This window comes from Lithobates pipiens, unplaced genomic scaffold (genome assembly GCF_037356315.1).
Source record: "Lithobates pipiens isolate NorthernLeopardFrog02 unplaced genomic scaffold, aLitPip1_a1.2 Scaffold_25, whole genome shotgun sequence".
Taxonomy (NCBI): Eukaryota; Metazoa; Chordata; class Amphibia; order Anura; family Ranidae; genus Lithobates; species Lithobates pipiens.
The window spans coordinates 238,382,729-238,524,144 of NW_027507787.1; the positions used below are offsets into that span (position 1 = coordinate 238,382,729).

General features: G+C 46.8%; 1 protein-coding gene across 1 annotated transcript; it reads right to left on the minus strand.

The window, feature by feature from the left end:
- Positions 1-928: 928 nt before the first annotated feature.
- Positions 929-97,583, minus strand: MMS19 (MMS19 cytosolic iron-sulfur assembly component; the record flags this gene model as incomplete). The annotated part of the gene is given in 28 exon segments (XM_077455703.1): positions 929-988; positions 1,612-1,775; positions 4,966-5,052; positions 5,175-5,361; positions 7,286-7,342; positions 11,022-11,122; positions 14,827-14,956; positions 17,093-17,167; positions 18,515-18,617; positions 21,605-21,704; positions 23,069-23,221; positions 23,340-23,495; positions 24,526-24,623; positions 31,362-31,443; positions 34,609-34,734; positions 38,241-38,316; positions 41,971-42,125; positions 42,222-42,360; positions 44,277-44,354; positions 44,608-44,682; positions 53,158-53,244; positions 57,430-57,491; positions 68,867-68,995; positions 72,834-72,903; positions 75,085-75,159; positions 91,115-91,200; positions 92,699-92,799; positions 97,535-97,583. Coding segments are annotated over 25 exon segments (2,622 nt in total), but the record flags the coding sequence as incomplete, so codon positions are not given.
- Positions 97,584-141,416: the final 43,833 nt, after the last annotated feature.

Genomic DNA, 141,416 nt, shown 5'->3' on the forward strand with positions numbered 1-141,416 from the left:
CCCTCGGGGCTTTCACACTGGAGACAACGGAGCAGCAGTTTGAGGGCGGATTACTGGCGCTATTTCTAACGCCATAGCGCCTGCAAAACGGCCTTGGTGTGAAAGGGGTCTAAGGCTTACCTATAGGTAGTGTAAATATCTCCTAAACATGCGCCGTTTAGGAGATATTTACATTATATGCAGCCGGTGACATCACTGCCACCCGGGCCATTCCTTTGGGGGCCCTGGCGGCTCCTGCATGCATGCGCGGGAGTGATGTCATCGCGGCTCTGGCTGGTCACAGAGCCGGAAACCCACAAACCCGGAAGCAAGACGGGCAAAGATGGGAGCCCCTGCAGCGCTGACTTCTTGTTGCTGAATTGGGGCTTAATTTTAAGGTAAGTAACATAATGTGCTAGTATGCGATGCATACATACTAGCACATTATGGCTTTACCTTGCAGGTTCCCAAAAAAAAGTAAAAAAAAAAAAAAAAAGAAAAGGCCAGCAGTTTACAACTGCTTTAACATCAGGGCGATCAAAGGGTTAATCGTGTGCCTAGCCAGTGTTTATGTGTACTGTGGGGAGGTGCTTTTACCAAGGTCAGACATGGATCCTTGTCCTTGCTTTGCAGGAACACGGGATACATGCCTTCTTCCCTAATAACACCGGCGACCCGCCTTGTTCACATAGGCAGACCCCCATTCTGCCCAATGATTGGTGGGTGCCGGCAGACATCAAGTCCATGGTACTTGCAGATCAGCGGGAGCAGGCCGCCGGCATGCATGGGCGCTCCCTACCTGGAGGTGCTGGATCATGTACTAGATACAAGATCCCACGCAGCAGAGCCACATTGCCCGCCCTATGTGTAAGTTATACGGTCCGCAAGTGGTTAAAAAAAAATAAAATACACTTGGCTGTGTTATATGGGGAGGGGGATGGTATCTTACCATAGGCAATGGGAGCTTTGTGAGGGCCAACATACACTTCAGAGCTGAAATCCGAACGGCCTGGAAATAAAATGAAAAAAATCAAGCCATGTACATACCATGGTGGGACTACAGGTCAGGTATGATGCCACACGCCATGTACATACCATGCTGGCACTACAGGTCAGGTACGATGCCACACGCCATGTACATACCATACTAGCACTAAAGGTCAGGTACGATGCCACACGCCATGTACATACCATGCTGGGACTACAGGTCAGGTACGATGCCACACGCCATGTACATACCATGCTGGGACTACAGGTCAGGTACGATGCCACACGCCACGTACAGACCATGCCGGTACTACAGGTCAGGTATGATGCCACACGCCATGTACAGACCATGCCGGTACTACAGGTCAGGTATGATGCCACACGCCATGTACAGACCATGCCGGTACTACAGGTCAGGTACGATGCCTATGATCCCACACGCCATGTACATACCATACTGGCACTACAGGTCAGGTACGATGCCACACGCCATGTACATACCATACTGGCACTACAGGTCAGGTACAATGCCACACGCCATGTACATACCATGCTGGCACTACAGGTCAGGTACGATGCCACACGCCATGTACATACTATGCTGGCACTACAGGTCAGGTACGATGCCACACGCCATGTACATACCATGCTGGGACTGCAGGTCAGGAGGAGGAGCTTTCTGATGAGGGTGTCGATGTGAATATTCAGGATCTCCGCAGCCTCCAGCAGAAGGGGCTCCAGGCAGGTCAGTGTGGACAGTTGGACGATGCGGTCAGAACAGGAGAGGGCCTCCAGCAGCAGAGACACAGCTACACGGGAACATGAACACATCCAGATATGAGAGGGATAAACAGTGACTACAGGAAGGAGGAATCTTATCACAGTGTACGTCCTTCACAGAACACCCCCCCCCCCCCCTTACTAGTTTAGCCCACCAATAATCTGCATTGCAATTTTCTAGATCAATGGTGGTGGTAAAACCCTGCGGTTGAGCCACAGTTTAATCCCCCACCACCCAAATCCCTACCCCCTTTAGCTGCTGAGGTAGCAGCCAAAAGGTGTACAGACGCCGCAGCAAGAATTAAGCCCCTCTGTTACTTCTGATGGGGCGCTACCGCCCGCCAATCGTGACCCATTCAATAAATCGGGCCAATCTGCAAGCACCCCGCAACTGCATGCTTCTGCGGGGTCCAAGGGGGTTGAAGCAGGTGGTGAGAAAGCAACAAAACGCCATCCGTTTTAACCCCTTATTCCCTGTACTGCACAAGGTTGCAGGGCACTTGCAGGGCGGCCTCATTCACTTGAATGGGTCAGACTTGGCACACCCACCAACCATGAGAGGGAGTCTATAACCTCTTGCTGCGTTGGTGTACACCCCCGGCCACTGCAGCTAAAAGGGGGAGCGGTTGGGGCGGGGGCCATAAAACAGGTCTTAATTATGAGACAACTCCTCTGATAATTGTTTTCACTACTCGGTCAGAAATCTTGCGAGAAGCACCTGGCCGTGGCCGGTTTATGGCGAAATGGATGTTCTGTCCACTTCAGGATTATGTTCCCAACAGTGCTCACTGGAACAATCAGAAGTTTAGAAATCATTCTGTAACCAATGCCAACAGTAAGTTTTGCAACAATAAGGTTGTGAACGTCTTGAGGGAACTCTTTGCTTTTACCCATCATGAGATGTTTCTTGTGTGACACCTTGGTAATGAGACACCTTTTTATAGGCCATCAGGTGAGACTGAACCAGCTGACATTAATTTGCACTGACAAGGGGCCGGATGGCTAATTACTGATAGATATCAGCTGGTGTCTTGGCTTTCCATGTCTTTTTGAGTCTCCCTTTCTTCATGTGTTCAATACTTTTTCCCCAGAGTCATTCCATTTTAAAGAACACCTTTGGGATGAATTAGAGAGGAAACTGCGAGCCAGGCCTTCTCGTCCAACATCAGCGCCTGACCTCACAAACGCTCTTCTGGGAAGAACGGTCAAACATTCCCATAGACACATCTCCTAAACCTTGTGGACGGCCTTCCCAGAAGAGTTGAAGCTGTTTTAGCTGCACAGGGCGGGGCCAACCCAATATTGAACCCTACGGACCAAGACTGGGATGCCATTAACCACTTGCAGACCGGACCATTTTGCTGGTCAAAGACCAGACCACTTTTTGCGATTCGGCACTGCGTCGCTTTAACTGACAATTGCGCGGTCGTGCGACGCGGCTCCCAAACAAATTGACGTCCTTTTTCTCCCACAAATAGAGCTTTCTTTTGGTGGTATTTGATCACCTCTGCGGTTTTTATTTTTTGCGCTATAAACAAAAATAGAGCGACAATTTTGAAAAAAAAAACGCATTATTTTTTACTTTTTGTTATAATAAATATCCCCCAAAAATATATATAAAAAAAATTTTTGCCCTCAGTTTAGGCCGATACGTATTCTTCTACATATTTTTGGTAAAAAAAAAAAATCGCAATAAGCGATTATTGATTGGTTTGCGCAAAAGTTATAGCGTTTACAAAATAGGGATAGTTTTATGGCATTTTTATTAATAATTTTTTATTATTTTTTTTTTACTAGTAATGGCGGCGACCAGCGATTTTTATTGTGACTGCGACATTATGGCGGACACATCGGACATTTTTGACACATTTTTGGGACCATTGTCATTTATACAGTAATCACTGCTATATAAATGCAGTGATTCCTGTGTAAATGACACTGGCAGTGAAAGGGTTAACCAGTGGGTGGCAGTGTAGGGGTTAAGTGTTCCTAGAGGCGTGTTACTAACTGTGGGGGGGTTGGGCTTTCATTTAGCGAACACTGATCTCTGCTCCAATCACATGGAGCAGAGATCAGCGTCACTAGTTGCTAGGCAGAATGGGGACATTTTGTTTACACGGCATTTCCTCCATTCGGCCGCTCCGTGAGATCGAGTCCGCGGGTCCCGCGACCGGACTCACGGGGGTCCCGACCAGCGCTCCCGATGGCAGGGCGGCATTGAATATTGGACGTACCTGTACGCTAATATGCCTGCCCGTGCCATTCTGTCGACGTACATCGTCGTGCGCTGGTCGGGAAGTGGTTAAAGAGTGTGTGTGCGTGTGTGTGTGGGCAGGCGTCCCAATACTTATGATAATATAGTGTCGATGAATATGGCCTCTGCCTCCGCTTCTCCAGCCACGCCCCCTTGACATGTTTCGTCCCTCTCACCAAGCCCCCCAGTGAGCGGGGGCGAAACATGCCAGGGGGGTGTGGCCTGATCGGCACTGACTACATTCATCCACATATTAAAATAGGAAGTAAACCCCCGATGGGTTTTACTTCCTCTTTATCCCCATGCAAATTAAAAGCATAATGGGCTAGTATGCATCACATACTAGCCTATTATGTGGCACTTACCTGCAAATGAAGCCCGCGCTGTCCCCGCTGCGGAAGCGTCCGTCTCCACCCCTCTTCCTTCTGGGGCCGTGGACTCCGGCTCTGTGACTGGCCCGAGCGACATCAATCCCGCAAAACGCGCAGGGATACGCCAGCCGCAGCACACACCGGGGAAGAAATGGTACGGAGGTCCGTTTCTGCACTGCGCATGCGCCGATGACATCAATCGGAGCGCTACAAGGTAAATATCTCCTATACAGCGCACGTTCAGGAGATATTTTCAGTACATAGGTAAGGTAGGTAGGTAAGCCTCATTATAGGATTACTTATATGTAGAAATAGGTCGGGGAGGTTTGCAGCCGCTGTAATGCACTGGGGTTGGTGAGCGGCGCCTTTCCTTCTATCTGATAATTTTCTGAACTCGCTGAAAAAGGTTTTTAGCCTGAAGAGCGAAAACAAATGCAGCCGCCACATCCAAGGACTGGTAAAGCTGCAATGTGTTTGATTTTTGCTCTCGAGTTTAGTTATTCCTTTGCTTCTGTGGACTTTGCTAAAACAATCCGATTCCATTTGTCGATTCCCCTCCCCCCCACAAACGACTGAAAACAATACGACCTCCACTTACCGATGGCAGCTCTGTCAGGAGAACCTGCTTTGGCAAACAGTTCAGCACATGAGATAATGCCTTCAGGTAATTTGGTTTATTATCTACAGAAGAAAAAGAGGAAAAAACAAAAAAAACATAAAACATGAGCACCGCAATACATCAGCAGACTTTATCCCGATACAATTCACACATCTAACCGACCACAGAGGACAAAACGCATTACTTTCATTCGCAGAGTGAAATCCTTCCACTAGTTTGGGGACGTTCTCTGTGAAGAACCTCTGGCGAAACATGATCCGGATATCCGCGTGGCACGCCTTGTTCAGGATATCCGGAGACTCCGAGACCAGGAGAGAGAACATGTCAGCGGCCAGCGGCCCCAGATCCCCATCACACAGCAAGCCGATCATCTGAGGAGCGACATTCAACAAACATCGATCAGATGACAGACAAAGTAACATTGTTATTATTATAAACATTGATCAGACAGGAGATGGAGAGATATAAAGTAACATTGTTTATAAACATTGATCAGAGGGGCGATGGAGAGATATAAAGTAACATTGTTTATAAACATTGATCAGACAGGAGATGGAGAGATATAAAGTAACATTGTTTATAAACATTGATCAGAGGGGCGATGGAGAGATGTAAAGCAACATTGATTATAAACATTGATCAGATGGGCGATGGAGAGAAATAAAGCAACATTGTTTATAAACATTGATCAGACAGGAGATGGAGAGATATAAAGTAACATTGTTTATAAACATTGATCAGACAGGGGATGGAGATAAATAAAGTAACTTTGTTTATAAACATTGATCAGACAGGAGATGGAGAGATATAAAGTAACATTGTTTGTAAACATTCATCAGATGGGCGATGGGGCTCTTTCACACATGAGCGGCCGTTTTCACAGACTCGGCCTGCTCAGCAGGGATTGCTCCGTTGATCCCCGCTGAGCCGGCGGATGACAGGCGCATCTTCACTCACTGTGGAGAGATGGACCTGTCAGATCTCCGCTCTCCTCTTCGGGGGATCGAGAGATACAAGCCAACATTGTTCAGACAAGAGATAGAGAGATACAAAGTAACATTGTTTATAAACATTGATCAGATAGGTGATGGAGAGATATAAAATAACATTGTTTGTAAACATTGATCAGATGGGCGATGGGGCACTTTCACACATGAGCGTCCGTTTTCACGGACTCGGCCTGCTCAGCAGGGATTGCTTCTTTGATCCCCGCTGAGCCGGCGGATGACAGGCGCATCTCCACTCACTGTGGAGAGATGGACCTGTCAGATCTCCGCTCTCCTCTATGGGGGATCGAGAAATACAAGCCAACATTGTTCTCAAAACATTGATCAGACGGGAGATGGAGAGAAATAAAGTAACATTGTTTATAGGCATTGATCAGATGGGAGACAGAGATACAAAGTAACATTGTTTATAAACATTGATCAGACGGGGATAGAGAGATACAAAGTAACATTGTTTATAAACATTGATCAGAAAGGGGATAGAGAGATACAAAGTAACATTGTTTATAAACATTAATCAGACGCGGATAGAGAGATACAAAGTAACATTGTTTATAAACATTGATCAGACAGGAGATAGAGAGATACAAAGTAACATTGTTTATAAACATTGATCAGACGGGGATAGAGAGATACAAAGTAACATTGTTTATAAACATTGATCAGACGGGGATAGAGAGATACAAAGTAACATTGTTTATAAACATTGATCAGACAGGAGATGGAGAGATACAAAGTAACATCGTTCTTTTTTTCAGCCAGTTAATGGGCACAAAATCGATAATTGTTGGAACATTTTTGAGCCCAAAAAAAAAAAAACGAAGGACAAGTTCGGAAATTTTCTGCCGAACGATAAATTGAAAGGTTGATGTGTTTCCCGTATGAACTGTCTGCACTAGGAATATGTAAAAATAAAAAAAATAATAAAAAAAATACATTCATGTACGTCAACTGAACGCTTTATCGGTCATTACACGATGGCACTCATCGTTCGCGCTCACGGCCGAATGTTTTTTTTTTTTTCCAAAAATGGGTTTGGCCGATTTTGTGTATGGCCAGCATAAGACTGGGATGGGGTTAAAGTTCATGTAAAGGCAGGTGTCCCAATACTTTTGGCAATATAGTGTATTACAGAATTACACAAAAAAAAAAAAAAAAAAAAACCAAATTTCTGTTTTGAATTTACAACAAATAAATGTACGAGTTGTCTTAGATCGGAATTTAATCGGCGAGACGGATCGGTTTCCAGAATCCTATAAAACGCTGTGAGAATTCAGGAATGATTCACCTTTTTAGTCAGCTGCCCGTTCAGAGGATGGTACCGCAGAATCAGCGCTTTGGTCACCTGCAAGAGTCACAACACCCATCATCAGACGTATGACCTCATCATTTATGACATCATCCGATATCAATCTTCAAGGGAAATACATTCCAAGATTATAGGGCCCCCCCGGGCAATAGGAGAAGATTATGGGGCCCCGCCGGGCAATAGGAGAAGATTATGGGGACCCCCCGGGCAATAGGAGAAGATTATGGGGCCCCGCGGGCAATAGGAGAAGATTATGGGGCCCCCCTGGGCAATAGGAGAAGATTATGGGCCCCCCCCCCGGCAATAGATTATGGGGCCCCCTGGCACGGGCAACAGATTATGGTGCCCCCTGGCACGGGCAATAGATTATGGTGCCCCCTGGCACGGGCAATAGATTATGGTGCCCCCCCCTAGCAATAGGAGAAGATTATGGTGCCCCCCCCGGGCAATAGGAGTAGATTATGGGGCCTCCGGGCAATAGGAGTAGATTATGGGGCCCCCGGGCAATAGATTATGGGCCCCCCGGGCAATAGATTATGGGGCCCCCCCGGGCAATAGATTATGGGGCCCCCCCGGGCAATAGATTATGGGGCCCCCCCGGGCAATAGATTATGGGGCCCCCCCGGGCAATAGATTATGGGGCCCCCCCGGGCAATAGATTATGGGGCCCCCCCGGGCAATAGATTATGGGGCCCCCCCGGGCAATAGATTATGGGGCCCCCCCAGGCAATAGATTATGGGGCCCCCCGGGCAATAGATTATGGGGCCCCCCCGGGCAATAGATTATGGGGCCCCCTCGGGCAATAGACTATGGGGCCCCCCCGGGCAATAGACTATGGGGCCCCCCGGGCAATAGATTATGGGGCCCCCCGGGCAATAGATTATGGGGCCCCCCCGGGCAATAGATTATGGGGCCCCCCCGGGCAATAGATTATGGGGCCCCCCCGGGGCAATAGATTATGCGGCCCCCCCCCCCGGGCAATAGATTATGCGGCCCCCCCCCCCGGGCAATAGATTATGCGGCCCCCCCCGGGCAATAGATTATGCGGCCCCCCCCGGGCAATAGATTATGCGGCCCCCCCCGGGCAATAGATTATGCGGCCCCCCCCGGGCAATAGATTATGCGGCCCCCCCGGGCAATAGATTATGGGGCCACACAGTATACACACACACATACAGTATACACACAGAATAGGTACTGGAGAGGCGGGGCAGCTATAATCAAAAAAAAAAACACAGATTTTTACATACTGTCCCTGGTTTTATTGAGGCTGGCAACTCTGATGGGGCCCCTTAGTGGCATGGGGCCCTCGGGCAGTGCCCGAATGGTCAGTCCGCCCCTTAATGAAGGTGAAAGTAAAAGAAAACCCCAAATTCTGGATTGCCCCCAAAAAAGTAATAGGAGGGGAAATCTTCCAATGGGGACACCAGTTCTGATGACCTGAGGGGGGGGGGGGGGGGGGGGGGGCGTCCCCCAGGAAATACCCTTTATTTGCAGGGATTTCCTCTCACTTCCTGTTTTGGCTATGGGACAGGAAGTGAACGGAACACAGATGGCGAAAAACAAATCTGGACGGGGGTTATAACCCTCCCTTACTCTATCCAAATCTACTTTTAAGAGCAGAGGAAAAAAAAAAAAATCAGCTCTCTATCCCAACCAGGCCGAGCGGAGTGTGTAAATCTCAGAACTGGATGGACACAGAAAAAACACAAAATACTTTGACAGGTAGAGGTGCACCGAATGGAAATTTTAGTACCGAAAATGGAGGATGCACTTGACCAAAACTGAAAAAGTTTTTTTTTTTATTTATATTTTTTATATATAAAATTGTATAAATATTCAACTTTTTTTTTTATCAATATCGTGAATTTAAATAAATTTATTGTCGGCCATTATCTGCACCTTTAGCGCAAGAAAAGCGCATCCCTTTAAAAAAATAAAATTTCAGCGGCCGAAACATATCGGGAGGGGGGGGGGTGGGGGTTTGGGGTATGTGCGGTGCGGTGATCAGTATTTTGCAGATAAAGAGAAAAAGGCTGCCGGTAATGGCACAGAAAACGCACGCGATTTTGCCACCAATTTTACAGCGACTTTGCCGCAATGTTAGCACACTTCTGGTTTGTTTTTCATCGGTCACGCAACTCAAAAACAGCATCAAAAAAAATGTAACACGGGTGCGTTGTTGATGTGTTCTTGCCGTGTTTTCAATGCATTTCAACAGGTAGGTGCGTTTTTGCCGCTTTTTTTTAATTTTTTTTTTTTTTTTTTTAAACGGACCAAAAATGCAGCAAGCCAGATTTTTACCACCACAACCGAAGCGCAACAGACCCCGTGCGATGACCTACACAGAATTTAAAAAGGGATGCATTTCTCTTGAGCTTCTCAAAAGGTGCCGGTAATGGCCGACAATTTATATTCATTTAAATTCATAAAATAAATAATAAAAAAAAAAAAGTTTAAACACAATTATGTATAAAAATATATATATATATAAAAAAAAAACGAATTTCTGGCACCAAACCGTTGCGCTTCCATTGTGGCGTCTTGCTTGCAGCATGTTTGGTCAGTTAAAAAAAAAAAAACATGCACCTCGCTGTTGAAATGAATTGAAAAACACAAGAACGCACAAATAACGCATCAGTGTAACGTTTTTTTTTTTTTTAAAAATTGGAATTGGGGGGAAATTGTTTTTTTTTCGCCTTCCTCTGGATCAACTGAGTATAGAATTGGGTATATGGGATTGTATATATTTTTTTGTGGGTGAACTGGATGGACTTGTGTCTTTTTTCAAACTGACTAACTATGTAACTGCATGCGTTTTTGGTGCCATTGTCGGCACCCTTTTTTTTTTTCTCTTATTGGCAAATTGCCGCTAAAACCAATTTCGCCCGATGGGTTTCGGCCGCCGACATTTCGGTGCCTCTCTACTGACAGGTAAAGCAGATCTCATCGATGCATTTCATCTCGGTGTTTAGGGGGTTTGCCCGGAGTGCAGCCTAAATAAGAAGCCGGGCCTTGAGAACGCCTGACCCTGGTCACTAATAATCTGACCGGGACACCTGTAGACACTGAGATATCAGAGGACAATATCACACCATCATTTCGGTGCATTTCTACTGACAGGTAAAGCAGATCTCATCGATGCATTTCATCTCTGTGTTTAGGGGGTTTGCCCGGAGTGCAGTCTAAATAAGAAGCCGGGCCTTGAGAACGCCTGACCCTGGTCACTAATAATCTGACCGGGACACCTGTAGACACTGAGATATCAGAGGACAATATCACACCATCATTTCGGTGCATTTCTACTGACAGGTAAAGCAGATCTCATCGATGCATTTCATCTCTGTGTTTAGGGGGTTTGCCCGGAGTGCAGCCTAAATAAGAAGCCGGGCCTTGAGAACGCCTGACCCTGGTCACTAATAATCTGACCGGGACACCTGTAGACACAGATATCAGAGGACAATATCACACCATCATTTCGGTGCATTTCTACTGACAGGTAAAGCAGATCTCATCGATGCATTTCATCTCTGTGTTTAGGGGGTTTGCCCGGAGTGCAGCCTAAATAAGAAGCCGGGCCTTGAGAATGCCTGACCCTGGTCACTAATAATCTGACCGGGACATCTCTAGACACTGAGATATCAGAGGACAATATCACACCATCAGGAGCGTTAGTCTTTTTTTTTCCTTTTTTTTTTTTAAACAAAGCTTTACCCAGACGAGCAGCGTCATAGCCAGAGTCCTCGTGTGTTCATCCGCCAGGCCCAGCTCTATTTTACAAGATGCGCTCTGCAGTACGTCATCCAGAAGATCCCCTGTGAGGAGGGAAACAAACAAAGTGGCAGAAATGTTATTGGATAAAGCTTGGACAGTATGGTCACCTGCTGACTTGGCACCATTCACAGGCAGCTTCACTCTTCAATAAGACACGGATGTTGCAGCCAACACAATTTTAATTCAGCCAATTGCAGTAGAGAGGATGATTTTTTTTTTTTTTTCCCTGTCGTCTTAAGTGTAACAAGAGAATCAAGTAAAACCCAACCAGTTTCATTCCCAGCACGCGCTCCCATTGGTTGTGCCCTCAACCAAACTGAGAAACCAGCCAATAGCTGATGTCATAATGGATCACATGTGCAGCATCATGACAGCTGTAGATTCAACAGAGACCAAGATGAGCGGCTTTCTTGGCTGAAAACGATAGGAGAGTTTACTTGTGTACTACCACTGACTGGGGGGGACGCAGAAGAAGTAGGGAGGGTCTAGCTGGCAGTGGCGGCACGTCCATTAGGGGTGTCGCCCCCTCTCTCCACTCCACCCCCCTATATGTATAATAGATAGGTTCATGCATTGCATGAATCTATCCACAGCCGCCCCCCTATTCATGCCTCCGACCCCTTTCAGGGCACCAGACGCCTGAATTACAGCAGTGTTTTTTTTTAACCACCTGATTAGAGGCTCTAATAGGCTTCAAAATAGGGTGGGCTCGGGTCGCAGAGAGTGCGAACGGAGCCCACCCCGATGAATTACAACAGCGAATAAAAATTCACTGTTGAAACACTGATCCTCAACCTGGCCAATCAGACTGGCCGAAAAGAGAAGACTCCCGATTGGCTGCCGAGGAGGAGAGAGGAAACGGAAGCCCCTGCCACCTTGATGACCCGTGGCGAGCAGGAGGCTGGCGGTGAGCAGGTGGAAAGTGCTACGGTGGTGGAGTAAGTGCTACCGACCAATCGATCGACCCCAGGGGGGGGGGGGGGGGTGTTGCCATGGACTGTTTCCACCGGCCGCCACTGCTAGCTAAAACTAAAGCACTAACAGGAGAGGAGGATGAAAATCCCGAAAATCACATTAGTAAACGAGGTGTAGTGGCCCAAAATGGCCACTAGATGTCGGCATACTACAGAAAAATAATAACCTCGTAGTTAAAATGGTTCTAAAGCCTGAATGTGTTATTTATTTTTTTTAACCTTAAAGTGGGAGTCCGCCGGGAGTTCCGCCGTTTTTTTTTTTTTTTTTTTTTTAAAAGCCAGCAGCTACAAATACTGCAGCTGCTGACTTTTAAAATAATGACACTTACCCGCCCAGCGCGCCCGCGATGTCGGCACCAGAAGCCGATCTCTAGATCTCTCTCGGGTGCTGCCGCCGCCTTTCGGCTTCATTTCCCGGTTCCCAACTGCGCATGCGCGAGTCGCGCTGCGCAATAAGGATGGACCCCGCTGCCTCTGGGATCTGTGTGTTTCCCAGCAGGCAGCGGGGGACTTTCGGAAAGGGGCGTAGATCTACGCCCCTTTCCGCAGAGAGCTATCCGAGAAGTGGATGCAGATACCTGTGCTGTACAGGTATCTGCACCCCCCTCCCCCCTGAAAGGTGCCAATTGTGGCGCCGGAGGGGGGGGGGGGGGGAGGATTCCAATGAGCGGAAGGTCCACTTTAGGGTGGACCTCCGCTTTAACCACTTGCTCACCAGAAGATTTACCCCCCCCCCCCCTTCACAACCAGGCCATTTTTGCGATACGGCACTGCGCTAACAACTGCCAATTGCATGGTCGTGCGCTGTACCCAAATAACATTGTCCTCCCATCCCCCCCCCCCCCCGCAAATAGTTTTTTTTGGTGGTATTTGATCACCTCTGCGATTTTTCTTTTTTTGCGATAAAAAAAAAGAAGTTTTATATAAAAAAATAATAATTTTATATATATATACGTCACCGATCCGTGCGCACATGCCGCGATCCGCGGAGCGCTCCGCGGTCTCGGCCTTAGGAGAGGCTGCAGCTTCGGCCTAGCTCCGAAGCGGCGGCCATCTTTCTACACCCTGGTGTTTACAATGTGATCGCTCCGATGGAGCGATCACTTGTAAACAAACCGGCGTCATGCCGGTTTCTCTCTCCCCTCTCTGTACTGATCTGTGCAGTGGAGGGGAGAGGTCGGATGGATGCAGCCATCCCTCCATACCCTGCCAATGCAATACTCTGCCCTGCCATGCCATGCCCTGCCCTGCCATACTCTACTCTGCCCTGCCATACTCTGCCCTGCCCTGCCATACTCTGCCCTGCCATACTCTGCCCTGCCATGCCATACTCTGCCCTGCCATGCCATACTCTGCCCTGCCATACTCTGCCCTGCCATGCCATACTCTGCCCTGCCCTGCAATACTATGCTATACTCTGCCCTGCAATGCATAGCTTATCAAAAAAAAAACACTAGATTCATTAAAAAATAAAAATAAAAATAATAATCGGATAGTCATTGACTAATCGAACAAATAATCGATAGATTAGTCGACAGACAAATTAATCGTGTGTATATATATATATATATATATATACATATATATATATACATATATATATATATATATATACATATATATATACACACACACACATATGTGTATATATATATACACACACATATACATACATATTACACACACAATTATATATATATATATATATATTTAATTTATTTTTTGCTTTCTGCAAAAAAAAAAAAAAAACCATATCCAATAAAAAAAAAATGTAAAAGATCAAGTTTCTTCATCAATTTAGGCCAATATATATTCGGCTACATAGTTTCGAAAAAAAAAAAAATCCCAATAAGCGTAATAAGCGTATATTGATTGATTTGCGCAAAAGTGAAATTGTTCACAAACTATGGGGTTTATGGATTTTAGATTTATTTTTTTACTAGTAATGGCGGCTATCAGCGACTTATAGCGTGACTGCGCTATTGCGGTGGACAAATCAGCGACACTTTTGATATGTTTTTGGGGACCAGTGACACCAATACAGTGATCAGTGCTAAAAAAAATAAAATTAAAAAAAATAAATAAAAAAAAATATATGCACTGTCACTGTACGAATGACACCGGCTGGGAAGAAGTTCGCATTGGGAGCAATCAAAGGGTTACATGTGTCCCTAGGGAGTGATTACCTACTGTGGGGGAGGGGGAAGTGCTTTAACTGTGAGAAGACAGAGATCAGCGCTCCTTAGCAGAAACACAAAATCTCTGCCTTCCTTACTAACAGAATGGCGATCTGCCCTGGTTACATCAGCAGACCGCCATTCTGTCTGTCAGGAAACGATCGGCGGGGTCCCGGCAGACAATGGGTCCGTCGGATCCGCTGACTGGTTCCCGCTGTGTCCAATCACAGCAGAAGCAGGTCGCCGGCGGCGCGCCCCAGTACGGAAGTGCTGGCTCACGCACACGGTACACGATTCAGCACACAGGAGCTGCGGCCCCCGCAGTAAATGTACATGGGGCGGCTGGCAAGAGGTAAATAAGGCCACAAGGCTTCCTGTGAATGAATGAGAAGCATTCAGCTGGACTCCATGTTGTTTTTCCGGCAGGAGACAGGAAGTCACGTGTACTGCTACCGAAACACACCAGCCTCATACTGAATGTAGCCAATGCCCCTGCGGTATAGGACGGCACACACAGTCGACGAGTAATGGAAGTAGATCAGATTTGGCCAGCTTGGCCCCCCAACAAACCTGGACCTCGGCGCTCACACTCACCGGGGGGACATTTGTTGATTAAACCGGCAAAGCACTTGGCAGAGGAGGAGGAAGCAAACAGACTGGTGGACCCCGACAGGCTCAGAGACAGCAAATGCTGCAACAGACGGCTCAGATGAGGGATTTCCACCTGTGTACAGAATACAGCATTAGACGAACGATTCCATAAACAATCAGCACGGAAAAAATTGTAATACTCTCCTGTAATCCTCATGCTGCTAGTAATAGTAAATAGATAGGAAGGGAAATTATATTTGTTTGTTATAAACTTTTTTTTGTTTTGTTTTTTACACTTCTTCAGTTACTTCCTGAAAATGATGTCATACATGGAGTCTTCATGGGAGGAAGGGGGAGAGGAGGGAGCCCGGCGGCGCGGTGGAAGGGGGAGAGGAGGGAGCCCGGCGGCGCGGTGGAAGGGGGAGAGGAGGGAGCCCGGCGGCGCGGTGGAAGGGGGAGAGGAGGGAGCCCGGCGGCGCGGTGGAAGGGGGAGAGGAGGGAGCCCGGCGGCGCGGTGGAAGGGGGAGAGGAGGGAGCCCGGCGGCGCGGTGGAAGGGGGAGAGGGGTGCAGGGTGGTGAGCCGCAATATTTTTAGCTTTTTCCTGCACCACTGATCACCTACTCAAAATAAATGTGATTCCTCCTGCTGGGGAGGACTACAGGAACCCCAAGCTATAAGATGGGCCCGCTACCTAGCATTTGAAGAGCGTGACGTCACCCCCTGCAATATAGAATCTCTATAGCACTTTTTTTCTATATATATATATATATATATATATATATATATATATATATATAAATAATAGCAGCAAATATTGTTTTTATACGTGTCTGGATTTAAAGTACAACTAAAGGCAAACTTTTTTTTTTGGACAGAGTGGAGAGGGATTAGAACACCTGCCAGTTTTTATTGCGGTCTCTGTCCCTGTTATGGAGATTCAGCCTCTCCACTTGTCCTGTTTATCATCATTTATAAATCATTGAAAGTGCAAGTAAAGGGGAATCCCAAATTTTAGGTCATCTCCAGCATTCTCCAGGAATCTTCTAATGGGAGCACTAGTTCTGGGAACCGGAGGTGGAGTTGGGTTCCCTAAGGGATTGTCAGCAATGGGACACATGGCAAAACGGGGGGGGGGAAAAACTGACAGGGGTTATAACCCTTTAGTGCCCGTTCACACTACCGCGACTTGTCAGGCGACTTAGCCGCCTGACAAGTCGCGCTCCGTTCTGTACTATGGAACCGTTCTAATAGGAGCGACTCAAGTCGCTCCGACTTAGAAAAAGGTTCCTGTACTATTTTCGGGGCGACTTCAGGCGACTTGCATTGACTTCTATACAGAAGTCATTTTGCAAGTCGCCGCTGAAGTCGTGTGCAGGTCGCGTCTGTGAGTCGCGCTGCAAGTTGCGTCGCCCCTGTGTGAACGGGCACTTAGTTCTACTTAAACCCCTTGGCGCCGACCGCCTCCCGGCCATTTAAGAGTTCCAAATGCCAGGGGGTGGAAGTGGGCATTCGGGGTCATGTGTTATTGGCTGTCACAGCGGGTCTCCAAAAAATGGATCTAAAGCTTTAAGGCCCACCAGACGAGATGCCGCGCATGCGTACTGTCGGTGCCAAAAGTTAATGTTATTTTTATAGGGGGGAAAAAAAAATGAGACTTTACAATCACGTTATACCTACAGTCTCTGTTGTAGTGGATTTGCAGAGCAGCACCGGATCCTCCTCTTCTCAGGTCCTTCATTGGAGCTCTTGGCCCCTCCGTCCTGTTAAGTGCCTGCACCCCCCCCCCCCCCCCCCACAGCAAGCAGCTTGCTACGGGGGCACGTGAGCCGAGTCACAGCTCTGTAAATCCATTTAGATACGGAGCCCCGACTTGGCCCCACCCCACCCCCTCTCTCTCCTGACTGGCTAACTGACTTTCATTGACAGCAGCGGGAGCCAATGGCACTGCTGCTGTGTCTCAGCCAATCAGGAGGAGAAACATCGGACAGCTGAGGCACTCGTGGACATCGCTGGACAGAGCGGGACCTCGGGTAAGTATTGGGGGGGGCTGGCTGCTGCACACAGAAGGATTTTTATCTTAATACATAGAATACATTAAGATAAAGCTTAAAGTGGTTGTAAAGTCAGAAGGTTTTTCTTTTAACACCTCGTCTGGTTGGGTTTCCTGTAAATTGTGTTAGAAGCTCTTTCCCGACGACCTCCACTATGGGCATGTCTGCCCTTTATAGCCCAGCTCAGTGAAATATTGACATGGCCCATAATACTCACATTTCTTGGTAAGGAACACACAAAGGCCATCAGAAGGGCAACCAGTCGGCTCTGGGGGGCTGTAGAGCCATCTGTCTGCAATCAGATAAAGAAAGTCAAATATAATGAACACCGGAAGACCCCCTTTCACATGGCTGGGGGGGTGCAAAAACAAAGCACAGTGGATAAGTGGTTAGCACTTCCACCTAGCAGCACTGGGGGGGTCACCCGCAGCTACTTCCGCTTGGCAGGAGAGGGGGATATCTAGGTAAATACAGCCGCCATGTCCTCATCTGGTTAAAGTTGGGGAATAATAGATGACACAGCATGCTGGTACCCCATAGACATTCAGATACCCTTTCTGGATTTCCTTGGTTCACCAGAATGCTGTGTAATCTATTATTCCCAACTTTAAAGTGACTGTTATTTTTTTTTATTTTTTTTATTACATTTACAAACAAACAAACATACTTACCTCCCCTGTGTAGCTCGTTTTGCACAGAGTGGCCCCGAACATTCTCTTCTGGGGTCCCCCGTGGCTCCTCCCCGCATCAGAAAACCCCCCAAGGAGAAGCGCTACCCCAAAGGTGGGTTACCTTGCGGGAGCGCTCCCAAGTCCAGCATTCGACGTTCATAGAGGCCGAATATATGACACGACCCTGCCCCCCAGGAGCTCACGTCATTGGATTTGATTGACAGCAACGTGAGCCAATGGCTGCGCTGCTATCACTCTATCCAATCAAGAGCCGAGAATTAAAGGCAGAGAGACAGCGAGTCCCAGCCGGGTCAGGTTCAAGGGTTCAGGTAAGTAAAGCGCGGGGGGGGGTGGGTCGGGCTGGGGGACCGGTCATTACCAGGTGTTTTTTCACCTTAATACACAGGATGCAAAACACAAAGGTTTAACCCCTTTAACCTGATGAGAACATGGCGGCCGCATTTGTCTACATATAAATCTACAACCCAAATTCCCAAAAAGTTGGGGCGCTTTAAAAAAAAAAAAAAAAAAAAAATCGACATAAAAATAGAATGCTGTGATCCTCAAAAGCTCAAACACGGATTTTATTCACTAAAGAAAAACATCAAATGTTGAAAATTGGCCATTTTAAAAAGAAAAAAAAAAATCATTAAAATTTTGAAATTGACGGCAGCAACAGGTCTCAAAAAAGTTGCGACAAGGCAAACAAAAAAAGCTGGAAAGCGAGCGGTAGCAACCAGGAAGAGCTGAAGAACATTAAAACAACTAATTAAGTTAAATTTGAAACAGGTCAGTAACATGATTTGGAATAAAAGAGCATCTTAGAGAGTCAGAGTGCCTCAGAAGTAAAGGTGGGCAGAGGGTCACCAATCTGTGAAAAGCTGCGTCTACACCGAGGAAACGTTATTCTGAAATTGTTCCTTCATTTTGTAATGTCATTCACTTAGAAAAAAAAGAGCTCGAAGTACCTGGAATGGATGGAATTTGGAGGTGAAATTGTTTTCGGTAAGCACAGAAACATCTCCGTCTAGGAAAAGGTTTACAATCTGGGAGACACTTGAAGATGCCAACCTAGAAGACGTCAAAAGAATATCAACCAGGACTTGTATATAACAGGTAATGAAATCTGCACTGGTGATGAACAATCGGATACAATACAACCCACAATGCAGCGGTCCCAGCTGTCCCAATTTCCGAGAAAATATTCAACTTCTATTCCCACCAATCACACTTCCTAAGAGGTCCCTCATCCTGGCAGGTTATGTCATTCTTGCCTCTGCAGATGTTTTTTAGGCAAATTTTTTAGAAAACATCAAACTCTTGCACACCCCAGTTCTTAATACTGCCCCCTTTACCATCAATGAAGTCGTGAAGTCTTTTGTGGTATTTGTGGATGAGGCTCTTTATCTTCTCAGATGGTAAAGCTGCCCGTTCCTCTTGGCAAAAAGTCCTCCAGTTCCTGTAAATTCTTGGGCTGTCTTCCATGAACGGGACGTTTTGAGATCTCCCCAGAGGGACTCACAGATATTGAGGACAGGAGACTCAGATGGCCACTCCAGAAACGTCACTTTATTCTGCTGTAGCCAATGACGGGTGGACTTTGCCTTGTGTTTTGGATCATTGTCATGTTGGAAGGTCCAAGTACGGCCCATGTGCAGCTTCCTGGCTGATGAATGCAAATGTTCCTCCAGTAGTTTTTGATAACATACTGCATTCATCTTGCCAACAATTTTGACCAAAATTTCCTGTGGCCTTTGAAGCTCACACATCCCCAAAACATCAGCGATCCACCGCCGTGTTTCACAGTAGGGATGGTGGACCTTTCATCATAAGCCTTGTTGACTCCTCTCCAGATGTAGCGTTTATGGTTGTGGCCAAAAAGCTCAATTTTGGTCTCATCGCTTCAAATGACTTTGTGGCAGAAGGTTTAAAGCTTGTCTCTGTGCTGTTTGGCGTATTGTAAGCGGGATACTTTGTGGCATTTGTGTAGCAATGGCTTTCTTCTGGAGACTCAACAATGCAGCCCATCTTTCTTCAAGTTCCTCCTTATTGTTCATCTTGAAACAGCCACACCACATGTTTTCAGAGAGTCCTGTATTTCACCTGAAGTTATTTGTGGGGTTTTTCTTTGTATCCCGAACAATTTTTGCTGGAAGTTGTGGCTGAAATTTTAGTTGGTCTACCTGACCGTGGTTTGGTTTCAACAGAACCCCTCATTTTCCACTTATTGATTAGAGTTTGAACACTGTTGATTGGCATTCTCAATTCATTGGATTGCTCTTTATATCCCTTTCCTGTTTTATACAGTTCAACTACCTTTTCCCCGCAGATCATTTGACAATTCTTTTGCTTTCCCCCATGACTGAGAATCCAGAAACGTCAGTGCAGCACTGGATGAAAGATGCAAGGGTCTGTCAGGAGTCCAGAAACTCATTGACCTTTTATACACACACACTTATTGCAAGCCAACAGATCACAGGTGAGGATGGTGACCTTTAACCACTTGCTTACTGGGCACTTAAACCCCCCTCCTGCCCAGACCAATTTTCAGCTTTCAGCGCTGATGCACTTTGAATGACAATTGCGCGGTCATACAACACTGTACCCAAATGACATTTTTATCATTTTTTTCCCACAAATAGAGCTTTCTTTTGGTGGTATTTAATTACAGCTGGGAGTTTTATTTTTTGCTAAACAAACAAAAAAAGATGCAAAACAAAAAAAAAAATCATGTTTAATAGTTTGTTATAAAATTTTGCAAACGGGTCATTTTTCTCCTTCATTGAAGTGCGCTGATGAGGCGGCACTGATAGGCTACATTGGTGGGCACTGATAGGCATAGTTAAGGCGGCACTAATAGGCACAGATAAGGCAGCACTGATGGGCAAAGATGGGCACAGATAAGGTGGCATGGATGGGTGGCACAGATGGGTGGCACGGATGGGCACTGATAGGTACCACTGATAGATGGGACTGATGGGCACTGATAGGTGGCTCTGATAGGTGGCACTGATGGGCGGCACTGCTGGGCACGGATGGTCGGCACTGATGGGCACGGATATGTGGCACTGGGGTGCAGCACCTTTGTTGAGGCAGATTGTGGGCACTGCTGGGTGGCACTGTGGGCACTGCTGGGTGGCACTGTGGGCACTGCTGGGTGGCACTTTTTTTAATGTGGCACTGGCAGGGAGTAGGTGGGCACTGGCAGGGGGCAGGTGGGCACTAGCAGGGCTGGCCATGATCGGGACTGATGTCCCGATCACGGCCGCCGGTGATCGGCTTTGTTTTTTTTCTCCTTTTTTTCTCCTCGCACTGACAGCGAGGAGGAATAATAGCCGATTACCGGCTCCGTTATATCACATGATCAGCTGTCATTGGCTGACAGCTGATCACGTGATAAGGGGTCGGGATCGACCCCTTGCACGGATCGGTGATCAGGCGAGTCTCGTAGACATCCGCGCTGTAGCCGTCATTTGGCTATAGCGTGGATCTCAAGTGGTTAATAGTCCTTCAAACCCCTTCGTCAACTTGTGTGCATGTTATCAGGCCAAAATCACCAGGGTACGTAAACTTTTGATCAGGGCCATTTGGGTAGTTTTTGTTGTGATTATGACATAAAAAGAGTAAACACAGTTGACTGATAATAAATGGCTTCAGCCAAACACTGACCATGAGTGAGAGAAAAAAGTCTTTGTGTTATCATTCATATTCTCTGAAAAATGTCCAAGAAATCATAAATTCTATCAGGGTATGTAAACTTATGGAGCACAACTGTGTATGTATGCAAGTGTGTGTATGTATGCGTGTGTGCGCGTGTGTGTGTGTGTGTGTGTGTGTGTGTGTGTGTGTGCGTGCGTGCGTGCGTGCGTGCGTGCGTGCGTGCGTGTACTTTATCCTTTTCTGACCCGACCACGATATAATATATAATCGGTCGGAAAATGATTCAATCACTTCCATTGCTTTGCTCTTTAACTGCAAAGATGTGGCAGTGACAACGCCTGGAACTCTAAAACAATATACAGTATACAAATAATGCAAGTAATTGTACGGGGACTCACTCGGGGTCAAGGTGGGTTGTGGCCGCGCTGATTACAGGCACCATGGCGGTAAGAACACTGTCATCCAGAAGAATGTGACTTTCCACTGCGGTCTCCCTGTCTGAGGAAAGGGACAACCATTAAACTCTGTGCAACCTCAACTGTCACACCGCTACACAACTTACAGCAAAAAAATGTAATGAAAAGTCAATGTAAACCACACGTGACATTCACAACCAATTCATTTAGTATTAATCCAAAACACTAAACCCATTTCTAGTTCTGCTGCACCGTTCTTATGACCCAGACCGCATAGGAAGGTGAGCAGCTCACCTTACTCCATGGCGGTTAAAGTGATACTAAACCCAGGAGCCTGCAATCACTATACCTGATCTCCCCAGAAGCCTGCAGTCACTATACCTGGGCTCCCCAGGAGCCTGCAGTCACTATACCTGGGCTCCCCAGGAGCCTGCAGTCACTATACCTGGGCTCCCCAGGAGCCTGCAGTCACTATACCTGGGCTCCCCAGGAGCCTGCAGTCACTATACCTGGTCTCCCCAGGAGCCTGCAGTCACTATACCTGCTCTCCCCAGGAGCCTGCAGTCACTATACCTGGTCTCTCCAGGAGCCTGCAGTCCCTATACCTGCTCTCCCCAGGAGCGAGCACGCACTGTTTGTCCCCATAGCAAACAGCTTGCTATGGGAACATATAAAAAAAAAAAAAGAAAAAAGAGGAGGAGCCAAGATCGTTGCTAGGGGCCTGAGAAGAGGAGGATCAGGGCCGCCCTATGCAAAACCATTACACAGAGCAGGTGAGTATAAAACGTTTGTTATTTGAATTTAAAAAAGCCAGTCTTTAGTAACACCAAGGAGAAAAAAAAAAAAAAAAAAGTTTACGCGGCCCGAGAACCGGAAGTGACGTCATGACATTGATTCAGTCCTCCGAGGGCATAGAGATGAGCGGTAGCCATCTTGCCATTGCTTATCTCTATGGCAAGCCACCCCCCATGCTGGAGGGTTCCTGGGCTCAGGGATCAGTAACGTATGCATGGGTACCACCGGGAAGCCACGGGAGAAGGGGAAGGGCATGCACTCCTCCCGTCGCTTCTAAAAGTGACCCCGTGGCGAACCCTTAGGTCTGGTATGGTTTGGAGGGGGGGGGGGGAGGGGGGGTGGGATCCCCAACCGTATTTTTGCTTAATTTTTTTCACAATTTTTTTATTTTACATTCAGCTGTCAGCATGGAAACCGCTGTTAAAGACGCAGCAGTCGGCTTCCCGGGCCCACTCCTAAGCAAGCAGCTAATGGTAAAGAGGCCGGTGACCGTCGGCTCCAAAAATCTACATCTGAACAGCAACTTTGGAAATTTGCACCGGACATGTGTGACCCTGGCCTTAGATTTTTTTACATTGTAGATTTTGCATATTAGTTTATTCATACAATAGCTCAATAACAATAAATGTATACAGGATTGTGTGGGATCACCTTGCATTGCGGCCTGTACAGTCAGGGAGAGGAGGCAGGGCACCACGGTCTTGTGATAGAAGCACAACGATTTGGCATTCGGCTGGCACTGTACAGCCACCCGGTGAAGGCTCCTACACACGGAAACGATGTCTTCAGCATTCATCTCTCCTTCTACAGCAATAAGAGAATGGGAATAATGAGCACTCCGATTGGATGACCATCCATCGCGATTACAGAATGAGCCGGTGGAAAGTGATACTGCGGATCTCCGGTGGTGAGGAGTACTTACCTCTCTGAGCTCTTCTGAGATGGCCGAGTAGGATGGGGACCGTCTCTTCCACAATACTGTGATGTGTAGACATTGCGGCTAAAGCTTCCAGACATTTCAGCCGTACGGGATGCTCTGGGATAACAGTGCCTGCGGGTTCAACACCCTGCATGGATACTGCCAGGAAAAGAAGAAAAAAAAAAAAAAAAAAAACACAGATTATTGTAACTACACTTTACGTTTCTTTTTTTTTTCTCCTTTTTTTTATTATTTATTTAGAAATTGTATTTTATTTTAATCACTTAAAGTGGTTGTAAACCCTTACAAACCACTTTGACCTACAGGTAAACCTAGATTAAGGCTTACCTGTAGATCCAAGAAATATCTCCTAAACCTACACGGTTTAGGAGATATTTGCCGAAAGACAGGCCCCGGTGTTTACGGCGCATGCGCACTGAGCACGCCGCAGTTAACGGCGATATGCCGCGAGTGTCGGCTCCCGTGCGCATGCGCAGGAGTGACGTCATCGCGGTTCCGACGAATGACAGCGCCGGAGCAGCGAGACCCACCAAGAAGATGGAGGCTCCGTACACAAGGGGACAGCGGTGACTTCGCTGGCTCCTGTGTCAGGTAAGTGACACATAATGGACTACTATGCGATGCGATGCGATGCATAGTAGTCCATTATGCTTTACCTTTGCAGAGAATCAAAGAGGAAGTAAACACATCAGGGTTTACTTCCTCTTTAAACATCCTTGCAACATTAATAGGTATGTGACAGGTCCTCTTTATGAAGCGATCTGGGGTCTATAAGATCCCAAATCCCACCTCTGCCCTTAAAAGCCCGTTAGTGGCCCGTGTCTCCCGGTGGGACGGGAGAGCCCAAGAAAGCTGCAGAAGGCGGCAAGAGAGTGACGTAAAAGCAATCCTGTGGGTAGTTAGCTTGTACAAGAGACTCAACCGCCGGCTTTACAGGGAAAAAAAACAAAAAAAAAAAACGGCACCTTGCATCATCCCGGTATAACCACCGGAAGGCCAGCGACGTACCGGTCAGTCACCGCTCCGGAAGTGGTTATAATAATTATAATTGGATTAGGAAGTCGTATACATTTTTGGGGCTCACACGAGTTCAACAGTAACAGCAAAAAGTGCAGCGCCTTTGTTTTTTTTTTTTGCGCACAATAAAAGTAAGTTGATTTTCACCTACCCGTCTGTAGCCGCGAACACAGCTGAGGCACCATCCTACCAATGAACACCGCTGGATGAATTTTGGCCAATGTTCCTGAAGCTTCAATGGCAGCCTGGCTACAATAAAAAGAACATAATTAGCCTTGAGGTATACAATGGGTCAATAGAACAATAGAAGGATATATACTTACGCCAAAAAACATTACTTCCAACAAGCCCCATAATGACCGCCCACTTCTGCGCTCTCTTCTTGTGCCAAGTGACTGGTCTGGTCTCCGCCCCCTCCTGTAGGTTTAATTGTAGTGGGTGGAGCCCGAGTACCCTCCTCCCCCTATAGCTTTGCACTCTTCTTGCACCAGGTGACTGGTCTCCGCCCCCTCCTGTAAGTTTTTTGTAGTGGGTGGAGAGTACAGAGTACCTCCTCCCACTGCTTGGCGCTCTCTTCTTGTGCCAGGTGACTGGTCTGGTCTCTGCCCCCTCCTGTAGGTTTAATTGTAGCGGGTGGAGCCCGAGTACCCCCCCCTCCCCCACCCCGATAGCTTTTCACTCTTCTTGTGCCAGGTGACTGGTCTCCACACTTTTCTGTAGGTTTTTTGTAGTGGGTGGAGCCTACCGAGTACCCCCCCCCCCCCCCCCCATAGCTTTGTACTCTTGTGCCAGATGACTGGTCTCCGCCCGCTCCTGTAGTTTTTTGTTTTTTTGTAGTGGGTGGAGCCTGCTGAGCACCCCCTCCCATAGCGTTGTACTCTCTTCTTGTGCCGGGTGACTGGTCTCGTCTCTGCCCCAGAAGCCTATCATTGGGTAACCACCCCACCCCCCCCCCCCCCCCCGGCACCGCCTACAGCTCTGCTCTCTGTACAGCCCAGTGATGAGGCCACTTAGTTTCACATGGTAAAATCTTGGTTTGTTAAGGCATCTGGTACACACAAAATGTATTTATATCCTCTGTGGATATTGAGGAATAGATTTCCAACAAACCCCTCTGGTCACCCCTTGCCACCTAAGCCAATTCTAGCATTTCTCTCCGACATGTAAAAAAAAATCTTTTTTTTTCCTAGAAAATGACTCAAAACCCCCAAACGTTATATATATTTCTTTAGCAGAGACCCTAGAGAATAAAATGGCGGTCATTGCAATTTTTTATGTCACACGGTATTTGCATAGCAATCTTTCAAATGCAATTTTTTTGGGAAAAAAAACAAAAATAAATAAAAAAAAACACAATATATATACCGTATATACTCGAGTATAGGCCGACCCGAATATAAGCCGAGGCCCCCAATTTACCCCCAAAAAAACTGGCAAACTTATTGACTCGTGTATAAGCCGAGGGTAAGACATGCCTGTCCATCCCTGTGTGTGTGTCCGTCCATCCCTGTGTGTCCGTCCATCCATCCCTGTGTGTGTGTGTGTCCATCCATCCATCCATCCCTGTGTGTGTGTGTCTCCATCCATCCATCCATCCATCCCTGTGTGTGTGTGTCTCCATCCATCCATCCCTGTGTGTGTGTGTATCTGTGTGTGTGTGTGTGTGTGTGTGTGTGTGTGTGTGTGTGTGTGTGTGTGTGTGTGTGTGTGTGTGTGTGTGTGTGTGTGTGTGTGTGTGTGTGTGTCCAGCCTACCTGTGTCCCGAGCCTTTGTCCCGAGCCTCCGTCCCGTGCCTTGCCTCCTTGCCTCGCCGCCGTGCCTTGCCTCCGTCCCGTCCCGTCCCGTGCCTTGCCTTGCCTCCGTCCCGTGCCCTCTTCGTCGGCGCCTCGGCGGCCATTGTAAAATTCAAAAGCTGCGCCGCCGCCTTCGCCTGTGATAGGCGGAACACTGAATTTCCCAGCAGCCTGTGTTCCGCCTATCACGTACATCGTATCATCCTCGTCCGTAGTACGAGGATGATACGATGTACGTGATAGGCGGAACACAGGCTGCTGGGAAATTCAGTGTTCCGCCTATCACAGGCGAAGGCGGAGCCGGAGGCGCGGCTTTTGAATTATAGAATGGCCGCTGTCTGTCTGCTCGACACGCTGATCGAGCGGGCAGACAGCGATGACTCGAGTATAAGCCGAGGGGGGCACTTTCAGCCTCAAAAAAGAGGCTGAAAATCTCGGCTTATACTCGAGTATATACGGTACCCCAATTTATTTGAATAATGTGAAAGATGAAGTTACGCTGAGTAAAAAGGATACCCAACATATCTCACTTTAAAATTGCGCCAGTTCGTAGAACGGCGACAAAATTCGGCATTTAAAAACCCCCCATATAGGCGAAGACTTAAAACCTTTTACAGGTTGAGAGTTACAGAGATCATCTAGTGCTAGAATTATTGATCTTGCTCGAACGTTCGCGGGTGATACCTCACGTGTGTGGTTTGAATGCGGTTTACATAAGCGGGCACAAGCTAAATATGCATTCACTTCTGTGCGCGAGCTCGAGGAAATGGATGTGCGTTATTTATTTATTTTTATTTTTTTTTAACACTTAAAGTGGTTGTAAACCCTTACAAACCACTTTGACCTACAGGTAAGCCTAGATTAAGGCTTACCCGTAGGTCCAAGAAATATCTCCTAAACCTACACGGTTTAGGAGATATTTACCTGAAGACAGCCACCGCTGTCTACGGCGCATGCGCACTGGGCAAGCCGCAGATCGCGGCGATATGTCGCGAGTGTCGGCTCCCGTGCGCATGCGCGGGAGTGGCGTCATCGCTGCTCCAGCGAATCACAGCACCGGAGCAGTGAGACCCCACCAAGAAGATGGATGCTCGGAACTAACTACAGGGGACAGCGGTGACTTCGCTGGCTCCTGTGTCAGGTAAGTGACACATAATGGACTACTATGCAATGCGATGCGATGCATAGTAGTCCATTATGCTTTACCTTTGCAGGGAATCAAAGAGGAAGTAACACCCATCAGGGTTTACTTCCTCTTTAATTTTTTCTCATCACTTTTATTTCTATTACAAGGAATGTAAACATCCCTTGTAATAGCAATAGGGCATGACAGGTCCTCTTTACAGAGAGATCTGGGGGTCTAAGTCCTCACATCTCTCATCTATGCTGAAAAGCTTAAAGAGGAGTTTCCATAAAAAAAAATAAAAGTCAGCAACTACAAATACTGCAGCTGTTGACTTTTAATAAATTGGACACTTACCTGTCCCAGGGTCCAGCGATGCGGGGGGAACGAAGCCCCGTCCGTCCCACCCCCCCCCCCCCCCCATTGTAACTGTGGGCACCAGGCTGTGGCTTCACAACCGGGCACCCACTTCGCGCGCGCTGTGATTGGCCACACGCAGTGATTGGCCGCGCAGTCATCTGGGATCGGTCAAGTGTCTTAGATGACTGACAGGAGGGAGGGGGCAGAGCTGAGCCCTTTCTGCGCCGAGGGGGAAGTGATGTCACCAGCTCAGGCACTGAAGGAGGCAGACTACGAGGGACCCCCTAGCAACAAGTATTTAGGAGGGGAGTTAAAGATTTTCTAAATGTTTTTTTTTTTGTGAATTTTATAAAAAATTTTTTTTTTTTTTGGTGTGCAACCCCACTTTAAAGGACAGAGCCTCGTTTTGAGATTTGGTGTTTCCAAGTTAAAATTTGTTTTTTTTGTTAGAAAATGACTTAGAACCCACAAAATATTATATATATATATATATATATATACATACATACATATACATGCATACATACACACACACACACACACACACACGTATATATTATATACAGACACACACATACACACACACACACCCCCTAGAGAATACAATGGGAGGTCACTGCAATACTTTGTCACACCGTATTTGCACAGCAGTCTTGCAAGCACACTTATGCGTTCTCTGCTGCGTGTGAGCTTGACGGAATGGGGCTCTTCAATTTCTCCCCCCCCCCCTCTTATTTTACTTTTTATTTTGACACTGTCCTTTTTAAAAAAAATAAAAATAAAAATTCTGGGTCACTTTTATTCCTATTACAAGGAATGTAAACATCCTTTGTAATAGAAAAAAGCATGACAGGTCCTCTTCAATATGAGATCTGGGGGGTCAAAAAGACCTCACCTCTCATATCTACAGTAAAAGTCATTTGAAAAAAAAAAAAAAAAAAAAAGTATAAATAAATCTCTCCTTCAACAGTATTGGGCGGAAGCAACGTCAATGCTATGGAGCCAAGCGGGGGCCCATCTTCCCCTCATTCAGCAGCCAGCCAAGCGGAGAGAGGACCCGATCGTCTGCACCACTACCAACGGCTCCAGTAATCGGCGGAGAGCGCAAGGAGCGCAGTGGGAGGGGCCCCTCTCCCGCCCCCTATAAAAGTGATCTTGCGGCGAATCCGCCGCAGAGACCACATTTATCTGAAAGCTGACCACCAGCTGAAGAAGAGGATACCAGGGTTACGGTAGCTAGCTTTCTGCCAGAACGACGACATTCCTCTTCAAAGTGCCGAGGTATATCATAGAGAGCCGGTCCGGAAATGGTTAAAATAAATTAAACTAAAAAGAAACAAAAAAAAGGGATCTCAGCTAAAATAAAAAACAGCAGTGTTTACATCTGCTGGTGCCGGAAGTGACGTCATGGCGTCCCTGCTGGCATCCTAGGGTCATTGAGCTCTATGGAAAACCGCTGCTGCCGGCGGATTCATTCTTTGGCTCCCGGAAGCACCGGAGAGCCGCCATGTTGGCTTTTACATTGCTGGGAATCACTTGCTGAACAGAAAGATGATATGTGGATGATGCCTTTACCTTCACCCATTTTCCAGATATCTCCCCTTTAACCACTTCCCGACCGGCTCACGCCGATGTATGTCAGCAGAATGGGTACGTACAGGTACGTCAAATTTTAAATGCCGCCCTGCCATCGCGAGCGCGCCGCCGCCGCCGGCGTGCCGGTCGGGACCCCCGCGAGTCCGGTCGCGGGTCCCGCGGACTCGATCGCCGCAGGCATACCCGCGATCGTCTCACGGGGTGGCTGAACTGGGAGATGCCGTTGTAAACAGCATCTCCCCATTCTGCCGAGCAACAAGTGACGCTGATCTCTGCTCCATGTGATTGGCGCAGAGATCAGTGTTCACTAACACAAAGCCACGCCCCTACATATTTTTGGTTAAAAAATAAAAATAAAAAAATTGCAATAAGCGATTATTGATTGGTTTGCGCAAAAGCTATAGCGTTTACAAAATAGGGGATAGTTTTATGGCATTTTTATTAATATTTTTTTTTTACTAGTCATGACGGCGATCAGCGATTTTTATTGGGACTGCGACATTATGGCGGACACATCGGACATTTTTGGGACCATTGTCATTTATACAGCAATCAGTGCTATACAAATGCAGTGATTCCTGTGTAAATGACACTGGCAGTGAAGGGGTTAACCAGTGGGTGGCAGTGTAGGGGTTAAGCGTTCCTAGGGGCGTATTACTAACTGTGGGGGGGCTGGGTTTTGTTTTAGTGAACCCGGATCTCTGCTCCAATCACAAGGAGCAGAGATCAGGGTTCACTTGTTGCTAGGCAGAACGGGGAGATGCTGTTTACAACGGCACCTCTCCATTCAGCCGCCCCGTGAGACGATCGCGGGTATCCCTGCGGCGATTGAGTCTGCGGGACCCGCGACCGGACTCACGGGGGTCCCAACCGGCACGCGAGTGTGCCACGCAAGCGATGGCAGGGAGGCATTTAAAAATGGAAGTACCTGTACGCCAATATGCCTGCCCGTGGCCATTCTGCCGACTTACATCGGCATGCGCCGGTTGGGAACTGGTTAAAGATGAAAATCAATCAATCCTGATGTACTCATTTCTTGAGGCCTGAAAAGGGCAGGACAGTACAAATACCCCCCAAATAACCCACTTTTTAGAAAGCTCAAGGTATTTAGTAAGAGGCATGGTGAGTTTATTGAAGTTGCAATTTTTGTCGAAATTTTTTGGAAAAATTAAATAATATATATATATATATTAAAAAATAAAAAAGTTTTCACATACTGTCACCAGTGCAGTACAGCGTCTTCAAATAACCGGTGTGGCTGTTATCAGGTACACTGACTGGTGACAGTACACAAGACAATTTTTTATTCATTTTTTCCTTTTAATAAAATTTTCTCTCTTTTTTACGATTTTTTTTTCTTTTTCTTTATATACTGTCACCAGAGCAATAAATTACCATAGTAACAACGTACTTATTTTTTTGGACACATTATCATTGTTTATACCGGTGAATTTCACAGTTTGCTAAATGAAATTGATCCATTCAGTGTTTACTATCGTCCTTTCTGTACCATTGTGATTGGTCCTGTCTCTACCATGTGATCACTGTGACCAATCACAGATCAACACTATAGCACACAATAGATGGCATGAATGAAAGCCATCAATTGTGTACAATTGTCATGTGATCTGCTGCGATTGGCCACTGAGGTTGTTACACTGATCAGTCATCCCGATGGAGACAACAAATGATAGATCGCGCCGCAGCACGGCCTGTGGGGTGCCAGCGAGGCACGTTTTGGGAGGATGTCATGTGACGTCCACCCAGAAAGGTGAATGTCCCTCCCAGCTGTCATTTTTCTATAGGACACGATGGGAACTGGTTAAGGAAGAATTTAAATTAAATCGAACAATGTAGAAAAACTGCTAGCAAAATATGGGTTGAGCGGGGAAAAAAAAAAAATAATAATTATATATATATATAAAAATGATGTTCATCCTCCTAGGGCACTAGCAAAAAAAAAAAAAACACAGGCATGCTGTTAGTGGGAGGGGCTACCCTGAACTGGTCTACAGTTTCTGTAAGCCGCAGTATAACCCAATGATTAAAGACTTGCTGTGTCCCTTCAATGGATGAGAAAGAAAAATCAAAAGAAGTAGTAAACACAAAATGTACCAGCTCTGAGGGTCCGCCTCCTCCAGGATAAGGAGTGTCAAGTGTTCAACGACAAGATCGATATCACCGGCAGACAAGAAACCTACAGACAGAGAAGAAGCAGAAGAAAGCCAAATCAGCAAATATCAATTCTTTTTAGACACGGCGACCCCCATCATTTGCAAAAGGTGGATGAGAGATATAGTACAGGCATGGGGGGGGGGGGGGGGGGGGCATGATGAGGCTTAAATCACTACAGGCCAGGGGTCTCCAAACTTTTTTACATTTTTTATTTATTTTAAAAAGAGGGCCAGATTTGATGAAGTGAACATTCGTGAGGGCCGACCATTTTTGCCTGACATTGTTCGAACCACTTAAATTCGGTCTAAGTGTGTTCGTCCGAGCGCTAATACACTGCCCAGCAATAATTCTCTTGCATTTGTGGATGTGTGGGGTGAAGAGATGAGCTTGGGGGTGTTATTTGGAGATATATATACACACACACACACACATATTTTTATTTATTTATTTATATATTTATTAGGGCTGTTACTGATTAAAAATGTTGTGTTAGTTTAATCGATTTTTTTTAATCGATTAATTTCGATTAATTATAACGCACATACAGATCCAACTTTTAACTGATCTCCTTGCATTGCAGCTCTGCATTAGTCAGTGGTAAATGTGGTATACACTATATACAATCACCCAACAATCCACAATCCATGACTTAACTTCACAGTCCACACAAATACGTTTTAAATTCAACCTGTAGCACTGACGTAAGTCTTTTTTTTTTCCACAGTAGGGTGACAATCCCTCCACCTCCGGTCTAACTAATCACTCTCCCCTTATAGCATGGACCCCCGTGCAAACAGGTGGTCATGCATGCGGGTATCAAAAGGGTTAACCCGGACCATAAACTTCTCTCACAATCTCAGGTCATGGGTTGAAAGAAAAAGATCGAAGTGCTCACCGCTTAAGTATAAGATTTAATTTTTGTGTTCAAAACACAAACTACTCACATAAAGATCATAAAAACACAGCATGTAAAGCCGACAATCGTGTTAGTTCCGTAGGGCAGCAGCGGGGTGGCGTCATGCGTAGCTCCTCCTCCGTACACTTTACGTTCAATCAGAAACTTCAACGTCACCGGACTCCTCCGCCCATTCCCTTCGTTAGCAGACGGAGGCACTTGGGGAAGGGGGGGGGGAGGAGTCCGGTGACATCACCGGATCTCCGGCAGAACTCCCTGAAGACCCGGGAAGTCGGCGGAGAGGTGAGTACCGATCAAAAAAAAATTAACGATTAATCGAGGAATTAATCTTTCATTTTCACAGCCCTAATTATATATATATCTTTTGCGGCCCCCCGCCAACGAATCCCCGAGCGCCGCTCAAGACTAAGGATGAGCTTGGGCGTGTTATTTGGATATACCGTATTTATTGATGTATAACACGCACCTTCATTTTAAGAGGGAAGTTTCAGGGAAAAAAAATTAAATTTTAAATAAAGAACTGTGAAGCAAAATAAGGGTCAGTGCCCATCAATGCCTCGCCACTGCAACTAATGCAGCCTCGGGACGAGCGCCGACAGATTACATACAGGAGAATCTCCTGTTTTCTCGACGGCCTCTTAAAAACAAAGACCCCCCTCCTATGATAGACAGTCGTCCAATGGCATCCCAGGAGACGGGACTTAATATTACAGATGCCACTGAGAAAACAGGAGATTCTCCTGTATGTAGTCTGACGGCACTAGCCCCGCCCCCCTCCCTGTCCCCTTTGAGGCAGCGGTGATTAAATACGGTATATATCTTTTGTGGATCTGGGTGCCACAAAAGAGAATATATATATATATATATATATATATATATATATATATATATATATATACATATACATATACATATACACATACACATACACACACACACACACACACACACATACATATATACATACATACTAGGGCTGCAACTAACGATTATTTTCATAATCGATTAGTTGGCCGATTATTGTTTCGATTAATCGGTCAATAACCTTTAAAAAAAAAAAAAAAGTGGGTCAAATTGATGTTCATTTTCAACCACAGTGACGGGAAAATTTAGAAATAACAGAAAACTTAGTCAAAGGAATTTTCAGACAGTGTATGTGGTTTTCGTTCAGATATTACGTTCATTTTAAAAACAAGTGAAAATTTCAAACAAAACTCTTTCATTCAGCGAATGTACAAAGATTTTCAGTCCGAATATTCTCAACCCGAAAATTGATCCGTGTGACCGGCATAAGGCTCGGTACACACCTATGCAGTTTGCTTTTGATCTGTTTCTGCGGTGACTTTTGCTGTGCGTTTTGATTTTTGCACACGTGATTTTACTGCAATTTGTATTTTTACATTTTTTTTTGGGCAGATTAAAAAACACAAATTGCTTCAAAAACACATTACATGCTTTTCTGCAGCTTCTCCATTGAAGTATATTGAACCAATAAAGCACTATTTTGCGTTAAAAGTCCCCGACCCTTTCAGATGTGAACGTGTCTCATAGGAAACCATGTAAATGAACTGTAGTGCATTTCTGCAAAAAGCACCAAAAAACACATAGATGTGAACCAGGTCTAAGACGTTTAGTAACATAATGGGGTTAAAAAAAACAAAAAATTAGCCCTTTATAGTAGAAAAAGCAGATAATCACTACTGAAAAGGGTTCATTTTTTACTGTAGAACAGTGAAAGTAATATTTACAGTAGCGATTATTTGCCATTTTTGTATTCTAAAGGGCTCATTTTAGTTTTTTTTTTAACCCATTATTTAACTGGCCGATTAATCGATTTCATAATCGATTAATCGATTAGTTGTTTCAGCCCTAATACATACACACACACACATTTTTTATATATATATATATATATATATATAAGAAAGAAAGGAAGGAAGAGAGAGATAGATATATATATATATATCTATCTCTCTATCTCCAAACTATCAGGGGGGCCGTATTAAACCAGAACGCGGGGCCGCAATAGGCCCACAGGCCAGACTTTGGACATGCCTACTATAGACAATGCCTGCTTGCTGAGTCTACTGAGGTTTGGGCTATTTTAGGAAGATTAATTACCCCAATGACAGAGAATAGTAGTAAGTTTGACATGTGAAAAAAAAAAAAAGAAAGAAAGAAAGAAAAATAAAATAAAAAGAAATGCATACCAAAAGCTTGTTTGCAAAGAAAATCTGGAAGAGAAAAAGGGAAAGAATACTCTTTACAAACCTTGATGTGTGGAGAGCACTGTCATTGCCTTTACTGCCACCAGGTGGAGCTGTGCACTGGGATCTGTTACAGCGGAGAACACCATGCTGCATAAGGCTTCTCTGAAACTCTCCAAACCATTTCCATCTGTAAAAAAAAAAAAAAAAAAAAAATCTAAGAGTCAAATTCTAAGAGTAAGAACACGCGCCAAAACACTGCCTGATGTGCACCACCTTCTACACTCTTCATGTATTTTCCCAAATATATCCAGCATGAGAGTCCAGCTTTCCTTACAGCAAATATTCTGCACGGTTATAACTTTGTATCAAATTTACATCATCTTCCTCCTCTGTAATGGTTTTGTACAGAGCAGCCCAGATCCTCCTCTTCCTCGGGTCCCTCTTTGCTGCTCCTGGCCCCTCCCTCCTTTGAGTGACCCCCCCCCCCCCCCTCTCAGCCAGCAGCTTGCTATGGGGGCACCCGAGCCGAGTCACAGCTCTGTGTTACCATTTAGATACGGAGCCCCGACCTGGCCCCGCCCCCCCACTCTCTCGACTGGCCGACTTTTGACAGCCGCAGGAGCCAATAGCGCGGCTGCTCCGTCTCAGCCAATCGGAAGGAGTGTACTGGATGGTGGAGGGGATTGTGGACATCGCTGGAGGGAGAAGGAGCTCAAGTAGTTAATATTGGGGGGGTGGCTGCTACACACAGAAGGTTTTTTTTTTTTTATCTTAATGCATAGAATGCAAAAAAATAAAAAAACTTCTGCCTTTACAAGTCCTTTAATTCATTTTTGAGCCTCATGCACACTGGGCGTTAAAGTTATAAAAACTACAGTAGCTTTGCAGTGAGTTTTTCAACATTTTTGCAATAGCATTTTTTTCTTTTTTTATCCTTTTTTTTCCCCCAGTTTTTTTTTTTTTTTCAATGGATCAAATACAATAAAAAAATAAAAATAAAAGAAAAAACGCTGGTGAGCCACATATTTGAGTGTTGATCAACTTTTTTTGACGTTAGAGCGTTTTTACAAATGAAAACAGCTGAAAAACTCCTTTCAGAACCCCAAGTTTTGGGTTTGTTTGTTTTTTTTTGTTTTTGTTTTTTTACAGGCAGAAAACACCCCAGCCAAAAAAGCCTATGTGTGCATGGACACATAGGATAATTTTGTTGACTGTAGAAAAAAACAAAAAAAAAACAAAAAAAAAAAAAAACAACAACATCTGAAGAAGTCAAAAACATCAAAAAACGTCCGGTGTGCATGAGGGCCTTAATATTCAAAAACAAACTCACCCATCCATCCTCTATGCTTCGTTTTATTGAGAAATCACTTTGAAAAAAAACAAAAAAAACCGCATTGCTAGCTGTGGCCATCTTGAGTAAGGGCAAATGATTCATGTAGCATTTACTTCCTGGAATTCATCTGCCCTTTGCTCAAGCATGCTGCAGAAAACACAATAGATAACCCAATTTATCTGCGGCATCACCCTCCCGCCACCTGTAAAAGCAATCAAGTGGCTAAATGGGCACTAAGATGGCTTTTATACTGCAGGGAATCGCCAGCTGAATAAAAAAAATAATAGAAAAAAATGATATCTGGATGACACCTGTAGCTGCACTCATCATCCAGATATCTCCACTCAAAGTGAGTTGTCACATGACATCCACCCAGGGGAAGTCTGAAATTTCTCTCCTACATGTAAAAAAAAATCATAATTTGTTTGCTAGAAAATTACACAACCACCAAAAACTATATAAAATATATATATATATATATATATATATATATATATATATATATATATATATATATATATATTTTTTTTTTTTTAGCAGAGACCCTGGAGAATAAATTGGCACTTTTAAATGGCAATTTATCTTGCACTGTATTTGTGCAGCAATTTTTGCAAATGCATTTTTTTGGGGAGAAAAAAAAAACAGTTTCATGCTTAAAAAAAAAAAAAAAAAAAAAAAAAACAACAGTACTTAGCCAATTTTTTTTTTTGCATAATACGAAAGATGACGTTACGCCAAGTAGATACCCAACCTGTCACGCTTCAAAATTGCGCACGCTCGTGTTATGGCGCCAAAATTCAGTACTTAAAAATCTCCATAGGCGATGTTTTAATTTTTTTTAATTTTTTTTTTTACTGGTGACATGTTTTGAGTTACAGAGGAGATCTAGGGCTAGAATGTAAAAATAGCTCTCTCATCTAACGATCGCGGCGATACCTCACATGTGCGATTTGAACACCGTGACTTACGTATGCGTTCGCTTCTGCATGCGAGCTCACGGGGACAAGGGGCACTTTAAAAAAAAAAATTTATTATTAATTTTACTAGTTTGACACTTTTTTTTTTTTTTTGATCACTTTTAGTCCTATTACAAGAAACGTAAACATCCCTTGTAATAAAAAATAAAACACGACAGGTCCTCTTTACAGTGAGATATGAGGTCACTAAGTCCCCACATCTCACCTCTAGGCTGGGAAGGCTGAAATAAAAGAAATAAAAAGAAACAAACAATCTCAGCTTGCCAGCCGAGGTGGCGCCATTTTTTGGAATGCAAAGGCCGGGCATTATGACGTCATAACATACCACCCGGCCTCCGAGCGATCATAGAGACTTCCGGGGACCATCTGGTCTGCAGGAAATCTCTATGGTCAGCATCTGGGGGGATCCCTTCTCTGGTTCACCGATGGCGGTGGAGAGCCCGGAGAAGCACCAGAGTCCCCTCTCGCCGCCCATGAGAATGATCAAGTCGCTATGATTGTTTTTATGGTGTCGGGAACGGTTGGCTGAAACATATGGAGATATATGGGAGGAGGTCTGTAACTGCACCCATCATTCAGATATCACCGCTCAAGGTCTAGGACGTCATATGACGGCGGGCGGGAAGCGGTTTAAGAGGAGCTCCATCCAAAAGGGGAAGTTCTGCTTAAAGGCCTCCTTCCCTGGGCACGGTTTGTGAAAATGGAGCTCTTGTGGAGGGGAGAGCGGGTACCCAATTTTGACAGGTACCCGCTCCCACTTCTGTTTTAATCGCCTTACGCGATCGCAAGTTTAACTAGTCCCCCCCCCCCTCCTTCCTGAAGTTTTCTGGGACACAACAAGTCCCAGAAGACTTCGGGAGCAGTCAGAGAGCGCAGCAGGGCTCGCGCATGCGCAGCGGGCACCCAACTGTGAAGCCGCAAGCTGTCACAGCTGGCTGGCTATAGTGAAGATGTCGGCGCGAGGGAGGACACAGCTGGGGTGAGGACACACCGCTGGGCCGTGGGACAGGTGAGTGGCTGCTAATTAAAAGTCAACAGCTACAGTTTTTGTAGCAGACGAACTTAAGAGATTGGAACTCCTCTTTAGTTGTTGAAAGAGTTCAAAGCACTCCTATTATACCCCCCCCCCCCACACACACACACACACACACACACACACACACACAACTTGGGAGCGTTCCAGAGATGAAGAATCGATGCAGAGGAGGGCAAACTTCAGAGCTCCAGCTGTTGCAGAACTACAAGTCCCATGAGGAATTGCAAGACTCTGGCAGCCACATGCATGACTCTCAGAGGCACAATGGGACTTGTGGCTCCATAACAGCTGGAGGGCCGTAGTTTGCCCACCACTGAACGAGAGAAATACAGCCCCAAGGAACCTACCTTCCTCAAACAGCCATTTACTCTGCAGCTTAAGGAATCCCAGGGTCATCTCCAGTATGGTCCTTCGATGGCTGCTCTAAAATCAAACATAAAGGAAATGAAAAGGATAAAAAAAAAAAAAAAAAGAGTCATAAAAGTCACCAAGAAATGGAGGCAGCGGGGAAGGAGATACCAGGGGTCTCAAAACTGTCGGCCCTCCAGATGCTGCAGAACTACAAATCCCATGGGGCATTGCAAGGCTGACAGTTACAAGCATGACTCCCACAGGCAGGGGCATGATGGGACTTGTAGTTCCACAACAGCTGGAGGGCCGACAGTTTGAGAACCCCGGATCTAAAACACACAGCTGCCCCGTGACAGGCAGACAGACAGGCTCTATTTACCAAGTTTTATAATGCGTGTGTTATCAGGGCAGTCTTTAATATTGACTGGACCCTGGGCAAAAATAATTTTGCCCCACAACACCATTTAATTTCACTCTCCACCTGCTCTGAGACATACAATAAATAGCAGCTAGACTTAAAATCAGCTTACTATATCAGATCAGGCAGCAAATGCGATTGGTTGCCAGCAGTTACAGCAAATCAATACTGCTTACTGACTGGTTGCTAGAGGTTACAGCACACATTATGGCTCACCGATTAGTTGCTAGAGGTTACAGCAAATGATTTCTGCTTGTTAATTGGTTGCTAGAGATTACAATACAGTATTACTGCTCACCGATTGGTTGCTAGAGGTTACAGCACATCATCTACTCACTGCAGGGGGGCATGATATACATAAGAATACCGCCTTTATTTACATATCAATGCCGCCGGCCGCAGTTGTTTACATGTAAACACAGGGTCTGCAGGTGAGTCATCTGTACACAACAATAGGGCAGAGCTGGGCATATACTGGGAACACAGCACGGGACTAAAACTTCAAAAAGGGACAAGGGAATTTAAACTGGGATAGTTGGCAAGTATGAGGCAGCTGCTTTGGGCCCCACAACAATGACAGGGCCCAGGGCAGCTTCCCCTTTTTCCCTGCCCTAAAGACGGCCCTGTGTGTTATAATGTGTGTTTTTTGTCGTAAGAATTATGCTCAGGCATGAGATTCTGTTCAACTCTCATTGATCAAAAGAATGACAAATGTATTTTTTTTTTTTTTTTAAATGTTAGTTTTTTCTTTAAATCTTACACATTTCACTTCACTGTTGGAGACATGAAAATACAACTAAATACGGTTTTGTTTTCTCCCACAGATTTGTTATATGAAGGACCCTTTGGTATTGTCCATTATTCAATAGTCCCTCATGAGTGCAGCCCCCTGCATATTTTGTACGTTTGTCCACTTAGACCCCCCCACCCCCATGCACACTATTCGATTTTCTACAGATTTTTGTCTTCAGATTTACCAAAAACCATATAACATGAGGTCAAACCTTTAGAGTTTCAATTTGTATGCCACCAGGCAGGCCCCTTGCACTACATGGTTTTGGTAAATCTGAAGACAAAAATCTGCAGAAAATCTAATAGTGTGTATAGGGGGTCATACAAAAGAAATGAAGGGTCTATCATTTTTATTTTGGAGGAAGAAAAATGCTGACTATGACCCTAAGAACACCAATCTCTACAGCAGGGGTCTCAAACTGGCAGCCCTCCAGCTGTTGCAAAACTACAAGTCCCATGAGGCATTGCAAGGCTGACAGTTACAAGCATGACTCCCCACAGGCAAAAGCATGATGGGACTCGTGGTTTTGCGACAGCTGGAGGGCCGCAAGTTTGAGACCCCTGCCCTACAGTCACACACGGAGGTGGAGACATGATGCTTTGGGGCTATTTCTCTGCTAAAGGTACAGGCCGACTTTGCCGCATTGAGGGGCCAACGGACGGGGCCATGAATTGTAAAATCTTGGATGAGAACCTTCTTCCCTCAGCCTGAACACTGAAGATGGGTCTTAGATGGGTCTTCCTGCATGACAATGACCCAAAACATACCACCGAGGCAACAAAGGAGGGGCTCAAGAAGAAACACATCAAGGTCATGGAGTGGCCTAGCCAGTCTCCAGACCTTAATCCTATAGAAAATTTATGGAGGGATCTGAAACTTCGAGTTGCCAAGAGACAGCCAAGAAACCTTTAAGATTTAGAGAAGATCTGTAAAGAAGAGTGGACCAAAATCTTTCCTGAGATGTGTGCAAACCCGGTCACCAACCACAAGAAACGTCTGACCTCTGCGCTCGCCAACACGTTTCCCAACCCCAACTTTCTCTCTGCACTTGCACAATACAGCCCCAATTATTGCCATGGCTGAGGCTGGCCCGCGGCGGCAAGCCAGGGCCGAGAAGGCCCGAGGCGGCAAGCCACGGCCCAGGCTGGCCCGCGGCGGCATGCCACGGCCCAGGCTGGCCCGCGGCGGCAAGCCACGGCCGAGGCTGGCCCGCGGCGGCAAGCCACGGCCGAGGCTGGCCCGCGGCGGCAAGCCACGGCCCAGGCTGGCCCGCGGCGGCAAGCCACGGCCGAGGCTGGCCCGCGGCGGCAAGCCACGGCCGAGGCTGGCCCGCGGCGGCAAGCCACGGCCGAGGCTGGCCCGCGGCGGCAAGCCACGGCCGAGGCTGGCCCGCGGCGGCAAGCCACGGCCGAGACTGGCCCGCTGGGACAAGCCATGGCTCAGGCTGGCCCGCGGCAGCATGCCACGGGTAAGCCAGACTCGTGGCAGCAAGCTATGGTGGTCTCCAGTGGATATATATTCTGCTACATATTTTTGGTAAAAAATAAATAAAATTGCAATAAGTGTATATTAATTGGTTTGCGCAAAAGTTATCACGTCTACAAAATAGGGGATAGATTTATTTTTTACTAGTAAATGGTCGTGATCTGTGATTTTTTAGCTAGACTGCGACATTGCGGCAGACAGATGGAACACCTGACATTTTTGAGAACCAGTGACATTACAATGATCAGTACTAAAAATATGCACGGTCACTGTACTGACACTGGCAGAAATGGGGTTAACATCAGGGGTGATCAAGGGGTTAAATGTGTTCCCTGCAGGTGTTTTCTAACTGTTTGGGGGGGGACGGTGTGACTGGGGGGGGGGGGGGAACATTGATCCAGCTTCCTGCTTACCAGAAAGACAGAATCTGTGTGAACGGAGATATGCCTTGTTTACACAGGCAGATCCCCATTCTGTCACTGTGGGGGGGGGGGTTGGTCTGACACAGTACGCCAGACCAGCTGATTGGCTCCCCCGCTGGTAAGTGGGCGCCGGCGCGCAGCACACCTACAAAAAGGGAGTTCCTGAACCGACGTACAGCTACGGCGATTCGCGGGATTGTGCCACCTTACCGCAGTATAAAAAAGGCGGCTGGTCGGCAAGCGGTTAATGAAAGTCATTGTTGACAACAGACACCTGATCACCGTGATTGGACACAGCGATCACATGGTACCAGGGTCATGCATAGCGTCCCGGGGGTGCCACGATCTGTGTTCCGCTGTGTCCAGTCACAGATCGCACAGCTGCGTGCCCCCCCCCTAGGGGGCGCACAAATGGGAAGAAGTCATGTTATGTCCTCCAGAAGAACAGTGCTCCCACTTTGATGTTTTTATTTACTAGAGGTAAGTTAGCTTTTGTACTACAGTCGATAAAAGACAGAGAGGTCCATGTGGTTATTCCCCAACATGCTGCCCCATGAACTGTGTAGCAACTTTAAAGCCGAGATGTCTCATCCCTGTAACAGCCTCACCTGAGCATGCTGGTTGTACTGCTCCAGCAGCAGGGGGAGGACGCTGGACGACACTTTCAGACACGCCCTCGAGGAGGCACCGGCTGCCGCCTGTAGGAGTTTAGCGCTGGGCCAAACCAGTTTCATGTCCGGCTCACACAGATGATGCCGACAATCTAGGAAAATAGAAACGGCTGGTTTAGCGAGAATGCAGATAAGAGACAGCTGCCAGATATTTCCGATCGCTCAATACTTGCACCCCGCTTCGTTACCTTGCAGAACGCTGTTCAAAAATCCGTCTAACAGATCCTCAGAGTCGGGACCCAACACAGAGCGTGACAGACAGGCCGTCAGAGCCTGGAGGGCAGCCAGACCCTCCGTCTCCACTTTCTCACTTGCCGTCTGAAATACCTGATAAGAAAGAGAAAGATTAGTGCCGGTAATACCAAATCACCAATAGGCGAGGTAGGCACCAGCCTAGAGAGCATCAGTCGGGGGGGTTGGGCGTGTGGTGTCGGCTCAGTGAAAGTGGGCTGCCGGACACAGCGACGTCTCGCACAGCCGCGGTACCCGATGCATCCAGGACATATCAGGGCAGTGGTCGGTGTTGGCAGAGACAAGCGGAGGGAGGACAGGGCGGTTGCGGGGCTGTATCAGGCTGCTGAGGAATGGGACAAGGCGATATGCGGCCCTTTGCTCGTCTTTATCTGGCCCTTGGGGTACTTTTCCTCCCACTGATACAAGACACGATTCCTCACACTGACACCAACAATGGGGCATATTTCCTGGTGGTGACAACAATGGGGCACTGTACCTTCCACTGATACCAATGACGGGGCACTATTCCTCCCACTGACACCAATGACGGGGCACTATTCCTCCCACTGACACCAATGACGGGGCACTATTCCTCCCACTGACACCAATGATGTTGCACTATTCCTCCCACTGACACCAATGACGGGGCACTATTCCCCCCACTGACACCAATGATGGGGCACTATTCCTCCCACTGACACCAATGACGGGGCACTATTCCTCCCACTGACACCAATGATGGGGCACTATTCCTCCTACTGACACCAATGACGGGGCACTATTCCTCCCACTGACACCAATGACGGGGCACTATTCCTCCCACTGACACCAATGACGGGGCACTATTCCTCCCACTGACACCAATGACGGGGCACTATTCCTCCCACTGACACCAATGATGGGGCACTATTCCTCCCACTGACACCAATGATGGGGCACTATTCCTCCCACTGACACCAATGATGGGGCACTATTCCTCCCACTGACACCAATGATGGGGCACTATTCCTCCCACTGATACCAATGACGGGGCACTATTCCTCCCACTGACACCAATGACGGGGCACTATTCCTCCCGACACCAATGACGGGGCACTATTCCTCCCACTGACACCAATGACGGGGCACCATTCCTCCCACTGACACCAATGACGGGGCACTATTCCTCCCACTGACACCAATGACGGGGCACTATTCCTCCCACTGACACCAATGACGGGGCACTATTCCTCCCACTGACACCAATGACGGGGCACTATTCCTCCCACTGACACCAATGACGGGGCACTATTCCTCCCACTGACACCAATGACGGGGCACTATTCCTCCCACTGATACCAATGATGGGGCACTATTCCTCCCACTGACACCAATGATGGGACACTATTCCTCCCACTGACACCAATGATGGAGCACTATTTCTCCCACTGATACCAATGATGGGGCACTATTTCTCCCACTGATACCAATGATGGGGCACTATTCCTCCCACTGACACCAATGATGGGACACTATTCCTCCCACTGATAGCAATGACGGGGCACTATTCCTCCCACTGACACCAATGATGGAGCACTATTTCTCCCACTGATACCAATGATGGGGCACTATTTCTCCCACTGATACCAATGATGGGGCACTATTCCTCCCACTGACACCAATGATGGGACACTATTCCTCCCACTGATAGCAATGATGGGACACTATTCCTCCCAACTGATACCAATGATGGGGCACTATTTCCTCCACTGATACCATTATGGGGCACTATTCCTCCCACTGATACCATGACGGGGCACTATTCCTCCAACTGATAGCAATGACGGGGCACTATCTCCTCCCCCTAATAGTAAGATGCGTTATTTACTCCCACTGATGCCAGGACATTTCTACTCCCACAGTCCATCCCCTCTAAAGTCTGAAGGACAGTAAACTGGCCCCTTGTTTAGGAAAGTATGGAGGCCCCTGACCCAGGGTGTCAGAAATTCTTGCCCCAGCACTGCACGTACCTCTCTGCGAATGGAAGACCAGAGACCCGGCAAAAACTCCTTCAGCTCTTTCTGTCCATAAACCGCGCATGCGGCGTTCTGTAAAACATTATTTTAAATGATTTCATAAACATTAAAATTAAACAGCGAGGGAGTCGGTGAACTTTTTTTTTTTTACTTTACAGGGCAGTAATGCAAAAAGACTTCAGTGGAAAAAAATAAAAATAAAAAAATCCCCAACATCGGCATTTTCCTGCAGCAAAACCCTTTCATCTTGCTGCAGAAATATCCACAGGTATGAAGGGGGCCCGGAATATACTGAAGAACCTTCGGGGCACGCTCGGCTTCTCACCAAGGTCTGCAGGGAATCCAGTTTGGCATTCTGTACGTCCGAATCCATTTTCTCAATCAGCAGAGGCAAAAAGAACTAGTAAAAAGACAAAAAAAAAAAACACAAAACGTCTGTTAGTCTTCCTGTGTGCTCAACGGGCAAATTATTATTATTATTATACAGCGCCAACAGTCTGCACAGCGCTTTACAACATGGGGGCAGACAGTACAGTTACCATACAATTCAATACAGGAGGGATCAGAGGGTCCTGCCCCTTGGAGCTTACAATCTAAGGGCTCATTTACACTTTGCGTTAAAATGCGGCATTGGATGCTTTTTTTTGTTTTTTTAAAAGCGCTCTGAACGCCAATCAAATCTCCTGTCACAAAAAAAAAAAAAAAAAAAAAAACGTGACCTTACAAGTCCTGGTCACACGGTGCGTTTGCTTTGCTTTAAAAAATAAAATAAAATATGATACCCCCCGGACGCTTCGAAGCGTCTCCAAATCCTCCATAGAAGTCTATGACGAGGCTCACTATAGCGTCACTTTGTTTTTTTTTTTTTTTTTTAATTCCTTATTGACAAATATTCAAAGTCATACAAGAATAAGGCACCACTCACACTTTTGCGACTTGTTCATGTGACTTTGGATCCCAAATTCGCACGACAAGTCGCAAACCACGTTTCCCTACGGAGTACTGTTCATATCTGGGCGACAAAGTCGCAGCAACTTCAAAGCAGTTCCTGCACTACTCTGGCCTGACTTTCAGGCGACTGGTCTGAGAACACGATGTGGGGGGGGGGGGGGGGGGGGTTTATTGGAACCTTTAACAGTGATGTCACATAGGGGGCGGTGCCACCCAGCGATGTCACCAGGTGGACCTGCCCCTTATGTATTTAAGAGCGGTCATACAGCGGAGCAAGCAGACGGCGTGAGCCTTCACCAGGGTGGGAGTTTTCTTTTTTTCCCCCTTTCTTCTGTCGGGGGTGCAGTGGTGTGACCCCCCCTCCTATGTTGAGGACATGTGGTCTGGTATGGCTGCCCCACCCCCTCCCCCATCCTTTCCTGACCTCCTGGGCTGCATGCTCAGATAAGGGTCTAGTACGGTGCTGCTTGCTCCGCTGTATGACAGCTCTTAAATACTTAAGGGGCAGGTCCACCTGGTGACATTGCTGGGTGGCACCGCCCCCTATGTGACATCACTGTTGGGGTTGGTTATCGGAACCTTTAACAGTGATGTCACATAGGGGGCGGTGCCACCCAGCGACGTCACCAGGTGGACCTGCCCCTTATGTATTTAAGAGCTGTCATACAGCGGAGCAAGCAGCACCGTACTAGACCCTTATCTGAGCATGCAGCCCAGGAGGTCAGGAAAGGATGGGGGAGGGGGGGGGGGGGGGGGGCAGCCATACCAGACCAGACCAGACCACATGTCCTCAACATAGGAGGGAGGGTCACACCGCTGCACCCCCGACAGAAGAAAGGAAAAAAAGAAAACTCCCGCCCTGGTGAACAGCATCACTGTTAAAGGTTCCAATAACCCCCCCCCACATCGTGTTCTCAGACCAGTCGCCTGAAAGTCAGGCCAGAGTAGTGCAGGAACTACTTTGAAGTTGCTGCGACTTTGTCGCCCAAATATGAACAGTACTCCGTAGGGAAACGTGGTTTGCGATCCAAAGTCACATGACAAGTCGCACAAGTGTGAGTGGTGCCTTATTCTTGTATGACTGAATATTTTAGGGCAGCACAGTGGTGTAGTGGTTAGCACTTTCACCTAGCAGCAATAGGGTCGCTGGTTCAAATCCTGACCACGACACCATCTGCCTGGAGTTTCCATGTTCTCCCTGTGCCTGCGTGGGTTTCCTCCGGGTACTCCAGTTTCCTCCCACACTCCAAAGACATGCTGGTAGGTTAAGTAAACCTTGTCTAAAAAATTGGCCTTAATATGTGTATGTCAATGTTGTAGGTGTTTGTAAGCGTGTCGGGACCTTACGGGGTTAAGGACCACGCAAAAGCCGCAGATGGACTCTGGTGGCAAGAAAGCGCCCTGAGGCGATTCAGTTTGCATAGGTAGCGCTATACAAGTCACTCACTACGGATTTTGAAAGGGAACACACACACACACACACACACACACACACACACACACACACGTCAAACTAGTTTTAATGTCGCATAAGTGCGAATGGAACCTAAACTGGGCCTGGCGGCTCCAAAATCCAGCAAGCTGTATGGGCAATGAGCATGGCACACATACAAAAGTGAAAATCATCGATAGCGCCATCACAGAGGAACCGGCCTGGTGGATAGTTGCAATAGGAAGATGATGTAAACACCATAGCAATGTAATCCACCTCACCCAGCGCCCTCTGGGCAAGCATAAAACTTGAATACCTTTTCATTGTGGGTGGTCGGGGGTTTGGGGATTCAGGCTCAAGAAAATTGCATCCCTTTAAAAATTCTATGTATATTTTCACACTGGTCCATTGCGCTTCTGGGGGGGGGAAAGTCGTTTTCTCTGATGAATTCCCTTTCCGATTGTTTGTCCTGCCAACTACGGAATGTTCTTGGACAGTTCTGAAAAGGTCTGACTTTATGAATTCAACAGACGCATTCCTTACGCTTCAAATCTTCATTTGCAGCTTTCTCTCCAGCAAAGAAAACAAACGCCAGCAGTGGCATCCGGGGAGGAAAAAAAAAAAAACACCTTCGCCAGAAGAAGAAAAGGTGAACGCTAACATCAGTCCTGTGTCATGCATCCTGAGACCATTCATGTGTAGGGGGGGGGGGGGGGGGGGTTGTTTCTTAGCCAAGGTAGTGGGTGGGGTCTCACTCACAATTTTACCTAATGCCACATACACACGCCCGGACTTTCCGGCAGACTAGGTCTGACGGTGTTCGACGGACTTTCGTCGGAGTTCCGAAGGATTTTCTAAACCAACGGACTTGGCCACACACAATCACACCAAAAAAGTCTGACGGATTCGAACGTGATGACGTACGACCGGACTAGAATAAGGAAGTTCATAGCCAGTAGCCAATAGCTGCCCTAGCGTCGGTTTTTGTCCGTCGGGCTAGTATAGAGACGAGTGGATTTTTCGACTGGTCTTGAGTCCGTCTGAAAGATTTAAAACATGTTTTATTTCTAGGTCCGTCTGACTTTTGGGGAAATTTTTTATTTATTTTATAAAAAGCCCGCTGGAGCCCACACACAATCGAATTGTCTGACGGATTCCGGTCTGCCGGAAAGTCCGATTGTGTGTACGTGGCATAAGAACACAACCACGAATAAAGAAGCGTACAAAAACATCCTCCGAGCAACTTCTCCCAACCATCCAAGAACAGTTTGGTGAGGAACAATGACTTCTCCAGCACGATGGAGCACCTTGCCGTGAGGCAAAAAAAGTCATAACTAAGGGGGCTTGGGGAACACAACATGGGAATTTTGGGTCCACGGCCAGGAAACTCCCCCAGACCTTAATCCTATTGAGAACTTGTGGTCAATCCTCAAGAGGCATTTGAAGGGGGGGGGGAAAAAAAACCCATCACACATTCTGACAAACTCCAGCCATTGATTACGGAAGAATTCGGGGGGGGGGCAACCATCAGTCAAGATGTGGCCCAGAAGTTGATGACAGCATGCGGGGGGGGGGGGGGGGGGGGGGGGCATTGGAGAAAAAGAAGGGTCAACACTGCAAATATTGACTCTTTGCATAAACTTCATGTCATTGTCAATAAAAAGCCTCTGGACACTTATGAAATGCTTGTAATTACACTTCAGTATCCCATAATAACATCTGACACAAAGATCTACAAACACCGAGGCAGCAGACTTTGTGAAAATATATATTTGTGTCATTCTCAAAACTTTTGGCCCCGCGGCTGTATAATCCTATCTCTATGCTGATCAGTGAAAAGTAACACCCAAATCATGTCACCACTTGAGAAAGAGCTCTGCAGGCAACGAAACACTGAATAAGATAATATTATGATAGGACTGCAAAAGTCCATGTGGAATCGCCTCCTCTGATACAGAAAAGATTTTTCAAACTCTGTAGGAGTCGGAAGAGACGGGACTCCTCCCCTCGTGATGGGGAAGAAAGTGGTGACGTTGTAGCGCCTTCCACAGGGGAAGAGGAGGCTCAAACATTGCTTGGATTTTGGTTAAGGAACACCAATTAGGGTACCAATGAGCTGGGGATCTGCTGAACAAAAGGCATTAATGAGCTGGGGATCTGCTGAACAAAAAGGCACTAATAAGCTGGGGATCTGCTGAACAAAAAGGTATTAATGAGCTGGGGATGATGGATCTGCTGCACAAAAGGTACTAATAAGCTGGGGATCTGCTGCACAAAAAGGTATTAATGAGTTGGGGATCTGCTGCACAAAAGGTATTAATGAGCTGAGGATCTGCTGAACAAAAAGGTATTAATAAGCTGGGGATCTGCTGAACAAAAAGGTATTAATAAGCTGGGGATCTGCTGAACAAAAAGGTACTAATGAGCTGGGGATCTGCTGAACAAAAAGGTATTAATGAGCTGGGGATCTGATGAACAAAAAGGTATTAATAAGCTGGGGATCTGCTGAACAAAAAGGTACTAATGAGCTGGGGATCTGCTGAACAAAAAGGTATTAATGAGCTGGGGATCTGCTGAACAAAAAGGTATTAATGAGCTGGGGATCTGCTGAACAAAAGGTACTAATGAGCTGGGGATCTGATGAACAAAAAGGTATTAATGAGCTGGGGATCTGCTGAACAAAAGGTACTAATGAGCTGGGGATCTGCTGAACAAAAAGGTATTAATGAGCTGGGGATCTGCTGAACAAAAAGGTATTAATGAGCTGGGGATGGGATCTGCTGCACAAAAAGGTATTAATGAGTTGAGGATCTGCTGAACAAAAAGGTACTAATGAGCTGAGGATCCGCTGAACAAAAAGGTATTAATGAGCTGGGGATCTGCTGCACAAAAAGGTATTAATGAGTTGAGGATCTGCTGAACAAAAAGGTACTAATGAGCTGGGGATCTGCTGAACAAAAAGGTACTAATGAGCTGGGGATCTGCTGAACAAAAAGGTACTAATGAGCTGGGGATCTGCTGAACAAAAAGGTACTAATGAGCTGGGGATCTGCTGAACAAAAAGGTACTAATGAGCTGGGGATCCGCTGAACAAAAAGGTACTAATGAGCTGGGGATCTGCTGAACAAAAAGGCATTAAATGAGCTGGGGATCCGCTGAACAAAAAGGTATTAATGAGCTGGGGATCTGCTGAACAAAAAGCTACTAATGAGCTGGGGATCTGCTGAGTGGGGGGTAATACTGAGCTGGGGGCCTTTAAAACAAATCATCAACATACACAGGGCATTTGTCAAACTTCAAAAAAGGCATCACTGAAGCATCATAAACACCTAAAAAAAAACTAAACCAACATGTTGAAGTGGTGGGCGCTAAAGGGGTTGTAAACCCTCGTGTTTTTTCATCTTAACGCATCCTAGTGCATCTTAAGGCGTTAAGGTGAAAAAACACCTGGCAGAATTTCACCTCGCGGAGCCGCGCTCTTCCTCTGCCCGGGGTTCTCTGCTCTTGATTGGATAGATTGATAGCAGCGCAGCCATTGGCTCAGCGCTGCTGTCAATCAAATCCAATGACGCGGGCGCGCTCTCGGGTCCAGCATTTGCGCCCATAGACACGAATAACGGACTCGGCCCCGCCCCCCCCCTGGGTCATTTGAATTTGATTGACAGCAGCGGGAGCCAATGGCTGCGCTGCTATCAATCTATCCAATCAAGAGTCGAGAACCCCCAGGGCAGAGGAAGAGCTAGCGGCTCCGCCAGTGAAATTCCAGGGCTCGGGTAAGTTTGGGTCCACTCTGTGCAAAACGAACTGCACAGTGGAGGGCAAGTATGACATTGTTTGTCATTTAAAAAAATAAAAATAAAGCGCAAAACTTTACAATCACTTTAAATTCCAAGCAAGTGTAAATCAGTCCTAAGGCGGTGAGCAATCTATAAACCTTGGAGTATGCATCTGTGTTCACATTTACAATGCAGCTCTTTACCCCACCCAAATAGCTTCAGCTAGACGTTAAAATTGGAGCTCCGCCCCAAAAGGGGAAGCTGCCCTTTAAGCACCCCTCCCCCCTCCTACGCCACATTTGGCATGTCATTTTTTTGAGGGAGGGGGGGGGGAGGAGAGGGTACCTAGTTTTGACAGGTACCTGCTCCCACTTTTGCTGTTGAAATTCTCCTTTCCTCCCTGCAATCTTCTGGGTCACATCACAGGTCCCAGAAAATTGCCCGACCAGGCGCCGCGCAGTTACGTTGACTCGGCTGCGCGAATCGCTGTAGCTGTCCCTTTAACAGATATATCAGGCGCGTCGCCGGCCACCCGTGATCGCTCCACAGAGAGACGGAACGGGGATCTGACAAATGTAAACAAACAGATCCCCGTTCTGTCAGGGGAGTAGAGCGAGATCTGCTGTCCCAAGTGATCAGGAACAGCGATCTCTCTCTGTACTCCCTGTCAGTCCCATCTCCCCCCCCACCACAGTTAGAAACCCCTCCCAGGGAACACATTTATCCCCTTTGTTGCCCCCTAGTGTTAACCCCTTCCCTGCCAGTGTCATTTATACAGTGGCTACTTTTAGCTTTGATCACTGTAATAAATGTAATAAATGTTACTGGTCTGAAAAAAAGTGTCCGATCTGCCGCAATCCCGTAAAAAAATAAAATAAAAAATAAATAAAATCGCTGATCGCCGTCATTACTAGTTAAAAATAGATAAATAATAAAAATGCCATAAATCTATCCCCTATTTTGTAGGCACTATAACTTTTGCGCAAACCAATCAATATACGCTTATTGCGATTTTTTATTACCAAAAATATGTAGAAGAATACGTATCGGCCTAAACTGATAAATAAATTTCCTTTTTTTTGGGAGGATATTTATTATAGCAAAAAGTACTGTTCCCCCTCCCCCCCAAAAATTGATGGTCTATAGCGCAAAAACAACGCAGAGGTGATCAAATACCAGCAAAAGAAAAGCTCTATTTGTGGGGGGGGGGGGGGGGGGGACATAAATTTTGGTTTGTGTATAACGTCGCACCACCGCCAGTGCCGTATCGCCAAAAAATAGCCTGGTCATTAAGGGGGGTAAATCTTTCCGGGGGCCTAAGTGGTTAAAGAGGAGTTTCCATAAAAATAAAATAAAAGTCAGCAACTACAAATACTGCAGCTGCTGACTTAATAAATCGGACATTTACCTGTCCCAGCGATGCGGTGGAACGAAGCCCCGCTCGTCACAAAACCACCCCCCCCCCCTCCGTTAAGCGATGCCAGCATTGTAACTGTGGCTTCACAGCCACTGCGCATGCAGGAGCGGCGCCGTGTGCCGTGATTGGCTGCACAGTCATCTGCGACCTGTCACGTGTCCCAGATGACTGACAGGAGGGAGGGGGCAGAGCGGAGACCTTCCTGCTCCGAGGGGAAGTGATGTCACCAGCCCAGGCACTGAAGGAGGCAGACTACGAGGGACCCCCCTAGCAACAGCTGTTTAGAGAATGATTTTTTATTTTTTTTGGTGTGTGCAACCCCACTTTAAAGTGGTTTGGTACCTAAAAACGAAAGTACATGTTATTAAAATCAACAGATAGCATACTTACCTAAACTAACCCTGAAAAAAAAAAAATATTATTTACTTACCTTTTATTTCTGATGTTTCAGCTGACTTCCGGGTTGTCCTCCCGTGGGAGTAGGCGTGGCTATCGTCCTCCCAATGGTCCCTGGGAAATTTGTAAGCTATTTCCCAAGAATCCATGGGGGACAATGAAATTGCGAAATCTCGCGAGATTTCGTTAGGACGCCGGTCACGTGACGAGGGCGTGTACGAATTTGCCATTTTTAAAGTGGGCAGGCAGCTGTATCTGCCATTACACTGCTCTCACTGAGCATGTGCAAGATGGAGCGGAGCATGCTGGGAGCCAGACGTGATCATATACCAGGAAGTAAATGCCTGTGGGCTTCAGACGCCCACAGTTAAAATGGAAAACGCCAGAGCAGGTTTTTATAAGTCATCCTGAGGAAAAGATTCGTCGCGCCGGGGGTCAAATAAACGCCGGACGTGGATGCCAATCGAAGGTAGCACTCGCCCACCTGTGAGACAGGTAAGAAAAAAAATAAAAAATAAAAAAAAAAAAAGAGCGGAATCCCACTTTAAGGAAGAAATCCAGGCATGGGTATTTTCTACTTAGTTACATTAGTCCAGCTTGGACCGATGTAACTACGCATATTGTATATCAGGCCGATGTCCCTGGAAACCACCGACGTAGACACGGCTAACTCAGTGGTCTCCACTAGCTTCAGGGTCCCCATGCCCATGAGGTCAGCCGCTCGCCCCCAGCTTCATTCAGGGAATGCTTTGCAGAGAGGTGGGGGGGGGGGGGGGCGGTGACCTTGCGCTCTCCGCCTCGTCCAAACATATGAAAAACATTGCGAATCGTCCATTTCACTGAAAGAAATTTAACAAATAAGAGACGTTTATTGTTGGGCGCTACATATACAGCAAGGCTTACCTCTGCAAAACGTGGGGTGGCTGCCAAGACGGCTCGGAGGCCCAGTATTAGGTCTTCCCTGGTGATGCCATGTGGGTCATTGGAAGGCTGGAGAACAAGCAGGAAGACATCATGGAATTACAAACCAATATGTACAATACGGTTCTTCAATGTCTGCATAAACCCGTATAGTAACAAAGGGAGGACAGTCCAGCTATGTGTTGGCCTTGCAGTGCTCTCCTTGGATAACAGTATGTAGCTTCTCGGAACAGGAGAACACGGAGACCCCCTTCACACTGTTTTAGAGACAGTTTTAGCGCTAGAAAAAAAGACAATTTTTTTTGGACCCCCTTCTGGACCTCCTGCGCAAAGTCACTTACCTATACGAGATTTTGGGCACTGGGTCCGGGGGGAGCGCGCCACCAGCGACCGACTCCCGCCGTGACTGGGCACAGCATGAGCCAATCAACAGGTCCAACGGAGCCAATGTTCGCTGGCATCTCCCAATCGTTCTAAGGAGAGGCAGACCGCAGTTCTGTGAGAGGAGGGGAAGATGGAGATCTTGCGTTTCTGCTAAGCAGGAACACAGATCTCGGTCTTGCCTCAGTCAAAACACCTCCCCCTGCACAGTAAAGCCCCATACACACTATCAGATTTTCTGCAGATTTTTTCCATCAGATTTACCAAAACCATATAATATGAGGTCAAACCTTAGGGGTTTCAATGTGTATGCAATCAGGCCGGCCCTTCACTACATGGTTTTGGTAAACCTGAAGGAAAAAAAAATCAGCAGACAATCTGATAGTGTGTATGGGGCTTTAGAAAGCACTCCCAGGGAACACATTGAACACTTTGATCGCCCCTAATGTTAACCCTTTCCCTGCCAGTGTCATTAGTACAGTGACCGTGCATGTTTTATTTTTATTTTTTTAGCACCAAGCACTGTACTGGTCCCCCAAAAGGTGTCACTTAGCGTCAAATGTGTCCACCGCAACGTTGCAGCGCCGCAAAAAATAAATTGGCGATTGTGTAAAAACAATAAATTATTAATTCCATAAACCTATCCCATAGTTTGCAGACGCGATAACGGTTGCGCAAACCGATTAATATACGCTTATTGGGATTGTTTTTTTTTGTTTTGTTTTTTTACCAAAAACAGCGCAGTACTTTTAACCCCAAAGAAGGGGTTAAAAACGCCCGTGTTGCGACGCTTCCGAAGCGCAGAATACATATTGGCCTAAATTGATGAAGAAATTAGAATTTTTTAAATTTTATTTATTGGGAATGTTTTATAGCAGAAAGTAAAAAATATTGTTTTTTTTTTTTTTTCATAATTGTCGGTCTTTTTTTGTTTATCGCGTAAAAAATAAAAACGGCAGAGCCGAAACAAATACCACCAAAAGAAAGGTGTGTGTGTGTGTGTGTGTGTGTGTGTGTGTGTGTGTGTGTGTGTGTGTGTGTGTGGAGGAGGACAAATGTTATTTGTGTACAGCGTCGCATAACCGTGCAATTGTCAGTTAAAGTGGTTTTAAACCTTCGTGTTTTTTCACCTTAAAGTGGACCTTCCGCTCATTGGAATCCTCCCCCCCTCCGGTGCCACAATCGGCACCTTTCAGGGGGGAGGGGGGTGCAGTTACCTGGATAATCCAGGTAACTGCATCCTCTTCCGGGATAGCTCTCTGCGGAAAGGGGCGTAGATCTACGCCCCTTTCCGAAAGTCCCCCCGCTGCCTGCTGGGAAACACACGAATCCCAGAGACAGCGGGGTCCATCCTTATTGCGCAGCGCGACTCGCGCATGCGCAGTAGGGAACCGGGAAATGAAGCCGAAAGGCTCCATTTCCTGACTCCCATACCCAAGATGGCGGCGGCAGCACCCGAGAGACGATCGAGAGATCGGCTTCGGGGGCCGACATCGCGGGCGTGTTGGGGGGCTAAGTGTCATTTTAAAAGTCAGCAGCTGCTGTATTTGTAGCTGCTGGCTTTTATAAAAAAAAAAAAACGCCGGACTCCCGCTTTAATGCATCCTATGCATTAAAGTTAAAAAAAAAAAAAATCACCTGGCAGTGACTGCCCCCCACCCTGCTTTATTTACCTGGGCCCTGGAACTTGACCCGGCGGGGACGCGCTGTCTGATTGGATAGATTGATAGCAGTGCAGCCATTGGCTCCCGCTGCTGTCAATCAAATCCAATGACGCGGGAACCAGGGGGGCGGGGCCGAGTCATACATTGAGCGTCTATGGACGCCGCATGCTGGACTCGGTAGCGCGGCTGCAAGGGAACCCCCTTGGGAGAGCGCTTCTCCTGGGGGGGGGGGGGTTATCTGATACGGGGAGGAGCCGCGGCAGCCCAGAAGACGAGGAACAACCACTCTGTACAAAACGTTTTGCACAGTGGAGGCAAGTATGATATGATATGTTAGTTAAAAAAAAAAAAAAAAAAAAAAAAAAAAAAAACCCTTACAAATCACTTTAAAATAACAGTGTCGTAATCGCAAAAATTGCTTGGTCAAGAAGGGCCTGAAGAGGTTAACCAACACCCTCTGACGAAGTGATGGCGAAACGCGTCATAGCGTGGCCACGCAGCTTCCTGCACTGTCATTGGTCGTCTTAACCCGAGTACACCGCTCTCCGAGAGATCCGTGGAGTGGCGAGAAACAGACAAAAGAGTGAGACAGGATTGCTATTTACATCTTTTAATGATTTTGTACAATTGTAAGTGCACATTTGTAAGGGCGGGGGATGGGATTCAATATGGAATTACGCTATGTGCACACATCTTTTTGTTGTTGTGAGCGACATCTAGATGGAAGGACGTATCCCCCGATGTACAGAACGGATCAACACAGGCGCACGTTCTGGGTCTATCTGGTGAGCTCATTACCATAGGCGAGATTTCTCACGCGTTGTGGTGATGGGATCCACGAGTGGCTCTATACCCGACATCAACACTATTGATGGACTTTTGATTTGATCGATTTGTTTGACAGTTGATTATGCACTTTATGTCATTTATTAACCGGTTCCCGACCCTGCGCACACCGATGTACGTCGGCAGAATGGCACGGGCAGGCAAATGGGCGTAACCTGTACATCCCTTTAAATTTGGCGCCCTGCCATCGCGAGCGCGCCGGGAACCCCGTGAGTCCGGTCACAGGTCCCGCGGACTCGATCGCCGCGGGCATACCCGCGATCGTCTCACGGGGCGGCTGAACGGAGAAATGCCGTTGTAAACAGCATCTCCCTGTTCTGCCTAGCAACTAGTGACGCTGATCTCTGCTCCATGTGATTGGAACAGAGACCAGTGTTCACTAAATGAAAGCCCAGCCCCCCCCCACAGTTAGTAACACACCCCTAGGAACACTTAACCCCTACACTGCCACCCACTGGTTAACCCCTTCACTGCCAGTGTCATTTACACAGGGATCACTGCATTTGTATAGCACTGATTGCTGTATAAATGACAACGGTCCCAGAAATGTGTCAAAAATGTCCGATGTGTCCGCCATAATGTCGCAGTTACAATAAAAAAAAAAAAAAAAACCACGCTGATAGCCGCCATTACTAGTAAAAAAAAAATTATTAACAAAAATGCCATAAAACTATCCCCTATTTTGTAAACACAATAACTTTTGCGCAAACCAATTAATAATCGCTTATTGCGATTTTTTTTTACCAAAAATATGTAGAAGAATACATATCGGCCTAAACTGAGTGAAAAAAAAAAAGTTTTATATCTTTTTGGGGGATATTTATTATAACAAAAAGTAAAAAATAATGCGTTTTTTTTCAAGAATTGTCGCTCTATTTTTGTTTATAGCGCAAAAAATTTAAACCGCAGAGGTGATCAAATACCACCAAAAGAAAGCTCTATTTGTGGGAAAAAAAGGACATGAATTTTGTTTGGGAGCCACGTCACACGACCGCGCAGTTGTCAGTTAAAGCGACGCAGTGCCGAATCGCAAAACGTGGTCTGGTCTTTGGCCAGCAAAATGGTCCGGGGCTGAAAGTGGTTAAGTGTGGAGTATTTTAAGCGCTGCTAATGTTATAGCTGGACGGTAACAACATTTTGATGCGTTGTTGCAACGTTTTTCCGGATTTCGGGTCTGGAATTGTGTAAGAATATCTTATCATTTCTGGAGGACCTTTTTCTAAAATTCATTCTAGCATATTGGCAGTAAAAGGAGGGCAGCAGAGGTAATACAAACACGCAATGCTTGGAAGAACAGTAAAGTACAGCACAACAACAACCAGCAGCAATATCCAGAAACAAAACGAATGGAGATCAAACCTACCGGAGTGAAGTCGATGGGGAAATAGCAGGACACCACTTCAAATAACTCCTCTACAAATGGACCTGTACAAAAGAAAAAAAAATCAGTCTTCACATCTCAGGGATGATAGGAAATGCAAAGCAGGGATGAGAAACTTGTTAGACACCTCTCTTCCCAGCCAGTGTCATTAGTACAGTGACAGTATATAATATCTCTGGTGATGTCAGTGGCAGTTAGTCAGTCCCCCCCCCCCCCCCCCAGTGTCAGTCAATGTCAGACTTCCTAAGCTTCTACCGACATCATCAGCTGATAATGAGGATGTTAGTCGCCTGCATAGCATCATTGTTTGACACTCCTTCGCCTCTCTCCATCAGCTTTTGGGTTACATTCGCGGAGTGAGGGAGAAGAGAAACATTGGAATACTAGTCAGTACCAGTTTGCAAAAGCGTATTTGCTTTGGAAGAATAAATCACCTCTAACTTTGGGTGACCTACGTGTGTCAATGTTGCTGCATTATGTAAAAAACTATAATTCCGCGTACACACGATCGATTTCTCGTCGGAAAAAAAGATAGGACAGCTTTTCTGCTCAAGTTTGCCTTGCATACACACGGTCACGCAAAAGTTCGCTGAAATTACGACCGCCAAGAACGCGGTGACGTACAACACTACAATGAGCTGAGAAAATTAAGAAGTTCATTGTTTCCGAGCATGCGTAGGAATTTTGCACGTCGGAATTGCCACAGACGATCACATAAAGGAACTTTTCCCGACCGAAAAATTGAGAGCATGCTCTCAATCAATTGCTGGCTGGAATTCCGGCAGCAAAAGACCGATGGAGCGTACACACGGTCACATTTTCCGATGAAAAACTCTGATCGGTCTTTTGGGGGCCGAAATTCTTCGCGTGTATGTGGCATTACAACAGTTTTTACATTTCGGAAAAGGGTGCCTCAAGACTGCCCACAGTTGTAAAGGGTGCCTCAAGACTGCCCACAGTTGTAAAGGGTGCCTCAAGACTGCCCACAGTTGTAAAGGGTGCCTCAAGACTGCCCACAGTTGTAAAGGGTGCCTCAAGACTGCCCACAGTTGTAAAGGGTGCCTCAAGACTGCCCACAGTTGTAAAGGGTGCCTCAAGACTGCCCACGGTTGTAAAGGGTGCCTCAAGACTGCCCACGGTTGTAAAGGGTGCCTCAAGACTGCCCACAGTTGTAAAGGGTGCCTCAAGACTGCCCACAGTTGTAAAGGGTGCCTCAAGACTGCCCACAGTTGTAAAGGGTGCCTCAAGACTGCCCACGGCTGTAAAGGGTGCCTCAAGACTGCCCACGGTTGTAAAGGGTGCCTCAAGACTGCCCACAGTTGTAAAGGGTGCCTCAAGACTGCCCACGGTTGTAAAGGGTGCCTCAAGACTGCCCACAGTTGTAAAGGGTGCCTCAAGACTGCCCACAGTTGTAAAGGGTGCCTCAAGACTGTCCACAGTTGTAAAGGGTGCCTCAAGACTGCCCACAGTTGTAAAGGGTGCCTCAAGACTGCCCACGGTTGTAAAGGGTGCCTCAAGACTGCCCACAGTTGTAAAGGGTGCCTCAAGACTGCCCACAGTTGTAAAGGGTGCCTCAAGACTGCCCACAGTTGTAAAGGGTGCCTCAAGACTGCCCACGGCTGTAAAGGGTGCCTCAAGACTGCCCACGGTTGTAAAGGGTGCCTCAAGACTGCCCACAGTTGTAAAGGGTGCCTCAAGACTGCCCACGGTTGTAAAGGGTGCCTCAAGACTGCCCACAGTTGTAAAGGGTGCCTCAAGACTGCCCACAGTTGTAAAGGGTGCCTCAAGACTGTCCACAGTTGTAAAGGGTGCCTCAAGACTGCCCACAGTTGTAAAGGGTGCCTCAAGACTGCCCACAGTTGTAAAGGGTGCCTCAAGACTGCCCACAGTTGTAAAGGGTGCCTCAAGACTGCCCACAGTTGTAAAGGGTGCCTCAAGACTGTCCATAGTTTTAAAGAGTGCCTCAAAAGAAGGTCCATGGTTTTTAAGGGTGCCTCAAGAAAATCCACAGCTTTAAAGGGTGCCTCAAGACTGTCCATAGTTTCAAAGGGTGCCTTGACTGAAAAAAGGTTGAGAAACTCTGGTCTATACCATAGTTTGTAGAAACTATAAACTTTCATACAAAGCAATCAATATACACTTGGTATTTTTATTCAAGTTATTGCAAAGTCTCTTTTTTTTTTATGTAACAAACATGTTATACTTACCTGCTCTGTAAGTTTTGCACAGAGCCGTCTGGACCCCGCTCTTCTCAGGTCCCTCTTCGCTGCTCCTGGCCCCTTCCCTCCTGTCGAGTGCCCCCACAGAAAGCAGCTTGCTATGGGGACACCCAAGCTGCCGTTCCGCCCCTCTCTCTCTTGCGATTGCCCAATTGGCTTTGATTGACATTAGCGGGCGCCAATGGCACCGCTACTGTGCATCAGCCAATCAAGAGGTCGAGCCCCGGACTGCCGAGGGACTCGTGGACATCATTGGATGGAGATGGGGCTCAGGTAAGTATTAGGTGGGTGCTGGGGGGGCTGCTACACACACAAGGCTTTTTATTTTAATGCATCTTCTGCCTTTACAACCACATTAACCACTTTCAGACCGGACTAATTTGCTGGTCAAAGACCAGACCACTTTTTGCGATTCGGGCACTGCGTCGCTTTAACTGACAATTGCGCGGTCGTGCGACGTGGCTCCCAAACAAAATTGACGTCCTTTTTTTCTCACAAATAGAGCTTTTATTTGGTGGTATTTGATCATTTGATTTTATTTTTTGCGCTATAAACAAAAATAGAGCGACAATTTTGAAAAAAAACGCATTATTTTTTACTTTTTGTTATATCCCCCAAAAATATATAAAAAAAAAATTTTTCCCTCAGTTTAGGCCGATACGTATTCTTCTACATATTTTTGGTAAAAAAAAAAAAAAAAATAGAAAAAAAATTGCAATAAGCGATTGATTGGTTTGCGCAAAAGTTATAGCGTTTACAAAATAGGGATAGTTTTATAGCATTTTTATTAATAATTTTTTATTATTTTTTTTTACTAGTAATGGCGGCGATCAGCGATTTTTATTGTGACTGCGACATTGTGGGGGACCCATCGGACATTTTTGACACATTTTTGGAACCATTGTCATTTATACAGCAATCAGTGCTATATAAATGCAGTGATTCCTGTGTAAATGACACTGGCAGTGAAGGGGTTAACCAGCGGGTGGCAGTGTAGGGGTTAAGTGTTCCTAGGGGTGTGTTACTAACTGTGTGGGGGTTGGGCTTTCATTTAGTGAACACTGATCTCTGCTCCAATCACATGGAGCAGAGATCAGCGTCACTAGTTGCTAGGCAGAATGGAGAAATGTTGTTTACACAGCATTTCCTCCATTCGGCCGCTCCGTGAGACGATCGCGGGGATGCCCGCGGCGATCAAGTCCGCGGGTCCCGCGACCGGACTCACAGGGGTCCCGACCAGCGCAGGAGCGTGCCGCCGGCGGCGCGCTCCCGATGGCAGGGTGGCAAATTTAAAGGGACGTACAGGTACGCCCATTTGCCTGCCCGTGCCATTCTGTCGACGTACATCGTCGTGCGCTGGTCGGCAAGTGGTTAATCAAAGACATGTAGCAGAATACATTTTGGACAAAACATATGAAGACATTTTATATTTTTATGATTAAATATATTTTATAGCAAAGTAAAATTTTTAGTCTTGTTTATATAATAAAAAAAAATAACCCAGTGGTGATAAAATACTACCAAAGGAAAGCTGTATTTGTGTGAAAAAAATTACCGTATATACTCGAGTATAAGCCGAGATTTTCAGCCTCTTTTTTGAGGCTGAAAGTGCCCCCCTCAGCTTATACTCGAGTCATCGCTGTCTGCCTGCTCGATCAGCGTGTCGAGCAGACAGACAGCGGCCATTCTATAATTCAAAAGCCGCGCCTCCGGCTCCGCCTTCGCCTGTGATAGGCGGAACACTGAATTTCCCAGCAGCCTGTGTTCCGCCTATCACGGACATCGTCTCATCCTCGTACTACGGACGAGGATGAGACGATGTCCGTGATAGGCGGAACACAGGCTGCTGGGAAATTGTGTTCCGCCTATCACAGACAGGGAGGCGCGGCATTTGAACAGGGGAATGGGCGCCGACGAAGAGCGGTGATCCTGGGACGGGACCGGACGGAGGCTCGGCTCGGGACGGGACGGGACCGGACGGAGTCTCGGGACGGGACGGGACCGGACGGAGGCTCGGGACCGGACGGAGGCTCGGGACACAGGTAGGCTGGACACACAAGGCCACACACACACACACACACACACACACACGGATGGACACACACACACACAGGGATGGATGGATGGATGGACACACACACAGGGATGGATGGATGGATGGACACACACACACACAGGGATGGATGGATGGATGGACACACACACAGGGATGGATGGATGGATGGACACACACACACACAGGGATGGATGGATGGACACACACACACACAGGGATGGATGGATGGATGGACACACACACAGGGATGGACAGGCATATCTCACCCTCGGCTTATACACGAGTCAATAGGTTTCCCAGTTTTTTGGGGGTAAATTGGGGGCCTCGGCTTATACTCGGGTCGGCCTATACTCGAGTATATACGGTATATAAAATTTCATTTGTGTACAACGCTACACGACGGCGCAATTACCAGTTAAAATAGTGCAGTGCCAAATACGAATAGCAAAAAATGGCCTAGTCATGGGGGGGGGGGGGTAAAATGATTATCTACACACAGCTATTTTGGCTCTCTGCAGAAGAAATAATGCTTATGTTGGATTTTATTTGGTTGTGGTTTCTGTGTACCTGGCAGATCCCTGGCAGAGCAGGCGGCACGCATCAGAGAAATGATTAATATAAAATGAGAAGATGGTCAGCAGTTTTCCTTCTTCTAATTGGAGAATAAATACCTGTAAAGCTTTTTATTATAATCGCCGGGTTGTATAACACGGGGGATATTACAGTGATTAGAAAGGGTGGCTGATATACTAAGGTGGGTAAAAGTTCATGGGCAAGACATGCAGCCAACCATGCATAAGTAGAGTTTCCAATTTGTATGAGATGAAAAGCTCAGGAATTGTTTGCTCCCTTTTACAGACGGATAAAGTTGGGGTCTTGGCCCAACAAGTTCACCCACGATCGCCTAGAACAGAGGCAGAACGGGGGATCTGCCAGTGTAAACAAGGCGGATCCCCGTTCTGACAGGGGACTGCTCCCAGTGATCGGGAACAACGATCTCTGTCATGTCCCAGTGAGCCCACCGCCCACCCCTACAGTTAGGGTCGCAGCGAAGAGGGACCTGAGAAGAGGAGGGTCCAGACGGCTCTGTGAAAAACTATTACACAAGTAAGTGTAACATGTTTGCATTTAAAAAAAAAATATATATATATATATGAGACTTTGTAATAACTTAAAAAAAATCCAAAGTGTATATGGATTGCTTTGTATGAAAGTTTACAGTTTCTACAACCCCTTGATCGCCCCCCCCCCTAGTCTTAACCCCTTCCCTGCCATTGTCATATTTATAGCACTGATCAATGTAGTAACGTCACTGGTCCCCAAAAGGTGTCATTTGGGGTCAGATTTGCTCGTCGCAACGTCGCAGTCCCGCTAAAAATCACAGATCGCCATTACCAGTAAAAACAATAAAAAAATAAAAGTCCTTAAATCTATCCCATAATTTGTAGACGAGACAACTTTTACAAAAAGCAATCAATATAAGCTTATTGCAATTTTTTTAACAAAAATATGTAGAAGAATATATCGGCCCAAACTGATGAAGAAATTTATTTTATATTTTTTTGGGGGATATTTGTTATAGAAAAAATGTATTTATTTTTTTCCCCAAAATTTTCGCTTTTATAGCGCTAAAATAGAATTTTTATAACAGCTTACCTGTAATATCCTTTTCTTGGAGTACATCACGGGACACAGGGCCACAGTAACTACTGTATGGGTTATATAGGCACCTTCAGGTGATGGACACTGGCACACCCTAGACAGGATGTTTAACCCCCTATATAACCCCTCCCATTACCGGGAGTACCTCAGTGTTGTAGCAAATAAATATATGTGTAACCAAAGAGGGGAGGGACCGCTGTGTCTCGTGATGTACTCCAAGAAAAGGATTTTACAGGTAAGCCTTTATATAAATCCTATTTTCTTTATCGTACATCACGGGACACAGAGCCACAGTAATTACCGTATGGGATGTCCCAGAGCAATGCTATCTGAGGGGAGGGAGACACAAACAAAAGTAGGGTGCAATCAGACCTGAGGACCTATACTGCTGCCTGCAGCACACTGCCAAAGGCGATATCCTCATGCCTTCTTACATCCACCTGATAGAATCTGGTGAACGTATGGACTGAAGACCAAGTTGCAGCCTTGCAGATTTGAGCCATGGAGGCTTGGTGATGCACTGCCCACGAAGCACCAACAGCCCTGGAGGAGAGCGCTTTGATTTGAAAAGGTGGAATTTTCCTCTTCAAACCATAAACTTGAATAAATTACTTGCCGAATCCACTTAGCAATAGTAGATTTCGATGCTGCCTGTCCTTTTCTAGGACCTTCAGGCAACACAAACAAAACATCAGTTTTCCGAATCTGAGCAGTCGCTTCCAAAATAGACTTTGAATGCTCTCACTACATCCAGAGAATGTAGTGACTTTTCTTCCGTAGAACAAGGTTCTGGAAAAAAAAAAATGAAGGTAGAACAATATCCTGATTTAGATGAAAACCTGAAACCGCAGAAAGCTAGGATGAGGACTTTGATAGCACTCAAGGCCAGCTTCATCTCTAACCCCATTTGCAGTACGACATACTTTCTGGGATGCCAACCCCTGGATTCACACCAGGAAACCCATGCCTTCCAGACTCTATAATAAAGGACTCTGGAAGCTGGCTTCCTTGTATTAATCAATGTAGATATCACTGAGCCTGAAAGCCCACGATTCTTCAGAATGTGTGTTTCAATAGCCAAGCCGTTAAATTTAGCGTTTGTAAGGTAGGATGGAACACTGGTCCTTGCGATAGCAGGTCTGGACATGATGGTAGGGTCCATGGGTCCCCTAACGCCATCTTTACGATCTCTGCATACCAAGATCTTCTGGGCCACAAGCACCACCGACTGCCTTTCCTGCTTGATCCTTCGAAGAAGCCGTGGTAGCAGCAGAATAGGAGGGAATGCATAACTCAGTGAGAACTGATCCCATGGGGCCACCAAGGCATCTGTTCCACATGCGAGTGGATCCCTCGTTTTCAACATAAAGTTGTCGACTTTGCTGTTGAACCTGGACGCAAACAGATCTACATCCGGGATACCCCATCTCTGGCATATAGCAAGGAAGATATTGGGGTGAAGGGACCATTCCCCCAGGAACAACTGTTGGCAGCTCAAATAGTCCACCTGCCCATTCTCTCTCCCAGGGATGAACATTGCCAATATGCATGGCACATGCTTTTCTGCCCAGGCCAGGATATGGTTTACTACTTACTGGGCTGCATGACTTCTGGTGCCCGCTTGGTTATTGATATAAGCCACTGCTGTGGCATTGTCGGACTGAATTCTGACCGGATAATTCTGAAACCTGAACGTCCAGGCCCCCTCTAGAATATTGATGGGCAAGGTTCTTTCAGTCCTGGACCATTTTCCTTGGACAGTCGCTTCTTCCAGGACTGCTCCCCAACCTGAAAGGCTGGCATTTGTTGTAACTGGTACAAAGGATTTCCCCTTCTGCATCTTCTTGGATATCCTCCACCACCAACTGAGGCTCTGGCGCACCTTTGGTGACGGACGCATTGGAAAATGTCTGCTTGGAACAAGAAGGTCCAAGCGCTAAAAGGATACTGTTTTGCAGCAGTCTCGAATGAAACGGAGCACAGGGAACCGATTCGAATGAAGCCACCATTTTCCCCCCCAACAATCTCATGCAAAGGCGAATAGGAGGCTCCTTCTTTGCCCTGACCACCTGAACCAGCTCCTTTATGGTGTTGATTTTTGCCTGGGTTATAAACACCCTCTTCTGGGCTGTATCTATGACCAGACCCAAGTATTCAAATCTTCCTTAAAACAATTAAGAAGACTACTCTAGGAGGACCCAACTTAGGAATTCCAGGTAGTTTACTGTGGTGACCATGCTTTGGTCTAAGTGGCCTACCGACCGGTCTATCAAGTGCAGGTCGTCTAGGTATGCTACAATTGTTATACCTTGAGCCCTTAATCTGGCCAGAAGTTTTGTAAACACCAGAGGTGCAGTAGCTAGAGCGAAAGGCAAGGCTACAAACTGAAAATTTGGTTTTTCTACCTCAAAACGCAGATACTTCTGGTGAGCGGGGAAAATAGGCACATGCAGGTATGTATCTCTGATGTCGATTGACGCCAGAAGTTCTCCTCCTTGTAGGATGGAGACAACCAACCAGATTGACTCCATGCTAAAAGAGCGGATATTCAGGAATCGGTTTATATCTTTAAGATCTAGAATGGGTCCGACATCTCCATTTGGTTTTGGCACGGTGAAAAGGTAATAAAACCCCTACCTCTGCTCTTTGCGGGGACCGCCATGATCACTTTTTGAGATAAATGCCGATCTAATGCTTGAAAGGGAGAGACTTCTTTTTCTCTGGATCTTTGGGGACGTTTGACCTGAGGAAATGAGGAGATGGGAATTCTCAGAACTCTAGTTTGTAACCTAGTTATTGTGGAGACCACCCATTTGTCTCAAAACTCTTCCCGCTAGACCTTTGAGAACTGCAGAAGTCTTCCCCCCACTCGAGCGAGCAGGGGCGCCCCTTCATAAAGGGGCTTTAGTGTTCTGCCTTGTAGGTTTCCTCCCCAGGGCTTCTTTTGTCCCTGGGGGTGACCCTGAGGTTTACCTCTTGAACATGATGGCGGAGGCCGTCGCAACTGCCTGGAGGCGGATACCTCTGGCCCTGGAGAAAGGGACCATTTAAATGAGGGACGTTTAACTCCTTTTCTTACCCTGGCAAAAGGGTACTTTTTCCACTTTTTTTACTAGCTTTTGGAAGTATTTGTCCAAATCATCCCCAAACAGCCTTTCACCGCAGAAAGGAAATCCAGCAAGGAGCTTTTTGCATGGCGCTTTGGCTGACCAATTTTTAAACCATAAGATTCTACGCATATGCACCAACCCAAGCGTAAGGCGAGAGGTTTGAAGGATAGAATCTCTGATTGCGTCAATTGCAAAAATTCCAAAGCCCCTGGTAGCTCTGCTAAATCCTGGGCCTGCTGCTCAGGGAAAACCTTGAGCACCTGTTCCAAGTGGTCTCTCAAGGATTGACATACACCAATCGCCGCCACTGCAGGTTGAACTACTGAAGCTGCCAAGGAGAAAAATGTTTTTCAACAGGAATTTTAAATTTTTTTATTGGTTGGATCCCCAAGCATTTGTGCATTGTCAACAGGTTATTTACAAAAGATATAGCAGCATCAATTTCTGGTATACCCCACATCTTAGTAAATTTTTCCTCCATAGGATAAAGTGTTGAGCATTTCCCCCCCCCCCCCCCAAAAAGTTTTCATCTGGGTGATCCCACTTAGAATACATAAGCTTTTCCAGCAATGAATGAACAGGAAAGGCTTGCAAAGCTTGAGGAGGCTTTAGTGAACCCAAACAAGAAGTGGGCTTTTCAACTGACTCAGTTAAGGATAGCTTAAAGTGGTTGTAAACCCTTACAAACCACTTTGACCTACAGGTAAGCCTAGATTAAGGCTTACCTGTAGGTCCAAGAAATATCTCCTAAACCTATACGGTTTAGGAGATATTTGCCTTTAGACAGGCACCGCTGTCTACGGCGCATGCGCCGTAGACAGCGACGCGCAGGCGCACTGAACGCGGCATTTCCAACAATGGATCTGCCGCGCGTCTGCTCCCGTGCGCATGCGCGGGAGTGACGTCATCGCGGCTCCGCCGAATGACAGCGGCGGAGCTGCGAGACGCCACCAGCAAGATGGATGCGGCGGACTACAGGGGACAGCGGCAACTTCGCTGGCTCCTGTGTCAGGTAAGTGACACATAATGGGCTACTATGCGATGCATAGTAGTCCATTATGCTTTGCAGGGAATGAAAGAGGAAGTAAACTCATCAGGGTTTACTTCCTCTTTAAAGTGGTTGTAAACCCTTACAAACCACTTTGACCTACAGGTAATCCTAGATTAAGGCTTACCTGTAGGTCCAAGAAATATCTACTAAACCTATACGGTTTAAGAGATATTTACCTGAAGACAGCGGCGCGCAGGCGCACTGGGTAAGCAGCAGATCGTGGCGATATGCTGCGAGTGTCGGCTCCAGTGCACATGCGCGGGAGTGACGTCATCGCTGCTCCGGCGAATCACAGAGCGGGAGCAGCGAGACCCACCAAGAACATGGACGCTCGGAACTACAGGGGACAGCGGTGACTTCGCTGGCTCCTGTGTCAGGTAAGTGACACATAATGGACTACTATGCGATGCGATGCGATGCATAGTAGTCCATTATGCTATACCTTTGCAGGGAATCAAAGAGGATGTAAACCCAAAAGGGTTTACTTCCACTTTAAATGTGGAGCGGACCATTTCAGTAAGAGATTACACCAGCAATTTCTCGGCTTGCGAAGCTAAAGAAGGTCCCTCTCCACTTGACCCTTTGGAAGCAGCCTCTACACCGTCCCCTGAGGGGGGTTCATCTTTCCTCCTCCCACTTTTCCTCTGTTTGAGGGTCCTGGGTGGTAGAAGGGGACCAAATGTGTTTTCTCCCATTCTGGGAAGATGCGATTAAAGTCGCTAACCTTTCCTTTCCAATCCAATCATGGCTGAGGAAAACACCTCCTCAGTAATATAGACAGGGGCTGAAATGTTGGAAGCAGTTGCAACCCCTGATGACCCCAATGGCTCATTCTGACCAGCCTCCCTAGGCCTTTCGGGGGGAGGGGGGGGGGGGTGGTGTTGCAGAGGGAGGGTCCTCAGAGCCCGAGGGAGATCTCTTTGGGCCCCTGTTTTTTTGGGGGGTATTTGCACCTACCCTTCTGCCCATAGTGCTAAGCACAAATGCAGAGGTACTACCTGAAATGCACCCACTGCTGGGCAGATAGTCCAGCAACTGCCGCTGCTATTAACGCTCAGCCTGATGCAAAGTAAATGTGCCCTGGTAATGCCTACGTCACCAACACTCGCATGCCCCCGTCTGCTCAGTGTCCCTCCATCACCTGAATGCAGTTATAAAAAGGTGCACTTATAGCCTGCACAGCCCCGCGATGTGGACGCTGAAATGCGCCAACGCCGCTCTAAGGCCCCCCCCTTTTTCTAAAACCTTCCACCCCTTAATTTTTTATTTTTTTGCATTATTCATTGATGAAACATTTCTTCTATAGACGTAGAACTCTTACCAAGAGCATAGTTCTTGGTTATGATGTCATGTACGATTCGGAAGGCCACAAGCAGGTTCCGCGGGTCCTTTTCCCCATCCATGACTTGAATAAAGCCAAAAGTAAAATCCGCGCCGAGACTCTTTAGTTCTGCATTCAAATATAAAAAAAAGAGAAAAATATGTTATTTCCCATATTCATCCAGCAAGATATCACACAACGCAAACAGTTACATAGAAAAGCTACAAATCTAAAGATGTTTTTTATCCAGAAAACAATGACCCTACCAGCATGTTATGCAGGGGAGACTGCAATCCATACATCCAAAAAGTATTCATACCCCTTGAAATTCGCCACATTTTCTCATGTTACAACCAAAAACGTAAATGTATTTTATTGGGATTTTAATGTGATGGACCAACAAAGCGTCACATAATTGTGAAGTGGAAGGAAAATGATACAAATAAATATGTGAAAAGTGTGGGGGAGGGGCATTTGTATGACGCCCCCCCCCTCAGTCCATACTTGGTAGAACCCCCTTTCTCTACAAGTCTTTTTGGGGGTGTCTCTACCAGCTTTGCACATCTAGAGAGGACATTTCTGCCCATTCTTCTTCTTTGCAAAATATCTCAAGCTCTGTCAGATTGGATGGAGAGCGTCTGTGAGCAGCAATTTTCAAGTCTTGCCACAGATTCTCAATGGGATTTAGGTCTGGACTGTGACTGGGCCATTCTAACACATGAATATGCTTTGATGTAAACCATTCCATTGTAGCTCTGGCTGGATGTTTTGGGTCGTTGTCCTGCTGGAAGGTGAGCCTCCGCCCCGGTCAAGTCTTTTGCAGACTCTAACACAGGGATAAGCAATTAGCGGACCTCCAGCTGTTACAAAACTACAAGTCCCATCATGCCTCTGCCTCTGGGCATCATGCTTGTGACTGTCAGTGTCTTACTAGGCCTCATGGGACTTGTAGTTCTGCAGCAGCTGGAGGTCCGCTAATTGAATATCCCTGCTCTAACAGGTTTTCTTACATTTTATTGCATAAAAGCAAAACGCTATGTGTGGGGAAAACTAACACTGCACATCCCCCTGAACACACCATCCCCACCGTGAAACATGGTGGCGGCAGCATCATGTGGTGGAGATGCTTTTCTTCAGCAGGAACAAATACAGGTCAATAATCTTAAATCCAAACAAGAGCAGTGACCCCGTGCAGAGAGGGAGAGCACGTCTCCGCCGAGGGAATGAAGGGGCTTCAATTAAGTAAAACGGGTGTTTTTTCATCTTAATGCACAGGATGTATTAAGGTAAAAAAAACATGAAGGTTTACAACCCCTTTAATTGTACCTACAGGTAGGTCTATAATAAGACTTACCTATAAGCTACTGTATATATCTACTTGCACCGTTTAGGAGATATTTACTATATACGCTGCTTCCGACGTCTTCAGGGCCCGTGCCGTGACTGGCGGCTCCTGCTCCAATCGCGGCTCTAACCAATCACAGAACCGGAGACCGCAAACCCGGAAGTAGCTCCGGGAAAGATGTCGGCCCTGTCAACAAAAATGATCGGGATCTGCTCAGAACCTGGAGCGGCTGAGTGAAGTCAGTAGAAAGCGGGGTTTAGCCCGCCCTCAGCTGATTCTGGGTCACAGGAGTAAGTGTGCTCCTGCAAACAACCCCCCCCCCCCCACCCCAAAGAGAAGTATGGCCAAAAAAAAGAAAAAGCTTTGCCCATTATTAACGTTTAAACTGGTGCCGTGACTGCTGTCCCAGGTTTCCTGCTTCGGGGCGGCTCATTTCTCTTGCTTGCATGCAGGGGCTAGGAGTTGTGTCTCCCTCCGCTGCGTGCATCAACAGAAACACACAGCCCCATGCCCTGGGATGGCAAAGCACTCCCGCACTCCCTTCTTCAAGCTGACAGACTGGCTGGAGACTGCACTGTCCACTATTAACTCTTTGCTGTGTAGGTTCAGGGCAGCAGCACTGAGAGAGCAGGAGCCAGCAGCATTGAATGTTGCAAACAGCAATTGCTGCAATTTTAACATTGTTTACTGGGGAATTTTTATTTTGTGTTAAAAAAAATTAAAAATAAACATAATACTACTTTATGATCCAAGGGTCATGAGGAAAGAGTGAGTGCGCATGCTCCGAAACACGTCATCGCCCCTTCCGGACATCACATCCAGGCACTGTGCCCCACGCCGGCTCCGATAGCGTGCCTGAAGTTCTAGGCAACCTCGGCCCTCCAGCTGTTTTGATACTACAAGTCCCATGAGACATTGCAAGACCCCCGACCATCACAGGCATGACTCCTAGAGGTAGAGGCATGATGGGATTTGTAGTTTCACCAAACCTGAAGTACTGAGGTTTCCTACCCCTGGTCCAGGGTGTCTGACACGCACCTGCAACCGCTGGCCAGCCAGGAGACACACCAAATGCATTATCCAGAGAGAACCTCCCGCTGGGTGTCCCGCATCATTAACCAAATGACCACATGAAGATTTACCCCCCCCCCTTCATGACCAATCGTTTCCGATACTGCACTGCGTTATTTTAACTGACAATTGCGGGATCGTGCGACGCTGTACCCAATTGAAATTGATATCCCTTTAACCCACAAATAGAGCTTTCTTTTGGTGGCATTTGATCATCTCTGCGTCTTTTGTGCTATAAAATTAAATAAATAAAATTAAAAAAAAAAACACTTTTTACTTTCTGCTATAAAACATATCCAATATAAAAAAAAAAAATGCATTCTGCTACATATTTTTGCTTAAAAAAAAAAAAAAAATCCCAATAAGCGTATATCGATTGCTGTGCACAAAAAGTTATAGTGTCTACAAACTATGGGATATATAATGTAGATTTAAAATTTTTTTTTTACTAGTAATGCCAGCGAAAAGTGAATTTAAAAAGAAATAAAAAAAAAAAAAGATTTCTTTGTTTCTGTGATAAAATTTTGCAAATGATTAATTTTTCTTCATAAATTTTGCCCACAATTTATACGGCTACATATCTTTGGTAAAAATAACCCAAATTAGTGGATATTATTTGGTCTTTGTGAAAGTTAGAGAGTCTAAAAGCTGTGGTGCAAATCATAAAAAAAATCAAATTTCTTGTGACCTGAACAAGCCAGGAAAGTACATATGAGCCCCTTTTTTGAAAGTAGACATTCCAAGGTATTTAGTAAGAGGCACGGTGAGGTTTTTGATGTCATTTTTTTCCCCACAATTCTTTGCAAAATTAATTTTTTTTTTTTTTCCCCACAAAATTCTCACATGGCATGTGTATACCACAAATGACACCCCAAAATAAATTCTGCTACTCCTCCTGAGTATTACGATAACACATGTGTGGGACTTTTTCACAGCCTAGCCACATAGAGAGGCCCAACATACAGGGAGCACCTTCACGTGTTCTAGGAGCATAAATTACACATCTAACTTGTTGACTACCTATTACACTTTTGAAGGCCCTGGAGCACCAAGACAATTACACGCGACACTGATATGTGGCACTGATGGCACGTGACACTGGGGACAGGTGGCACAGACGCGAGGCACTGGGGACAGGTGGCACAGACGCGAGGCACTGGGGACAGGTGGCACAGACGCGAGGCACTGGGGACAGGTGGCACAGACGCGAGGCACTGGGGACAGGTGGCACAGAGAGCCGGCAATGAGAGGTGATCTCATGTTTACATATGAGATCCTCTCGCATTGGACACTCCAATCGAGTGCTAAATGGCCACTGTGATTGGCCATTTAGCACGATCTGCGATTGGCTGTGTCCAAGGGACAGGGCCAACACAGATTTCCCCTGATGCACGCCCACTGCGGTGCGCAGGGGGAATGTAAACATGCAAACAGGAGGACATCCAGGGACGCCCTCCCGGCAACTGAGCGCCACGCTGTAGCCGTCTTTCAGCTATAGCGCGGGCCCCGGGTGGTTAAAAGTATCCATATCACAAACAAAAGATTTCATACCTTCCTCTCTGCTTTTCATAAAATTGGTGATGATCAAATAGACGGTATGGCGATCCAACTGCATTAAAGACTGCGAGGAAACACAAACATGTTGGAGATTAGTATAAAAACTAAAAAAAAAAAATGTGCGTTATGAAATACAAAAATGTTTTTTTTCTTTATGTGCTAGAAAATACAAAATTTGGGGAAAAAAAAAATGTTTCTTCATTGAAAGGCAAATCTAAATAACAATGACTATGAATAAATATTTAACTCCTTCAATACCACCGGGCACTTTTACCCCATCCTACCTAGGCCAATTTTCAGCTTTCAGCGCTGTCACACTTTGAATGACAATTGCACGGTTGTGCAACACTGTACCCATATGACATTTTTTATCATTTTGTTCACACAAATAGAGCTTTCTTTTGGTGATATTTAACCACTTGCTTACTGGGCACTTAAACCCCCCTCAGTCCCAGACCAATTTTCAGCTTTCAGCGCTGATGCACTTTGAGTGACAATTACGCGGTCATACAACACTGTACCCAAATGAAATTTTTATCATTTTTTTCCCACAAATAGAGCTTTCTTTTGGTGGTATTTAGTTACAGCTCGGAGTTTTATTTTTTGCTAAACAAACAAAAAAAGATGCAAAAAAATAAAAAAAAATAAATCATGTTTTAATAGTTTGTTATAAAATTTTGCAAACGGGTCATTTTTCTCCTTCATTGAAGTGCGCTGATTAGGCGGCACTGATGGCTGCATTGGTGGGCACTGATGGGCTGCATTGGTGGGCACTGATGGGCTGCATTGGTGGGCACTGATAGGCTGCACTGGTGGGCACTGATAGGCATAGTTAAGGCGGCACTAATAGGCACAGATAAGGCGGCACCGATGGGCACAGATAAGGCGGCACTGATGGGCAAAGATGGGCACAGATAAGATGGCATGGATGGGCACTGATAGGTACCACTGATAGATGGGACTGATGGGCACTGATAGGTGGCACTGCTGGGCACTGATGGGCGGCACTGCTGGGCACTGATGGGCGGCACTGCTGGGCACTGATGGGCGGCACTGGGTCGCAGCACCTTTGAGGCAGATTGTGGGCACTGTGGGTGGCACTGTTGGTGGCACTGCTGGATGGCACTGTGGGTGGCACTGTAGGTGGCACTGTGGGCACTATGGGCACTGATGGGGGGCACTTACTTTTATTCAGGATGGCACGGCGGTGGGCAGGTGGGCACTGGCAGGGGGCAGGTGGTCAGCTGTATTGCTGGCCGTGATCGGGACTGATGTCCCGATCACGGCCGCCGGTGATCGGCTTTTTTTTTCTCTCCTCGCGCTGTCAGCGCGAGGAGGAATAATAGCCGATTACCGGCTCCGTTTTATCACATGATCAGCTGTCATTGGCTGACAGCTGATCACGTGATAAGGGGTCGGGATCGACCCCTTGCACGGATCGGTGATCAGGCGAGTCTCACGGACTCGCCGATCACAGAGCGCGCCGTGCGCGCCCCTCAGGGGGCGCGCAGGCCGCTCGTATCCGGGACGACGTCAATAGACGTAGTCCCGGAAATGTAGGTCCGCGCTAATGCCGTCATTTGGCAATAGCGCGGATCTGTAGTGGTTAAATCACTGCTGTTTTTTTTTTTTGCTTGCAAAACAAAAAAATAAATAAATTAAAAAATAAAGTAGGACTGAAACTTTACATATTTCTTCGTTTCGGTTATGAAATTTTGCAGCAAATAAGTAACTTTTCTTCTTCACGGCTGGGCCCTGGAGAGACTTGCACCCATGGGCACTGGTGAGCCTTATAGACCCGGATCCCTCTATAAAAAAAGTACCGGACATGTGCCCATTGCTGTCACAGGGATGTTTACATTCCTTATGACAGCAATAAAATTGATAAAAAAAATAAATTAAAACCGTGTTAAAAAAAAAAAAAATATAAATAAAATTAAAATGCCTTCGCTGCGCTAATACTGTGCGACATAAAATATCAGAAAGATGGCAGTTTTATTTTCTAGGGTCTCTGCTAAAAATAACGTAAATTATGTATATAAAATATTGGGGGGGGGGGGGGGGGGTTCCCAAGTCATTTTCTATCAAAAAACTTCTCAACAAAAAGTTCCAGAAAAGGCCTGGTCTTCAAGTGGTTATAAAACTATCAAAAAGGGAACAGGTGGCACATATTGCGGAATTTATTACATAAAGGTGAGACCTTCACATGTATGTATATGGTAGAAAAGAATGTAGATAATGTTACCTGAACGTGGACCTCCTGGAATATGGACTTCAGTACAGACACTGCCAGACCCAGAGGGAAGACCTCAGACATACTCTGCAACACAATAGAAAATCATCATATCATCACGGAGAATAAAATCTCTTCCTAATTGAATTCATTATAAAACCTCCAGCCTATAGAAGATGGGACACCGAGCAGAAGATCCCACCCCGGGAGACCACCTTACTGAAGTCATATTGCTTTATATATGTTTTTTTTTTTTCACAATATATATATATATATATATATATGTATTACTTTCATGTACACCAGGGGTGCCCAACCAGTGGCCCGGGGGGCTGCATGTGGCCCGCGACCTTCTGTGGGATGGCAGATCGGCAAACCCAGATCATGGGTTGCAGACCCACCATCCCAGAGCATCTGTGTTGTTAAAGTGGAGGGCCACCCTGAAAAAAAATAAAATATAAAAAATTTTTTTTTTACTTAATAGAAATGCCTGTTGCTAGGCACATAATCCTAATCTTCCTCTTCCTACTCCGCGGAGATGTTCTTTCTTTTCTCCTCGTCGCGTTGTCTTCTGGGTAATGGGTCGCGCTGTGTTCTGGGAACTGTGTGTTCCAGAACACAGCGCGTCCCATTCACAAAGCGATGCGCGACTCGCGCATGCGCAGTAGGAAACGGGCAGTGAAGCCGTAAGGCTCCACTGCCTGTTTCCCTTAGAAGGAATGGCGGCGCTGGGACCCGAGAGCCGAGGGACGGGTCGGCCTCGGGCGGCCGACATCGCGGGCGCCCTGGACAGGTAAGTGTGTTTATTAAGTCAGTAGCTGCAGTGTTTGCAGCTGCTGACTTTTAATTTTTTTTTTTTTTAAACGGCCCTCCTCCTTTAACCACTTTCAGACCGGACCATTTTGCTGGTAAATGACCAGAGGTCTTTTTACAATTTGGCACTGCGCTGCTTTAACTGGTAATTGCGCGGTCATGCAATGTTGTACCCAAACAAAATTTGCGTCCTTTTCTTCCCACAAATAGAGCTTTCTTTTGATGGTATTTGATTGCCTCTGCGATTTTTATTTTTTGCGATATAAATGGAAAAAGACCGCAAATTTTGAAAAAAAATGATATTTTCTACTTTTTGTTATTAGAAAAATCCAATAAACTCAATTTTAGTCATACATTTAGGCCAAAATGTATTCAGCCACATGTCTTTGGTAAAAAAAAAGTCAATAATTGTATATTTATTGGTTTGCGCAAAAGTTGTCACATCTACAAACTAAGGTACGTTTTCTGGAATTTACACAGCTTTTAGTTTACGACTGCCTATCTCATTTCTTGAGGTGCTAAAATGGCAGGGCAGTACAAAACCCCCCCAAATGACCCCATTTTGGAAAGTAGACCCCCTAAGGAAATTGATAAGTGGCATGTTGAGCCCATTGAATATTTTATTTTTTTGCCTCAAGCGATTGAATGACAAAAAAAAATTTTTTTTTTTTTACACAAAGTTGTCACTAAATGATATATTGCTCATGCATGCTATGGGCATATGTGAAATGACACCCCAAAATAAATTCTGCTGCTTCTCCCCCGAGTATGGGGATACCACATATATGGGACTTTTTGGGAGCCTAGCCGCGTACGGGGCCCCGAAAACCAAGCACCGCCTTCAGGCTTTCTAAGGGCGTTACAGTTTTGAAGGCCATAAAATGCCAAGATGGCACAAACCCCCCCCAAATGACCCCATTTTGGAAAGTAGACACCCCTAAATTTAGGGGTACACTAGTGAGACTAGGTAATAAATGGCGGGTGCCCTGAAACTATAAAAAAATAACTAACCAACCAGCGTCACCTGTAACAGTTATATGGTGATCACTGGTGAAAGGGTTAACTAGGGGGCAATCAGGGGGCTGTATGCGGTAGTATATGGGGGTCCCTGGCGCTATAAAAAGCTGCGGCGAACCTAAATACCTACCTGCCTAACTAGCGTCACCTGTGACACTAATACAGTGATCAGAAAAACGATCGCTTATTAGGCTGGGTTCACACTGGAGCGATGCGGGAACGCCACAAATCCGCGGCGGGTTCCCGCATCGCATGCCTCCCGGCGGCAGTTCACACTGCCCTATGCGAACTGCTGGGAGTGTCAGTGAAATGTTAATGACACCCCCAGATCAGTTCGCATATCGCAGTGCGATCTGCAAACTTTAATCGCATGGTGTGAACACCCATGCGATCCGATTCTGCTGCGGACCAAAAAAAGGGTCCCGTGCGAGTTTGCGGCGGGTGCGACGCGAATTCAGCCATACTATCTGTATGGCTGAACTCGAATCGCACAGAGATCGGATGTGATTTGCACTGCAGTGCGGTGCGAATCACATCCGTTCTCATAAACCGCTGCAATGTGAACCCAGCCTTAGTGACACTGGCGACGGGGGGTGATCACGGGGTTAAACCTTTATTGGGGGGGTTAGGGGGGTACCTTAGAACTAAAGGGGGCTAACCCTAACTGCCCTAACAGTTATTACAGTCACAAATGACACCAATGCAAAAAAAAAAAAAAAAATGACATTGGTGTCACTGTGACAGGGGGGGCAGGGGTAATTGGGGGGGTGATCGGGGGAGTGTGAGTGTGCCTGGCATGTTCTACTGTGTAGTGACGTGTTGGTGCAACTCACCGATCCTCTCTCCTCGGTGTCGGAACGAAAAATACCGACACGGAGGAGAGATTACATCACTTCCTCTCCTGTGTTTACATTACAGGAGAGGAAGTGATGTCACGAAGGATTTCTATTCGTCGGGAGCGATCGCGAGGGGGTGGCCATGAATGAATGGCTGCCCCCTCGTCCGGGATCGCTCCCGAACGAATACCGACCGCCGCAGGCACCGGGCGGGGCCCGATCGGGCCCCCGACCCGCGGGAAGGCAGGAACGTACATGTACGCCCTTATGCCTGCCCGTGTCATTCTGTCGACGTACATCGTCGTGCGGCGGTCGGGAAGTGGTTAATGAAGCCGGCAAAGCAAGCAGCTGTGGAGAAGAGCTGTATAAGCCAATGCTTTCTGTACAGCGCCATCTCCTGCCACAGACGGAGTGATACCAAAGCACTCTGCCTGGAATAGCAACACCAGGCGATACCTGAATGGGAAATTAACCACTTCGCATCCAGGCCAATTCTGACATTTCTCTCCTACATGTAAAATTCATAATTTTTTTGCTAGAAAATGACATAGAACCCCCGAACATTATATAAGTTTTTTTTTTTTTTTTTTTTTTTTTTTTTTTTTAGCAAAGACCCTAGAGAATACAATGGCGGTCGTTGCAACTTTTTATCTCGCACGGTATTTGCACAGCAATTTTTCTAACACATTTTTTTTCAGAAAAATGCTAAAAAAAAAAACAGTAAAGTTCGCCCAATTTTTTTGCATAATGTGAAAGAGGAAGATACACAGAGTAAATAGATACCCAACATGTCACGCTTCAAAATTGAACGCGTTCGTGGAATGGCGCCAAACGTTGGTATTTAAAAATCCCCATAGGCGACGCTTAAAAATATTTTTTTACTGGTTACACGTTTTGGGTTACAGAGGAGGTCTGGGGCTAGAATTATTGCTCTCGCTCTAACGTTCGCGGCGATACCTCACATGAGTGGTTTGAACACCGTTTTTATATGTGGGCGGGACTTGCGTATGCGTTCGCTTCTGCGTACAAGCTTACGGGGACAGGGACGCTTTACATTTTTTTTTTTTTATTATTGTTAATTTTATTTTATTTTTTTTAGTTTAACACTTTAAAAAAAAAAAAAATTTGATTACTTTTATTCCTATTACACGGAATGTAAACATCCCTTGTAATAGGAATATGGCACGATCGGACCTATTTACAGTGACATATGGGGGTCAATAAGACCCCACATCTCACCTCTAGGCTGGGAACCCTAAAATTAAAAAAAAAAAAAAAAAAAAAAAAAAACGATCCTGGCTTCTCAGCCAAATCGGCGCCGTTAATTTGAATGCAGAGGCCGGGCGTGAAGTCATAACATCGCGCCCAGCCTCCGAACAATCATAGAGACTCCGGGGGGCCATCTGGTCCGCGTGGAAATCTCTATGGTATCATCCGGGGGCCGACGGATCCTGTGACCGACTCACCGATGGAAGCAGTGAGTCGGTACAAGCAGCAGAGGGAGGGGCGTCCCCTCCCGCCGCCCGTAAGAACGATCAAGCGGCGAAATAGCCGCTATGATCATTCTTATGGTGCAGGGAATCGCCGGCTGAAAATGCCAATATCTGAATGATGTCTGTGGACTCAGGCATCATTCAGATATTACACCACAAAGCCCACGACGTCATATGACGTAGCTTGGGCGCCAAGTGGTTAAAGGTCAGTTTATTACTAAAATTGCAATGTATATATGGGAATATCTGCGCAGTGGTTACCGGGCTGCTTTCATACTGATCCACAGGTGTAGTGCACCTTTAGGTTACCTGCACTGAGGCACAGACTTCTGTTGTTACCTGCACTGAGGCACAGACTTCTGTTGTTACCTGCACTGAGGCACAGACTTCTGTTGTTACCTGCACTGAGGCACAGACTTCTGTTGTTACCTGCACTGAGGCACAGACTTCTGTTGTTACCTGCACTGAGGCACAGACTTCTGTTGTTACCTGCACTGAGGCACAGACTTCTGTTGTTACCTGCACTGAGGCACAGACTTCTGTTGTTACCTGCACTGAGGCACAGACTTCTGTTGTTACCTGCACTGAGGCACAGACTTCTGTTGTTACCTGCACTGAGGCACAGACTTCTGTTGTTACCTGCACTGAGGCACAGACTTCTGTTGTTACCTGCACTGAGGCACAGACTTCTGTTGTTACCTGCACTGAGGCACAGACTTCTGTTGTTACCTGCACTGAGGCACAGACTTCTGTTGTTACCTGCACTGAGGCACAGACTTCTGTTGTTACCTGCACTGAGGCACAGACTTCTGTTGTTACCTGCACTGAGGCACAGACTTCTGTTGTTACCTGCACTGAGGCACAGACTTCTGTTGTTACCTGCACTGAGGCACAGACTTCTGTTGTTACCTGCACTGAGGCACAGACTTCTGTTGTTACCTGCACTGAGGCACAGACTTCTGTTATTACCTGCACTGAGGCACAGACTTCTGTTGTTACCTGCACTGAGGCACAGACTTCTGTTGTTACCTGCACTGAGGCACAGACTTCTGTTGTTACCTGCACTGAGGCACAGACTTCTGTTATTACCTGCACTGAGGCACAGACTTCTGTTATTACCTGCACTGAGGCACAGACTTCTGTTATTACCTGCGGGTTTGGTGAGCTTTCATTAAGTGCACCACACCTGCAGGATATAATAGAAGTCTATGGCACAGTGTAGGTAACCCGCAGGAAAGACGCAGGTGCACTGCGCTGCATTAGTGTGAAAGGACCCTTTCACACAATCGGTCCGACTCAAATCGAACCCTCCATTCACCTCTATGAAACAGCAGATATAAACAGATTTGTGTCCTTTTACAACTACCTACCTCCAAAACGATCGATGGACCCATAGAGTAGAGTGGGCTGTGTCCGTGTCCTCTCTGCATGGACCTGTCATCCGCCTGTTCTGCTCATTGTTGGCCCCTGCGACCGGTTACCAAGTCGCTTAAGTGGCCCTCGCTCTTCAAAAGGTTGGGCACCCCTGATGTACACAATGTAATCGATACTGACCGCTACACATAAATCACCTCCGCTCCGGAAGATTTAACCCCCCCTCCTCCTTCATGACCAGGGAATTTTTTTTTTGCTATTCAGCACTGCGCTACTTTAACCACTTCCCGACCAGCGCACGACGAATGGCACGGGCAGGCATATTGGCGTACAGGTACGTCCAATATTCAATGCCGCCCTGCCATCGGGAGCGCGCCGCCGGCGGCGCGCTCCCGCGCTGGTCGGGACCCCCGTGAGTCCGGTCACAGGACCCGCGGACTCGATCGCCACGGGCATCCCCGCGATCGTCTCACGGAGCGGCCGAATGGAGGAAATGCAGAGTAAACAGCATTTCTCCATTCTGCCTAGCAACTAGTGACGCTGATCTCTGCTCCATGTGATTGGAGCAGAGATCAGTGTTCACTAAATGAAAGCCCAACCCCCCCCACAGTTAGTAACACACCCCTAGGAACACTTAACCCCTACACTGCCACCCACTGGTTAACCCTTTCACTGCCAGTGTCATTTACACAGGAATCAGTGCATTTATATAGCAGTGATTACTGTATAAATGACAATGGTCCCAAAAATGTGTCAAAAATGTCCGATGTGTCCGCCGCAATGTCGCAGTCACAATAAAAATCGCTGATCGCCGCCATTACTAGTAAAAAAAAAAAAAAAAAAATTATTAATAAAAATGCTATAAAACTATCCCTATCTTGTTAACGCTATAACTTTTGCGCAAACCAATCAATAATTGCTTATTGCGATTTTTTTTACCAAAAATATGTAGAAGAATACGTATCGGCCTAAACTGAGGGAAAAAATGTTTTTTTATATATTTCTGGGGGATATTTATTATAACAAAAAGTAAAAAATAATGTGTTTTTTTCAAAATTGTCGCTCTATTTTTGTTTATAGCGCAAAAAATAAAAACCACAGGAGGTGATCAAATACCACCAAAAGAAAGCTCTATTTGTGGGGAAAAAAAAGGACATCAATTTTGTTTGGGAGTCACGTCGCACGACCGCGCAATTGTCAGTTAAAGCGACGCAGTGCCGAATCGCAAAAAGTGGTCTGGTCTTTGACCAGCAAAATGGTCCGGTCTGCAAGTGGTTAACTGGTAATTGCGCGGTCATGCAACACTATCCATAGGTGCTCAATCTGTGGGACCCTCCAGGTGTTGCTAAACTACAATTCCCATCACGCCTCTGCCTTTGGGAGTCATGCTTGTAACCACCAGCTTTGCGATGCCTCATGGGACTTGTAGTTCGGCAAGAGCTGGAGGGCCGCAGGTTGAGCACCCCATACACAGCTTTTTTTTTTTCCACACAAATGGAGCTTTCTTTTTGTGGTATCTAAATACCACTGGGTTTTATTACAAAAAATGAAAAAAAAGACCAAGTTTTTTTTTTTTGTTTTTTTGTTTTTTTATTAAAATTTTACTTTCTGCTATCAAATAAAATCAAACTTCTTCATACATTGTCTCCCAAATGTATTCTGCTACATGTCTTTGGTAAAAAAAAAAAAAAAAAAAATTCCAATAAGTTTATGTTGATTGGTTTTGTGTTAAAATGATAGTGTGTACAAACTATGGGATATATTCTACAATTCGTTTTTTATACTATAAATGGCGGTGATCAGCGACTTATAATGGGACTGTGATAGTGCGGTGAACAATTTGACACCAACTGATGCTGGGGGATGGGGGGGGGGGGGGATGGGGGGAGAACTGACACCACCAGCGACACTAATACAATGATCAGTGGACCTCCAGCTGTTGCAGAACTACAAGTCCCATGAGGCATAGCAAGACTGACAGCCACAAGCATGACACCCAGAGGCATGATGGGACTTGTAGTTTTGAAACAGCTAGAGGTCCGCCAATTGCATATCCCTGCTATACACTGTCACTGTACTAATGACACTGGCTGGGAAGGAATTAACATCTAGGGGGAGCAGCAAAGGGTTAACTGTGTGCTGATTTTTTATTTTTTTTTACCAATAATCTGTTTGCTTCTTATCCCTGCTTTGCAGAGAGAAGAAACAAGAGATCATTGCCTTTATACAGAATTCTGGGCTGCGATTGGACACAGCCGATCAGCAGGTCCTGGCCATGAATCATTGGCCGGGACCTGTTGAGAGACTCCTGATGTGTACAATCACAGCAGGGGTAAGCGGGGGGCCCTAATCCAGGAAACTGGCAGCGACGTACTAGTACATCACTATGCCTGTATGCCCGTCCATAGTACATTGTGGGGGGTTGAATGTACAAGTAGTTAACCTCTTCACACCAGAGCCTCCTGGCCCTTTAAGAGGTTTAGGATGTCAGGAGGCAGGGCGGGGTTTAAGATCATGTGACCGCCGTGATTGGTGGTCAAGTGATCCCGAAACAGGAGCTTTCGGTTAGGCGCTGGTAACTGTTCCGGGAGCGCGTGCTCGCTGCACTGATGTATTGACCGCAATTCATTCAAATATGCGGCCTTTCTGCGCCAAGGGGGTTAAAACAAAAATGTATTAAATTAAACCTAAACTCCGGAATCAACAAATTCATTCATCATATGTATTCTGGAATCCCGGTGTGCTCTGTTTATTTCTCCCAGATCTGTGCAGTGATCCAGTGAGAGACTTCCTGTAATAAAGACCGCTCACTGCTGCCCTCTCTCTCCCCTTGTGCAGGGGGACTGGTCTTAGCTCCACCCCCTTGTGTTTTCTGTAATGGGTGGAGCCTGCTAGGCCCCACCCACAGCTCTGCGCTCTCTCTCTCTCCCCTTGTGCAGTGTCTGCTCTTGTCTCCACCCCCTCCTGTAGTTTTCTGTAGTGGCTGGAGCCTGCTAGGCCCCTCCCACAGCTCTGCTCTCTCCCCCTTGTGCAGGATGACTGATCTGGTCTCCGCCCCCTCCTGCAGTCACCCTGGAGTGGGCAGTGTGCAAGGTCAAAAGTGAGCACCAGGCATTGGCAAAAAAAACGCTTAGCGAACGTTGGGCGTGATTTAAAAATTGCACTAAATATTGGGCGTGGCTTAAAGGGGTGTGGTTAAATAGATGGCTTTCAAATGTAATGTTAAATAGAGAATGTATAGTGTGGAGTGTATGGTGGGGGGGGGGGGGGTAGTATGTGCAGGAGAGGGGTGCGGAGTGTATGGTGGGGGGGGGTAGTATGTGCAGGAGAGGGGTGCGGAGTGTATGGTGGTGGGGGGGGGGTAGTATGCGCAGGAGAGGGGTGCAGAGTGTATGGTGGTGGGGGGGGGGGTAGTATGCGCAGGAGAGGGGTGCAGAGTGTATGGTGGTGGGGGGGGGGGTAGTATGCGCAGGAGAGGGGTGCGGAGTGTATGGTGGTGGGGTGGTAGTATGCGCAGGAGAGGGGTGCGGAGTGTATGGTGGTGGGGGGGGTAGTATGCGCAGGAGAGGGGTGCGGAGTGTATGGTGGTGGGGGGGGTAGTATGCGCAGGAGAGGGGTGCGGAGTGTATGGTGGTGGGGGGGTAGTATGCGCAGGAGAGGGGTGCGGAGTGTATGGTGGTGGGGGGGTAGTATGCGCAGGAGAGGGGTGCGGAGTGTATGGTGGTGGGGGGGTAGTATGCGCAGGAGAGGGGTGCGGAGTGTATGGTGGTGGGGGGGTAGTATGCGCAGGAGAGGGGTGCGGAGTGTATGGTGGTGGGGGGGTAGTATGCGCAGGAGAGGGGTGCGGAGTGTATGGTGGTGGGTAGTATGTGTAGGAGAGGGGTGCGGAGTGTATGGTGGAGGGGTAGTATGTGCAGGAGAGGGGTGCGGAGTGTATGGTGGTGGGTAGTATGTGTAGGATAGGGGTGCAGAGTGTATGGTGGTGGGGGTAGTATGTGTAGGAGAGGGGTGCGGAGTGTATGGTGGTGGGGGTAGTATGTGTAGGAGAGGGGTGCGGAGTGTATGGTGGTGGGGGTAGTATGTGTAGGAGAGGGGTGCAGAGTGTATGGTGGGGGGGTAGTATGTGTAGGATAGGGGTGCACAGTGTATGGTGGGGGGGTAGTATGTGTAGGAGAGGGGTGCACAGTGTATGGTGGTGGGTAGTATGTGTAGGAGAGGGGTGTGGAGTGTATGGTGGTGGGTAGTATGTGTAGGAGAGGGGTGTGGAGTGTATGGTGGTGGGTAGCATGTGTAGGAGAGGGGTGCGGAGTGTATGGTGGGGGGGTAGTATGTGTAGGAGAGGGGTGCGGAGTGTATGGTGGTGGGGTAGTATGTGTAGGAGAGGGGTGCGGAGTGTATGGTGGTGGGTAGTATGTGTAGGAGAGGGGTGCGGAGTGTATGGTGGTGGGGGTAGTATGTGTAGGAGAGGGGTGCGGAGTGTATGGTGGTGGGGGTAGTATGTGTAGGAGAGGGGTGCGGAGTGTATGGTGGTGGGGGTAGTATGTGTAGGAGAGGGGTGCAGAGTGTATGGTGGGGGGGTAGTATGTGTAGGATAGGGGTGCACAGTGTATGGTGGGGGGGTAGTATGTGTAGGAGAGGGGTGCACAGTGTATGGTGGTGGGTAGTATGTGTAGGAGAGGGGTGTGGAGTGTATGGTGGTGGGTAGTATGTGTAGGAGAGGGGTGCGGAGTGTATGGTGGGGGGGTAGTATGTGTAGGAGAGGGGTGTGGAGTGTATGGTGGTGGGGTAGTATGTGTAGGAGAGGGGTGCGGAGTGTATGGTGGTGGGTAGTATGTGTAGGAGAGGGGTGCGGAGTGTATGGTGGTGGGTAGTATGTGTAGGAGAGGGGTGTGGAGTGTATGGTGGTGGGTAGTATGTGTAGGAGAGGGGTGCGGAGTGTATGGTGGTGGGTAGTATGTGTAGGAGAGGGGTGTGGAGTGTATGGTGGTGGGGGGGTAGTATGTGTAGGAGAGGGGTGTGGAGTGTATGGTGGTGGGTAGTATGTGTAGGAGAGGGGTGCGGAGTGTATGGTGGTGGGGGGGTAGTATGTGTAGGAGAGGGGTGTGGAGTGTATGGTGGTGGGTAGTATGTGTAGGAGAGGGGTGTGGAGTGTATGGTGGTGGGTAGTATGTGTAGGAGAGGGGTGTGGAGTGTATGGTGGTGGGTAGTATGTGTAGGAGAGGGGTGTGGAGTGTATGGTGGTGGGTAGTATGTGTAGGAGAGGGGTGCGGAGTGTATGGTGGTGGGTAGTATGTGTAGGAGAGGGGTGCGGAGTGTATGGTGGTGGGTAGTATGTGTAGGAGAGGGGTGTGGAGTGTATGGTGGTGGGTAGTATGTGTAGGAGAGGGGTGCGGAGTGTATGGTGGTGGGTAGTATGTGTAGGAGAGGGGTGTGGAGTGTATGGTGGTGGGTAGTATGTGCAGGAGAGGGGTGCGGAGTGTATGGTGGTGGGTAGTATGTGTAGGAGAGGGGTGTGGAGTGTATGGTGGTGGGTAGTATGTGCAGGAGAGGGGTGCGGAGTGTATGGTGGTGGGTAGTATGTGTAGGAGAGGGGTGCGGAGTGTATGGTGGTGGGTAGTATGTGCCGGATGGTGTCAGGTTTTTTGTTTGTTTTTATTATTTTATTTTCTATTCATTTTTGCAATTTTTTATTATTTTTTTCCCCACAGTGCTTCTGGGCGAAAGGGGGGGCAGTGGACGGGGTCATTAGGCCGTGGATGGTGCTGGTGTCAGTAATTTTATTTATAATTTTATTATTTTATTATATTTTACAGTTTAATTAATGTTAATATTTTTTACAATCTTTATCAGCCCTGTTGGGGGGCGTTGGTGAGATAATAGGGGTCTAAACAGACCCCCCGATATCTCCCCTTTGACACAGATTCCCCAGTCTCTTCCTCTGTAGCCTCAGCTGCACTGAAGATGAATGAACAGGAGAAAGAGGCTCCTCCCCATTCATAAACTGAAGCATAGTAAATACAGTTTATAATGCTTCAGTTACAAATAGACAGTCCGTGATCACCGACTCACTTAGAAAAGGAAAAAGCCGGTAAATGACACGTTCACCGGCCCCTTCCTCCGCTCTCCATCCTGACACATCCCCCGCAGTATCCGGCAGGAGAGGAGTGAAATCGGCAGTGCTGCAGGGGGATTGGGCAGAGGAGCACACAGGGGGGCCCAGAGAGCAATGGCAATCTGATGGGCAGTCGGGGGTTATTGGTGTGGTGGTCGGGGCAGCTACAAGCACAGATCTCCCCATAAGGCTTTCAATGAAACAGCTGAAAGCCGCAGGAGAGAGACGACAAGTGGTTCATTGAAAGCCATACAGGAGATCGGTGCTTGTAACTGCCCCACCGATCACCCCCGACTGTCAAATTTCACCAGGTAACAACCAGGGAAAGATCATCCATGGGTGCAGTGTGGGTCAGAGCAAAGTGTCTTCCCCCCCCCCCAATGCCTATGTGCAGTGAACACCTTGCACACCTTGACCAACACTGCACCCATCAGGGCTGGTCTTTCCCTGACCCACACTGCACCCATGAATAACCTTTTCCTGACCCACACTGCACCCATGAATAACCTTTCCCTGACCCACACTGCACCCATCATGGCTGACCTTTCCCTGACCCACACTGCACCCATCATGGCTGACCTTTCCCTGACCCACACTGCACCCATCATGGCTGACCTTTCCCTGACCCACACTGCACCCATCATGGCTGACCTTTCCCTGACCCACACTGCGCCCATGGCTGACCTTTCCCTGACCCACACTGCACCCATGAATAACCTTTCCCTGACCCACACTGCACCCATGAATAACCTTTCCCTGACCCACACTGCACCCATCATGGCTGACCTTTCCCTGACCCACACTGCGCCCACGCCTGACCTTTCCCTGACCCACACTGCACCCATGAATAACCTTTCCCTGACCCACTCTGCACCCATGAATAACCTTTCCCTGACCCACTCTGCACCCATGAATAACCTTTCCCTGACCCACTCTGCACCCATGAATAACCTTTCCCTGACCCACTCTGCACCCATGAATAACCTTTCCCTGACCCACTCTGCACCCATGAATAACCTTTCCCTGACCCACACTGCACCCATCATGGCTGACCTTTCCCTGACCCACACTGCACCCATCATGGCTGACCTTTCCCTGACCCACTCTGCGCCCACGCCTGACCTTTCCCTGACCCACTCTGCGCCCACGCCTGACCTTTCCCTGACCCACTCTGCGCCCACGCCTGACCTTTCCCTGACCCACTCTGCGCCCACGCCTGACCTTTCCCTGACCCACTCTGCGCCCACGCCTGACCTTTCCCTGACCCACTCTGCGCCCACGCCTGACCTTTCCCTGACCCACTCTGCGCCCACGCCTGACCTTTCCCTGACCCACTCTGCGCCCACGCCTGACCTTTCCCTGACCCACTCTGCGCCCACGCCTGACCTTTCCCTGACCCACTCTGCGCCCACGCCTGACCTTTCCCTGACCCACTCTGCGCCCACGCCTGACCTTTCCCTGACCCACTCTGCGCCCACGCCTGACCTTTCCCTGACCCACTCTGCGCCCACGCCTGACCTTTGCCTGACCCACTCTGCGCCCACGCCTGACCTTTGCCTGACCCACTCTGCGCCCACGCCTGACCTTTCCCTGACCCACTCTGCGCCCACGCCTGACCTTTCCCTGACCCCCTCTGCGCCCACGCCTGACCTTTCCCTGACCCCCTCTGCGCCCACGCCTGACCCCCTCTGCGCCCACGCCTGACCCCCTCTGCGCCCACGCCTGACCCCCTCTGCGCCCACGCCTGACCTTTCCCTGACCCACTCTGCACCCATCATGGCTGAACTTTCCCTGACACACACTGCACCCACGGCTGAACTTTCCCTGACACACACTGCACCCACGGCTGAACTTTCCCTGACCCACTCTGCACCCACGGCTGAACTTTCCCTGACCCACTCTGCACCCACGGCTGAACTTTCCCTGACCCACTCTGCACCCACGGCTGAACTTTCCCTGACCCACTCTGCACCCACGGCTGAACTTTCCCTGACCCACTCTGCACCCACGGCTGAACTTTCCCTGACCCACTCTGCACCCACGGCTGAACTTTCCCTGACCCACTCTGCACCCACGGCTGAACTTTCCCTGACCCACTCTGCACCCACGGCTGAACTTTCCCTGACCCACTCTGCGCCCACGGCTGAACTTTCCCTGACCCACTCTGCGCCCACGGCTGAACTTTCCCTGACCCACTCTGCGCCCACGGCTGAACTTTCCCTGACCCACTCTGCGCCCACGGCTGAACTTTCCCTGACCCACTCTGCGCCCACGGCTGAACTTTCCCTGACCCACTCTGCGCCCACGGCTGAACTTTCCCTGACCCACTCTGCGCCCACGGCTGAACTTTCCCTGACCCACTCTGCGCCCACGGCTGAACTTTCCCTGACCCACTCTGCGCCCACGGCTGAACTTTCCCTGACCCACTCTGCGCCCACGGCTGAACTTTCCCTGACCCACTCTGCGCCCACGCCTGACCTTTCCCTGACCCACTCTGCGCCCACGCCTGACCTTTCCCTGACCCACTCTGCGCCCACGCCTGACCTTTCCCTGACCCACTCTGCGCCCACGCCTGACCTTTCCCTGACCCACTCTGCGCCCACGCCTGACCTTTCCCTGACCCACTCTGCGCCCACGCCTGACCTTTCCCTGACCCACTCTGCGCCCACGCCTGACCTTTCCCTGACCCACTCTGCGCCCACGCCTGACCTTTCCCTGACCCACTCTGCGCCCACGCCTGACCTTTCCCTGACCCACTCTGCGCCCACGCCTGACCTTTCCCTGACCCACTCTGCGCCCACGCCTGACCTTTCCCTGACCCACTCTGCGCCCACGCCTGACCTTTCCCTGACCCACTCTGCGCCCACGCCTGACCTTTCCCTGACCCACTCTGCGCCCACGCCTGACCTTTCCCTGACCCACTCTGCGCCCACGCCTGACCTTTCCCTGACCCACTCTGCGCCCACGCCTGACCTTTCCCTGACCCACTCTGCGCCCACGCCTGACCTTTCCCTGACCCACTCTGCGCCCACGCCTGACCTTTCCCTGACCCACTCTGCGCCCACGCCTGACCTTTGCCTGACCCACTCTGCGCCCACGCCTGACCTTTCCCTGACCCACTCTGCGCCCACGCCTGACCTTTCCCTGACCCCCTCTGCGCCCACGCCTGACCTTTCCCTGACCCCCTCTGCGCCCACGCCTGACCCCCTCTGCGCCCACGCCTGACCCCCTCTGCGCCCACGCCTGACCCCCTCTGCGCCCACGCCTGACCCCCTCTGCGCCCACGCCTGACCCCCTCTGCGCCCACGCCTGACCTTTCCCTGACCCACTCTGCACCCATCATGGCTGAACTTTCCCTGACACACACTGCACCCACGGCTGAACTTTCCCTGACCCACTCTGCACCCACGGCTGAACTTTCCCTGACCCACTCTGCACCCACGGCTGAACTTTCCCTGACCCACTCTGCACCCACGGCTGAACTTTCCCTGACCCACTCTGCACCCACGGCTGAACTTTCCCTGACCCACTCTGCACCCACGGCTGAACTTTCCCTGACCCACTCTGCACCCACGGCTGAACTTTCCCTGACCCACTCTGCACCCACGGCTGAACTTTCCCTGACCCACTCTGCACCCACGGCTGAACTTTCCCTGACCCACTCTGCACCCACGGCTGAACTTTCCCTGACCCACTCTGCACCCACGGCTGAACTTTCCCTGACCCACTCTGCACCCACGGCTGAACTTTCCCTGACCCACTCTGCACCCACGGCTGAACTTTCCCTGACCCACTCTGCACCCACGGCTGAACTTTCCCTGACCCACTCTGCACCCACGGCTGAACTTTCCCTGACCCACTCTGCACCCACGGCTGAACTTTCCCTGACCCACTCTGCACCCACGGCTGAACTTTCCCTGACCCACTCTGCACCCACGGCTGAACTTTCCCTGACCCACTCTGCACCCATCATGGCTGAACTTTCCCTGACCCACTCTGCACCCATCATGGCTGGTCTTTCCCTGACACACACTGCACCCACGGCTGAACTTTCCCTGACCCACTCTGCACCCATCATGGCTGAACTTTCCCTGACCCACTCTGCACCCATCATGGCTGAACTTTCCCTGACCCACTCTGCACCCATCATGGCTGAACTTTCCCTGACCCACTCTGCACCCATCATGGCTGAACTTTCCCTGACACACACTGCACCCATCATGGCTGGTCTTTCCCTGACCCACTCTGCACCCATCATGGCTGGTCTTTCCCTGACCCACACTGCACCCATGGATGATAGGCCACTGGCCAGAGTGCTTCTATATACATACCAAATACATAAAATGAATTACTCTCAGTGTCAGCTCAGCGGCTGAGAGAGGCAGGAAGAGGCTTACCAGCGCCTTTAGTCCTTGCAGGACATGCGGAGTGATGAGATGATGATCCTTCAGTCTGTTTTCATAGAAGACAATGAGCACCTCCACTGCACAGAACACAAAATATCCAACGTTAGTTTCAACAACAAAAATGTCGATAGAAAAATAGAAAGATTCTGGTTAAAGCGAAGTTCCACCCATTTAAAAAAGTCAGCTGCTACAAAAAGCGTAGCTGCTGATCTTAAATAGTCAGACATTCACCTGTTCCATGGTCCAGCGATGCGGGAGTACGAAGCCTCGCTCCTCGCCCCCTGCTCCTCTCCGCGGCACCGGCATTCTAACTGTGGGCACCCGGCTGCATTCTGTGAATGGCCAGGCAATCTTCTGGGACCTGTGATGTGTCCCAGAATATTGCAGGGAGGGAGGGGTGGGGAGGTGATCTTCCTTCCGGCGCCAGGGGAGGAAGTAGGAGGTGGGTGCCTGTAAAAACTGGGTCCCCCTCCCCCCTAAAAAAATGACATGCCAAATGTGGCATGTCAGGGACTCACCAGTACTTAAAACGGAAGTTCCGTTTTTGGGTGGAACTCCGCTTTAATGAACATGTGACCAGCAGCAGAGGACTAGAAGCCCCTCCTGCTTATGTTTCCCTGCAGACAGGCTGGGAGAGAGCCGGGTCATGTGACATCTGGATATCAATTAGGAAAAGGGTACTTAGTGAGTTTTTTTTTTTTTTTAGTTTTAATAATTACAGCGCCGTCATCCACATACAGAAATAGGGAGAATGTGCATTACACAGTGTGTGTGTGTGTGTGTGTGTTTAGTATCACTTTAAAGTGGTTGTAAACCCTTACAACCCACTTTGACCTACAGGTAACCCTAGATTAAGGCTTACCTGTAGGTCCAAGAAATATCTCCTAAACCTACACGGTTTAGGAGATATTTGCCCGAAGACAGGCACCGCTGTCTACGGCGCATGCCGTCAACGACGGAGATGCCGCGAGTGGCGGCTCCCGTGCGCATGCGCGGGAGTGACGTCATCGCGGCGGAGCTGCGAGACCCCACCGAGAAGATGGATGTGCCAGACTACAGGGGACAGCGGTGACTTCGCTGGCTCCTGTGTCAGGTAAGTGACACATAATGGACTACTATGCGATGCGATGTATAGTAGCCCATTATGCTTTGCCTTTGCAGGGAATGAAAGAGGAAGTAAACTCATCAGGGTTTACTTCCTCTTTAAGACTGACATCCACATTCAATGTTGTTTTGAAGTAACGAGGAGCAATTGCAGCGTTTCATCCCTTTCATATTCAGCTCTTATTTGATTGGCGTCTTATATTAGTAGTGCTTGCTCGGTGCTCTGCTTGTTACTGCACCGATGTCAGCGTGCGATCGACCACATTTGTACCAGCAGTGACTGCAAAACAGCTGGAAGTTCCCCATAAACAGACAATTACAGGGAAACGGAACGTCTTTTAAATCAATCCCAACATCTGTTCCGACACGACGGCAAATTAGAGCGCGTGAAAACGGCCGCGATGGAGGCCTTGGAATGTGCGAGACGCAGAGGAGTGCCGCGATGAGTTAATAAACCTCCTTTTTTCTTACCTTCTTTCTCTGTCAGTCGGAAGTAACACTGGAGGAGGACTTGGGACAAAAGCTGCACGCCTCTCCCCCGGCTTCTGGGCTCCGGGTTTGCCAAACACGTTCTACAAAAAGAAATCAAAGCGATATTAAAGCTTCTGTGTTTTTTTTGTTTTTTATTAAAATAAGAAACATGTTATACTTGTATGCTCTGTGCAATGGTTTTACAAAGAGCTGCCCCGATCCTCCTCTTATGGAGTCCCCCGCCAGCGATCCTGGCTCCTCCTCTTTGGCGAGTGCCCCCCACCCCCCCCCCGCAAAAATACATTTTCTATGGGGACACTTGTGCAGGCTTCAATCCTGAGCTGCAATGTCTGCACCTATAGACACAGACAGTGCGGCTTGCCCGCTGCCACAGGATTGGATTGACAACAGTGGGAGCCATTGGCTATCAACCCAAGCTGTGAGGAAGGAGGGGGCGGACAGAGCCGGTGCTGGTCTTGCGCACAACGCTAGAATGAGATGAAGCTCAGGTAAGTAGAAGGGGGGGGGAGATCCTGCAGCACAGAATGTTTTTTTTTTAACCTTACTGCATTGAAAGCATCAAAGTAAAAAAAAAAACACAAAAAAATAAAATAAACTTAAAGCGGAGTTCCGGCCGAAATATGACTCAAGATAAAAATCCCCCTAGAATACTCATGCCTCGTGCACTGTAACAAATGTATGCTGTAAACTATGCCCAGTTTTCTATTTGCGCATCTTCAGTGTGGGCATCTGACACCACAGCGTCCTTTGTGGATTCCATACATGCACCTGCCAATCAAGCACATGTGCAATGCATTGCAATCTTGGTCAGCTTGCCATGCCAAGCTGACCCATAGACGCCAATGTTAAATGTTAATGGACCTGCGCCATGCCAAGCTGACCAAGAATTTCCTTAGCCACCAATGTTAACCACTTAAAGTGGAGTTCCACCCCCCCCCCCCCAAAAAAAAAAAAAAAACACATTTGGAGAAAAAAATTTTTTTTTTTTTTACTCACCTCTAAATGCCTGTTGCTAGGGGGTCCCTCATAGTCTGCCTCCTTCAGCGCCTGGGCTCCTGAGCTCACTTCCCTCGGCGCAGGAAGGGAGAACGCCTCACCCCCCTCCCTCTTGTCAATCATCTGGGACACGTGACCGGTCCCAGATGATTGCACGGCCAGTGACATTGCGCGGCACGGCTCGCGCATGCGCAGTGGGTTCCCGGCTGTGAAACCACAGCTGGGCGTCCACAGATAAAATGCCGGCGCCGCTGAGCGGAGGGTGAGGGAGGACGGGAGGACGCTGAACCCCGGGACAGGTAAGTGTCCGATTATTAAAAGTCAGCAGCTGCAGTATTTGTAGCTGCTGACTTCATTATTTATTTTATTTTTTTTAAATGGGAACCCCACTTTAAGGACCGTGCCTCTTTCTGAGGTTTGGTGTTGGTGGTATTTTTTATTTTTTTTCTCTAACACCCTAGAGAATAAAAAATTGCGCCATGGAATGGCGACAAACTTTTACCCTTAAAAATCTCCATAAATAAAAAATAAAAAAACTACTGGTTGCATTTTTTGAGTTACAGAGGAGGTCTAGGGCTAGAATTATCGCTCTCACTGTGGTGGCGATACCTCACATGTGTGGTTTTAACACCGTTTTCATATGTGGGCGCTGCTCACGTATGCGTTCGCTTCTGGAGCGCAAGCTTATTTATTTTTACACTGCTGTTTTACAAAAAAAAAAAAAAAATTGGATCACTTTTATTCCCTTTACAAGGAATGTAAACATCCCTTGTATTAGAAAAAAAAAAAGCATGACAGGACCTCTTAAATATGAGATCTGGGGTAAAATAAAAAATAAAAAAAGACCTCCGATCTTATATTTACACCAAAACGCAATTTAAAAAAAAATAATAATTAAATGTCATTTGAAAAAAAAGAACACACTTTGGTGGACCAGCAGGGGCAGTGGAAGAGGGATCTGGCACGTTGGTGGAGTGGTACATGGGTGGACCAGGAGGGGCAGTGGAAGAGAGGCCTGGCACGTTGGTGGAGTGGTACATGGGTGGACCAGGAGGGACAGTGGAAGAGGGACCTGGCACGTTGGTGGAGTGGTACATGGGTGGACCAGTGAAAGAGGGACCTGGCACGTTGGTGGAGTAGTACATGGGTGGACCAGGAGGGGCAGTGGAAGAGAGGCCTGGCACATTGGTGGAGTGGTACATGGGTGGACCAGGAGGGGCAGTGGAAGAGGGACCTGGTACGTTGGTGGAGTGGTACATGGGTGGACCAGTGAAAGAGGGACCTGGCACGTTGGTGGAGTAGTACATGGGTGGACCAGGAGGGGCAGTGGAAGAGAGGCCTGGCACATTGGTGGAGTGGTACATGGGTGGACCAGGAGGGGCAGTGGAAGAGGGACCTGGTACGTTGGTGGAGTGGTACATGGGTGGACCAGTGAAAGAGGGACCTGGCACGTTGGTGGAGTGGTACATGGGTGGACCAGGAGGGACAGTGGAAGAGGGACCTGGTACGTTGGTGGAGTGGTACATGGGTGGACCAGGAGGGGCAGTGGAAGAGGGACCTGGCACGTTGGTGGAGTGGGACATGGGTGGACCAGTGGAAGAAGGACCTGGCACGTTGGTGGAGTGATACATGGGTGGACAAAGAGGAGCAGTGGACCTGCTTTCTGAAAGCTCAGACAAGCTGTATACAATTTTGGACTTTGAATGGCTATAGAGAAGAAAAGACTGCAGATAAACAGGTACAAACTCACGAAGGAGGATTTGTTTCATCTCTGTATCTCCTAGGCCAGTCACTTCACTGGGGATATGGAGGGTTTACAACCACTTGAAGGCCAGGCCTTTTTCTGGCACTTTTTGGATGACAAGTAAAAAAAAAAAAAAAAAAATCTGCATTTTTTTTGCTAGAAAATGAACTTAGAACCCCCAAACATTATAGATTTGTTTTAGCAGATTAACCCTGTGAAGTCTGGAAAGGACTTGGTGGTTACTTATAGAGTAAAGCCTGTTGGAATACGTGTCTGGTGAGCGATTTGTGCAACAGATGGTGGACATCGGGTGTGGTGAAGATCACAAAACGGAAGGACGATCTACATCAGGGGGAAGGCAACCTCGGCCCTCCAGCTGTGGCGACACTACAAATCCCATCATGGCCTCTGCCTCTCGGAGTCATGTCTGTGATTGTCAGGGTCTTACAATGTCTCCTGGGACTTGTAGACCAGGAGTAGGCAACCTTGGCCCACCCAGCTGTGGTGAAACTACAAATCCCAGGAGACATTGCAAGACCCCGACAATCACAGACATAACTCCGAGAGGCAGAGGCCATGATGGGATTTGTAGTTTCACTACAGCTGGGAGGGCCGAGGTTGCCTTCCCCCTGGTCTACACGGGAGGCTGCCTTCCCCCTGGTCTACACGGGAGGCTGCCTTCCCCCTGGTCTACACGGGAGGCTGCCTTCCCCCTGGTCTACACGGGAGGCTGCCTTCCCCCTGGTCTACACGGGAGGCTGCCTTCCCCCTGGTCTACACGGGAGGCTGCCTTCCCCCTGGTCTACACGGGAGGTTGCCTTCCCCCTGGTCTACACGGGAGGTTGCCTTCCCCCTGGTCTACACGGGAGGTTGCCTTCCCCCTGGTCTACACGGGAGGTTGCCTTCCCCCTGGTCTACACGGGAGGTTGCCTTCCCCCTGGTCTACACGGGAGGTTGCCTTCCCCCTGGTCTACACGGGAGGTTGCCTTCCCCCTGGTCTACACGGGAGGTTGCCTTCCCCCTGGTCTACACGGGAGGTTGCCTTCCCCCTGGTCTACACGGGAGGTTGCCTTCCCCCTGGTCTACACGGGAGGTTGCCTTCCCCCTGGTCTACACGGGAGGTTGCCTTCCCCCTGGTCTACACGGGAGGTTGCCTTCCCCCTGGTCTACACGGGAGGTTGCCTTCCCCCTGGTCTACACGGGAGGTTGCCTTCCCCCTGGTCTACACGGGAGGTTGCCTTCCCCCTGGTCTACACGGGAGGTTGCCTTCCCCCTGGTCTACACGGGAGGTTGCCTTCCCCCTGGTCTACACGGGAGGTTGCCTTCCCCCTGGTCTACACGGGAGGTTGCCTTCCCCCTGGTCTACACGGGAGGTTGCCTTCCCCCTGGTCTACACGGGAGGTTGCCTTCCCCCTGGTCTACACGGGAGGTTGCCTTCCCCCTGGTCTACACGGGAGGTTGCCTTCCCCCTGGTCTACACGGGAGGTTGCCTTCCCCCTGGTCTACACGGGAGGTTGCCTTCCCCCTGGTCTACACGGGAGGTTGCCTTCCCCCTGGTCTACACGGGAGGTTGCCTTCCCCCTGGTCTACACGGGAGGTTGCCTTCCCCCTGGTCTACACGGGAGGTTGCCTTCCCCCTGGTCTACACGGGAGGTTGCCTTCCCCCTGGTCTACACGGGAGGTTGCCTTCCCCCTGGTCTACACGGGAGGTTGCCTTCCCCTGGTCTACACGGGAGGTTGCCTTCCCCCTGGTCTACATGGACACTTTATTCAGATGCACTTTGTTATACATCACAAAACATTGCACTGGATGCTTTGTTTATGAATTATAGACATTGAAGGAATAGTTTGATTTGTTCGATATGAAAAGTTCTGGCACACAGGAAATCGCAATCACTGGATTTTTACTTTATTACTGTTTGCATTTTGTTTATTTAGTGCAAATTGCTGAACTGTAGCGCACTCACACATTTTGATTTGCAAGGAGTATAGTAGAAGAACTCTTTTCTGCAAGCCTGTCAGCAGATATAAAACGAGATCGGACACTATAAAGAGAATAAAAACGATCGACTTACCCCAGAGACTCCACCACCTGTAACACTGTGAAGGCTCCATCCTTTACACCTGAAAAACACACAGACAGCAAAGTGAGATAAAACTCCACAAGGCACAACAAAGGAGAACGGAGCGATAGTGACAGAGAACAATGTGCAGTCTTAAAAACCTCAATCCCATTTCCACTCGGAGGCAGACCCCCACCCCTTCCACATATTCATAAAGCTTAAAGGGAGAAGTACAGAACGCTCGATTGGCTGTACTCCCCCTATGGACCACAGGAGTGACGTTCGTTCTGCTTTTCTGTGACCAGTTTTCAGCAGACAGCGGGCTGAAGCCCTTGTTGTTTTAACTTTGGATAGTAAAACCATTTTTTTTCTGACAGTAAATCCCTTATACAGCCCACTTCCTGTTTTATTTTTTCGTTATTTTTGTTAAGATAATGACAAATAATAATAAAATTATTATCATTATTATTAAACAATAATATTATTATTATTAACATTATTATTATTAAATATTATTATTAATAATAATATTATTATTATTATTAACATTATTAAATAATAATATTATTATTATTAACATTATTATTAAACAATAATATTATTAACATTATTATTATTAAACAATAATATTATTAACATTAAACAATAATATTATTAACATTATTATTAAACAATAATATTATTATTATTAACATTATTAAACAATAATATTATTATTAAGATTATTATTAAATAATAATATTATTATTAACATTATTATTAAACAATAGTATTATTATTAACATTATTATTAAACAATAATATTATTAACATTATTATTAAATAATATTATTAAATAATATTATTAAATAATAATAATATTATTATTTAATAATAATGTTAATAATATTATTTAATAATAATGTTAATAATAATAATAATAATAATAATATTGTTTAATAATAATGTTATCAACATTATTAAATACTACTAATTATTAAAAATAAATAAAAAAGAAAACAGGAAGTGGGCTGTATAAGGGATTTACTGGCAGAAAAAAAAAATGGGTTTTACTATCCAAAGTTAAAGCGGTCGTATACCCGCTTTTTTCTTACCTGCAAATGAAAAGGCATAATGAGCTAGTGTGCACCGCATACTAGCTCATTATGAAATACTTACCTTAGAACGAGGCCCCGACATCTGGTACGATCCACGCCGAGGGAGCTGACATGTTCCCTCGGCGTTTCTTCTGGGTATCGCGGCTCCAGCGCTGTGAGTGGCCGGAGCCGCGATATCGTCACTCCCACGCATGCGCGCGGGAGATTTCTTCTCGGCAGGGTCCGTCGTCTGCCGGACTTTCAGCCAACAATCCCCTGTGCGCATGCGCCTGTACGGTTTAGGAGATATTTATTTTACCTACAGGTCAGCCTTATTATAGGCTTTCCTGTAGGTAAAAGTCACACAAAGGACTATACAACCGCTTTAAAACCACAAGGGCAGAAAATAGATGGAAAGATGAAAAAAAAAAATGAATTAAGTTCTGCTTTAAGGGTTTGGGGTTCATTATTTATTTATTAATACATATTATTTGTTTATTGTATTTATGATTCTCTTTTAGTGTATTTTACACCTATTCAAAAAATATTATTATTATTTATTTTTGTTGGGGTTATTATCAGGGTGTTAATAATAATTATTATTATTATTATTAAGTAGTAGTAAGTAGTAGTATTAACAACCCAACGAAAATAATAATAAATAACCCTAACAAAAATAAATAAATGAATAATAATAATTTTTGAATAAGTGTAAAATATACTAATAAAAAGAATCATAAATACAATAAAGGAATACTATGTAATAATAAATAAATAAATAATGAACCCCAAACCCTTAAAGCGGATATTAAGTTGATTTTTTTTTATCTTTCCATCTATTAAATCTTCTGCTCTTGTTGTTGTTATAACTTTGGATAGTAAAACATTTTTTTTCCCTGCCAGTAAATCCCTTTATACAGCCCACTTCCTGTTCCTTGTCTGGTCATTAGCCTAGGCTTATGACATCATGCACAGCTCTCCCTCTCTCACTCTGGTGAGAGTTTGCCAGGAGGGGGGGGGGGGGGGGGGGGGAGTCATAAGAGGGCCAATGAGAGCTGCAGAGCTGGAGGCGTGCCTCTGTGTAAATCCAGGAAGTGAACAGGCAGCAGCTTCAGCTGCCCACAGTTAAAATGGCTGCAGCCAGACTCAGTGGAGGGAGATTCCTGCAGCATATTTGGCAAGTCGAGAATTGCAGCATATATAAAATATGCAAAAGTGGTTGGAGGGAAGCTTCAGAATGGCAAAGATGTCTTTATTACAGATTATGTGAAGCAGACTGCAGTTCCCTCTTTAAAAAGGCAGAGGCATGATGGGACTTTTGGTTCTGCAACAGCTGGAGGGCCACAGGGTTGAGCACCCATGCGCTAAAAGCCCTTTCACACTGGGGCACCGGCAGTAAAACGGCGTTATTTTTAGCCGCGGTATTCGGCCGATAGCAAGGCGGTTTTACCGCCCCCCCCCCCCCCCGGCTAGCGGCCGAGTAAGGGTTAAAAGTGCTGCTAGATGCTGCTAGCAGCACTTTTTTTTACAGTCCTGCCAGCGCACCGCTCCAGTGTGAAAGTTCTTTCAGGGTGCTTTGCAGTCGCTATTTTTAGCGATGTAGCGTCTGCAAAGCGCCCCAGTGTGAAAGGGGTCTAAGCGAATCGAAGCGCTGAGGGCCAGCCGCTTTCACCCCCTGTGTAGCCCAGCACTCCAGTGAGTGGGGGGGGGGGGGGGCAGGGCAGAGTTGACAGCCGTGACAGTCACCAGCTCTCTGCCCACCGACCTCTCTGAGAACAGAGCAATCAGTGGTGTTTGATCGCTCAATTCTCAACCTTAGAGCCGGCGGGGGAACTGATGCAGCATCCACCTAGGTAAGTACTTCTATTTTAAACCCTTTTGCTGCATTTTTTTTTTTTTGTACACGTGCATTTTGTCAGTATCATCAGTGCCGCCCGGTCCAGGGCTCATCAGTGAGCATCAGTGCCGCCCCATCCACCCAATCTGTGCCCATTAGTGCCACCCGATCCGGACTACCCAATTGTGCCACCACAACAGTGTTTATCAATGCAGATTTAGCCCCTATCAGTGTTGCCTCATACGCGCCTATCAGTGCCGCCTCATCAGTGCAGCCCATCAAAGGAGAAAAAATTACTTATTTGCAAAATTTTATAACAGAAAACAAAGAAATTTTTTTTTATTTATTTTTTTCAAAATATTCAATCTGTTTTTTGTTTGTTTAGCAAAAAAAAAAAAAAAAAAAGAAAATTTGGCCTGGGCAGGAAAGGGGGTGAAAGCGTCCGGTGCTGAAAGGGTTAAAGTGCATCACCTTCTTGCTGCAAGTGAATATTGTGAAATGATCCTAAAAAAAATCAAAATTACATTTTTTTTTGTTTTCCTTTTTATTACCGACCAGAATACAGAAAGTACAGGGCAGGAGACATTCCACACTCCCTATAGGAGAAGTAAAGTAAGGTTTGCCGACTCCTCGGCACGGCTTGTCTTGGCTGGAAAATGCACAGGGTGGCCTAAAGTATGCTCAGTGCTGTACACAGCCCCATGTACACAATGCCTGCCAACATTGGAACGACCTCTGCCGCCTCTTTGCCAGCAGTGAGTCGCAGGAAGTTTCCTGCCGCAATTATTGGCACAGCGCTGGTCATTAAGTTCTAATGCAGATCCCCGAAGTCTCAAGCGCCATTCAAATTGTTTTTTTTCCCCATTTGCAATTAGCAGATTGTAGTTGGGACGCACACGGGGCACACTGCTGGCACACCAGATTAGATGTTTGCAGATGGAAGTCCGCCAAAAACCCGTCCCGTAAATGTGACTTTCCCGCCTGATGGGACACAGGAGAAGGGAGACTTCCAGAAGAGATATAAATGTGTTTATAGAGAACGTCAGAGAGCCGGGCTCTGCCAACGCAAGAGAACGCCAACGAGAGATTGTGCAAGTCACCGCTCTCTAGTGATTGGATAGGCTGCATTCTCAGTGATGTCACCGCTCTCTAGTGAATGGATAGGCTGCATTCTCAGTGATGTCACCGCTCTCTAGTGATTGGATAGGCTGCATTCTCAGTGATGTCACCGCTCTCTAGTGAATGGATAGGCTGCATTCTCAGTGATGTCACCGCTCTCTAGTGATTGGCTAGGCTGCATTCTCAGTGATGTCACCGCTCTCTAGTGATTGGCTAGGCTACATTTTCAGTGATGTCACCGCTCTCTAGTGAATGGATAGGCTGCATTCTCAGTGATGTCACCGCTCTCTAGTGATTGCCTAGGCTGCATTCTCAGTGATGTCACCGCTCTCTAGTGATTGGCTAGGCTGCATTTTCAGTGATGTCACCGCTCTCTAGTGATTGGCTAGGCTGCATTTTCAGTGATGTCACCGCTCTCTAGTGAATGGATAGGCTGCATTCTCAGTGATGTCACCGCTCTCTAGTGATTGGCTAGGCTGCATTCTCAGTGATGTCACCGCTCTCTAGTGATTGGATAGCCTGCATTCTCAACGATGTCACCGCTCTATAGTGATTGGATAGGTTACATTCTCAGTGATGTCACCGCTCTCTAGTGATTGGATAGGCTGCATTCTCATCGATGTCACCGCTCTATAGTGATTGGATAGGCTGCATTCTCAACGATGTCACCGCTCTATAGTGATTGGATAGGTTACATTCTCAGTGATGTCACTGCTCTCTAGTGATTGGACAGGCTGCATTCTCAGTGATGTCACCGGTCACTAAAACCAAGACTCTGTCTCCTGTTTTTAACACCCTCTGACCGTCAGTGTGGAAGACCCCATAGGCACATTTGAGGAGGAACAAGAGAGTGCAACCAGCTATGTTATGGGTGGCCCAAAAACACAAGCTGCCTATCATCTCACAGGTGGTGAAGGGGTTGCGTCGCCTCCTCACTGTCTGTTTTAACCCCTAAAAGCCTGCAACACCGTGCAGCAAATGCATGCCTTGTGGGGTGGCTGAGGCACGGGCCCATTCAGTTGAATCTGTTGCTTTCATTAGGCGGTACCACCCATCAAATGCCACTGGGGGGGGGGGGGGGGTATCATTTTTGCTGTGCCACAATGCAAAGTATCGTGGCTGCAGCATGGTCATACTCATCATACGGCTGCCCCTTCCAAATTGGAAAGAGAGGGGTGATAAAAACCTGCCTCATCTGCTTTTACACCCCCCCCCCCCCCCACAACCGCCTGTGTAAACAAGTCCTAAGTGAGGTCACCCTCCCCACCTGCACGCTTGCAGGAAGCGTTTGCTCGCTCTTCATTTAAGATAAGAAAACAGGAAACACAGGCCAGCCGCAGTGAGAAACGACACCTCTCCGTTACAATCACACAACAAACTGCGCTCAATATAGCAAAAAAAATAAAAAATAAACGTTCTTGATGCGTTTTCAGAGATTTTTCCTTTTTCATTTTTTTTTTTTTTTTTTTTTTAAATGACCAAAAAATGCAGCAAGAAAACATTTTTAACACCACAACGGAAGCCCAACAGACCAGTGCGACGGCATACACAGAGTTTAAAGGGGATGCTTTTTCCTTGAACTCTCCTTGCGCTAAAGCTATCAACAACGGCCAAATTAAATTAAATATTCATTTAAAAATTCATGATTTTAGTTAAAAAGTTAAATTCAATTTAACCACTTGCCGCCCCGCCCACTGTCAAATGACGGCGGCAAAGTGTTTTCATAATCCTAATCGGACGTCATAGGACCGTCCTCAGGATTTGGGGGCGTGCATCGCGGCGATCGTTGTTGCGGGGTGTCAGTGTGACACACCACAACTACAATCTCGGTAAAGAGTCTCAGACGGAGACTCTTTACCATGTGATCAGCCGTGTCCAATCACGGCTGACCGCAGTGTAAATAGGAAGAGCCGGTGATCGGTTTTTCCGCACTCGTGTCTGTCAGACGTGAGTAGAGGAGAGCCGATCAGCTGCTCCTGACAGGGGGGGGGTCTGTGCTCATCGATTATCAGCACAGGACCCCCCCCCCCCTCGATGATGCCTACGCTGGACCACCAGGGACGCCATCAGGCATGCCCAGCACCAAGTATGCCACCCTAGACCACCAGGGATGCCAGTCAGTGCCCACAATGGGCATCACTGATTGGCATGCATGGTTTGGCACTGATTGGCATCCGTCAGTAAAATACAATGCCGCCTATCAGCGCCCATCTGTGCCACCTATCAGTGCCCATCAGTGAAGGAGAAAACGTACTTATTTACAATGTTTTAAAACTTCCCCTCCTCCACCTTCCGTTTGAGGATGTCCCACAGATGATCAATAGGGTTTAGGTCTGGAGACATGCTTGGCCAGTCCATCACCTTTACCCTCAGCTTCTTTAGGAAGGCAGTGGTGGTGTTGGAGGTGTGTTTGGGGTGGTTATCATGTTGGAATACTGCCCTGCGGCCCAGTCTCTGAAGGGAGGGGATCATGCTCTGCTTCAGTATGTCACAGTACATGTTGGCATTCATGGTCCCCTCAATGATCTGTAGCCCCCCAGTGCCGGCAGCACTCATGCAGCCCCAGACCATGACACTCCCACCACCATGCCTGACTGTAGACAAGACACACTTGTCTTTGTCCTCCTCACCTGGTTGCCCCCACACACGCTTCTCACCATCTGACACCAAATACATTTATCTTGGTCTCATCAGACCACAGGACATGGTTCCAGTAATCCATCTCCTTAGTCTGCTTGTCTTCAGCAAACTGTTTGTGGTCTTTCTTGTGCATCATCTTTATAAGAGGCTTCCTTCAGATGACAGCCATGCAGACCAATTTGATGCAGTGTGCGGCGTATGGTCTGAGCACTGACAGGCTGACCCCCCCCCCACCCCCACCCCTACAACCTCTGCAGCAATGCTGGCAGCACTCATACGTCTATTTCCCAAAGACAACCTCTGGGTATGACGCTGAGCACGTGACCTCAACTTCTTTGGTGGACCATGGCGAGGCCTGTTCTGAGGGGAACCTGTCCTGTTATACCGCTGTATGGTCTTGGCCACCGTGCTGCAGCTCAGTTTCAGGGTCTTGGCAATCTTCTTATAGCCTAGGCCATCTTTATGTAGAGCAACAATTCTTTGTTTTCAGATCCTCAGAGAGGTCTTTGCCATGAGGTGCCATGTTGAACTTCCAGTGACCAGTATGAGAGAGTGAGGCGATAACACCAAATGTAACACACCTGCTCCCCATTCACACCTGAGACCTTGTAACACTAACGAGTCACATGACACCGGGGGAGGGAAAATGGCTAATTGGGCCCAATTTGGACATTTTCACTTAGGGGTGTACTGACTTTTGTTGCCAGCGGTTTAGACATTAATGGCTGTGTGTTGAGTTATTTTGAGGGACAGCAAATTGACACTGTTATACAAGCTGTACACTCACTACTTTACAATTGTAGCAAAGTGTAATTTCTTCAGTGTTGTGGGGGATGGACATGACTTATGTAGGGAGTGTCTGCTCCCTTCCCCCTCCCCGGTTACCTGAGGCCACCTCCTCCGCCGCTCCGTCCCGCTCTCGGTGACGAACTCCTCCACCATCCCCCACACCGCGCTCTGCTCCTCGGCCATCTCTGCCCTGCTACACTGGAGAGGGGAACAGCCGCCGGTGCTTCATCAGATTAGGCGACCTGTCAGAATGTGTAACGGAAGTGACGTTTCCGTCGCCGCCATCTTGCTACACCCCGCACTCCTCCATAGTAAGGATGCACCGAGAAGGGGGAGGCGGACATCTTGTTACACCCACCGGAGTTTTCATTTTCCCTTATTTTTAACAGTAGAGTGAGTTTATATAGTGGCATTCAGTACTTAGAACTCCGTCTGAATATTAGATGTTCAATTTTTAAAAGCAGAGAACTTCTGACAGATTAGCAAACCTGTGAGGTGAGCAGGCTTGCCGCTGCTTTTAAAATTCAACATCTAACCAGTCTGACGGAGTTCTAACTACTGTACTTCACTAAATAAACTCACTTTAGTGTTCAAAATAAGTGTACAACGCAAAAATCCGGTGGGTGTAACAAGATGTCCGCTTTCCCCCTTCTCACTGTAGTCTCACTGTTGGAGCGAGTGGGAGGTGTAGCAAGATGGCGGCAAAAGAAAGGTCACTTCCGCTCGACGGGTCGCCGAAATCTGACGAAACACCTGACGCGTACCGCGCATGCGCAGCCTCCGCACGCTGCCTAACTCGCCACGTGACACTCCGAAACCCTAGAGCGCCACCTTGCTCCCAGAACTTCATGTCCGCTTTCACCGTGAAGGAGAATGGAGGCTTCGCAAAAATGGCCGCCGAAGGGCACCTCGTGTACGGGACTTTATTTTGTTTTCTTCTGTAACGGGGTGTGCTGTCACATGACTTGATGTTCAAAAATTGGAAAACTTTATTGATCACAAAGTTTTTTAAAATAACATTTATTTTTTTGGTGTGTTTTTTTTTTTTTTTTTTTTTTATCCGCATTGACCCATATATACAGATTTGTGAGCGGTCACTGATTACAGTCAGTGCAAAACATGTGCGATACATATCACTTCCCTAATCATACAAACTGCATATTAAAGCCGAACTCTAAATCGCCATACAAGATTTATAATATATATATAACATATCTATATATAATATATCCTATAATCCTAATGTACTATTATCCTATTATTATTATACAGTTTATATCCTAATACATGATATATAATTTATTTTGAATTTTTATATATATAATAAATCCTAATATCATCCCTATTTTTGGATATATTATGTATAAATAGCCATAAATATACCCCTTCTTGTGCATCAAATTCCTATATAAATCCCACATATTACCTTTGTATATAGCAGAGCTGTGGGAGGGGCCAGCAAGGCCCCACCCACTGCAGAAAATGACAGGAGGGGGCGGAGATGAGACCGGTAGCACTGCACAAGGAGAGGGGACGGCAGTGAGCGGTCTTTATTATAGGAAGTCTCACACAGATCTGCAAAAAACACACACAAAGCTCACCTAGGGATGTATTTGTAAAAGATTTAGCAATTCATCCAGTGGAAGTGTATGTACAGCGGATCTGTGGGGCTGTTTCCTGTGCTGATTGAATGTTTATCATTGAATTAAAGTGGAGAATACTGCATTTGGCCTTTAGATGGCGCTAAGTATAGTGTTTTTATTGTTATTTTTAATAACCTACCCCCTTCAAAATTCTCCTGTGCTGATCGAATGTTTATCATTGAATTAAAGTGGAAAATACTGCATTTGGCCACTAGATGGCGCTAAGTATAGTGTTGTTATTTTTAATGAAATGCCTCCCGCCCCTTCAAATTTCTCCTGTGCTGATCGAATGTTTATCATTGAATTAAAGTGGAGAATACTGCATTTGGCCACTAGATGGTGCTAAATATAGTGCTTTTATTGTTATTTTTTAATAATTCCCCCGCCCCCTTCAAAATTCTCCATTGAATTAAAGTGGAGAAAACTGCATTTGGCCACTAGATGGCGCTAAGCATTATAGTGTTTTATTGTTATTTTTAATAAATCCCTCCCCCCGGCCTTCAAATTTCTCCTGTGCTGATCCAATGTTTATCATTGAATTAAAGTGGAGAATACTGCATTTGGCCACTAGATGGCGCTAAGGTATTATAGTATTTTTATTGATATTTTTAATAAGCCTCCCCCTTCAAAATTCTCCCATGCTGATTGAATGTTTATCATTGAATTAAAGTGGAAAATACTGCATTTAGCCACTAGATGGCGCTAAATATTATAGTGTTTTTATTGTTATTTTTAATAACCCCCCCACCACCCCCTTCAAAATTCTCCTGCACTGATCGAATGTTTATCATTGAATTAAAGTGGAGAATACTGCATTTGGCCACTAGATGGCGCTAAGTATTATAGTGTTTTAATGTTATTTTTAATAATCCCTCCCCCCTTCAAAATTTTTCCTGCGCTGATCAAATGTTTTTCATTGAATAAAAGTGGAGAATACTGTATGTGTCCACTTGGTGGCGCTAAGTATAGTGTTTTTATTGTTATTTTCAATGAAATGCCTCCCGCCCCTTCAAATTTCTCCTGTGCTGATCGAATGTTTTTCATTGAATTAAAGTGGAGAATACTGCATTTGGCCAGTAGATGGTGCTAAATATTATAGTGTTTTTATTGTTATTTTTAATAATTCCCCCCGCCCCCTTCAAAATTCTCCATTGAATTAAAGTGGAGAATACTGCATTGGCCACTAGATGGCGCTAAGCATTATAGTGTTTTTATTGTTATTTTCAATGAAATGCCTCCCGCCCCTTCAAATTTCTTCTGTGCTGATTGAATGTTTTTCATTGAATTAAAGTGGAAAATACCTGCAACGTTTCCCCCCCCCCCCCCCCACCAAAAAAATCCCTCCTAGCACAAATACCATTCCCCCTCCACCAGATCCCAATTCTAGCACAAATCCTCTACTCAAATTTCCCCTCCAAGTACACATCCTCTCCCCCTGCAAATCCCCCCCCTTAGCACAAATCCCCCCACCGTTACAAATTTCCCCCTCCTAGCACAAATCCCGCCACCCCCTCCCCCCAAAAAATCCCTCCTAGCACAAATCCTCTACTCAGATTTCCCCTCCAAGTACACATTCTCTCTCTGCCCTCCAAATCTCCCCTCTCAGCACAAATCCCCTCATCCCCCTCCAGCACATGTCTCCCCCTCCCCTCTGCCGCCCCAAATTTCCTCTCCTAGCACAAACCCCCTTCAATCATACTAACACAAATCCAGCCGCCCCCCCCCCACCCCCAGAAAAATCTCTCCTAGCACAAATACCCTCCCCCCTCTACCAGATCTCTTCTTCTAGCACAGATCCTCTACTCAAATTTCCCCTCCAAGTACACATCCTCTCCCCCTCCAAATTCCCCCTCCTAGCAAAAATCCCCCCACCTCCCCACATTTCCCCGTCCTAGCACAAATCCCATCACCCTCTCCCACCAAAAAATCCCTCCAGCACAACTCCCCCCCCCCCCCACCTCCCCAAATTTCCCCTTCCTAGCAACAAATCCCACCACCCCCCCAAAAAAATCCCTCCTAGCACAAATCTCCCCACACCGCACAAAACCCCTTCAATCATACTAGGACAAATCCGCCCCCACCCCACCAAAAACAATCCCTTCTAGCACAAATATTTACCCCCTCTATGAGATCTCCTCTTCTAGCACAAATCCTCTTACTCAAATTTCCCCCTCCAAGTACACATCCCCCCCCCTCCAAATCCCCCCCTCTCAGCACAAATCCCTCTTCCCCTCTCCGAGCACAGATTTCCCCACCACCCCAAATTTCCCCTCCTAGCACAAAACCCCTTCAATCATACTAGCACAAACCCTGCAACCCCCTCCCCCCCACACCAAAAAAAATAAAAAAATCCCTGCTAGCACAAATACCCTCCCCCCCCCTCTACCAGATGCCATCTTCTAGCACAAATTCTCTACTCAAATTTCCCCTCCAAGTACAGTCAAAGGGGATTTGTGCTGTGAGGGGGGATTTGGAAGGGGTTCCAAATCCCCCCTCACAGCACAAATCCCCTCATCCCCCTCCTAGCACAAATCCCCCCCCCCTCCAATCACCTTTCCTTGAACCCCCCCCCCCCCCCAAAAAAATGTACAGTTGATCTGTGCAAAGTGGCAAAAATGTCGTTTTCTGTGCTGATCGAATGTTTATCTTTGAATTAAAATGGAAAATACCGCAGGTTGGCCACTAGGCGGCACCAAGTATCGTAGATTTTTTGATTTTTTTTAATGAAGCCCCACCCCCCTTTCAAAATTCAAGGCGGAATTCGCATGGATTTTTTTTTTACTTATTGTCCTGGAGTTCCGCTTTAAAGACCAAATATTTTGTCTTGAACACCGGGGAAAGGCTCCATTCGTTTAGATGATAAATACTGTATACTTTAGTACTATACAAGAGTAGTAATTTTCCCCCTAAAATCCCCTAAGAGGAATCAATTCCCTACACATATAATTTAATAGTTAGCTATTATTTCAGATTTTCAAATTTTCAAATTTATGAATTTTCAAATTTACTAAAATATTCAAATATTCAAATATTCAAAAAAACATCCCTTGTAATAAAAATAAGGTTTGACAGGCCCTGTTTATTGAGAAATCTGGGGTCAAAAAGACCCCAAATCTCTCCTTTACCCTTAAAACCCCCCAAAAAAAATTAAAATACTAATTTGACTTTAGAAAAAAAAATAAAAAATCTCTTTAAAGCGGGAGTAAACCCAGTTTCAAAAAACACTTACATTCCCGGCATGCCGGAAATGCTAACGTTCACATTGGTTGTGCTCTCAACCAATCTTTCAAACCATCCAATGGCTGGAGTCATAACTGATCACATGTGCAGCATTATGGCAGTTGAAGAATTATTAGAGGCCAAGATGGCGGCTTCCTTGACTGAAAACGATAGAAGGGTTTACATCCACTTTAAGCCCCAGGACAGGAAGTGACGTCAGACATCGCTCCAGTCCTCCAAGGGCATAGGGCCGAATAGGGACTATCTTGCACTCACTCGACTTCCTGCCTAGCCATGGGCCGTATTAGATTGGTTCCGGGATTTCCGACGGCTCCGGTAAACTTGGAAACAACCAGGAAGTGGTGTGGGGGGGGGCTCTCTCACTGCCTATAAAAGTGATCCCGTGGCGAATTTGCTGCTGGGACCACTTTTATCGGTAAGCTGGTCGCCTGCTGTAAATAAAAATACCGGGGTTATGGCAGCTAGCTGCAGCCATAGCCCCGGTAATTTAACGTCAAAGTAATGATGTATACTTACAGTTAATTGGTCGGCAAGTGGTTATACTGACACCATCAATAGTCATCAACAGTCATCAATAGTCATTAATAGTCATTAACAGTCCTCAATAGTCATTAATAGTCCTCAATAGTCATTAATAGTCCTCAATAGTTATCAATATTCACCAATAGTCACCAATAGTCCTCAATAGTCCTCAATAGTCCTCAATAGTCCTCAATAGTCCTCAATAGTCACCAATATTCATCAATAGTCATCAATAGTCCTCAATAGTCCTCAATAGTCACCAATAGCCACCAATAGCCACCAATAGCCACCAATAGTCATTAATAGTCATCAATAGCCACCAATAGTCACCAATAGTCATTAATAGTCCTCAATAGTTATCAATATTCACCAATAGTCACCAATAGTCCTCAATAGTCCTCAATAGTCCTCAATAGTCACCAATAGTCATCAATAGTCATCAATAGTCCTCAATAGTCCTCAATAGTCACCAATAGCCACCAATAGTCATTAATAGTCATTAATAGACATTAATAGTCCTCAATAGTCCTCAATAGTCCTCAATAGTCCTCAATAGTCATCAATAGTCATCAATAGTCATCAATAGTCCTCAATAGTCACCAATAGTCACCAATAGTCCTCAATAGTTATCAATATTCACCAATATTCACCAATAGTCACCAATAGTCACCAATAGTCCTCAATAGTCCTCAATAGTCATCAATAGTCATCAATAGTCATCAATAGTCCTCAATAGTCATCAATAGTCATCAATAGTCATCAATAGTCCTCAATAGTTATCAATATTCACCAATAGTCACCAATAGTCACCAATAGTGCTCAATAGTCCTCAATAGTCATCAATAGTCATCAATAGTCCTCAATAGTCATCAATAGTCATCAATAGTCATCAATAGTCATCAATAGTCACCAATAGTCCTCAATAGTCACCAATAGTCCTCAATAGTCACCAATAGTCCTCAATAGTTATCAATATTCACCAATAGTCACCAATAGTCACCAATAGTGCTCAATAGTCCTCAATAGTCATCAATAGTCATCAATAGTCCTCAATAGTCATCAATAGTCATCAATAGTCATCAATAGTCACCAATAGTCCTCAATAGTCCTCAATAGTCACCAATAGTCACCAATAGTCATCAATAGTCACCAATAGTCATCAATAGTCATCAATAGTCATTAATAGTCCTCAATAGTCATCGATAGCCACCAATAGTCATTAATAGTCATTAATAGTCCTCAATAGTCCTCAATAGTCCTCAATAGTCATCAATAGTCATCAATAGTCCTCAATAGTCATCGATAGTCACCAATAGCCACCAATAGTCATTAATAGACATTAATAGTCCTCAATAGTCCTCAATAGTCCTCAATAGTCCTCAATAGTCACCAATAGTCATCAATAGCCACCAATATTCCTCAATAGTCCTCAATAGTCCCCAATAGTAATCAATAGCCACCAATAGTCATCAATAGCCACCAATAGTCATTAATAGTCCTCAATAGTCCTCAATAGTTACCAATAGTTACCAATAGTCACCAATAGTCACCAATAGTCCTCAATAGTCCTCAATAGTCACCAATAGTCATTAATAGTCCTCAATAGTCCTCAATAGTCCTCAATAGTTACCAATAGTTACCAATAGTCCTCAATAGTCCTCAATAGTCCTCAATAGTCACCAATAGTCACCAATAGTCCTCAATAGTCCTCAATAGTCACCATTAGTCACCAATAGTCATTAATAGTCCTCAATAGTCCTCAATAGTTACCAATATTCACCAATAGTCCTCAATAGTCACCAATAATCCTCAATAATCCTTAATAGTCACCAATAGTCACCAATAGTCATTAATAGTCATCATTAGTCTCCTATAGTCGGTGATCTGCACTACAGGGCAGTGTGCTCCAATCGAGTGACTTTGTGATTTCCATAAAGACGACCTTCCATTGTATTCGGAGGGCGGGATGCACAAAGCACAGGAAGAGCTCCATTTGCACTATAAAGACGTTCTGTGCTTTGTGGTTACAAAGAAAAAAAAAGGTAAATCTGAATAGCAATCACTTGGGTGACGTCCTCCTCCGAGCGCGTTACGTCCGGCATGGATATCATCCTCCCAGCAAAATAGACAATCTCTCGTTTTACAAAAAGTTTTATTGAAGTAAAAGAGAGATTATATAAAATGATACAAAGAAAGCTCAAGCCGCCAAGAAATGAAGAGACTCAGACTTCACACCTGAGCGTTGCGTTTTTAGCGTTTTTTCGGGCGTTTGATATCCGTTTTTGAGCATTTTTTTGTACAGCGAGCTTCGGCTTTTTTTTTTATTAGCCAATAGAGAAAAATATCAGCTTTTTCATCTTTTGTTGCTATGTTTTAAAAAAAAAAATTCATCTGCTTTTATTTATAATTTATATTTTTTTTTTATTATTTTTACTTTTTTAAGGTGTTAAAGGTCATGGTTAGGGTTTCATTTATTTATTTGCTTAATTTTATGTATTTATTTTTAGGTTAGGGGTCAATATTAGGGTTAGGATTAGAGGGTAATATTAGGGTTAGGTGTTAATATTAGGATTAGAGGTTAATATTAGGGTTAGGTGTCAATATTAGGGTTAGGATTAGAGGTTAATATTAGGGTTAGGGGTTAATGGAAGGGGCTTATATTAGGGTTAGGGGTAAGAATTGGAGTTAAGGTTCAATGTTAGGGTTAGGGGTAAGGATTAGAGTTAGGGGTAGATATTAGGGTTAAAGGTTAATATTAGGGTTAGGGGTTAGGATTAGGTGCCAATATTAGGGATAGGGGTTAGGATCAGGGGTCAATATCAGGGTTAGTATTTAATATTAGGGTTGGGGTAAGGATTAGAGTTAGGAGTGAATAGTAGGGGTTAATGTTAGGGGTAATGGTTAGCGGTTAATATTGGGGTTAGGATCAGGGGTCAATATTAGGGTTAGTGCTTAATATTAGGGTTGGGATAAGGATTAGGTGTCAATAGTAAAGGTTTATATTAGGGTTAGGGGTTAGGATTAGGATTGGGGGTCAATATTATGGTAAGGGGTTAGGGTTAGCGGTTAATATTAGGGTTAGGGGTTAGGATTAGGGTTGGGGGTTAATATTAGGGTTAGGGGTAAGTATTAGGGTTAGGGTTTAATATAAGAATTATGGTTAGGGGGAATATTAGAGTTAGGATTAGGCTTGGGGGTTAATATTTGGGTTAGGGATTAGGGTTAATGTTAGGGTTGGGAATGGGTGTCAGTTTAGGGGCAGGGGTTAGGATCAGGGGTCAGTATTAGGGTTAGTGTTTAATATTAGGGTTGGGAAAAAGATTAGAGTTAGGGGTCAATAATAGGGGTAGGGGTGAATATTAGGGTTGGGAGTTAGGATTAGGGTTAATATTAGGTTTAGGGGTCAATATCAGGGGTTAGGATTAGGGCTGGGGGTTGATATAAGGGTTAGGGTTAGGGGGCAAGATTGGGGTTAGGGATTAGGGTTAGGGGTCAAAATTAGGGTATGCAGTTAATATTATGGTTAGGGATAAGTTAGGGTTAGAGGTTAATATTAGGATTTGGATTAGGGTTAGGGGGCAATATTTCACACTGACAGCGCCCACCGTTAGCGGTAAAGTGCAGCTCGTTTTAGCTGCACTTTAGCGCTGTTTTAGCATCGCTTTTTGGCTGCTAGCAGATCAGTTTTAAACCTAAATTAGGGTTAAAACCTCCCGTTTCGCGGAGCTTTCACAACGCTTTTATGCCCTTTGAAATCACTGCCCATTCATTCCAATGGGCAGGGGCATTTCGGGAGCACTAAATACAGTGCTCCCAACCCGCCCCAAAGATTCTGCTTGCAGGACTTTTCAGAACGACCCGCAAGGGCATCGCCACCCCCCCCCCCCCCCCCCCAGTGCTTAGCAGAGGCTATTTTCAGCGCTAAAGCGCCTGAAAACCGCCCCCGTGTGAAAGGGGTTTTAGGGTCAGTAGTAGAATTTGGGGGTTAGGATTAGGGGTTATATATTAGGGTTAAGGGTAAGTATTAGGGTTAGGAGTAGGATTAGGGGTTAGGATTAGGGGGTTAATATAAGGGTTAGGAGTAGGATTAGGGTTTAGTATTAGGATTAGGGGTAAGTATTAGGGCTAGGAGTAGGATTAGGTATTAGGATTAGGGGTTAATATTGGGGTTAGGGGTTAATATTAGAGTTAGGGGTAAGTATTAGGGTTAGGGGTTAGGATTAGGGGTAATATTAGGGTTAGGGGTTAGGATTAGGGGTTAATATTAGCATTAGGAGTTAGGATTAGGGGTAAGTATTAGAGTTAAGATTAGGGGTTAGGATTAGGGGTTAATATTAGGGTTAGGGGTTAGGATTAGGGGGAAGTATTAGGATTAGGGGTTAGGATTAGGGGTTAATATTAGGGTTAGGGGGTAAGTATTAGGGCTAGTAGTAGGATTAGAGGTTAGGATTAGGGGTTAATATTAGGGTTAGGAGTTAGGATTAGGGGTTAATATTAGAATTAGGGGTTAATATTAGGGTTAGGAGTTAGGATTAGGGGTTAATATTAGGGTTAGGGGTAAGTATTAGGGCTAGTAGTAGGATTAGGGGTTAGGATTAGGGGTTAGGATTAGTGGTTAATATTAGTGTTTGAGGTTAATATTAGGGTTAGGAGTTAGGATTAGGGGTTAATAATAGTGTTAGGGGTTAATATTAGGGTTAGGAGTAGGATTAGGGGTTAGAATTAGGGGTTAATATTAGGTTTAGGGTTTAATATTAGGGTTAGGGGTAAGTATTAGGGTTAGGGGTTAGGATTAGGGGTTAATATTAGGGTTAGGAGTTAGGATTAGGGGTAAGTATTAGGGTTAGGATTAGGGGTTAGGATTAGGGGTTTATATTATGGTTAGGGGTTAATATTAGGATTAGGAGTAGGATTAGGGGTAAGTATTAGGGTTAGGAGTTAGGATTAGGGGTTAGTTTAGGGTTAGGGGTAAGTATTAGGGCTAGTAGTAGGATTAGGGGTTAGGATTAGGGGTTAATATTAGTGTTAGAGGTTAATATTAGGGTTAGGAGATAGGGTTAGGGGTTAATATTAGGGTTAGGAGTTAGGATTAGGGGTTAATATTAGGGTTAGGAGTAAGTATTAGGGTTAGGGGTAAGTATTAGGGTTAGGATTAGGGGTTAATATTAGTGTTAGGGGTTAATATTAGGATTAGGAGTAGGATTAGGGGTAAGTATTAGGGCTAGTAGTAGGATTAGGGGTTAGGATAAGGGGTTAATATTAGGGTTAGGATTAGGGGGAAGTATTAGGGTTAGGATTAGGGGTTAATATTAGTGTTAGGGGTTAGTATTAGGATTAGGAGTAGGATTAGGGGTAAGTATTAAGGCTAGTAGTAGGATTAGGGGTTAGGATAAGGGGTTAATATTAGGATTAGGGGGAAGTATTAGGGTTAGGATTAGGGGGAAGTATTAGGGTTAGGATTAGGGGTTAATATTAGGGTTAGGGGTTAGTATTAGGATTAGGAGTAGGATTAGGGGTAAGTATTAAGGCTAGTAGTAGGATTAGGGGTTAGGATAAGGGGTTAATATTAGGATTAGGGGGAAGTATTAGGGTTAGGATTAGGGGGAAGTATTAGGGTTAGGATTAGGGGTTAATATTAGTGTTAGGGGTTAGTATTAGGATTAGGAGTAGGATTAGTGGTAAGTATTAAGGCTAGTAGTAGGATTAGGGGTTAGGATAAGGGGTTAATATTAGGATTAGGGGAAGTATTAGGGTTAGGATTAGGGGGAAGTATTAGGGTTAGGATTAGGGGGAAGTATTAGGGTTAGGATTAGGGGGAAGTATTAGGGTTAGGATTAGGGGTTAATATTAGGGTTAGGAGTAAGTATTAGGGTTAGAGTTAGGAGTTAGGATTAGTAGTAACACTGCATTGCTCTGGTCACAGTGTGTTAAAAAAGAAAATCATAAAAAAAGAAAAAATGTAATAAATAAAAAATTAATAATTATTAAAATAAATGTTTTTTTTTTACATACTGTCACCAAGCAGTGTCTCTGATCACCACACCAGTTATACGAAGCCTCTGTACTGCAATGCTGACAATATGAAAAAAAAAGGGATCATTTTTTATTTTTTTTTAATTCCTCCCTTTTCCAAAAAATTGTGACAAAAAATGACAACTTCAAAAAAACTTGCCATGCCTCTGACTAAACACCTCGGACTTGTCTACTTTCCAAAAAGGGTTGTGATTTGGGGGGTATTTGTACTGTCCTGGGCCTCAAGAAACGAGATCGGCCGTCAGTAGATCAGGATTTATTGATTGATCAGATCTATATCCCATAGTGTGTGGACTCTGTAACTTTCCTACAGATTAAATAATATTCACTGATTTTGGGTTATTTTCACCAAAGAAATGGAGCGGAATACATTCTGGGCTAAATTTACAAAGAAAGAATATTTACGGTATTTGCAAAATTTTATAATAGAAATGAAGAAAAACACTTTTTTTTACCCCAAATTTTCCACCTTTGTTTGTTTATGCAACAAAAAATAAAAAATACACTTCAGCCCCGGAAGATTTGGCTGCTGAATGACCGGGCTATTTTTTGCGATCCGGCACTGCGTCGCTTTAACTGACAATTGTGTGGTCGTGCGGCGTGGCACCCAAACAAAATTGACGTCCTTTTTTTCCCACAAATAGAGCTTTCTTTTGGTGGTATTTGATCACCTCTGTGGTTTTTATTTTTTGCGCTATAAACAAAAAAATAGAGACAATTTTGAAAAAAAAAACACAATATTTTGTACTTTTTGCTATAATAAATATCCCCATTTTTTTTTTTTTATATTTTTTTCCCCAGTTTAGACCGATACATATTCTTCTACATATTTTTGGTAAAAAAAAAAAAAATAATCGCAATAAGCGTATATTGATTGCTTTGCGCAAAAGTTATAGCGTCTTCCAAATAGGGGATAGATTTATGGAATTTTTAATAGTTTTTTTTACTAGTAATGGTGGCGATCTGCGATTATCGTGACTGCAACATTATGGCGGACACGTCGGACAATTTTGACACATTTTTGGGACCAGCGACATTTATACAGCGATCAGTGCTATAAAAATGCACTGATTACTTTAAAAATGTCACTGGCAGGGAAGGGGTTAACCACTAGGGGGCGAGCAAGGGGTTAAATGTGTTCCCTAGTCATTTATACAGCGATCAGTGCTATAAAAATGCACTGATTATTTAAAAAAATGTCACTGGCAGCGAAGGGGTTAACCACTAGGGGGCGAGCAAGGGGTTAAATGTGTTCCCTAGTCATTTATACAGCGATCAGTGCTATAAAAATGCACTGATTATTAAAAAAATGTCACTGGCAGCGAAGGGGTTAACCACTAGGGGGCGAGCAAAGGGTTAAATGTGTTCCCTAGCATGTGCTCTAACTGAAGGGGGGAGGGGACTGACTAGGGAAGATGACAGATCGCTGTTTATACTTTGTATGAACAGACGATCAGTCTCTTCTCCCCTCAGAGAACCCAGGATCTCTGTGTTTGCACACACACAGTTCCCGGTTCTCGCTGTGTCATGTGCGTTGGCGGGAGCCTGGCGGTCATGGAGCCCGCTGGGCAATCGAATGGGCTCGGGGGGGGGGGGGTGGGGGTGAGCAGCACACGCCCCTAGTGGCCACAGGGCGCATCGACGTAACATAACGTCGTTTCACCCAGCCGTTCCATTCTGCCGCAGTGAAACTGCGGCGGCTGGACGCCAAGTGGTTAAATATCAGCAAAAGAAAAGTCTATTTGTGTGAAAAAAAAAAAAAATTATACAAATGTCTTTCGTGTACAGCGTTGTATGACCGCGCAATTGTCATTCAAAGTGCGACAGCGCCGATAACTGAAAAGTGGCCTGGGGGCAGGGAGGGGTAAAAGTGCCCGGCGGTATTGAAGGAGTTAAATATTTATTCATAGTCATTATTTAGATTTGCCTTTCAATGAAAAAAAATTAAAATAAAAAATTTCCAACATTTTGTATTTTTCTAGCACATACAGCGCCCGGTATGGGAGGGGTTAATTCATACGTGCGCGGCCCAACAAAGTCAGTCGGGAATAAGGAAATGAATTCAAGTTAATAAGATAAACGAATGAATACGTATTAATTGGGATGCGTTACTTTTATTCGGATGAGGAGTCTTTGACTCTGAGATAATCAGACGATTTATTTTGCATTAACATTTCTCATTGTTATAAAAAAAAATTTAAAAAAATACGCTACAAATAAAATGGAAACATTAATAAATAAATACAGGAAAGAATACAAGTTACACAACGCGGTTCCTACTTCCTGTGTCTGGGTTGGCTGGAGGGGGGAGTCCACGAGAATCACCAGAATCATAAAGAAATTCTACAGGCGATGCTATTCGATATCGTCCAATCAGTTCATTCCATTTGGCTCTGGGGGCGGGACTAGCAGCGATGACTCCGAGTACATAAGTAATCTCCTGAAATAACGAAATAGAGACGATCTTCTCGAAAGAACCTCTGAAAATATGAAATCCGAACAACAAATATATGAAACAAATAAAAAATAAAATAAAAAAATAATATAAAAAAATAAAAACAATCCTTCTAAGATAACAATCGTGACAAGAGGAAATGATTTATTTCATGAATGAAATGAAAGAAATGTTCAGGCAAATCTCTAGAAGATTTACAGAAGCTTGCTGTGAATTTGATGGTATTCACTGCGACTGTCACCGTTTTTTATGATAAAAGACGCTTTGTATCTACTTTTTTTTTTTTTTTTTTTACGCACTTTAACCACTTCAACCCCGGACCATTTTGCAGCCAAAGGACCCATTTTTGCGATTCGGCACTGCGTCGCTTTAACTGACGATTGCGCGGTCGTGCAACGTGGCTCCCAAACAAAATCGGCGTCCTTTTTTTACCCCCCACAAATAGAGCTTTCTTTTGGTGGTATTTGATCACCTCTGCGGTTTTTATTTTTTGAGCTATAAACAAAAATAGAGCGACAATTTTGAAAATACTTTTTGCTATAATAAATATCCCCCAAAAATATATTTAAAAAAAACATTTTTTTTCCCTCAGTTTAGGCCGATACGTATTCTTCTACATATTTTTGGTAAAAAAAAAAAAATCGCAATAAGAGTTTATTGATTGGTTTGCGCAAAAATTATAGCGTTTACAAAATAGGGGATAGTTTTATGGCATTTTTATTAATAATTTTTTTTTTTTTTTATAAATGTTTTTTTAATAAATCGCAATAAGAGTTTATTGATTGGTTTGTGCAAAAGTTATAGCGTTTACAAAATAGGGGATAGTTTTATGGCATTTTTATTAATAATTTTTTTTTTTATAAATGTTTTTTTAATAAATCGCAATAAGAGTTTATTGATTGGTTTGCGCAAAAGTTATAGCGTTTACAAAATAGGGGATAGTTTTATGGCATTTTTATTAATAATTTTTTTTTTTATAAATGTTTTTTTAATAAATCTCAATAAGAGTTTATTGATTGGTTTGCGCAAAAGTTATAGCGTTTACAAAATAGGGGATAGTTTTATGGCATTTTTATTAATAATTTTATTTTATAATTTTTTTTTAATAAATCGCAATAAGAGTTTATTGATTGGTTTGCGCAAAAGTTATAGCGTCTACAAAATAGGGATAGTTTTATGGCATTTTTATTAATAATTTTTTTTTTTACTAGTAATGGCGGCGATCAGCGATTTTTATTGTGACTGCGACATTATGGCGGACACATCGTTTTTTTTTAACACATTTTTAGGACCGTTGGCATTAATAAAGCGATCAGTGCGATTAACCAGTTGCCGACCGACGCACGCCGATGTACGTCGGTACAATGGCACGGGCAGGCATAAGGACATACATGTACGTCCCTTGCCTCCCGCGGGTCGGGGGCCCGATCGGGCCCCCGCCCGGTGCCTGCGGCGGTCGGTATTCGTACGGGAGCGATCCCGGACGAGGGGACGGCCATTCATTCATGGCCACCCCCTCGCGATCGCTCCCGACGAATAGAAATCCCCGGTGACATCACTTCCTCTCCTGTAATGTAAACACAGGAGAGGAAGTGATGTATTCTCTCCTCCGTGTCGGTATTTTTCGTTCCGACACGGAGGAGAGCGGATCAGTAAGTTGCACCAACACTCACACACACAGTAGAACATGCCAGGCACATTCACACCCCCCCTTTACCCCCCGATCACCCCCCCAATTACCCCTGCCCCCCAGTCACAGTGACACCAATGTCATTTTTTTTTTTTTTTTTTTTGCATTGGTGTCATTTGTGACTGTAATAACTGTTAGGGCAGTTAGAGTTAGCCCCCTTTAGTTCTAATGTACCCCCCTAACCCCCCCAATAAAGGTTTAACCCCGTGATCACCCCCCGTCGCCAGTGTCACTAAGGCTGGGTTCACATTGCAGCGGTTTATGAGAACGAATGTGATTCGCACCGCACTGCAGTGCAAATCACATCCGATCTCTGTGCGATTCGAGTTCAGCCATTCGCCGCACCCGCCGCACCCGCCACACCCGCCGCACCCGCCGCAAATTCGCACGGGACCCTTTTTTTGGCCCGCAGCAGAATCGGATCGCATGGGTGTTCACACCATGCGATCCGAGTTTGCAGATCGCACTGCGATATGCGAACTGATCTGGGGGTGTCAGTAACATTTCACTGACACTCCCAGCAGTTCGCATAGGGCAGTGTGAACTGCCGCCGGGAGGCATGCGATGCGGGAACCCGCCGCGGATTCGCGGCGTTTCCGCATCGCTCCAGTGTGAACCCAGCCTAATAAGCGATCATTTTTCTGATCGCCGTATTAGTGTCACAGGTGACGCTAGTTAGGCAGGTAGGTATTTAGGTTCGCCGCAGCTTTTTATAGCGCCAGGGACCCCCATATACTACCGCATAAAGCCCCCTGATTGCCCCCTAGTTAACCCTTTCACCAGTGATCACCATATAACTGTTACAGGTGACGCTGGTTGGTTAGTTATTTTTTTATAGTTTCAGGGCACCCGCCATTTATTACCTAATAAAGGTTTAACCCCCTGATCACCCGGCGGGTGTCATTTGTGACTAATAACTGTTAGGGCAGTTAGGGTTAGCCCCCTTTAGTTCTAAGGTACCCCCCTAACCCCCCAAATAAAGGTTTAACCCCGTGATCACCCCCCGTCGCCAGTGTCACTAAGGCTGGGTTCACATTGCAGCGGTTTATGAGAACGGATGTGATTCGCACCGCACTGCAGTGCAAATCGCATCCGATCTCTGTGCGATTCGAGTTCAGCCATTCGCCGCACCCGCCGCACCCGCCGCAAATTCGCACGGGACCCTTTTTTTGGCCCGCAGCAGAATCGGATCGCATGGGTGTTCACACCATGCGATCCGAGTTTGCAGATCGCACTGCGATATGCGAACTGATCTGGGGGTGTCAGTAACATTTCACTGACACTCCCAGCAGTTCGCATAGGGCAGTGTGAACTGCCGCCGGGAGGCATGCGATGCGGGAACCCGCCGCGCATTCGTGGCGTTCCCGCATCGCTCCAGTGTGAACCCAGCCTAATAAGCGATCGTTTTTCTGATCGCCGTATTAGTGTCACAGGTGACGCTAGTTAGGCAGGTAGGTATTTAGGTTCGCTGCAGCTTTTTATAGCGCCAGGGACCCCCATATACTACCACATAAAGCCCCCTAATTGCCCCCTAGTTAACCCTTTCACCAGTGATCACCATATAACTGTTACAGGTGACGCTGGTTGGTTAGTTATTTTTTTATAGTTTCAGGGCACCCGCCATTTATTACCTAGTCTCACTAGTGTACCCCTAAATTTAGGGGTGTCTACTTTCCAAAATGGGGTCATTTGGGGGGGGTTTGTGCCATCTTGGCATTTTATGGCCTTCAAAACTGTAACGCCCTTAGAAAGCCTGAAGGCGGTGCTTGGTTTTCGGGGCCCCGTACGCGGCTAGGCTCCCAAAAAGTCCCACATATGTGGTATCCCCGTACTCAGGAGAAGCAGCAGAATTTATTTTGGGGTGTCATTTCACATATGCCCATGGCATGCATGAGCAATATATCATTTAGTGACAACTTTGTTAAAAAAAAAAAAAAAAAAAAAAAGTTTGTAATTTTCCCGCAACTTGTGGCAAAATATAAAATATTCCATGAACTCAACATGCCTCTCAGCAAATAGCTTGGGGTGTCTACTTTCTAAAATGGGGTCATTTGTGGGGGTTTTGTGCCATCTTGGCATTTTATGGCCTTCAAAACTGTAATAGGTAGTGAGAAGTGAACTCAAAAATTTACGCCCTTAGAAAGCCTGAAGGCGGTGCTTGGTTTTCGGGGCCCCGTACGCGGCTAGGCTCCCAAAAAGTCCCACATATGTGGTATCCCCATACTCAGGAGAAGCAGCAGAATTTATTTTGGGGTGTCATTTCACATACGCCCATAGCATGTGTGAGCAATATATCATTTAGTGACAACTTTGTGTAAAAAAAAAAAAAAATTTTTTTTTTTGTCATTATTCAATCGCTTGAGGCAAAAAAATAAAATATTCGATGGGCTCAACATGCCTCTTATCAATTTCCTTAGGGGGTCTACTTTCCAAAATGGGGTCATTTGGGGGGGTTTTGTACTGCCCTGCCATTTTAGCACCTCAAGAAATGAGATAGGCAGTCGTAAACTAAAAGCTGCGTAAATTCCAGAAAACGTACCTTAGTTTGTAGATGTGACAACTTTTGCGCAAACCAATAAATATACAATTATTGACTTTTTTTTTACCAAAGACATGTGGCTGAATACATTTTGGCCTAAATGTATGACTAAAATTGAGTTTATTGGATTTTTCTAATAACAAAAAGTAGAAAATATCATTTTTTTTCAAAATTTGCGGTCTTTTTACGTTTATATCGCAAAAAATAAAAATCGCAGAGGCAATCAAATACCATCAAAAGAAAGCTCTATTTGTGGGAAGAAAAGGACGCAAATTTTGTTTGGGTACAACATTGCATGACCGCGCAATTACCAGTTAAAGCAGCGCAGTGCCAAAGTGTAAAAAGACCTCTGGTCATTTACCAGCAAAATGGTCCGGTCTGAAAGTGGTTAAAAATGCACTGATTACTGTAAAAATGTCACTGCAGTGAAGGGGTTAACCACTAGGGGGCAGTGTAGGGGTTAAGTGTGACCTAATGTGTTTTTTTTAACTGTAGGGGGGGTGTGGCTTGGCGTGTGACATCACTGATCGTCTTTCCCTATGACAAGGAAGAGACGATCGGTGACAGGCTCAGTAGGACACAGACCTCTCCTCGTTCTTCAGCTCTGTGACCCGATCGCGGGACTCCGGCGGCGATCGGGTCCGCGGGTCCCGCAGCCACGGTCTTGGGACCGGAGCTCGGGACCGGGTCGCAAACGCGCCACCAGGCCGCGTGCACGCGACTCACAGCTGGGCTCTTAAAGGGCAACGTACCTGTACGTGCTTGTGCCCAATTGTGCCATTCTGCCGGCGTATATCGGCATGAGGCCGTCCTTAAGTGGTTAATACATTAAATGGGCTGAATATACATTGGACAGCTGGAAGTGTCCATTTTTTCACTTATTTATTTTTTATTAGCACTTCTTTATTTTGGATGTTTACATATTATTCTGTTTTGGTTTGGATGGATTGTTCAAGCGTTGCACTTTATTTGCTCAGGCGTTCAGATTTGCCCCACCTCGGTCATGAAGGGGTTAATCGCATCGCAAAACCTTCTAAATCAGGAACCCCCCCTCCCCCCCCCTTTAAATACTCCTTTGATCTCCATTTCGTCCGCCCGCCTCTCATCCGCCTGTAGAAGGCCGCAGTCTCTCCGGGTGTGAAGCGCAGGTAGTGTATAATTAAAGGCGACTGATCCTGGCGAAGAGCAGATGATAAAAATAGACAAGGCACTCAGCTTAATGGTAACCGGAGAGCCAGCTTGGAGCGCGGCTTTCAGATCCCTCGCAATCCAACGCCTGGAGATAGTTACATAGTATTACATAGTAGGTGAGGTTGAAAAAAAAAAGACACAAGTCCATCAAGTCCAACCTATGTGTGTGATTATATGTCAGTATTACATTGTATATAATGTATGTTGTGTGATTATGTCAGTATTACATTGTATATCATGTATGTTGTGTGATTATATGTCAGTATTACATTGTATATCATGTATGTTGTGTGATTATATGTCAGTATTACATTGTATATCATGTATGTTGTGTGATTATATGTCAGTATTACATTGTATATCATGTACAGTGGTGTGAAAAAGTGTTTGCCCCCTTCCTCATTTCCTGTTCCTTTGCATGTTTGTCACACTTAAGTGTTTCGGAACATCAAACCAATTTAAACAATAGTCAAGGACAACACAAGTAAACACAAAATGCAATTTGTAAATGAAGGTGTTTATTATTAAAGGTGAAAAAAAATCCAAACCATCATGGCCCTGTGTGAAAAAGTGATGTCAGCGACCATCAGTGCAGCCTGCCAGTGTCCATCAGTGCTGCCTGTCAGCACCCATCAATGCTGCATGTCAGTATCCACTAGTGTAGCCTGTCAGTGCCCACCAGTGTAGCCTGTAAGTGCCCATCAGTGCTGCCCATCAGTACCCATCAGTGTAGCCTATCAGTGCCCATCGGAGCTGCCTGTCAGTGCCCATCAGTGCAGCCTGTAAGTTCCCATCATTGCTGCCCGTCAGTGCCCATCAGTGCTGCCTGTCAGTGCTCATCAGTGCTGCCTGTCAGTGCCCATCAGTGCTGCCTGTCAGTGCAGCCTATCAGTGCCCATCAGGGATGCCTGTCAGTGGGACCTATCAGTGCAGCCTATCAGGTCCCACTGACAGGCATCACTGATGGGCACTGATGGGTGGAACTGATAGGTCCCACTGACATGCATCACTGATGGGCGCTATCAGTGTGGCTTATCAGTGCCCATTAGTGATGCCTATCGGTGCCCATCAGTGATGCCTGTCACTGGGACCCATCAGTGCAGCCTATCAGTTCCACCCATCAGTGCTGCCTATCAATGCCTCCTCATCAGCGCCCATCAGTGCCGCCTCAGTGCTTATCAGTGTAGGAGAAAAATTACTTATTTAGAAAATTTTATAACAGAAACTAAGAAAAACTTTTATTTATTTTTTTTTCAAATTTTTCTGTCTTTTTTTTGTATGTTTAGTAAAAAGTAAAACACTCAGTGGTGATTAAATACCACTGTGAAAAAAATGCTAAAAATGTCATATGTGTACAGTGTTACATGACTGTGTAATTGTCATTCAAAATGTGACAGCGCTGAAAGCTGAAAATTGGCCTGGGCAGGAAGGGGGTGAAAGTGCCCGGTATGGAAGGGGTTCATTCATACGTGTGCGGCCCATCAAAGTCAGTTGGGGATAAGGAAATGAATTCAAGTAATTAACGTAACATATGAATACGTATTCATTCGGATTCATTATCTTTCTTCAGATGAGAGCAGCATTGTAAGTCTTTGACTCTGGGATAATCAGCTGGTTCTTTTAGCATTGGCCTGGGCAGGAAGGGGGTGAAAATGCCCGGTAGGCAAGTGGTTAATTTACAGCAGTCCTATCTGTACCTATACTGACTGAGCACAATAAAGGGAATGTATATTTCATTATGATCATCGTGACTAATGCCGCGTACACACGACCGGACTTTCCGGCAGAAAAGGTCCGACGGACTTCCGACCAAACGGACTTGCCTACACACGATTGGACCAAAGTCCGTTCATTTTGAATGTGATGACGTACGACGGGACTAGAAAAGGAAATTCACTAGCCAGTAGCCATTATCTGCCCTTGCGTCGTATTTGGTCCGTCAGACAGATAGGTATTGAGTCCGTCGGACAGATTTGAAACATGTTCTATTTCCAGGTCCATCGGAATTTTTGAAGAAAAAAGTCAGATGAAGCCCACACACACGATCGGAATGTCCGACGGAATGATTCCGCCTGACCTTTTCTGCCGGAAAGTCCGGTCGCGTGTACGCGGCATAAGGCATAAATATTTTGCATTTTATATGTAGCCAGAAGATGGAGCTCTTGTCACCTTTTAATGTATTTTTCCAGGGACTTCCGAGTCAAAATAAAGCTTGTTGCTTACAGAACTCAGTAGCTCAAACCTCCATCTGTTTCCTACCCAGTTACATCAATATATACTGTATGAATATGTATGTATTGCTGTGCCATGGGTACATGTTTATGAAGAACGCTGCAATGAGTTTAACATGAATGTGGCCAGATCATGTCTGCCTGACCTAAAGCCGCCCTCCTGCTACAGGAAAGGCCTGCCTTAGGTGGGGGGGGTTATTTACTAAAGTCAGAAAGGGCAAAATTAGTCACAGTTCTGCAGAGAAACCAAGCAGCCTCCAGGTTTTTTTTTTTTTTCGCTAAAGCTTCATTAACCACTTCAGCCCCGGGAAGATTTTATCCCCCTTCCTGACTTTTTGCGATTTGGCACTGCGTCGCTTTAACTGACAATTGCGTGGTCGTGCGACGTGGCTCCCAAACAGAATTGATGTCCTTTTTCCCCCACAAACAGAGCTTTCTTTTGGTGGTATTTGATCACCTCTGCGGATTTTATTTTTTGCGCTATAAAAAAAAAAAAGGCAACAAATTTGAAAAAAAAAAAGCATTATTTTTTACTTTTTGCTGTAATAAATATCCCCAAAAAAAGATATAAAAAAAACATTTTTTTTCCTCAGTTTAGGCCGTGTATTAATCTACATATTTTTTGTACAAAAAAAAAATCGCAATAAGCGTATATTGATTGGTTTGCGCAAAAGTTATAGCGTCTACAAAATAGGGGATAGTTTTATTGCATTTTTATTTTATTTTTTTACTAGTAACGGCCGCGATCTGCGTTTTTTTTTTTTAATCGTGACTGCGACATTATGGCGGCCACATCGGACACTTTTGGTGCTATTTTGGGACCATTGTCATTTATACAGCAATCGGTGCAATTAAAAATGCATTGATTACTGTGTAAATGTGACTGGCAGTGAAGGGGTTAACCAGGAGGGGGCACTGCAGGGGTTAAGTGTGTCCTAGGGAGTGATTCTCTCTGTCTGGGGGAGGGGCTAGCAGTGACACCACACAAAGATTTGTGCTGGGAGGGGGATTTCAGCAGGGGGGGGGGGGCAGATTTGTACTGGTAGGAGGGAAAATTTATGCTTAGGAAGGTTTTTTTTTTTGGGGGGGGGGGGAGATATTGCTAACACATAATGTTCATACATCTTGGGGGGGGGGGGCGCAATTTGGCATCAATCCTGTCCAGCCTCATTTCTTCTATTAGGTTTGCAGGTTTGACACTCCACCATTACATATATTGTACATTATGTGTGGCCTTTGGTGATGTCAGGGGCCGCATTTGAAGGCCCCTTTAACTCATAAGTTGACAACCGCAGAATTCAGGTGGAGAATCAAAACACAGAGATGACAGAACTGCATATAAGCCAACGTGAGGCTTCTCCTACGAGAGGACCACAAGGGTGGAGGGTTCCCTGATCATTCACTATTATTGGGCGTAATACAAAAAGACAACCAGAATGAGGGGTTCCAACAATATCGGTGCACATGGAGAAAACTATAAATGTATCACAATGCAGTCCATGGCAAGTGGGTTATAGCCTGAGCTGAGGAGATTGCCAATACAGCACAAGCTCTTGGTTGCTCCATAGGAGGATCCAAGAACGTAGAAAAGAGATTTGAGTAGTAAAGAGAGTAGGTGGAAGTTCCTCCACCAAATTCTCAACAGGAGAATAGATAAGACCCCGATAATACATCAGATGGGATGAAGGTAGTTGGCCATTGGATATACAGTAGGTGCTTTTGGGATTAAGCAAAATTCCCTATTCAGAGATACTCCAAAGGAGACGAGGAACCTCAGCTCCTATAGTCCACCATAATGTAGAAGCCGTCCATTATCCATTAAGCAGCGGTGATACATTGGTGGTGGGGTTTGAAATTGTCAGGGCCGGGCTCAGCCCTTCCTTCTCTGAGCTGGCCGTTCAGCTGTCGGCTAATTGCCAGCTCCTTTCTCTCCACAGTGACTCACCTGTTGATGATCCTGCTCGTCAGTCCTGCCTACTTAAGCCATCCAGTCCAGAGGATCTCTGCCTTCACCTTGGTCAACATCACAGAGACTATCTCCTGTGTTCATGTTAAAGACTTGCTTGGCTGACATTCCTTCTGGCTCCAGATCCTGCTTGCTGTTCTGCTACGCTCATCTCCGGCTCCCTGATGTTTTGGCTTGTTTGACTAGCCATTCTGGTTCCTGAACTCTGGCTATGTTTTGACTACGTGTTAGGACCTGGGCTTGAACCTGGGACCTCTGGTGTGTCTGGCAGTGACTCTGCTTACTGAGCCACCTGGACAGCTCCTTGGACAGCTCCTTGGACAGCTCCTTGGACAGCTCCTTGGACAATTCCTTTAGTGATCATGTCTTGAATCTTGTTTGCCTTGAACCTTGAACCCTTTGCTCCTCCCATGAACTTCCTATATAAGCCATGTCTCTGCACTTCCTCCTTGCCAGAATATTGTGCCATCTCCAGCCTGTATCTCGTTCCCGTCTTCGCTGCTGCCGCTTATATTTACTACTGCTTGTTATCGACCCTTGGCTTGTTCCACGACTACGCTTCTGCCTGATCCCAATCTGCAACAACTCGTTACCGACCTTTTTGGCTTGCTTACTGACCACACTCTAGTTTGATACTTACCTGTTCATCCGCTACTGAACCCCGGCTTGCTCACCTCCTGGTGGGGCTATCCTGAGGACCGCGACCTGGCACTAACACGCAGCCAAGCCCATCTCCACCTTTGGGAGCTCTGGTGAATACCGGTTAGTGCTTAGACCCCGCACCTCAGGTGAACCCGTGCCATCAGCCAGGGTGACCTGTGTGAATATCTGCTCTGCTGCTATAGCTATTGGTCTCTGAGCCTGACTCCAGATCGTGACTAGGGATGAGCTTCGTGTTCGAGTCGAACGCATGTTCGACTCGAACATCGGTCGTTCGTGCGTTCGCCGAATTCCGAACGTTTGGGCCGTTCGCGGCAAAATTCGTGTGGCCCACAATGCACTGCGATGGCGCAATGCATTGTTGTCTCACGATTGGCCAAGCATGCACTGTGACCCCGCATGCTTGGCCAATCGCAGCGCCAGTAGCGAGGAGAGCAATGGTTGGCCACAGGCATCCTGCCTGTGGCCGATCATAGCTCAGGCTGTGTAGTGCACGCCCCACACTATATAAAGCTGCCTTTCAGGCGGCCTCGTGTAGTGTTTGTTAGCATCTGAAGCAGTGGGTGTTCTGTGTACCTTCAACACAGTTACACACCAATCGTTTTTGGCTGATTTACTATTTTGCTCTTGTGTAGTGGTTACTGTCTGTGCCAGTGGCGGCTGGTGAAGTTTTTGGATGGGGGGGCGCCAGACCCCGCCCATCATGACCCCGCCCACCATTTTGGCCCCTCCCACTTCTCATAAAACACGCCCCTTATGTAATCGGAAAAAAAATTGGACGTTGGTTCCCCCTCCGAGAGCATACCAGGCCCTTAGGTCTGGTATGGATTCCAAGGGAACCCCCTACGCCGAAAAAACGGCGTGGGGTTCCCCCCTAGATCCACACCAGACCCTTATCCGAGCACGCTACCCGGCCGGCCAGGAAAGGGGGTGGGGACGAGCGGGCGGCCCCCCCCCTCCTGAGCCGTACCAGGCCGCGTGCCCTCAACATGGTGGGGTGCCTTGGGGGAGGGGGGGCGTGCGGCCCCCCCACCCCAAAGCACCTTGTCCCCATGTTGATGAGGACAAGGGCCTCTTCCCGACAACCCTGGCCGTTGGTTGTCGGGGTCTGCAGGCGGGGGGCTTATCGGAATCCGGGAGCCCCCTTTAATAAGGGGGCCCCTGGATACCGGCCCCCCACCCTATGTGAATGAGTATGGGGTACAATGTACCCCTACCCATTCACCTGTGAAAAAAAGTACAAAAAAAAAAACACAACACAGGGTTAAAATATTTTATTGCACAGCTCCGGGGGTCTTCCGTCTTCGGGGGTCTTCTCGCCGGACTCCTCCGCTATCTTCTTGTAGCTCTTTTACTAGCGGAGGAGTCCGGCTTTCTTCCTCGCCGCCGACTTCTTCTTCTTCTTCTTCTCCTCCTTCTCCTTCTCCTTCTCCTTCTCCTTCTCCTTCTCCTTCTCCTTCTCCTTCTCCTTCTCCTTCTCCTTCTCCTTCTCCTTCTCCTTCTCCTTCTCCTTCTCCTTCTCCTTCTCCTTCTCCTTCTCCTTCTCCTTCTCCTTCTCCTTCTCCTTCTCCTTCTCCTTCTCCTTCTCCTTCTCCTTCTCCTTCTTCCCCCCTGGCCGGAATGCCAGGGACGCGCTGTGCTGCCACTTATATAGGGACAATGGGGCGGTGTCACATGGGTTGGTCACATGGCCATGTGACATCAACCCATGTGACACCGCCCCATTGTCCCTATATAAGTGGCAGCACAGCGCGTCCCTGGCATTCCGGCCAGGGAGATCGTCGAGGCAACATCTCCTGGAGAAGAAGAAGAAGAAGAACGGGCGGCGGCGGCGGCGGCAGAAGACCGGGCCACCGCCTGTAAAAGAGCTATAAGAAGGCGCGGTGGCCCGGCAGAAGAACCGAAGAGGGGGACAAGACCCCCGAAGTCGGGAGAAGAGGCCGGCGGCGAGGAAGAAAGCCGGACTCCTCCGCTAGTAAAAGAGCTACAAGAAGATAGCGGAGGAGTCCGGCGAGAAGACCCCCGAAGACGGAAGACCCCCGGAGCTGTGCAATAAAATATTTTAACCCTGTGTTGTGTTTTTTTTTTGTACTTTTTTTCACAGGTGAATGGGTAGGGGTACATTGTACCCCATACTCATTCACATAGGGTGGGGGGCCGGTATCCGGGGGCCCCCTTATTAAAGGGGGCTCCCGGATTCCGATAAGCCCCCCGCCCGCAGACCCCGACAACCAACGGCCAGGGTTGTCGGGAAGAGGCCCTTGTCCTCATCAACATGGGGACAAGGTGCTTTGGGGTGGGGGGGCTGCACGCCCCCCCTCCCCCAAGGCACCCCCCCATGTTGAGGGCACGCGGCCTGGTACGGCTCAGGAGGTGGGGGGCCGCCCGCTCGTCCCCACCCCCTTTCCTGGCCGGCCAGGTAGCGTGCTCGGATAAGGGTCTGGTGTGGATCTGGGGGGGAACCCCACGCCGTTTTTTCGGCGTAGGGGGTTCCCCTTGGAATCCATACCAGACCTAAGGGCCTGGTATGCTCTCGGAGGGGGAACCCACGTCAAATTTTTTTTCAGAAATTTGGCGTGGAGTTCCCCCTTCAGAACTCATTCTCTGATTGGCCACGGCAAAAGTCGCCTGGCCTGGGGAAACCTTTCTGGCTGTGAAAGCTTTTTGCATTCATTCAGCTAAATGCACGAACATTCTCCACAAAGTAGAGGCTAGAAAGCCTTTATGCGGTGACTCACCTCTCACTGTCTGGCAGCTCCGCTCGGGCTAAGGAACGGAGCTGCCTACGTCACTTCCGGGTTTCGTGAAGCAGCCGAATGCCGGAAGTGACTGCCTGTCTAAGAGTGACAATGCTCCCGCCCGTAGAATCACAGTGATTTTACGGGCGGAAGCTAGTCGGCGTTCTGCTGTGCGCCGCAAGGCGGGTTTTTAACCCGCAAATGAAGCGCCATGAATGCAATCTTGTGATTGCATGGACGTGGCGCTTCTCATAGTGCACTGTGACCGGCGCCACAGTACACTATGTTAAATTGTTAAATGACATTTTTTTTTTTTTTTTTTTTTTTAAATGTCTTAAAGGGCCCGTTTTTTTTTTTTACTTTTTTTTAACTTTTTTTTTTTTTTTTTACTTTTTTTTTTTTTTACACCTAGGGAGAGGGGGGGCGGCGCCCGGGCGCCCCCTATGGGCGGGCCGCCACTGGTCTGTGCCCTGACCGCAGTATACACCACTATATTCACCTCACCTATATAGCTAGTGATCTAGCTTTAATAATAGAGCTTGCAGTCAGTAGTGTTAGTGCGTGCTCTGTACCCAGTACATACCGCTATTATCCACCTACATAGCTGTTCTCTATTTGGGCCCGATTGTCATCTGCGGGAGTTATTGGAAGTTGTGTGTGCTTCCAGCACAGCACAGTATACATCTGTATATACCCCTTTAACTCTGCTGTTTTCTGGTTATTGTCTGCGTGCCCTGACCGCAGTATACACCGTGATATTCACCTCACCTATATAGCTAGTGGTCCATCTTTAACAATAGAGCTTGCAGTCAGTAGTGTCACTCAGGAGATAGTGCGTGCTGTGTGCGTGCAGTCTGTACTCAGTACATACCGCTATTATCCACCTACATAGCTGTTCTCTATTTGGGCCCGATTGTCATCTGCAGGAGTTATTGGAAGTTGTGTGTGCTTCCAGCACAGCACAGTATACATCTGTATATACCCCTTTAACTCTGCTGTTCTATAAAAAAGGCATCTGCAGGAGTTAGTGGGTGTTGTGTGCCTCCAGCACAATATAAACTACCCAACTACAGTTTTACCCAACTCCCTTCAGGCTATTACCATGTCTGGAAGGCCAGCAAGGAGAGGCAGACAGGCGCGAGCCGATAAAAGAGGGCAAGCAGGCTCTGTGTCTAGAGACAACAGTGCTGGTCGTGGACGCGGTGCATTGTCATCAGCACGTGGCCATGGGACATGCTTGTCCTTCTTTTCTGCAGCTGGACATGTTGAACCGCAACATGCCAACGACTTGGTAGAGTGGATGACCAAGCCCTCTTCATCCTCCTCATCCTCTCTCACCCAGTCTCAGGGTAGTAGAAAAGCAGCTGCCAACACATCGTCGTCCCTCCTCTCAATGTCATCATCAGTGACTCCTTCCCTAGACCCACCACGTCCTCCTGAGGAGTCTCCTGAACTCTTTGAGCACAGTGTTGGGTACATGCTCCAGGAGGATGCCCAGTGTTTGGTGGGCTCTGATGATGACACTCAGCTAGAGGAAGGCAGTAGCGTGAGCGCAGAGAGAGAGGATGCTCAAGAAGCACAGCAATCTGGCAGTCATGTTCCACAAGCTGCAGCATACTGCCAGGTTTGCTACAGCGATGAAGAGGGAGGGGATGATGAGGGCACTGACTCCACGTGGGTGCCTGGAAGGAGAGAGGAGGAGGAGGAGGAGGAGGCACATGTCCAACGAGGCAGGATGCCCTCCGGGGGCCAGCTTAGGGGCAGCACACCGACTGAATCACACCGCAGAGCTCCGCCTGCGCAGAGCGCTTCCTCTGCGCGTTATTCTAAAAGTTCTTTTTTGCTATTTGCAACATATGTCTCAAGCGTATCTCACGTGGCCAAAACATCAGCCGCTTGGGCACCACATGCTTGACCAGACATATGTTGACCTGCCATGCAGCTCGTTGGCAAGCATACCTCAAAGACCCACACCAAAGAACAAAGCGGACCTCTCCTTGCTCCTCATCAGCTGGCATCTCCAACCCCACTAGACCTTCAGTCCTCTCTGAAACCTGCTCTGAGAGGAATGAAGGTGTAGAATTAGGTGTGTCACAGCCATGTGCTTCCGGGAACTCTGCTAGTGGTACATCCACGTCCGATTATAGCAGGCAAATGTCCCTGCCCCAGCTGCTGGACCGGCGGAAGAAATTTACTCCCAGCCATCCACATGCCCAGCGGTTGAATGCTAGCTTGGCTAAATTGCTAGCACTTCAACTGCTGCCTTTTCAGTTGGTAGACTCGGCCCCCTTCCGTGAGTTTGTACAATGTGCGGTTCCTCAGTGGCAGGTCCCCAAACGCCACTTTTTCTCACGGAAGGCGATTCCGGCTCTCTACCGGCATGTGGAAGGCAATGTCCTTGCCTCGCTGGACAGGGCGGTCAGCGGTAAGGTGCATATTACCGCTGACTCATGGTCCAGCAGGCATGGACAGGGACGTTACCTGTCTTTCACGGCCCATTGGGTCACTCTTCTGGCTGCTGGGAAGGATGCAGGACAAGGTGCAGTAGTGTTGGAGGTTGTTCCGCCACCACGCCTCCAAAATGCTACTATTGGTTGTGACACACCTCTCTCCTCCACCCCCTCCTCTTCTTCTTCCTCCATGGCCTCTTCCAGTGCTCTGTCCTCAGAACCAGCGGTGCTCCGTAGGCGTTGCAGGGGCTACGCAAGTACGCAGGCAAAACGATGCCATGCCGTGCTTGCGCTGGTTTGTTTGGGGGACAGGAGCCACACTGGGGCGGATGTTTTGTCAGCTCTGCAGGGGCAGGCCGAGAGGTGGTTGACGCCACGCCAGCTTAAGCCAGGAATGGTGGTTTGCGACAATGGCACCAACCTCCTCTCCGCCCTCCGACAGGGACAACTGACCCATGTGCCCTGTGTAGCTCACGTCCTTAACCTGGTGGTGCAGCGGTTCTTGGGCAGGTACCCCGGCTTACAGGATGTCCTGAAACAGGCCAGGAGAGTCTGTGTGCATTTCCGCCGATCATTTAATGCCTGTGCTCGGCTGGCTGAGCTCCAAAAGGAGTTGAACCTGCCCAAGAACCACCTTATATGTGACATGCCCACCAGATGGAACTCAACATTGGCCATGCTGCAGCGGCTGCACACGCAGCAGAGGGCCATCAATGAGTACCTGTGTGACTACGGCACCAGGACAGGGTCAGGGGAGCTTGGTTTTTTCTCACCACGCCAGTGGGGCATGATCAGGGATGCATGCACTGTCCTGTCACCGTTTGAGGAGGCCACAAGGATGGTGAGCAGTGACAGTGCATGCATCAGTGACACTATACCTCTTGTCCACCTCTTGGAGCATACGCTGCGTGGAATAATGGACAGGGCACTTGAGGCAGAACAGAGGCAGGAAGAGGAGGACTTCCTTGCCTCTCAAGGCCCCCTTTATCCAGACAGTGTTCCTGCTGTGCCACCCATCACACAGGAAGAGGGTGAGGAGGAGGAAGAGGAGGAGGAGGATGATTGTGTCAGCATGGAGGTGGAGGCTGGCACTCAGCATCAGTCTTATAGGGATGATTTACAGTCCCAAGAAACACGTGGACTTGTACGTGGCTGGGAGGAGGTAGCTGCGGATCATGTTGTCCTTAGTGACCCAGAGGACTCCGGACCGAATGCCTCAGCTAACCTACGCTGCATGGCCTCCCTGATCCTGCAAAGCCTGCGGAAGGATCCTCGTATTCTTCGGATCAAGGAGAGGGACCATTACTGGCTGGCCACTCTCCTTGATCCACGGTACAAGGGTAAGGTTGCCGACCTTATCTTGCCATCGCAGAGGGAGCAGAGGATGAGACATCTCCGGGAGGCCTTGCAGAAAGGTCTGTGCAACGCGTTCCCAGAGACTGGGAGGTCACAAACTCCTGGTCCTGGACAACGTGTTGCTGAGGCATCAGTCAGAAGGAGCGGTGGAGAAGGTGGCCGTCTGACTGATGCTTTCAGACAATTTTTTAGTCCGCAGCCCCAAGGTATGATTGGTTCCAGCACCCATCGCCAGCGTCTAATTTACATGGTGCAGGAATACCTAGGGGCAAGGTCAGACTTGGACACCTTTCCCACCGAAAATCCTCTGGCTTACTGGGTCTTGAGGATGGATCACTGGCCAGAGCTTGCACAGTATGCAATTGAGCTACTGGCCTGTCCTGCATCCAGCGTTCTTTCGGAACGCACCTTCAGTGCTGCTGGTGGCTTCGTTACCGATCACAGGGTGCGCCTGTCCACCGAATCAGTTGATCGACTGACCTTCATCAAGATGAATCAGTCTTGGATCACCCACAGCTACCAAGCACCTGAAGCTGATGTAACCGAATAATTGTTTTTGAAATACCACATCCCTTCAAGACTGCCTATGCTGATGCTGAGTGACTGTCCTGTTATGTTGATTGTCTATCCTCTTCCTCCTCCGCTGATATGTTGGAAGAACATTTTTGGTTCTGGGTGATGCCAGCAGCCCAATTTTTCTGCCCCTGTTTAACAGGGGCGTTTAATTACAATTTTTGATGCAATGCTTTGCAGCAGGGCTAATTCCTGCAATAAAACTAGAGTGTATGGCAGAGGTTGCAGTGTGATGGCACCAGTGCCTAAGGCCCAATTTTTCTGCCCCTGTTTAACAGGGACATGTAATTACAATTCTTGATATAATATTTCACAGGAGGGCCCCTTCCTGTGCCCACCCAGAGTAACGGTGAGGACTTATAGTGTTGTGGCACCAGCACCACAACCACCAAAGGTACATTTTTCTACCACTGTTCAACAATGGCATGTAATTACAATTCTTGATATAATCGTTCACAGCAGGGCGCTCCAGCGCCCACCAAGAGTCACTTTGAGGGCTTACAATGTTGTTGCAAAACCAACACCTTGTTCCGCCATTTCTGCAGAGCATATAGGGCAGGCCCCTACTTTCAAACATCCAATTTACAAACATCTCCTACTTGCAAACGGAAGGAGACAACAGCAAGTGAGATGAAAAAAGATGGACGACAAAACAAATTATACAGGGGTGATAACCCTTCCCTATGTTTTCCAAAAAGCTTAAAAATAGTTTTTTTGACTGGAGCTACACTTTAAAAATGTACCAGTTGAAAATTACAAACCGATTCAACTTAACACAACAAACCTACACAGTCCCTGTCTTGTTTGCACCGCCTGTATACTGCTGTTCTGAGTATATAGGGCCTGGGGGCCACACGCATTTCCTTTTTTTTTTTAATATGGGTACGGGGTTCCCCTTAATATGCGTACAAAACCCAAAGGGGCTGGTAATGGGCAGGGAGGGCTACCCATGCCATTTTTCTGAATGATTTTCAACCATATTGCAGGAACCAGATATAACATTAAAACCGCAAGCAGTTTTAAATGGTGTTATTTCCGTTTAATGTCATTTTGTGCAGGGACTGTTCTAAACACGGGAAACACGTGGCACTTCACAGGCATACTACAGACACCCCCTCATGGGAGGAGCAAAGGGTTCAAGGTTCAAGGCAAACAAGATTCAAGACATGATCACTAAAGGAATTGTCCAAGGAGCTGTCCAAGGAGCTGTCCAGCATTCCAGGTGGCTCAGTAAGCAGAGTCACTGCCAGACACACCAGAGGTCCCAGGTTCAAGCCCAGGTCCTAACACTATGTTTACTTTGTTTACCTTTTTTTATTATTATTATTATTATTATTATTATTAAACAAGTGAGATTTAATTGTACTTCTGTCTCAGTCTGTTTCATGGTTTGTGAGAGAAATCACATGGTGGATCAATCTATAGTTATGGATTGGCTGGAGGTGGTTGTCTGCAGAACATGAAGGCACAGAGCCCAGAATTTATTATTGCAGGTTGGGATAGCACCTCTCAGCTGTGCTGTAAGGCTGGCTATACATTATACAACTTTCTTCTACAATTTTCCAACCATATGATATGAGGTCAAACTTTCAATTTGTGCTCTCGGCACAGCTCTGTTTATCCTTAGGTACGCATGTACAGGAGCATCTCATAAAATTAGAGTATCATCAAAAATGTAATTTATTTCAGTAATTCAATTCAAAAAGTGAAACTCCCATATTTTATATATTACACACAGAGTGATAGATCTCACACATTTCTTTCTTTTAATTTTGATGATTATGACTTACAAGCTAGTGAAAATCCCAAATTCTCTATCTCAGAAAATGAGAATATTACATAAGACCAATAAAAATAAAGGATTTTTAATCCAGAATTGTTGTGTTGGTGAGAAGTCTGTCCATGTACAGTATAGGATACAAGCAATACTTGGTCGGGGCTCCTTTGGCATGAATTGCGGCATCAATGCGGCTTGGCACGGAGGGGATCAGCCCGTGGCACTGCTGAGGTGTGATGGAAGGTCAGGTTGCTTTGATAGCGGCCTTCACCTCATCTACATTGTTGGGTCTGGTGTCTCTCATCTTCCTCTTGATAATCCCCCTACAGATTCTTTATGGGATTTAGGTCAGGAGAGTTTGCTGGCCAATCAAGCGCAATGATCCCATGATCATGTGACCAGGCATTGGTAGTTTTGGCAGTGTGGGAGGTGCCAAGTCCTGCTGGAAAAACAAATCGGCATCTCCATAAAGCTGGTCAGCAGAGGGAAGCATGACGTGATCCAGAATTTCCTGCTCTGACTTGGGACTTGTTAAAACAAAGTGGCCCAACACCAGCAGATGACACGGCTCCCCAAATGCGCAAAGGCCGGCATGAAGGAGTTAAACAGTTTTTTGCCGCTACTTTTCCTTTATACTGGCATTTCATAATAATAATAATTGCAAACATTTAGAGGTTGGGGTGAATGATTTATTTACTTACTTCTAAAAATAGTACATTTTTAATAGAGGTCTATCTTGTCTTGTTCAGTCACTTAGTCGCGTCCGACTCTTCGTGACCTCATGGACCATAGAGCGCCAGGCTTTTCTGTCCTCCACTGCCCCCCGGAGCTTGCTTTACTTCATGTTCATTGTTTCGATGATGCTGTCTGTCCATGTTTGTTTTCTGTCGTCCTCTTCTCCTTTCTCCTTCCATATTTCCCAGCATCAGGGTCTTTAGCCTGGCATTAGGTGGCCAAATGGTATTTGAGTTTCAGCTTCAGGACCTGTCCTGCCAGTGAGTATTCAGGTTTGATCGCCTTCAGAATTGACTGGTTTGATCTTCTTGCCATCCAAGGGACCTTCAAGATTCTTCTTCAACACCATAATCATCAATTCCCCGGCACTTAGCCTTCCTTATGGTCCAGCTTTCACAGCCATAGGTTACTACTGTGAATACCGTAGCTTTGACTATACGGTCGGTATGTCGGTAGGGTGATGTCTCTGATTTTTTATTACGTTGTCTAGGTTTACCATTGCTTTCCTCCCAAGAAGCAAGACTTTCATTTCATGGCTACAGTCACCGTCTACCGTGATTTTGGAGCCTAGGAAGATAAAATCCGTCACCGTTTCCATTTCTTCTCCTTCTATTTGCCAAGTAGTGATGGGACCGGTTGCCATGATCTTAGTTTTTCCAACCATTTCAATGTCGGGCACTTATACACCTTCCCGCCCAGACCAGTTTTCCGCTTTCAGCGCGTTCACATTTTGAATGACAATTGCGCGGTCATGCAACGCTTTATCCAAACAACATTTTTATAATTCCACCCCCCCCCCCCCAAATAGAGCTTTCTTTTGGTGGTATTTGATCACCACTGCGGTTTTTATTTTGTAGGAAAAAAAAGTTTTCCTTGTTTCTGTTACAAAACTTTGTAAAGAAGTATGTTTTCTCCTTCACTAATGGGCACTGATTGGCACTGATGAGGTGACACTGATAATGAGGCATTTATATGCAGCACTGATAGGCACTGATAAGCAGCAGTGATGGGCACTGATATACAGCACTGATGGCCACTCATAGGTGGCACTGATAAGCACTGATGGGCAGCATTGATCAGATGCACTGGCAGGCATCACTGATGGGTACAGAGTGCCATCCCTAATGGGCAATGATTGGTGGTTTTCTTCCAGGCGGATGTTGGTTGGTAGAGCGTTCCATAGCAGCGAATTTCCGTTCCCCCTTTGATTTGTACTGAGATTTGGGCAGGAGGTTTTTATTAGCTGATCGAAGACTGCGGTTTGGTGTGTAATGATTTATTTTCTCAATTAGGTATTGAGGAGCGTCTCTATGCACGCATTTGTGGCAATCTAGTGGGCTTAACTTGGTGGTCATGGGTGGGCATTCCAGCTGGCCATAGGTGGGCATCCCTGGTGGTCCTGGGTGGGCATCCTGGGGGGGGCTGCACTGAGAATCAATCAGTGCAGACCCCCCCCCCCGGTCAGGGGAGCAGATAATTGGCTCTCCTTTACTCGCGTCTGTCAGCGCAAGTACACTGATCGGCTGTGATTGGACACAGCTGATCATGTGGTAAAGAGCCTACGTCAGAGGCTCTTTACCTCGATTGGAGATGCGGTGTGTCAGACACCAACCATCGCCACGCTATCGCGGCTGATCCTCCTGGTGCCTGGGGGCCTGCATTGCATGAATCTATCTATGGTTGCCGCTGCCACCCCCTATTCTGGTATCCGGCCCCTTTTCGGATGCCAGGTGCCTGAATTCCAGCGGCGTGGGGGGGGGGGGGGGTTTAGCACCTGATTAGAGCCATAGGCTCCAATAGGCTTAAAAAAAGGTGGACTCGGATCGCAAAGCATTGCGCTCGCAGTCCACCCAGGTGTCTTAGAAAAGACACCGCCAATCAGGAAGCGTGGGTCTGTTACCCATCACCTGATTGGCTAAAAGGACAGGCGCTGCTATTGGATGCCTATCAGGCGGAGGGGGGGAAAGGCATGGAGGACACAGCTCATCACTGTCTGACCCACTGCAAGGTCCCACAGCTCGCCATCATCACCTACTGCCTGACCCGCCACCAAGATAGGTTAAGTGCCGGTGTCCTATCATATAAGGTCCCACATCTGATAGTGTCCGCTGTGTACTGCGCATGCACAGTACACAGCAACACAGATTCCGAAAATTGCAGAGGATGAACGGCGCCTGCGCCGTGAGTCCAGGTTCTATCCCCACCATCCAAGTGGACATAGAGTAGGAATATAAAAGAGCCGAGCGCAGCGAGGCCAAGCCCGAAGCGTGGCGATCGAAGCTCGCCCACGAGGGGCCCTCTAATATTCACAACCCTGTGTCCACTTGGATGGTGGGGCTACCACCTCCACTCACGGCGCAGGCACTGTTCAGCTTTGGAGATTTTCCGAAGCTTCGTCTGCTCCGTACTGCGCATGCGCAGTACGGGGCGGACACTATATGATGGCAGGACACTATCTGCCAGAACACCAGTATGACAGGGAGCAGGCAGGGGGAGGGGTCACAGTGGCAACTTTTGATGGGTACAGTGGCAGCATTTGATGGGGCACAGTGGCTGCAATTGATGGGCACAGGTCTCTGATGTGATGGAGAGACCTCTGATGTGATGGAGAGACCTCTGATGTGATGGAGGATC